Raw genomic sequence first — 144,179 nt, 5'->3', positions numbered from 1 at the left:
AGGCTATAATGCCATACATAAAGTTCATAAAGTTTCAGAAGATGAAAAGAGGTGACAATACGGTTTTCATGCAGGCAGAAAACTTGGTGGCAGTGGCATGGCATGATGGCAAATGGGTGACTTGTCTCTCTACAGTACACACTAACAATATATGTGAGAAAGTGCAGCAACAGACAATTGAAAAATAGGCACCAAAGCAACACGTATTGTAAGGAGTGCAATGTGGCAATGACTGAAATTGGCTGCTTTAAGCAAGATCAGACTTTGCAGGACTTTGCTGTGTAAACTGTATGTGATACGTATGTGAAATCATAGAGTATGCAGGCTCATACAACATGCAAGACAGTAACATTTGTCAAAAGTAAATGTTTTTTGTTGATTTGATATGTTATACAATTGCTTTGTGTTCTTTTTTTAAAAAATTGTAGTTTTTGGAAAAATATTCAGCCCTGGGAGAAAAGAAACAAAAAAAAAATTAGCTCTAAAAGAGTTAAGCTTTCTGAAAATTAGACCCAAAATGATTTTTTTCCACATTTGAGAGGTCTCCTCGTCAAACCCTGATGCAGTTTCCTGTCTGTTTGCAATCTTTTGAAAAGCCCTGTGTAAGTATCTAAACATGGTTTTTTCAGCAGGCTGTATCAGTTAGAAGTATGCTTTCTGAAAGCCTAAACATGACAACGCAGAAGACACACTAATATATATATATATATATATATATATATATATATATATATATATATATATATAAAAGAGCAATGAAAAGTCTATGTGACTCACAGGTGCATGTGGACTGTGCAAACAGGAAAATGACTCAGGTGACGAGTTGGGGGTGGGCACATGAGCAGGCAGTGCATACTAAACGAGAAATCAGCAGACTAGCATGACGGAGGGGGTGGAATGGGCTTCCTTCCCCTCTCCTCCCGTTCCGCCCGAGCACCTACCGATTTTTCAAATGTTAATTTTCTCCCTGTGCTTAAAAATCATTAAAATAGTGTCCTGATTATGCGGCGTATGGTATGCCGCGGGTTCGCTGGTTGGCTATATCTTGGAAAGTGTTGATCTTGCATCAAAATAATTTTACAGGGCATCTCTTGGATAACATGGGTACATTTATTATTTTGTTCAGATTTTTTTGATACCGAAGTGAATGGGGTTTTTGGAAAATCTGTAATTTGAGATGGAATGACCCACTTCCGTTCAACCTGGTGCCCTGTGTTGGCTGGGATTGGCTCCAGCAGAACCTCGTGACCCTTTGTTAGGATATAGCGGGTTAGATAATGTCTGTCTGTCTCCGCTGTGGAGTTCCTATGATGGCACCTTCTACCTGTGGAGTCAGTTAATGTGCCCCCAGCAGTGGCGTCAGCGACTGTAGGAGCTTGGGTCTGAGCAGGAGAAACCGAGGCAGGGAGTGGCAGCAGACATTGCTCTGTGGAAAGGGAGACTGAAGTGGAGGTGGAGGCTGTGACCTTGCAGTTGATCAGATCTGCTAAAATAAATGGAAAGATGTCCAGTCTAATATTGTGTAAAGAGTTTACTGGAAAAAGCACACTTTTGTTCAAGTTAATTTTAAGTCCAGATATCTTTTGAAATTCTGCTAGTGTATTGAGGACTACTGGCATGGAGGTTTGTCGGCCTGACGTATACAGTATCATGTCATCTGCATATAGTGGTGTTTTTGTTCAAGTCCTCCTCTGGTTATACCTTTTGTCTCTGATGCATTTCAAAAGTAAATGCCTAATGGTTCAGTGTCGATTGCAAAGAGTAATTGTGATAGAGGGCATCCTTGTTGAGTACCACATTCTAGTTTAAAGTAATTTGAAATGTTATTGATGCATACAGAAGCTTCTGGACTGAATTAAGTAATTTGATCCATGCACGTATGTTAGGGACAAACCCAGATTTATCCAATGTGGTGAATAAGTAGTCCCATTGAGAACCGCTGCTTTAGGCGCAGAAAAAGCATTTCACATGGTTCAAACTGTGGGGCGCACCCCAAGGGTGCACAAAGTAACAAAAAAGGGGGCGCGAATGTTGCCATATGTGGCGTAATTTCGCTATCCATAGGGAAATTTTAAACTTGTAACGGTGTATCGGCAGCAAAAAATATAGGAATAAATTTTATTAGGGTTTCAAAAAAACGTTAGGGGGGGCGCAATTAAAACTTATGAAAACTCAGGTCGCAAATACTTAAAGGTTGAGAAATGCTGGTCTAAAGATAATAAGATCTGTGGTGTGTTCGATTTAATGGGTAAATATAGTAAACAAACATAGAAGATTAAAAGCTAAGTGTCTACCTTTAATAAGTCCAGTTTAGTCTTGTGACATTACAGAAGGAACCACTTTCTCAATCCTTCTAAAACTTTGGAATCTGAACATCATTACTCAGAAGTGAAATTGGTCTATATGATGCACATTGTATTAAGTCCTTAATTTTTCTTTGGAAAGATGGTAATTAATGATGGGTGAAAAGTTTGAGGTACGGTTTTGTCGTCTGTGGCTTTTGTAAGCATTGCTAGTAATACTGGAGCTAACTTATTTGAATTTTTTTTTTTTTTAAATAAATACAATTCCACTTGGTAGCCATCAGGGCCTGCTGCTTTCCCACTTTGGAGTGAGTTTATAGCATCCATTGTGAGAATGTTGGAGGATTGTCCAGGTTCTCTGCACTACATGTGTCTAGCTGTGGTATTTGTAATACATCAAGAATCTCATTAAATTGCTGCTTATCATCCTTGAACTGAGTAGAATATAAGGACTTATAGTATTCTATAAATGTGTGTGTTATATACAGTGAGGAACATAAGTATTTGAACACCGTGCGATTTTGCAAGTTCTCCCACTTAGAAATCATGGAGGGGTCTGAAATTCACATTGTAGGTGCGTTCCCACTGTGAGAGACAGAATGTGTAAAAAAAAAAAAAAAAAAAATTCAGGAAATCACATTGTATGATTTGTACAGAATTTATTTGTATTGCACTGCTGCACATAAGTAGTTGAACACCTGGCAGTCAGCAAGAATTCTGGCTCTCAAAGACCTGTTACTCTGCCTTCAAGAAGTCCACCTCTACTCCACTTAGTAATCTTAATTAGTAGCACCTGTCTGAGCTCTTTAAAGACACCTGTCCACCCCACAGTCGGTCAGACTCCAGCTACTACCATGGGCAAGACCATAGAGCTGTCAAGACACCAGAAACAAAATTGTGGACCTCCACAAGGCAGGAAAGGGCTACGGGGCAATTGCCAAGCAGCTTGGTGAAAATAGATCAACTGTTGGAGCAATTGTCAGAAAATGGAAGAGGCTAAAGACGACTGTCAGTCTCCCTTGGACTGGGGCTCCATGCAAGATCTCACCTCGTGGGGTATCACAGATGATAAGAAAGGTGAGGAATCAGCCCAGAACTACACGGGAGGAGCTGGTCAATGACATGGAGAGCTGGGACCACAGTTTCAAAGGTCACTGTCGGTAGAACACTATGCCGTCATGGTTTCAAATCCACACATTGCACGGAAGGTTCCCCTGCTGAAGTCATCACATGTCCAGACCCGTCTGAAGTTTGCCAGTGACCATCTGGATGATCCAGAGGAGGCATGGGAGAAAGTCATGTGGTCAGATGAGACCAAAATAGAACTTTTTGGTCTAAACTTCACTCGCCGTGTTTGGAGGAAAAAGAAGGAGGAGTTGAATGCCAAGAACACCATCCCTACTGTGAAGCATGGGCGTGGAAACATCATGCTTTGGGGGTGCTTTTCTGCGAAGGGGACAGGACGACTGCACTGTATTAAGGAGAGGATGAATGGGGCCATGTATTGTGAGATTTTGAGCAACAACCTCCTTCCCTCAATCTGAGCACTGAAGATGGGTTGTGGCTGGGTCTTCCAACATGACAATGACCCGAAGCACACAGCCAGGATAACCAAGGAGTAGCTCCGTAAGAAGCATATCAAGGTTCTGGAGTGGCCTAGCTAGTCTTCAGACCTAAATCCAATCGAAAATTTTTGGAGGGAGCTGAAACTCCGTGTTGCTCAGTGCTAGCCCCAGAACCTGACAGATCTGGAGAAGATCTGTGTGGAGGAGTGGGCCAAAATCCCTGTTGCAGTGTGTGCAAACCTGGTCAAGAACTACGGGAAACGTTTGACCTCTGTAATTGCAAACAAAGGCTTCTGTACCAAATATTAACAGTGATTTTCTCAGGTGTTCAAATACTTATGTGCAGCAGTGCAATACAAATAAATTCTGTACAAATCATACAATGTGATTTCCTGAATTTTGTTTTTTACATCCTGTCTCTCACAGTGGTAATGCACCTACAATGTGAATTTCAGACCCCTCCATGATTTCTAAGTGGGAGAACTTGAAAAATCACAGGGTGTTCAAATACTTAAATGTTCCTCACTGTATTTACGGTCAATGGTTTTATCTTCATCTGTGTTGGTAATTTGTTATTGCATTGTGGACTTCCTGCTTGTGGATTTGTTGAGCTAAAATCTTATTAGCCTTCTCTCCATGTTTATAGTAATAATACTGTGATTTAAAAATGAGCCGTTAAGTTTCTTTTGTTGTCCAGTCTCTCAATTCTGATTGCAGAACTTGTCTTTGCCTATAAAGTGCCTCATTTGGAGACTTGACATATTCTTGATCTATCCTGGTAATTGTGCAAATAAAAATCTTGCTGTGCTGCTTTAAATGCCCTCATCTGTGCCCCAGTAAACACAAATTATCACCAACATATTAATAATCCAATTGTCCTTCCATCACTCAGAATATAGAACCAATGTAGGAAGCACTTACAGACAGAGAAGCTTTTATCTGTTGCACCTCTACATGATAATTACCTCTTTCTACCCTCTCAGACCTACACAAACTAGATGATTCTAATCGTACTACTGCAAAACTGTTTTGGTATCTTAAGTCAAGTTTTTTATTTCTTCTTAGTAACATTTGAATATATTTATTTAGTTATTACTGGAACTGGAATATTTTGTTTATATAGCCAAGCTACAACAATAATGAAACAGTTAATGCCTGATTATTACAAACAAAGAAGTGAATGAACTATCCCATAGCTTGTTATTGTGTTGCACTTAAAAGTACATTCATGAAAATGTTGTATAAATCCCTTTGCATTTAGTGGCAGGTTTATGAAAGGAAATATGACATTGCTGTTAAAATTATTTTGTTTTCTTTTCCTTTTTTGACATCAATTCATTGATATTGCATACTTTATTTCAAGGTGTTACAATATAAATAATTTCTGGATTAATTTTGATTCTTAAGATTCAGTCTGTATTTTTATATATTAAAGTTTAAATTAACTTGTTTATATTAACCATTTGCAGTTTGTTCAGAAAAATCACACTAAACACCATCCCAACCCAGAAAGTTTTTTTTCTTTCTCCGAGTCTCTCATCTGTAGTACATCATCATGTTTTGGCTTCAGTGCTGGCCATACGTATGTAAACTGTGAATGTTCAATGCTTGAACCTTTCTAATGTTTCCTAGATTAAAGAAAACATTTTTGAGCTTAGCCCTCATTAAGTCTTTGGCACCCACATCTTCATGTGTGTTGTGCATTCTTCCCATTTGACATTTTATCATTTCAAGATGGAATCCCAATGTATGCAGTTGACAGTTTCTGTGATTGTCGAACCACACAAATGTGGCAAAGTGAATACAAATTTGAATACCACATTTATTTACAATAAATATAAAGTACATTGTGTATCCCACTGTTAGTAAATGGTATTATGTTATCTCTACATTCTTTCTGAATTTTAAAGGCTATCCTTTTAATAGTTTCAAAACATCAAATATGCACAAATATTTTTAAGTAAAAACAATTTGGTGAAATTCATTCAGAATACAGTTAAAAATATGGTTTATAAAAGATAAATCAACAATGCAAGTGTTGGATATTCTTTAATTTATCTTTATTTTACCTTATTTTTGGATAGAACACTAGTGTTTCCAAAATAAATTTTGTTGTATATTTACTGTACATTGGCCATTGTTGTTTACGTTGATGAAGGGTGATCAAAAAGTTTTCAGCCAGACCTGTTTCTAGAAACAACCAGAAAGCAAAACAAGTTTTATTTTTCAATGCAATCCCTATGACCACTAATAAACTTATACTACTGTTTCCACTTTATCAGTTCCACTTGAATAAAAAGTTTTGTCTTACTGTAGCCGATTTAATTTTTTTTTTTTATTGGTATAGTTTGTCCCTGGAGGTAGTAGCCCTTCACATAAGGAAACCGTAATTGTTTTATGCCAGATATGGAGAATAGGCTGGGTGTGACAATTTTTTAGATCCACAGTTTAACAGAATTGATTTTGGAGCCTGTGCATTGTGACCAGTGATAATTGCACATGAAGTGGAAGGGGAGTTTGATTGACTGTTACAAATTCCGAAGCAAAATAAGCATAATATTTACTAGATATGTGGGTCATTTGAGGCATATCATAAAAAATTGAGTACATGCTCTTACCAGCGCTGACCTGTTCCTTATATTTCTTTGGTGTTAGAGAATCATGTATTGATTGTTTCGATTATTATTTAGGCCAGTGGTTTCCAGTCCCAGTCATGGTGGAGGTCACCTGTGACTGCATATTTTTACTCCAACTAGTTTCCCAATCAATGAGTCATTTTTACTGTCTTAAATTTAGGTTTGTTAATTAATTAGACTTTTTGTATTTAGCATTTAGATCAGAACAGTAATGTTAAATTTACATTATTAAGAAATCTACAATTATTCATATATTTGCAGGTATTTTAAGTTCTTAACTCTCATTTATTTTTCTGTTAATGCACAGTTTTCTTGTGGTATTTGCTATCATAATTATATCCTAACTAGCTGTGTAAACCTAGAAACTATTGAAATCGTCAGAAAAAAAATTGAAATGTGGAGTTGTCAGGTAATTGAAAGGAACTACTCAGGATATCTCTCTCCTAGGAGGTTTTGTTTTGCCGATTTCCTAGTATTGCTTGTGTTTTAGTGGCTAAACAACTTTGTCTTTCTTCTGAGGTTTCGTTTTGCTGATGTGCTCCCTTCGCTTGTGTATTAGCAGTGGGAGAAAAATTAAAAGGATACAGTTTTGCCGAAGTGCTTGCCACGATTCTGTAATAGGGGATAAGCGAGTGACTCCCTTTGGATGTTTCATTTTAGCCGACGTGCTGGTCTCGCTTGTGTATTTGTGTATCCTTGGAGGTGGAGCCCTTAACCTGATTCCACCTCTCACTTCCAGGCTGGACAGACACGCATACTTCAACACATAGACATTTATATATAAGATAATTACAATTGACCATAAACAAAACAGACACCCATGCAAACAACACATTTTTAGATAGATAGATACTTTATTAATCCCAAGGGGAAATTCACATACTCCAGCAGTAGCATACTGATACAAAAACAATATTAAAGAGTAATAAAAATGCAGGTAAAAACAGACAATAACTTTGAATAATGTTAACGTTTACCCTGCCTCAGGGGTGGAATTGAAGAGATAAAAAAAATTATTGCACTTCCAAAAAATTTATACTATTTTTGCACTATTTCTTTTTGGTTTCCTAGCAAAGTTATAGAAACCTTAAAAAAGATATATTCAAATTTGTAAAGGCAGTAAACCCAGAATATATAGATCTACTCTGACGAGATTCAGTCTCAGACTTGCATGACTACCATAGAGCATTAATATTAAATCAGCTGAGAGAATGGTGGTCTTTTGACAGTTCTAAACACCAGGTTCAGATAGAGCAGTTTAATGAATGGATATTCAGCTTTGGTAGATTTTCTTTGGCTAATTCAGATTGGACATAGTTAACCTTCCTTTTTATTAACTTCTATTTCTTCGGTAGTGTTTGTTTAGAAATCATGAAAAACAAAAAAATAAAGAATTTTTCTCTTCCCCACAAAATACTACCCTTAATAATATTTCATCATTTAATCCCAGATTTAAGTCCATGCACATGGAATCAAAATAGACTTGACATTTTGGCTTGCCTTTTTTTGGCCACAGCTTTCACTCTTTTCAATATCTCCATGAACACTTTAATATTTCATATAAGGAATTTTATAAATATCTTCAAGTACGCAGCTATATTAACTTCCACTGTCTTGAACTTATTGAAAGCACTACCTCCTTTGCACGATGGATTATGGATCCTTCTTCTAAAAATTAATTAAAACACTTAATGAATTAAAAGACTTTACTCATCACTAGATAATAGAGCTAATTTTTCAAAATTCACATCTTATAATGGGAAAGAGATCTGAACCATGGTTTTTCTGATGAGCAATGGCTCTTGGCTTTAGTTACAATATGTAAATTTACACACAGCATTAAACATACAGAGCTTAGTTTGAGGATTATTTATAGATGGCATTTCACTCCTGTGAAATTAGCTAAATCACATTCAAACTGTTCCCCTTTATGTAGGGCCCTATGAAATCATTTTATTTTTTCACAAATTCAGTTTTATTTTTTTTTTGATTTTCCATTTTCACTGGTTTATTTTTCCTTGATTCGGATTTTAGGGTTTTAACTTTTTTTTTTTTTTTTTTTAATGAAATGGTACTTTACATTCCTTTAAATTAAACAGCACACTAGCACAGCGGAACGTTCTATTGCAGTTCCATTCATCAGGTAGGAGCCCAGATCAGATCCTCCATGATGCTGCATGCTGAGACTGCAGTAGACAGTGAGTGCCCTCCAGAATTGTAATAGCTTTTACTAGTTTGATGCATCCTTCTGAGATGAAGATGGACTTTACTTTTAGAAAAAAAGCTTTTAAGGGCTTGTAGCATCGGAGGAAAAGCCTGTTCTTCTGCCCAGGTTTGTAGGTGCAGAGTTTATAATGGAAGAGTCAAAAGTGGACCTTGCGTGCCTCGTCACCACGAGGCAAAACATTTATTAAATCCAGAAACATTGTTAATTTTTAAAAGGGTACCCGTTAACAACCAGTTCTGTTCACTAATGACATTTTTCTACGGGAAAGACTGTTAATACTGGTTAAATACCTGTGTAATTTAATCGGTTAAATGATTCACATTAAATATATCACATTCAATTAGAACTGCCTACATAAAAGAATTACCATACAACCAAATGTTTACTCACCTATCACTATGATGAGAACTACAGTGCATCCGGCAAGTATTCACACCGCATCACTTTTTCCACATTTTGTTATGTTACAGCCTTATTCCAAAATGGATCAAATTCATTTTTTTTCCTCAGAATTCTACACAAAACACCCCATAATGACAACGTGAAAAAAGTTTACTTGAGGTTTTTGCAAATTTATTAAAAATAAAAAAACTGAGAAATCCCATGTACATAAGTATTCACAGCCTTTGCTCAATACTTTGTCGATGCACCTTTGGCAGCAATTACAGCCTCAAGTCTTTTTGAATATGATGCCACAAGCTTGGCACACCTATCCTTGGCCAGTTTCGCCCATTCCTCTTTGCAGCACCTCTCAAGCTCCATCAGGTTGGATGGGAAGCGTCGGTGCACAGCCATTTTAAGATCTCTCCAGAGATGTCTGGGCTCTGGCTGGGCCACTCAAGGACATTCACAGAGTTGTCCTGAAGCCACTACTTTGATATCTTGGCTGTGTGCTTAGGGTCGCTGTCCTGCTGAAAGATGAACTGTCGCCCTAGTCTGAGGTCAAGAGTGCTTTGGAGCAGGTTTTCATCCAGGATGTCTCTGTACATTGCTGCAGTCATCTTTCCCTTTATCCTGACTAGTCGCCCAGTCCCTGCCGCTGAAAAACATCCCCACAGCATGATGCTGCCACCACCATGCTTCACTGTAGGGATGGTGCCAGGTTTCCACCAAACGTGATGCCTGGCATTCACACCAAAGAGTTCAATCTTTGTCTCATCAGACCAGAGAATTTTCTTTCTCATGGTCTGAGAGTCCTTCAGGTGCCTTTTGGCAAACTCCAGGCAGACTGCCATGTGCCTTTTACTAAGGAGTGGTTTCCGTCTGGCCACTCTACCATACAGGCCTGATTGGTGGACTGCTGCAGAGATGGTTGTTGCAGAGAACCTCTGGAGCTTTGACAGAGTGATACTGTTTAGTGGATGCAGTGGATTCTCCATAATTGATAGGAGCCTGCTGAGCGCCCGTCGCTCTGCCACGGATGTCAAACTGTCCAGCTCCATGTCTACAATAGAGCTTGCCTTTCTCACCAGTTTTTCCAGGCGTGAGGCGTCCTTCTTCTTTATGCTGCCTCCCCAGCACGCCACTGCGTAGAAGAGGGCACTCACCACAACTGTATGATAGAACATCTGCAGCATCTTATTGCAGATGTTGAAGGACGCCAGTCTTCTAAGGAAGTATAGTCGGCTCTGTCCTTTCTTACACAGAGCATCAGTATTGGCAGTCCAGTCCAATTTATCATCCAGCTGCACTCCCAGGTATTTATAGGTCTGTACCCTCTGCACACAGTCACCTCTGATGATCACGGGGTCCAGGAGGGCCCTGGGCCTCCTAAAATCCACCACCAGCTCCTTGGTTTTGCTGGTGTTCAGGTGTAAGTGGTTTGAGTCGCACCATTTAACAAAGTCCTTGATGAGGTTCCTATACTCCTCCTCCTGCCCACTCCTGATGCAGCCCACGATAGCAGTGTCGTCAGCGAACCTTTGCACTTGGCAGGACTCCGAGTTGTATTGGAAGTCCGATGTATATAGGCTGAACAGGACCGGAGAATGTACAGTCCCCTGCGGCGCTCCTGTGTTGCTGACCACAATGTCAGACCTGCAGTTCCCGAGATGCACATACTGAGGTCTGTTTGTAAGATAGTCCACGATCCATGCCACTAGGTATGAATCTACTCCCATCTCTGTCAGCTTGTCCCTAAGGAGAAGAGGTTGGATGGTGTTGAAGGCGCTAGAGAAGTCTAGAAACATAATTCTTACAGCACCACTGCCTCTGTCCAAGTGGGAGAGTGATTGGTGTAGCATATAGATGATGGCACCCTCCGCTCCCACCTTCTCCTGGTATGCGAACTGCAGAAGGTCGAGGGCGTGGCGTACCTGTGGCCTCAGGTGGTGAAGCAGCAGCCGCTCCATGGTCTTCATCACGTGACGTCAGAGCGACAGGCCAGAAGTCTTTCAGCTCACTAGGACGTGATACCTTTGGGACTGGGGTGATACAAGATGTTTTCCAAAGCCTCGGGACTCTCCTGTAGTGGACTTCCCAGCTCCAGTGCACAGACCTTTAGCAGTCGTGGCGATACTCCATCTGGACCCGCTGCTTTGCTGGCACGAAGTCTCCTCAGCTCTTTGCTCTCCTGCGCTGCTGTAATTGTGGGTGGGGGGTGTAGTACTCCAAGGTGAGAGTGGGTTAGGGTGGTCAAACCTGTTAAAGAAGTTGTTCATTTGATTTGCTCTCTTCACGTCTCTCTCGATGGTGGCACCCCGCTTCGAGCTGCAACCAGTGATGATCTTCATCCCATCCCACACTTCCTTCATTCTGTTATTCTGCAACTTCTGCTCCAGCTTTCTCCTGTACTGCTCCTTCGCCGCCCTGAGCTGGACTCGGAGTTCCTTCTGCACGCGCTTGAGCTCATGCTGATCACCGCCTTTAAAAGCCCTTTTCTTCTGGTTCAAAAGGCCCTTGATGTCACTTGTAATCCATGGCTTGTTGTTAGCATAAGAGCGTACTGTTCTTACTGGAACTACAATGTCCATACAGAAGTTGATGTAGTCCTTAGTGCAGTCAACAACCTCCTCAATGTTCTCACTATGTGATCCCTGCAGGATGTCCCAGTCCGTAGTTCCAAAGCAGTCCCTCAGAGCCTGCTCTGCTTCAGGGGACCAATTCCTGAATGAGCGTGTGGTTGCAGGTTGCCCCTTCACTCTTGGTTTGTAGTGAGGCTGAAGCAGAACCAGGTTATGATCTGCTTTCCCAAGCACAGGCAGCGGGGTTGCGCTGTATGTGTCTTTAACGTTTGCATACAGTAAGTCAATAGTCTTATTTCCCCGGGTGTTACAGTCCACATACTGGGAGAAGGCAGGTAATGTTTTGTCCAGCGTCACATGGTTAAAATCCCCAGCGATTAGCACAAGCGCCTCACGGTGCTGCGTTTGTAACTTAGCAACAGCAGAATGGATGATGTCACTCGCTATCTCCACTTCCGCCCGAGGAGGGATGTAAACAATAACAACAATGATGTGTCCAAACTCTCTGGGCAAGTAATAGGGACGCAAACTTATGGCCAACAGTTCGATGTCCCTGCAGCAAGTGGAGATTTTGACGTTTACATGTCCAGAATTACACCACTTTGTATTGACATAGAGAGCGAGTCCTCCTCCTTTGTGCTTCCCGCAGGTACTTGCGTCTCTGTCCACTCTAACTGTGCTAAGCCCGGGTAGCTCCACGTTAGCATCTGGGATGGTGGTAGTTAGCCACGTTTCACAAAAGCACAACAAACTGCATTCTCTGTAGGTTCTGACATTTTTCACCAGCGCAGCCAGTTGTCGATCTTATTTGGTAGTGAGTTCACATTTCGCAGGATCACAGAAGGCTTAAAACTCCACTTTCTTTCAAGCCGCTTCATTTTTAGCTTAGTGCCGGCTCTGCTGCCCCGATACCGCCTTCTTACCTCGTTGGGTAAATAGGGAACCACACTGACACTGGCATTTGTTCTCAGTGCTTGAAGTTGACTACTTCAATAGACGAGTCTTGGCGTGTAAAAATCCAACATGAAATGTGTGTGTTCCAAATAACAATCTATTATTTCCACTCTAAAACTCCACTTCACTCCCAGATAATCAATCAAGGCATGAGCTGGGAGAAGTTTGTGCACGTTCTAAGTCAGTGGGGGGGATGGAATAGCCGGCTGTTTGCTGCTTGTCTTTATCGGCACATTTACAGGACAAAAGATGCTGGCGGAGAGGTGCGAACGGATTTAAGGTGGGCCGGATCTAACAGTTTTTTTCGTAGGCTCTGGTAATTCTAGTGTTAAGGTCAGAGACCACCCCACCTTGCGTGTTGTTTCCTCGGTAATGCTCTGTGTTTCTGTTTGCTGGCATGTACTTAGCGAGGATTGAAAGGTGCACAAAGCCAACTTCATCCCTTATGGCCACACAGTTGTGAAGGGGGAGAATTGACTTCACCCTAACTCAAATATTGACTGTTTGTTGTGATATTTAGTTTAACCAATTTTTTTTTTATGTGGGCATCAACAGCTAATAACTGCAGGATTTGTTTGGTCTTCACTTAATTGGTTATAAGAAAATGAGTATTTAAAAACGGCTACTGTAGAGTGATTTTAAATAAGAAAAACTTGATTTCTTTTGCATGTAAACTGCATGGAAAGGTCTTTTGATTGTCAGCTGTTTAGAACATTAGGGTCTATTTACAGTATATTTGTAGATTGTGTATAATTTGAACAAAAACGGGGCAATAAAATTTGATTGCTAGAACATTTGCATTTGATAGAGAATTGTTGCTGTTTTCTCAGCTTTTTTTTGTGCATCCTGGTAGACGTTGTAAATGTTTTTAATAATAAGCGTAAAATTTGTTTTAATTTGAGCATGGAATATGTATTGTTTTTATTAAAGTTATGATTGATGGTTTTTTTCTCCTCTCTCTTCCCCTACCCCCATATTTCTTCTATGGCTTTTGTTGCTTCATATGTGGAACATGGATATGGCTCATGAATATATTGATATTGGTCACTTTTTCCCTGGTTCTTTACAAATCTTCATCTGCAATGCTGAAATGATGCCTTCCAAAGTAGCTGTAAGTATCATGACACTTTAATGTTCCTAATTCATAATAGTTTAAATGTTCATAGCAGTCTCTTTCTTATTAGGGTGGATTCCTGTTTAGAAGCAAACTTTACACAATAATTTTCCAAAATACTCTGTGTTTTCTTTTACTAGAACTGGCAGGAGTTCCATTACAATTGTTAGATTTTTGTAAAATTCTAAGTATGCGCAATTCATATTCTTTCCTGTTTTTGTTGACCCTTGCTTGCATCAGTTCCATAGAAAATCAAAATATTCAAAGGGGGCCTAACTTTTTTTTTTTTTTTTTTTTTTTTTTGGTTCTTTATTTCACCGTATACAATTTCTTGTATTAGGAATTTGTTAGTTTTCGCATACCCTTTGGGGTCAGAGCGCAGGGTCAGCCATTGTACAGCGCCCCTGGAGCAATTACAGGTTAAGGCTCTTCCTCAAAGGCCCAGCAGAGTAGGATCTCTGTTGGCAGTGACGGGGATTCGAACCGGCAACCTTCGGGATACCAGCGCAGATCCTTAGTCTGAGAGCCACCACTTAGTGTTATTATGTATGAGTGGTTTAGATAGATAGATACTTTATTAATCCCAAGGGGAAATTCACATACTCCAGCAGCAGCATACTGATAAAGAACAATATTAAATTAAAGAGTGATAACAATGCAGATATACAGACAGACAGTAACTTTGTATAATTTTAAATGTTTACCCCCCCCGGGTGGAATTGAAGAGTCGCATAGTGTGGGGGAGGAACGATTACTGTGATTTCCAGTTTTAGTATTTTACAATAAATGAGAAAATATTGCTCTTTTATATGTCATAAATTTGTTTATTGACGTTTGTATTCAAAGTAGTGCTGGGCAGTATGACCAAAATTCTATATCATGGTATTTTTCAAAATTATACCGGTTTCACGGTATTGGACGGTATTTTTTTTCCATGCATGAGTGGATGTTAATCACATTTTCCACTGCAGTTACTGGCTAAGAATAACCTATTCCACTGTCATGAGAATTGTACATTGTACAAAAAAACATTTTAATGTGCACACAAGTATTAATACAGGTTTGCATGGCCCCATAAAGTGATAGTTTTCAAGGGGGTGGCACTAATGAAGAGAAGGAATCGCATTGCATGACAGATGCAGTCCAAATATAGAGCCTTTTTATTGAACAAATTTTGCAAACAACTTAAACTAAAATTTTGACAATATTTTTAACCATCCAAAGAGGCATTTAGACTTAGTAAAATATCCAGAGGTGCTTGTCAAACGTTGTATTGCACTGAACATGTCTTAGAAAAGGAATAAATAGTAAATATTTTTTGTAAACCAACTACACTTTGTTAATGTTAACAATCTCTGTCCACTGACACGTTAGTGACTTTTTAAACAACTTTACCATCATTAAACTGCATAGTATTTAAACTAATAAATAACAACAATAAAATAAATAATAGTGCAACTTCCAGTAATACTATTACTTCCAAGACTTCAAAGCCCAGGTGCATTGCACAGTATTCACCAGATTACAATAAAACAAGACAAGTGCAACTTGGTGATGACATCTTTACCAACTGAACCATCATTAAGGCAAACTGCATTAATATGGACTTTGCTTCAAGCTAAGCTATATTATATATATATAATAAAACTGCAACTTGCAATTATAATGCTATTTGTGGTATAGCCCTTTGGAAGCATATTAGGGCCACAGTAAAGGAAAAAAAAAAACTATGTTGAGATTAAAGTCGACATTTCCACTTTATTCTCATAGTTTTGTCATTAAAGTAGAATATCGTAAACTAAACTTCATCCTAAAATCAATGTTTAATTTACTAGATTTTCTCAAATTCAGTCATAAGTTAATGTAGCACATTAAATGCTTAGTGTTAAGTGTCCCCCGACCCAGTTGTTAATCGCTGTACGTGCTTCTTAAACTGACTTCCTCTACACTAAGAGGAGGCACCGGCAGCGATCGCCGCACAGAATACATTCACTTCATGATATTCCTGCTATCTGAAATGTAGAATGCTAAGATAAATTTTCATGATGAAATGCATTAAAGCAGGTATTAAACATGCACGGTAGTGCTGCTCCCTCGCAGTAAGGCGTCCCCAGGTGTATGTTCAATGTAGAGAACTTTATGGCAGGTGTGATGAGGCTCCAAAAAACTGAATGTATGAATGAGTATTGCACAGGTTTAACTTAAATATTGTGTAAATATTGGGTTTGTGATCTGGTGGTCGGAGACACAAACACAGAATTCAATGAATGCTCTTCTGAGCGGGCTTTCTTTATTGCATGCGTGCTGTTTCTGTGTGATGTACAAACCCGCAGTTTCTATCGTTCCTTTTTCTTTCTCCACATAACCAATCACCACACGATAAACGTCTTTGTGAAATTAAACGTACAGTCGACCCTCATTTAATCAATTCCAGACTATACCACGATAAATGAATTTCCGCAAAGTAGGATTCTTTATTTATAAATTGAATATTTTCACAGTTAGAGCATAGAAAACCTGTTTACGACCTTCTAAATACATTTTTTAACATTATTAGAGCCCTCTAGACATGAAATAACACCCTTGTAGAGACAGGGACTTTTAAACACTGCAAACAAACATTTGTCTCTTTTTCAAAAGTTTAATCTGTGCTCCATGACAAGACAGAGATAACAGTTCCGTCTCACAATTAAAAGAATGCAAACATATCTTCCTCTTCAAAGGAGTGCGCTTCAGGAGCAGATAATGTCAGAGAGAGACAGCGAGAGAAAAGAAAACAATCAAAAATCAGTAGGTGCTATTCAAGCTTTTAAGTATGCGAAGCATCGAGCGGGAAGCATATCATATATCATTGAGGAGTTTTATTTAATACGTAATGCATGCTCTGATTGGGTAGCTTCTCAGCCAATAGCGTCCCTTGTATGAAATCAACTGGGCAAACCAACTGAGGAAGCATGTACCATAAATTAAAAGACCCATTGTCCGCAGAAATCTGTGAACTAGCAAAAAATCTGATATATATTTAGATATGCTTACATATAAAATCCGCGAAAGTCGAAGCTCGATATAGCGAGGGATCAATGTAGTTATAAACTTAGACCACAGAGTGTTCAGAACTTTAAAAAAATCTTCGTTATACATGTTTAATTATGCCATTCATTCAGGTTTGCGCCCATCCCAGTAAGCATTGTGTGCGAGGCAGGAGCAAATCCTGAACGTGGCGCCAGCACATCACAGGGTGAATACGAGCAGTATGTACACTAGCAGGGTTAATATAGCATAATAAAACCCCACATCCTACATGACTTTGAAAGGAAACTGAAGCATGCCAAATAAACCCACCAGAAAAACATGCAAATTCAAAGCAAGGAACAACTCGCAGCAATGCAACCTCCACGCCACCGTGCCCCCACATGACTAATACATGCTTTAATGCATTTCATCATGAAAATTATATCAAGTATTTATCTTAGCATTCTAAATGTTCAGGGAGCAGGAATATCATGAAATTAATGTATTCCAGGTGTCCCCATTCGTCTTCCCCCCAGCACTTCCTGGTGTGGCGGAAGTGCTGGGGTCCAGGGTTCTTCAAGCATGGGGGCACCCCCTGGCGATGACCACGGGCCCCTACAGGGTTGAGCTTCCCAGCTCTGTACCCGTGGCCACCAAAGGAACCAGGGCGGTCGCTCCCTCGTGGTCTGGAGAAGGCGTGAGTCCTCCTCCGGTCTTCCTGGGCGTCCCGGCTGGGTGCCACACCAGGTACATTACACAGTATTGAAAAAAATAAAACAAGTACAACTTGGCTTGCAGTATTATCCAGTAGTATAGAAACAGTATTCACACATTTGAACATAATGGTCCACATCCGACCTTTTAAATACAAAGTATCTCCAGACAACAGACATGACTCCTTTTTCCAGCAAAAGTTCTTCTGTTTCATCATTTTCAACTTTATCGTCTGCTACAGCTTCAGTTTCGGAATGTTCTCTGTCCATTTTAACCGCTTAATACCTCCACTACCGCATGTTCTCCATTGCATGCCTGTTTAGCGGTGTAGCAGTGGAAAAGAGCCCCCGCGCAACACCGGTGTAGCAGTGAAAAAGGTCCCCCTTAAACAGTTTCCCGGTGCGCCATGTTCCAAACGTTGTTTAGGCTATTTAAACCCGTATTGCGGTATAAGAAAAATCCATATCATAACAAAAATAAAAAACGGTTTTCGGTATGAACCGGTATACCGCCCAGCACTAATTCAAAGTATATAAAATTTTAAAATTACTGTAAAAAATTACCCTTTCGCAACACAACAGAAACTTTGTAGTATAAAAACCATCAAGTCACTATTATAGATAAATTAGCAATAATAAATTTCCTTTACATGCATTTTCCTGTTATTCAAGTAATTTTTTGAGGAGGAGAATAGTATTTATTTTTGTCTCATTAAACTCCAAGCAAACGGACAGATGATTTTATCATTGTACAGTAAGTGTGAAAGTGATGATGAAGCACCCGGTTCTAATGCCAAGACAGATTCTTTAATCTAAAAATAAATGGACAGGTTCATGTGGTTTTGCTGGAGCATAGCCTTTACAGTTGGATTTCTCGCTTCTGTTTAGCGTTTTACAGGTTTTATGCATCATTTCCTTCTGTGACTGAACACAAGACCTTTCTAACTTTAGCAAGAGCATGGACTTTTAAAGACAAAGTGCCTGCCCTTTTAAAATGGCTTTTGTGATTTGCTACTTTGCCTTATTATTTCAACATAATCTATAGCTAAGGGGAGCTGATTATATAAAGATACTGTACTAACGATGGAAATGATCTGAATTAGAGTTATTCTACACCTGTAATAAATCTTCCAGTCAATAATTTGGAGAGGTTAGGTGGATTTGATTAGCAAACTTTCTTAGACCTAATGGCATGTTCTTATGAAAACGTTTCTTAATGTTCTAATTGCTCACAGAATGTGAGTACAAAAAGTAACCATTTTATCAATGTGAGGTTGTAACGTGAAACTGTTAAATATACTGTAATTTGATTTATCAATGCAACTAACATTTTTTTTTACTAATCACTTACTTTTTATGATTAGTTTTGTACAATTGTTGCTTTTTTTAAAAAAAAAAAAAGTGCAAGCATTTTATTCATAGTAAGTATTAAAGTCCATAGCAACACATCTTATTATTAACTTTAAGGTCAGTCTTAACACTTTCAAAGCTGTTGTCGACATCAAGGGCTATAATGCTGAAACCACTGTTAACAAAAGTTCCAAAGAGTTTATTTGATTTTATCCGCTAAGTGACAATAAGACTTTAAAATGAAGTATTAAATCAATTACTGGCTGTTGCTAACATCAAGAGAAATGCTTTTCAAAAGAAGTTTTGCATATTGTTGATGACTATGATTCTGCACTTTTGGATAAGGATTTTGAGTTGCCAAAATAAAGTGACATTGAGAGTGCTGCTAGATTATCCTCAAGTGTGAGTGAGGACTGTTAGTTCAATGTGTTTTGTTTTCATTTGCTTCCACATCATGGTTGTATTCCTGTATTGAGTTCATTTTTACAGATACTGTAAAAGTAAAAACGAGTCCACACTTTAGAGTCCTTTGATCTTCAATCTATCATATTTATATTCTGCGGGTTGCGGGAGATGGACATCTGAAGCAGAGCTCCGTTTGCAGCAGTGTTATTTTTTCTATTATTTTTTATTATCCCGAGGTATCCTGTATTTACCCAACCTGAGGAGGTTCTATTACAACATATGCAAGCATATATAAACATGACCGGTAAGAAAGGGGCTCAGAAAGAAACAGAAAAGAAACCTAAAGCTACATCCAAGCCTAGACAGGCAAGTCCAAGTTCAAGGTACAGACTTTCAGAGACTGACCTGGAACAGACAGGCGAAAGCCCAGAGTTCTCAGGACCACGGTGTGCTGCATCATCTCCAGCTGAGAACGAAAATGGGAGCGAATGTGCAAGTGATGCAGGTCACGATAGCTCACTGATTCCAGAAGATCACTTGAAACTGGAAAAGGCCTTGCAGTCTGCGCTGTCATCTATGGTGCACAAAAGCAGAAATGATCTGTCCAAACTGAAGTTAATGATCGCTGAGCTCAAGCAATAGATAAAGAAATAAATAAATAGTATGCTCAAGACAAGCGAGAAGCTGCGGCAGGATAATAAAGACTCTGAGGAACGAGTATATAATCACTTTGAGGCGGCCTTTAAAAGTATGCTGGAAAAAATTGAGGAGCACATTCAGGAAAATGCGTCTAAACTGAGAGCACTTACCAATCAGCTGGAAAACGTTAAGCAAACATTCACAACTTGAATTGAAACAGACTTGCTGCTCTGGAAGATGAATGCAGAAGGAATAATATTAGAATCGAAGGTCTACCTAAGAATCGTGAAAGGCCAAACCCAGTGAAATTCATAGCTGAACTATTCTCCAAAATAATTGGAGAGGACTTTAAATCAGAAACCGAGATAGCAGCAGCTTACCGCATACGGGGATCTAACACCTTTAAACCTAGGGCTTTTGTTGTGAGAAATTACAATCTAAATTAAATGTAATGTCACTTCTCAGACAGAAACAAGAAATTATATTTGAAAATAACCTCATTCGTATTTTCCCTGATTTCTGACCCTCAACAGCTGCTAAACGTGCCTCTTTTTATAATATTAAACAGCGCTTACAGAAAGCCAATATCAGATACAGCCTCTTGTATCCTGCCAAACTGAAAGTGGATATTCAAGGCAAACATTACATCTTTAGCAGTGGTAGCGCTGCTGCCTCGCAGTAAGGAGACCCAGGTTCGCTTCCCGGGTCCTCCCTGCGTGGAGTTTGCATGTTCTGCCAATGTCTGCGTGGGTTTCCTCCGGGCGCTCCGGTTTCCTCCCACAGTCCAAAGACATGCAGGTTAGGTGGATTGGCGATTCTGAATTGGCCCTAGTGTGTGCTTGGTGTGTGGTTGTGTTTGTTTGTGTCCTGCGGTAGGTTGGCACCCTGCCTGGGATTGGTTCCTGCCTTGTGTCCTGTGTTGGCTGGGATTGGCTCCAGCAGATCCCCGTGACCCTGTGTTCGGATTCAGCGAGTTGGAAAATGGATGGATGGACATTACATCTTTACCTCTACGGAGGAACAGATAAAGAGTTAAGAAAGGTGATCCCTGACACTTTCCTGAAATACGATCGTGAGTTGCACCCTGTCATGGCATCGCAAAGATGATGTCATCGGTTGTCTGATCCGCTTGCAAAGCTGGTACCGTAATTATACATCCTTTTCCCTCATCGGTCACTTTCTGTTTATGTTTTAATTACAATTATATGTATGTATGTATGTATGTGTGGAAGAAATTAAATTAGTAAACCCCCCCCCCCCCCCCTTTTTTTTCTCTTTTTACTATTCTAAAGGAGACTGCTAAACATCATACCCTTGGTTTATTACAGTATTAGGGTTTACTATTCTTATCCAGGGCAACTTTTTAACACCATTCCCTGGGTCTACCTTCTTAATATTTCAAGACTGTTTAAGATTATATTTTATGCTTATAGTATTTAGACTGTATTAGCAATAGATATCTCAATTTTAATCCTCATACGCTGCTGCTGGGGGCCTTGGTTTTTTTTTTTTTTTTGGACGTGCTCTGTCTCTAGGTATGTCAGAGGACTGGGACTTTGTGATGTGGGGTCCAGCCTCACATGGGGAGGCAAAACGGGGGGGGGGGGGGGGACTAGGTGGGGAGAGAAAAAGAGCAAGCTATCTCTAACCTATCCTTTTAATCCTTATAATTATATTACCAATATAACAATAGACTGCATGGCAATAACCCCTGGGAAAATTGGAAATTAAGGTCAAAGCTGTCTCACTTTTGGTTAAGACTACAGAATGACATCAAAAATTCAGAATCATTGTCTCCAAGACAGGACAGTTAACTTTGTGTGCTGGATCTGAATCACAAATTAAAAAGAAAGTATTCTCTCACCCAACAGGTCTAAACGCTAAAGTAGTATTTTTAAAGGAGACTCGCTTATTAAGCAAGGATCAGTTCCGGCTACAAAAAGACTGGACTTGCCAAATGTTCCATTCCAGCTTTAAAAAAAAACTAGAGGTGTGGGAATTATTATCCATAGAACCGTCTCATTTGTAGTATCAGATGTTGTATCTGATTCTAGATACATGATTGTCATGGGTAATTTATGTAATTGTAAAGTGATTTTGATAAATGTTTATGCACCCAATGTGGATGACAGGGACTTCATCCAAAATGTATTTGCATCCATTCCCAATGTGAACACTCCTAAAATTATAATGGCTGGGGACTTAAATTGTGTTTTAAATCCAGACCTAGATAGGTCTCCTGCGACAGGGGTGAGGACATCTAACACTGCAAAAACAATTACAGTTTGTAACTGACCACAACTTATCAGACCCCTGGAGATTTCTATACCCAAACTCAAGAGCATATTCCTTCTACTCACCAGTGCATCGTTGCTACTCAAGAATTGATTATTTCTTTGTAGATAACAATTTCTTGCCTACGATAAAATCCTGCAAGTACGACGCTATTATTATTATTTCTGACCATGCCCCTCCAATCTTGGAGCTAAAATCATTATGCTGCACATACTTATCTCGCAGATGGCGTCTTAACCCACTTTTATTAGCAGGCGAGAACTGTACAGAATTTATATCAAAACAAATCAGTTTTTTCTAGAGACAAATACAGTTAGGTCCATAAATATTTGGACAGAGACAACTTTTTTCTAATTTTGGTTCTGTACATTACCACAATGAATTTTAAATGAAACAACTTAGATGCAGTTGAAATGCAGACTTTCAGCTTTAATTCAGTGGGGTGAACAAAACGATTGCATAAAAATGTGAGGCAACTAAAGCATTTTTTTAACACAATCCCTTCATTTCAGGGGCTCAAAAGTAATTGGACAATTGACTCAAAGGCTGTTTCACGGGCAGGTGTGGGCAAGTCCGTCGTTATGTCATTATCAATTAAGCCGATAAAAGGCCTGGAGTTGATGTGAGGTGTGGTGCTTGCATGTGGAAGATTTTGCTGTGAACAGACAACATGCGGTCAAAGGAGCTCTCCATGCAGGTGAAAGAAGCCATCCTTAAGCTGCGAAAACAGAAAAAAACCTTCTGAGAAATTGCTACAATATTACAAGTGGCAAAATCTACAGTTTGGTACATCCTGAGAAAGAAACCAAGCACTGGTGAACTCAGCAACGCAGAAAGACCTGGACGTCCACGGAAGACAACAGTTGTGGATGATCGCAGAATCATTTCCATGGTGATGAGAAACCCCTTCACAACAGCCAACCAAGTGAACAACACTCTCCAGGGGGGTAGGCATATCGATATCCAAGTCTACCATAAAGAGAATACTGCATGAAAGTAAATACAGAGGGTGCACTGCAAGGTGCAAGCCACTCCTAAGCCTCAAGAATAGAAAGGCTAGATTGGACTTTGCTAAAGAACATCTAAAAAAGCCAGCACAGTTCTGGAAAAACATTCTTTGGACAGATGAAACCAAGATCAACCTCTACCAGAATGATGGCAAGAAAAAAGTATGGAGAAGGCGAGGAACAGCTCATTATCCAAAGCATACCACATCATCTGTAAAACATGGTGGAGGCATTGTGATGGCTTGGGCGTGCATGGCTGCCAGTGGCACTGGGACACTAGTGTTTATTGATGATGTGACACAGGACAGAAGCAGCCGAATGAATTCTGAGGTGTTCAGAGACATACTGTCTGCTCAAATCCAGCTAAATGCAGTCAAATTGATTGGGGGGAGTTTCATGATACAGATGGACAATGACCCAAAACATACAGCCAAAGCAACCCAGGAGTTTATTAAAGCAAAGAAGTGGAAAATTCTTGAATGGCCAAGTCAGTCACCTGATCTTAACCCAGTTGAGCATGCATTTCACTTGTTGAAGACTAAACTTCAGACAGACAGGCCCACAAACAAACAGCAACTGAAAGCCGCTGCAGTAAAGGCCTGGCAGAGCATTTAAAAGGAGGAAACCCAGCATCTGGTGATGTCCATGAGTTCAAAACTTCAGGCTGTCATTGCCAGCAAAGGGTTTTCAACCAAGTATAAGAAATGAACATTTTATTTCCAGTTATTTAATTTGTCCAATTACTTTTGAGCCCCTGAAATGAAGGGATTGTGTTAAATGCTTTAGTTGCCTCACATTTTTATGCAATCGTTTTGTTCACCCCACTGAATTAAAGCTGAAAGTCTGCACTTAAACTGCATCTGAGTTGTTTAATTTAAAATTCATTGTGGTACTGTACTGAACCAAAATTAGAAAAAAGTTGTGTCTGTCCAAATATTTATGCACCTAACTGTACATCCTCAGAGGTCTCTGCAGGAATACTCTGGGAAACCCTGAAGGCCTTCTTAAGAGAACAGATTATCTCATATCTTTCCCACAGAAATAAATTGGAAACCAAGAAGGTATCAAAGCTAACCAGTGAAATTACTAGAATAGATCAAGAACACGCCAGGTGTCCAAGTGAGGTTCTACATAGGAAAAGGCAGGCTCTGCATTCAGAACTCAACCTCTTGATGACAAAAGAAACTGAACAACTAATTTATAAATCCAGACATCATTACCATGAACACAGAGAGAAAGCTCAACAAATCCACAAGCAAGAAGTTCGCAGTGCAATCCCAGCAGTCACCAACACAAATGGAGACAAAATCATTAACATTAAAAATATAATGCACACCTTTAGAGACTACTATAAATCCTTATATTCTGCTGAGTTTAAAGAAGACAACACACAATCTAATGCATTTCTGGATGCATTACAGATACCACAAATAGATACTCTTAGTGCAGAGGAATTGGATTAAACCATTGGCAGTATCAGAATTGCTAGATGCTGTAAAGTCACTTCAGAGTGGGAAAGCAGCAGGCCCCGATTGTGACCCTGCCGAATTTTATAAGAAGTTCCACTCAGCTAGCTCCCCTTTCATTAGCAACATTCACTGAAGTTAGAGACAATAAAATTCCCCTCAAACTTTTCGCCAAGCATTAAACACCGTCTTTCCTAAACAAAATAAGGACGTATTACAATGTGCATCATACAGACCAATTTTTAATGATGTTAAGACACTCTCCAAAGTCCTAGCTTGAAGGATGGAGAAAGTGCTGCCTTTGGTAATATCACAAGATCAAACTGGATTTATTAAAGGCCGACACTTAGCGTCCAATCTTCAAAACATGTTTAATGTAATATATTCACCCGCAAAGTCGAACATCCCGGAGATATTATCATCCTTGGATGCAGAAAAAGCATTTGATATGATTGAATGGAACTACCTTTTCACTACATTGGAGAAATTTCATTTGGCCCGAACATTTGTGCATGGATCAAACTACTGTATACCAATCCAGAAGCTTCAGTTTGTATTAACAACATTAATTCAGACTACTTTAAACTAGAACATGGTACCAGACAAGGATGCCCCCAGTCACCACTGCTAATTGCAATCGCCATTGAGCCACTGGCATTTCACTGTCGAAATGCTTATGAGAAAAGGGGATTGTTAGAGAAGGACTTAAAAAGAAAATTTCTCTGTATGCAGATGATATGGTACTACTGTATATATCAGACCCACAAAATACTGTGCCTACAGTCCTAACAGCACTAACAGAATTTCAAAAGATTTCTGGTCTCAGAATTAATTTGAATAAAAGTGTGCTCTTTCCAGTGAATTCTCAAGCTCATAATATTAGATAGGACACCTTCCCTTTTATCATTGCAGATCAAGGGTAAACATCACAAGTAAACATAAAGCTCTTTATCAACAAAGTTTCGCCGTCTGTATGGAAAAAATTAAGCAAGACTTGCATAGATGGTCAACCCTTCATCTCGCTTTAGCTGGAAGAATTAACATTGTTAAGATGAATATCCTCCCTTAGCTTCTCTTCTTATTTCTTCTTATTTCAAAACATTCCAATATACATCAATAAATCATTTTTTAAGAAATTAGATTCAACCATATCCACATTTCTTTGGAATTCAAAACATCCATGTATCCAAAGAGCGACCCTACAAAAGCCAAAGGCAGATGGTGGCATGGCTCTACCTAGCTTTGAATATTACTACTGGGCAGCAAACATACAAACTATAAAAACCTGGACATGTACACAAATAGATGAACATATACAGGCTTGGTCTGTAATAGAAATAAAATCCTGCAGAACTTCTTTACATTCCTTGCTTTGTGCCCCAATAAATGCAAGTTATCGCCAATATACTAACAACCCAATTGTGCTTCACTCACTAAGAATATGGAACCAGTGTAGGAAGCATTTTAAGATAGAGAATCTTTTATCGGTGGCACCTATGCTTGAGAACAACCTTTTTCAGCCTTCACAAACATATGCAGTTTTTAATATCTGGAAAACATGTGGGATTAAATCACTTAGAGATCTGTACATAAACAACGTCTTTGCATCCTTCGAACAATTACACTCCAAATTTAACTTTCCAGCAACACATTTCTTTCACTACCTTCAAATTAGAAACTTTGTTAAACAGAATCTGCCCTATTTTCCTCACCTCCCACCTCCCTCTATGCTGGAAAAAATATTGCTCAGTTTCAAGGACTTCGACAGCATTTCTGCAATATATAAAACCATTTTACAGTTCCTCCCTTTCAAAGAACCAAGAGGACAGTGGGAAAAGAATTTCTCACTCAACATCTCAGAAAAGGAATGGAAGTTAGCAATGCAGAAAATTCACTTGAGCTCCATATGCGCAAAGCATTCAATTATTCAACTCAAAATCATATATCGAGCACATCTGTCTCGTTTAAAATTCTCAAATGTTTCCAGGGCAAGATCCAACCTGTGAATGCTGCAGTCAAGTTCCAGCCTCACTGGGTGACATGTTTTGGGCCTGTACCAAATTGACATCATTAAGGACCAAAATATTTAAATGCCTTTCAGACAGCCTTGGTGTCACAATCCCTCCTAACCCATTAACAGCTGTGTTTGGTGTACTCCCAGATGGGCTTAAAGTGGAGAAGGACAAACAAACTGTGATTGCCTTTACTGCACTATTGGCACATAGGATTCTTCCAGTTTAGCAAGATAAGTCTAACTCTCCTCTTTTTTAAGTCAGTGGGTAACTGAAGTTATGTAGTATTTGAAACTGGAAAAAATCAAATTCTCACTTAGAGGATCAGCAGAAATTTTTCAAAACCTGGTAGGATCTAATCAATAACATTTTAGAATAAGCTTTTAAAGCACTGAGGAAGCAGATTCTCTCCCCATTTCTTTTTCTTCTCCATTTATCTTTATTCACTTATTAATTCATCTATTTACTCTTGGTCAATTAAGTGACATAAGGAATACATGCAGGGCTAGAATTTCAAGGTAACAAAGGGGGACTCCATCACCCCAGCCCGCCCTAATGCAATAACAAATGTAGGAGTTTTTTTTGGTTTGGTGGGTGATTTAAGTTCAGGGTTTTTAAATAATATGATCATCATAAACTACTTTTTTATCTATCATGTACACATTAAAAAGTTATTCACTGACATTTTCTCTCCAGTAACTAAATACTGCTTAAAATCAATGCTAAAAATAAACATTCAAAAATTAATATATTCTTGATCATTGCCGAACGTATTACTGAATACCGTGATATTTTCATTTGCATAAACTGGCATAACATACTTTTCAAATCAGGTTTGTGAAATTTGCTGCTGTGCGATGTATGTTTACATCAGCATATAGAGAACATATTAGCTGGTTAATAATTAGTGATGAATGAATCACTTAGCTTTTGATCAAAATTGAATGGTTTTTCCTTGTTGAAACCGTCAATTAGCTTTTAATTAGCCGATTGGGCTGCCAGTTTTGTGACGTAGAATAAGTTAAACAGATTGAATGTGCAATACTGACAGAACGTAAAAAGTGGAAACTGCTGAAGAAAATAACTGCTGTTTGGAAGGATTTTTAAAGTGTCTGAAAAGTTTCAGAATTGGTGTCTGAAAGTTTGTAATGAAAAAATTATATAAGGTGGATTTAAAGCAAAGAAGTTTGGCACAACTAATTTAGTTAGACAATTGCAATTGAGTAGATCACTTTGCAGAATACACAGACTTTTAACAATGGAGTGAAAGCTGTAAAATCGCTAAGGAACCAAATCTGTCTCAGCCATCAGTTATGGCATTGTTTATATATAAAAAAAAAAAAAGAAGCAGCAGGAATATGACTAGGACAGCTAAAAATTAAAGTGAATTACTAATTAAATAATGGAGTTCATTATTTCAGATAATTAAGTATTTTCTCATATGACCCCAATAAAAAAAATAACTCCCTCACCTGCCAACCCATTTTCTAAAATATTTTCTGTATATCACTGTGCTTTTGGACCTTCAGTTGCAGGACACATTCACACACACTCACTCTCATAAGGCCAATTTGAAGTGGTCTGTAATCCTAACATACAGTAAACGTAAGTCAAAGTAGAAGTAATGTTTAGTATGTGCAAAGAAACCTGTGACTAATTTGGGAAAACCCATGCAGACCGTGCCAAGAGTGCAGTTTAAATCCATTTCTCAATAACAGGGTAGCTTACACTCTGAGAGCCTGGGAAAAGTGAATTTAAAAAAAAAAAAAATGAATATGTCCAGTGGCTGACTTGTTTGTCACAGTTTGTACACTGTGATGACATTACAGCTGGGCTTTGAAAGACTTGAATTGCAAGGTGAATAACTTAATAAAAGAACTTTTACCCAGTTACCTGTGGTTTTGTAGAAGAATATGTATAACTTCTGTTGGTGTATAAGTGTGTAGCACATTATGGAAAGCAGTGATCTTTTTTTGTGAGCAATTTTATTTATATTTTTTAATGTTGTCGGATAGTTATCTGTCATTTAATTTTGCAATTAACTTCTATGCAATACTAAATACAAGCGGCATCAATAGTGAATGAATAGCAGGATGCATATATGTATGTATTTGTGGCAATTTCAGGTCGTTTTCAGATACAACTGAATATGAAGAGGACACTTTCTTTATAAAAATACAGAGCTGCAACTTAATATATTGTATATTTCTGCATAAGTATTATGAGGTGTGTTTTGTGTGATTCAAGTAATCTTGTATTATACAGTAATCCCTCCTCCATCGCGGGGGTTGCGTTCCAGAGCCACCTGCGAAATAAGAAAATCCGTGAAGTAGAAACCATATGTTTATATGGTTATTTTTATATTGTCATGCTTGGGTCACAGATTTGCGCAGAAACACAGGAGGTTGTAGAGAGACAGGAACGTTATTCAAACACTGCAAACAAACATTTGTCTCTTTTTCAAAAGTTTAAACTGTGCTCCATGACAAGACAGAGATGACAGTTCCGTCTCACAATTAAAAGAATGCAAACATATCTTCCTCTTCAAAGGAGTGCCCGTCAGGAGCATATAAAGTCACAGAGATAGAGAAAAGCAAACAAATCAATAGGGCTGTTTGGCTTAAGTATGCGAAGCACCACGGCACAAAGCTGTTGAAGGCGGCAGCTCACACCCCCTCCGTCAAGAGCACAGAAAGAGAAAGAGAGAGAGATAGAGAGAGACAGAGTTTGTTTTTCAAGCAAAAATCAATACGTGCCCTTCGAGCTTTTAAGTATGCGAAGCACCATGCAGCATGTCGTTTCAGGAAGCAGCTGCACAAAAGATAGCAACGTGAAGATAATCTTTCAGCATTTTTAGATGAGCGTCCGTCTCGTCTAGGTGTGCGAACAGCCGCCCTGCTCAATCCCCCTACGTCAGGATCAGAGAAAGTCAGCGCAAGAGAGACAGAGAAAAGTAAGTTGGGTAGCTTCTCAGCCATCTGCCAATAGCGTCCCTTGTATGAAATCAACTGGGCAAACCAACTGAGGAAGCATGTACCAGAAATTAAAAGACCCATTGTCCGCAGAAACCCGCGAACCAGCAAAAAATCTGCGATATATATTTACATATGCTTACATATAAAATCCGCGATGGAGTGAAGCCGTGAAAGGCGAAGCGCGATATAGCGAGGGATTACTGTATATAAATTATACTTTTAAATTTCTACAATGCCCTGACCATTAAGTTAAATTAAAGGTGTAATTGAATTTAACAACCCTATTGTTTACAGGCTCGGCTTAAATCATTCATGAGACACATTGGAATAAGCGTCGCATAAAATTGAAAATCTGATTCAGACTGGACAATTTCCCATTTAAAAATGCCACTGATTAGAACCGGCCTCAAAAATCTTGATTGGTGGTTCTGTATTAATAATACTTAAAGTAATATGTAATGAATAAGTCAAATTTTAAATGTCACAGACACCTGATTATTTATACTTCCTGAACTGGATAAACCATTTTGAAAATGGATAGAGAGTTGAACCAACAATTGTAGCCATATTCATAACAATTGGAGAATGAATGTAAACTGTTCATTTCTGTATCAGGGCTATGTATGGTTGTGGTTTAAAAAGCGAATAATCTTGCCCTCATTTCAGTGCACTTAAATGTGGAACACTATAAGGTAAATAATTGCTACTGACAGTTGATTGGTCACATCATTTTGTTCTTGAAACATGTATTAATCATGTTTTTCTTTTCTTGGATCTAATTCCTTAATAAGAAGAAAGTGGAAACAGTTTTTTTTTTTTTTTTTTTTGCCTTGAAAGCACCCCAGGATTAGCCACCTTTATTAAGTTTAACCATGCAGGTTCCTACAATCCCTAATTGAAATTGAAGCCCTGACATAACAAGACAACTAATGTATAGCAAAATGTATTGGTAACTCTCTTCATCACTGATTATTATGTTGTTAATAATTATGTTATTATGACATTGATTAGTTCTTGCAGGCCTATTTGGATCAGACTGAATGCGCATGATACAGAAACATATGTGAAATATTGCTTTGACACACCTAAAAGACAGTCCTTATCAAATACTGAGTTTATCCCAGGCATATAGGGGTTAAGTGGTCAAGAGCATATGTAAACAAAGCTGGAGTCACACATGCCAGGAGACCTGATCCAGTAACATTCCATGACTATATTTCAGGAATGTACTAGACCTCATTATGTATATGGGTGTATAGGAAGTTCTGGAAGTGTTGTGCAATTCACAGGTCAAACAAACAAAATGTCATAATGGCCTACTACTTGTTGACTGTGGTGTGAGTAAACTTCTTTTAAAAGGTACTGGCATTGTATACGACTAACTTAATTTGTGGAATTTAATCATTTTGTGGATGATTGTAAGGTTATAGTTAATTAAAAGGTGTTTGGAAATTGGGAGGAATTTGAAGTACAGAAATTGCTGCTTAGTCAAGCCAAAGTTTAGCACAGTTTTTGTGCACAGCTCTGCACAATTTGCCTTTTGCTAACCATTTTCTCCCAGCAAGTTAGAGCATACAGTACTGTTTGTTTCAGGTGCATCTTTGTCATCTGAGTACATTAGGTGTAAAAAAAAAAAAAAAGATATGCAGTAGCACTGAACCATTGCTGTTTATATATAGAAGAGTTTTTATAAAGGCAACTCCCATCTGCTTTTAAAAAAAAGGTTTTGGCAGTCTGTTACACATATAATCAGCTGTAGTCCAGTTTACTCCTATCAGTACCTTAAGTGTTGTTTTGCTCCTGTTTATGGTTGATAAATGTGTTTGTTTATGAGCAAAACAAGTTTTTAAAATTTTTGTAAAGTTTTTTTTTTTTAGTTTACCCTGCTGACCAGTGTTTTAAGGAAATGGCCAATTCTTAAAAGAGCAACTTAGATGTTGTTTCCATAACTGCTGAAGTGAAAGTAATTGTTTAATATGTGGATATTACAGGTTACTCTTATGAACCCCTGCAGTGAATGTAATTGCTCTGCGGTTAATGACAGAACACATTTTGTTGTGTAAGAGTGGAGTTTCTGGGTTTCTGAAGCAGTAAAAATTGAATTTTGTCATCTTTGAAGTGTTTTGCTCATCAAGTAGTTTTTGCACAGTGCACTCTAGTTATCATTAGTGTAGTGAATAATTGCAGATGAAATGTTTTTTTTAAGATAGGTGTAATTTAACTGCTGCTGTTAAATTCAGTACTCTGTCACTAAGATGCTTGGATATTTGTTAAAGGATGCAGCAAAACTGAATTGACATTGACACCACAGTCAAAAATGGCAAATTCAATCCGGTACCAAATACTGTCTGCATCTGAAATGGGTACAAGATGTAGTTTAAAATCATGAATTTGAGTAATCTTTGCAACATTTTAGATAAGGGAAAAAAGGTAATGCAGAAACAGAAGCCAAAAACATGGTGAACAACTGTAACTGGGGTGCATATAGTATATGAGGATTTTAGAGAAGCAGAAAGTTTTAAATTTGTGGAAGAGTTGTGGATTGAAGTTTGTCAAGTAATTGGAATAGTGGGACTTATGTACTCCTTCCAAAAGGAGAGCTCTTCTCTTGAGCTCTTTTAAAGACTATATTTTATTTCAAAGCACCATGCTTTGAGCTCTGAGCTGACTCCCTTTCCTAGAGGCTTAAATCTACTCCTGCTAGTCATCTGCCAGTTTTAATTTTTTTTCCTCTGATAAGAATGCATCACTTGAGAGACTGCTGTTTGGAACTTTGTATTTTTCAGTGGACTAATTACTTATTCTTCATTTGTCTGTCTTAACACAGCCTTCTTGAATCTATTTGTGATGAAAAGGTTGCTGCAGACGGATTTGGTGAAGGTGTTGCTTTGCCATTTTTTTGCAATTTGGTATAGGTGGGTTGTTCTGGGCCTCTTTGAAGCAAAAGTCATCTTGGCTGTGATGTTTTATAGGTTACTTTTTCAGTCTTGGCAGCATTTGCAAAATCTTACTTGTATCTGGCCATTTTTATAAGTTCCTTTTACTGTCATAGTTATTATTCATTTTGTTCAGGGGTCTTCAGGCTATTGCTTGAAACTATATGTATAATTAAGGAATTTCTAATACTCCTCAGTTATATAAGCTATACCAATTCATTTTTCTAAAGTATAATCCACTTTAGAGTTGCAGGATATCTGAAGCAAATATCTGTTTTTGTGCATTTCAATATGCAAGTACTTTATCATTAATACGTTTAAGAATAATCTACTGGACGCCACCTCATACAAACAAGCCTATTTTTATATATAGTTAGTATTTGTATAGTCAAAAATGATTTTGCACCATATACATTTTCACTGATGGCAAAATTTCACATCAGTTATGGCATTTACCAGTATTATCACTCTGTTTTCTTTGTGCCAGACTGCTACTGCTTGTGTTTTGTATATTATTTCTTTACCTGTCCCCATAATATAGAAGTACTTTTGAATGTAATTCTACCATCCTCATGCAGGCAAACAAGTTTTAAACTCCAAAATCGTCTTACGAGACACACTGGTGCACTACATGCTGCTGAAACGGACTATCATAGAGCAGATTGATGTATGTGGATACCTGTCAGCTCATTAGCAAAAAAAAGTGCATACACAAACAGTCTCTGACCATGCCTGAAGCCTTTGTACTTTTCAGTAGCAGCTTTAATCACGGTGCCACTTGTTTTTCTATTTTATATCTAAATAGAATCAACTGAAATAAAATTTATACTCTGGATTTCTCATCAATATGCTTAGAATGTTTTTTCCATCACTTTGCAGAAGGCAAAACCACATGTGTGGTGCTACCAGATACAAACACAGACAACAGATTTGCAAAATAATGTAATTTTTTTAATGTTATAAAAAAAAAAAAAGCTCCATATGCACGAAAGAATATCTTGGTGAGCTTTCTGGCTTTTGTTTCTTGTTTGATTATTGTGGCTTATTGGCTACAATTTTATTAGAGCAAAACATAAAATGTTATTTTAAACGTTAAACATTAGATGTTGTTATTAACACAACAAATATGAAAGTATGCTTCAAGCTTAATCTAAGGAAATGTTCAGCTCAAATACAGAAAGTGAAAAGGAAGTAATACAGATTTTTTTTTTTTTAATCCTTTATTTGCCATATGCAATTTCCTGTAGTAGGTATTTATCATTTTTCACATACCCCAACCTACTCTCCAGTGTTTTGGGGTCGGAACACAGGGCTAGTTGTTTGTACAGCAGCCCTGGAGCAATTGCAGGTTAAGGGCCTTGCTTAAGGGCCCTGCGGAGTAGCATTCCTTCTTCCACTGCCAAGATTTGAACTGGCAACCATCATGTTACCAGCCATAGATCCTTTAGCCAGAGTCTCATCTAAAATAGTTCTTTATTATAATAAACCAGCAAGAAAATAAGAAAATTAAGCACAGGTCTGTTATACTTATTTAAGGATTATATTAATGAGTTCGTGTCCCATTTTGAAAACATTCAGAACAGATGCGCCTAATGAGAATTTGTGTTTTTCCAGTTTAAGATATGTTGCTTTCCCTCTCAGAAGATATATTTTGCTTTCCCACTGAGTTTTAGAAGCTGGATATGGGTTTTTCGAGTTAAGCAAAATGAGTTTTGTTTACAGTACTATGTGAAAGTCTTAGACACTTTAGATAGTTCACAGAAATATTTGTCTGAGAGGGCTAGTTTATATCTTGTAGATCAGTGTATCAATACAATGAGTATGTTAAGGCATTCCAAACATTCCTTTTGCAAACAAACGGAGTACAATAATATATCAGAATGTCCTTAAAGAAAAAAAAAACTAACAAAATAATAGACCACTTTACAGTTTAAAAAAAACAAAGATCTTTGTAGGCATATAGCCCAGAGCATGATTAAGCAAATATAACACACAGGTGTTAATGACCAATGATAAAATGTATTAATTGAACCAGATTGATTAACTGTATCAGAAATAGTTGTGTAGGGGAAATAAAACTGTTCAAGGGAAAACCTTAAAAACTTAAAGGTGAGGTTGCAGTTGATTTGGCATATTAACCTTCATACCATACACGATGACAAATTGGAGCAAAGCGATGTGGCACAAGGTATCATCGTGCACTATCAAGGTTTCTCCCAGGCAGAAATTCCATTGCATACAGCTGTTTATCGATGTGCTATCTAGTCTATTCTGCAGAAGTGCAAACAAACTGGCGTGGTTGAGGACTGTGGTTGGACACAGAAACTGTATACTGCAAATGCCAGACACATAGAGCTTACTTCCTTGGGGAAATTAGAAGATATCCTGCTATCTAGTTGAAACTGGCAGAAATCACTGTGATTGTTGGCACACCCATCCATAGTCTAGAGACATCTCATCAAGAATAGTTCTCATAGAAAAGTTACGACCAAAAACCCATCTCTCCAAGATGAAAATACAGCCAACCTTCTTCTTTCGGCTGTTCCCGTTAGGGGTCACTACAGCAGATCATCATCTTCCATATCTTTCTGTCCTCTGCATCTTGTTCTGTTACACCCATCACCTGCATGTTCTCTCTCACCACATCCATAAACCTTCTCTTAGGCCTTCCTCTTTTTCTCTTGCCTGGCAGCTCTATCCTTAGCATCCTTCTCCCAGTATACTCAGCATCTCTCCTCTTCACATGTCCAAACCAACGCAATCTCGTCTCTCATGCCATACATAATATGACCAGATTTAAGTGTATTGAACAAGTCATCTTCCAGTTCTCTCTGGGCCTACCAAAATGAGCAAAGAAATTCCAAAATGGAAGTCTGGGATATTTAGGGTGATGATGTCAAGTGGCTTTCAAGCTTTTGTCGAATCATGATGTACATATCCTTGATTGACTGCAAGATGAGAAATACTATAGGGCCATTCCATATCAAATCAACTAATAGCCCACGCATTTCAGACTCAAAAAATTCTGGAAAAATTACCAGGTGTACCCAGGTTAGTCAGAAGACAGCATATAAAATGTTTTTGATGCAAGATCAACACTTTTCCAAGATCTAAGTACAGTACCACTCTCAAAGACAAAGATGCCCTACACTCACATTCCTGTTGATACCAAGATGTTAACATTTCATTATAAATATTGTTTAATGATAAATCAAGCAGCTGTTGTTCATGTGTTGTGCTTAATGTGCCTTTGGTGATTTGTTTTTTCCTATTAATTCGATATCCAAATTAGTGATGAAGAACTTGATGGCAAATGGTAAATTGAACCCATGTTTAGAAGGGAAAATAAAAATTAAAGATACACATAAGAAAAGTAAAACTGTAAGACTCATTTTTTTGAGAAAGAAGGGACCATGTAGGATAAAGGAGAATTAATTTTAAAAATGTATGGACATTTCCACAGTGTATTAAGCTGGTCTGAATATAAGACCCTAAATCATTTTTTTCATATTTGGAAGGTCTCCTGGTCCAACTCTGATGCAGTTTCTTGTTTGTTTATAACCCTTTGAAAATCCTTATGTAGGTATCTAAACATAGAAAAAATTACAGCAGGTTGTATCATGTATCATGATTTCTGAAAGCCTAAACATGGCAAAGCCAAAAGTGCAAAATATTTTTTCCATTTTTGAAGGTCTGCTGTTACTAAGTGGTGTCGTTTACGTTACATACTATACTCATAAAGATACCAGTATGCAAAATGTGAGCATGTTAGATGGTTTAGTTCTTGAGATATGGTCTTGTGAATTTGACGAACAAATAAAGCCATGTCAAATTTGACACCACTCTCCCCTCATATAGTTTGCTGTATCTTGGAAAGTATTGATCTTGCATCAAAATAATTTTACAGGATGTCTCCTGGTTAACATGGTTACACCTGGTATTTTTTCAGAATTTTTTGAGACCGAAGTGCATGGGGTTTCTGGAAAATCATTTGATTTGAAAAGGAATGATCCTGTACTAAATCTGGTGTCTGATATCTGCCTGTTTTTGTCAGCTAGATTACTAGACCTGTTTATATCACATATTTCACTAAGGCTTATGCTGCTAGCAATGTTTTTGCAATTTCTGGGACAATATCTGAAAGCTTGTTAATATGTAGAACATGCTTGAAAACAGTGTTGTATACTTGATCCTGTCAGTCCATGTGACAATAGGGTGTGAGTGCAGAAATGTTTGCTCCTTCATCAGTTACCCAGATGACTTTGTTCATAACAATAGAATAAAATCCAAGCTCATGCACAAGCTGTCAGTGCAGCCCTCTCTGTATGTTGTCACCTGTTTTTGTTTCTTTGAGGCGGTATTTTGCAGAGATAAGCACTCTGCTTTTACGCTTGTACTCTGGTGTAACATAGTGGCAAGTAATTGTCAGGTAACTGACCTTACGGTAATCATCTGTCCACATGCCTGGGGTCATTCTGAAATTAATATCAGACACGATTGTTGATATTTATCTGTTAACACCCTGCCTTTTCGTCATTGCAGTCTCCTTTCATTAATGAGAGATGGCAGTAGGATCTGGTAGAACACTTTAGGCTGGAACTCTCTCTACCATGGCAAGGTCCCAAAATTATAAGTTCCTGTGTCTTTTGCAATTGTGTTGTACATTTATGTACCTCTGTTAATTGGATATGACTTGCATCCATTTTTGTTGCCTTTCATCATCGGACATTTCGGCCAGGTTGTGGGTACCAAATGATGTGACGCAGTTCACAAAGGTCACTTGCCTTTGTTCAGCAGACATTCCTGTCCTCATGTAGAAAGAGAGGGAGAAAGAGACTGTACAAAATAGCGTTTTAGAATCTGTATAGAAAACATGGTTCTACATGTCCATGTGGTTTTGATCTTCAATATTTCAGTGTTTTGGGAACATCTTGATGTCACGATATCAAGTGTTGCATTTTGTGCCAAGTTATAGTTTTAATGGTACCACAGAATGCTGAAAAAAATACAATTAGTTGAAATACATTTTTGACTGCTTTCAACTGCTACTGATCAGGTTCTTAACCTCAGTAGTTGTACTGAATATTTTAATTTCATGACGGCATTTGTTATTTTACTTGAAATTTAAATGTGTTTGTGTTTGCCTGTACTTTTTAAATTGGATTCTGTCATTCTGTCATTTTTTTTTTCTTGATAAACTATTTATTTCAGCAACACTTCATAATTTTGGCCAACATTCATTCATTAAGTGTTCCATTTTTCCAAACCTTATTATTCAGTCACATTGATTTAACAAAAATTAATTGACTATGTAAATTTTAACTGCTATTCTTAAGCAACAATTAAAATGTAAATGAAATTAAATTTCTCAAAATGAGTTTGAATCCCACGTTATTCTAACATATTTGTTTTCCCCCACATCACTTGCGATAAATATTAAAGGAAAATTACAAATAAAGAGGGTCTCGGCTGTCAATAATGAAGCCAATGATTTATATGATAAAGAAAGTAAAGCCTTTTAAAATTGATTCCTTCTGAAGATTATCAATCATTGTAGTTTGTATGTTCCTCCCCACCAAAGAAAAGGTTTATTTAGTATGAGCTTTGTGTTAATGTTGTATACCTGGTGTGTTGGAGGTCCTTGTGAGAAGCTTTCTCTTTACCAGCCTTTTTACATTCTCTTTCTTGCCACTGGTCATGAGCTGTGAAAATGCACAGAAAGAATAGGCCAACATCATCTTCTTAGGCATGGTGGCTCCACTGACTTACCATGATTTGTGGCATGGTTTATCAAAATAAATTGACCTTGGATTAGAACCACTGTTTTTTATAGTCTGAGAGAACCTGTTGATGGGATTTGGACATGTAGTTAGGAAATCGCAAAGGAGTTTCCACAGTTGGGTCTACCAGGACATGCAGGAAGGATTAAGACTTGTTGGCTTTGCTTGGAAGCCTTTGCAAATTTTTTTTTTAAACTTTTATTGAATTTATTTAAAAAAAAATGTAACATTCCATACAGTCAAGTCAAACCTAACAAAACTAAATTCAATTCAACCCTCATCCTTCAGAAAGAGAGGAAGGCCAACAGCTGGAGTAAAATTTTTTAAAATTAGTAAAAAGTGAAAGGAGTCCTTCTCCCCAATATAAATGCTTATTCTACAATGTTATTGATTAGATCCTGCCAGGTTTTAAAGGTTTGAACAGATCCTCTAAGCGACAATTTAATTTTTTTTCCAATTTCAAATAGTATATAACATCAGTTAACAAACCACTGACTTAAAAGAGGTGGGTTAGGATTCTTGTACAGTAGTTGAGCAAGATAAGTCTACATGCTAGTAGTGAAGTTGAGGCAATTACAGTTTGTCCTTCTCCACTTTAATCTCACCTGGGAGTACACCAAACACAGCTTTTAATGAATTAGGAGTGATTGTGATGCCAAAGCTGTCTGATAGGCATTTAAAAATTTTTGTCTAGAGTGATGTTAAATTGGTACATGCCCAAAATATGAGGCCTAGTGGCTGGAGCTCGATTGCAACATTTACAGGTTGAATCTTGCCCTGGAAACATTTAGGACAATTTTAAACAAGATATATGTGTGTGGTTTTAAAAAAATAAATAAAAAAAATTAAGTTGTATAATTGAATGCTTTGTGCATATGGAGCTAGAGTAAATTCTGTACATGGCTGCCTTCTACTCTGTTTCTGAAATATTGAGTAAGAGATCATTTTCCCACTGTACTCTGGGATATTTAAAAGGAAGGGGCTTTAAAATGGTTTTATATATTATAGAAATACTGTCTTAGTCTTCAAGATTGATTAATATCTCTTCTAGAAAAGAAATATGTGGGAGGTGTGGAAAATTGGGCAGATTTCTTTTAGCAAAGTTTCTAATTTGGAGATAGTGGAAAAATTGTGTTAATGGGAAACTAAATTTGGAGTGTAGTTCATAGGATGCAAAGACATTATTTGCAAATTCTTCAAGAGGAGCTAAAGTTTGCTTGTTTAGGTAAGGTTAAGGTATTCTGATCTACTCAGCTTGGCGTGTTACCACCACAACCCTACTCCAGCTGAACACATGCAGACAACTTACAAATTATCAAAGGCCTGTTATTGTAATGTTCATTGGTATATGCGCTCCTTGTTGCACTCCCATTTTGTGTTTGTTTTAATCTACAGCACTTTGCCCTCTTCTTTGCTCATGCAAATTAGATGCTCTTTATAGCAATTCTGACATGTATTTTTCACTAAATTAACTTTTTCTAATCACATTTTATTGCAGGATTAATTGCTTTCTTATTGAAATGTTTCTTGTTCCATATTATGACAATTCTCTCCATGAAAGATTCTGTACCAAATAAACTTTGTTTTTTGTTTTTTTTTAAGCAACAGAAAAACCTTGAAGGATATGTCGGTTTTGCAAACCTACCAAATCAAGTGTACAGAAAGTCTGTCAAAAGGGGTTTTGAATTTACATTGATGGTAGTCGGTAAGTCTTTTTTTGTTTTTGTTTTTTTCTTTCACCTTTTTCCAAATATGTGAAAATTTATTTTGTCAGTGAGTTTCTCCATGTATACTTCAATAAAATTGGTTTTGTCTTCTATCTTGGGATATGTTAATAGCTCATTTGTCCATCAAGTTACCTTAAGGGTTGGAAGTAAATTATATTGCTGAGTACATGATTAATTTAAATTTACATTAAATATGAGTACCTGAGAGCTGCCTGTGCTACTGCTTTTTTTTTTGTGCTCATGTAGATTGTTCATAAGCTACATATACTTCTTCACAGAGAATCACAAATACATATACGCAAATTATGTGGCAGCCACTAAAGTATAACAAGACAGCTATCACATTATGAATACATGTAGGCGTTTGTCTCAGGTTTTACAGCTGAATAATTTGTTTTGTTAGTATACTTAGTGTGTACACTTATTCTGCTGAAATATGTGGGAGCCCGAGAAGTTTGTACATGTGACTGAGTCCTGAACCCCTCAATATATGATTGTATGCTTTTATTTCTAAACAAAAATACATAAATCACTTTCTAGTAATGGGAAGAGATATTGTGTGGCACGTTTTCACTTAACATTAAAACAAATTATTACATGCATACTTCATAAATATTTTCCCATAAGCAGTGTCTGTTTTTTATAGTAACTTTAAAATGAATTAGTCAAAGAAAGTCAACTGTCGAGTTGGTCTCGTCCATTGCGAGAGATGGACGTCTGAAACGGAGCTCTGTTAGCAGCGGTGTTATTTTTTATATTATTTCCTTATTATCCTGAGAGATCCTGTATTTATCCAACCCGAGGGTTCTACTACAGCATATATAAACATGGTCAGCAAGAAAGGGGCTCAGAAAGAAATGGAAGTCCAAGTTCAAGCTCAAGGTACGGCCTTTCAGAGACTGACCTGGAACAAATGGGCCAAAGCCTAGACTCCTCGGGACCAGACTCCACAGCATCGTCTCCAGTTGAGAGCAAAATGGGGAAGCAAATGTGCGAGTGACACAGGTCACGATAGCTCGCCGATTGGAGAAGATCATTTGAAACTGGAAAAGGCCTTGCACTCCGCGCTTTCACCTACTACACGTGCGCCGGGAACATCGGCTGTAATAGAGCCTGCCGCTTCATGTACGGTGCTCGAAAGCAGAAATGATCTGTCCGAACTGAAGGTGATGATCGCTGAGCTCAAGCAAGAGATAAAGAATGATATAAAGAAAGAAATAAATAGTATGCTCATGACAAATGAGAGGATAAGCGAGAAGACAAGTGAGAAACTGCGGCAGGATAACAAAGACTCGGAGAAATGCGCATATATCCGCTTTGAAGCGGCCTTTAATGGTATGCTGGATAAAATTGAGGAGCACATTCAGGAAAATGCATCTAAACTGAGCACACTTGCCAATCAGCTGGAGGATGTAAAGCAGGCATTCATGACTCAAATTGAAATAGCCGAAAATCTAGCATCCACCGCTGATGGAAAAGCAACAGCTGCCAGTTCCGAATGCAAAAAACTCTGAGACAGACTTGCTGCTCTGGAAGATGGAAGCAGAAGGAATAATATTAGAATCAAAGGTCTACCTGAGAATCGTGAAAGTCCAAACCCAGTGAAATTCGCAGCTGAACTATTCTCTAAAATAATTGGAGAGGACTTTAAATCAGATACCTAGATAGCAGCAGCTTATCGCATACACCAGGAGTGTCGAACTCCAGGCCTGGAGGGCCGCAGTGGCTACAGGTTTTCATTCTAACCCTTTTCCTAATCAGTGAGTAGTTTTCACTGCTTGTTAACTCCTTTTCCTCTCATTTCAATAGCCCTGTTTTTAAGGAGTCAGTCCTCTGAATTGATTCCTTTCTTCATTAAATGGCAGCCAAACAGAAATGAGACGTGAAATGAGCCAAAAGATGACCAGCTAAACTGGGATTTCAAACTCCAACCAATTTAACTCCAAACACTCTCTTAATGAGAAGTTGATTCTTGCTGTTAATTAAGCCCGCTATTTAATTCAATGGGTTGTTGCTGCTCTCATTCTGCCACAGCAGACATTTCCAAATCTGTTGATTTTTCTGTTTTTTCTAAGAACATTTTCAAAATGTTTTGGTGACCTGAGAGATCAACCTTACTGAGACCTTCACCTTTATTTATTTTCAGATATTGTGTGATAGGCACAGGTGAGCTGGTCATAAGGTGGCTTGTTTGATGTCTCATTATTGTTTGGCTACTAATTAAGGAAAAGAGATAATTAAGGGGCCTGAGTCAAGTTAATTAAAACTAAAGCAAAAAAAGTTAATTAGCAGTAAAAACGGCTCACTAATGAAGAAGAAGGTTAGAATGAAAACATGCAGCTACTGCCTTCCTCGAGGACCGAAGTTCGACACCTGTGGCATACGCGGATCAAATACCTTTAGACCTAGGTCTTTAATTATCTGCTTCGAGAGATTATTATGTAAGCTAGATGTGATGGCACTCCTCAGACGCAAGAGATTATATTTGAAAATAACCACATTCGTATTTTCCCTGATTTCTGTCCCACAACAGCTGCTAAACGTGCAGCCTTCTACAACATTAAACAGTGGTTATGGTAAGTCCATATCAAATACAGCCTCTTGTACCCTGCCAAACTAAAAGTAGATGTACAAGGCCAATACTACGTCTTTTCCAAAAAGGATGAAGCAGAAAAGGAATTAAGAAAGCTGATCCCGACACTATTCTGAAACACAATAGTGCGTCGCATCCTGTCATGGCATGGCAAGGAGATATCACCTGCTGTCTGATCCACTTGTAATGATACGGGTATTATAATTATACACTGCCTGGCCAAAAAAAAAGTCGCCACCTGGATTTAACTAAGCAAATTGGTACGAGCCTCGTATTGGATAATTACTGCATGGGTGATTATCATTCAGCTGGCAACAAGTTATTTAACCCCAACTGGTGCAATAAGTTGCTTGTCATTTCTTAAACAACCATGTCGAAAGACACATCTCGTGGTCGTGGAAAAGATGTTAGTCTGTTTGAGAAGGGTCAAATCATTGGCATGCATCAAGCAGAGAAAACATCTGAGGAGATTGCAGAAACTACTAAAATTGGGTTAAGAACTGTCCAACGCATTATTAAAACTGGAAGGATAGTGGGGACCCATCGTCTTCCAGGAAGAAATGTGGCCAGAAAAAAATCCTGAATGATTGTGATCGCCGATCACTTAAACGTTTGGTGAAATCAAATCGAAGAAAAACAACAGTAGAACTCAGGTCTATGTTTAATAGTGAAAGTAAGAGCATTTCCACACACACAATACGAAGGGAACTCAAGGGATTGGGACTGAACAGCTGTGTAGCCGTAAGAAAACCACTAATCAGTGAGGCAAACCGGAAAAAAAGGCTTCAATTTGCTAGGGAGCATAAAGATTGGACTCTGGAGCAATGGAAGAAGGTCATGTGGTCTGATGAGTCCAGATTTACCCTGTTCCAGAGTGATGGGCGCATCAGGGTAAGAAGAGAGGCAGATGAAGTGATGCACCCATCATGCAAGATCTTGGTGAAAAATTAATGCAACAATGGATAGAACTAAATCTTGTGACATTGCAGAAGCTTATCGAAACAATGCCACAGCGAATGCGTGCCGTAATCAAAGCTAAAGGCGGTCCAATGAAATATTAGAGTGTGTGACCTTTTTTTTTTTGGTGGCGACTTTTTCATTACTCGGACACTTTCTGTTTGTTTTAATTACAGTTATAGACGTGTGTGTGGAAGAAATTAACTTTTTTTTCTTTTCTTACTACCCTAAAGGAGACTGTTTAACATCATACCCTTGGTTTATTGTGGTTATTGCATTAAGACTTACTATGCTTATCCTGGACCACTTTCTAACACCATCCCCTGGGTTTATTATCTTATTATTTTAAGATTGCTGAAGACTATATTATATATTTCATGCTTAGTTTGTTAATGATTATATATAATCATAGTTTGTTAATGATTATTTTAGGCATATAGTATTTAGACTATATTGGCAATAGATACCTGTACTTTTTAATCCTAAAACGCCGCTGCGTGGGGGCTTGTTTTGCTTTGGACGTGCTCTGTCTCTCGGTATGTCAGAGGACTGAGACCTTGTGAAGTGGGATCCAGCCTCACGTGGCGAGGCAAATGGGGGGAGAGAAAGAGAGCAGGCTATATCTAATCTATTCTTTTAATCCTTATAATTATAACTACCAGCGTAACAATAGGCTGCACGGCAATAACTCTTGGGGAAATAGGAAATTAAGGTTAAAGCTGTCTCACTTCCAGTTAAGACTATAAAATGACATCACAAACACAGCATTAATATCTCCATGATGGGACAGTTAACTTTGTGAGCTGGAATGTTAAAGGCCTGAATCACGAATTAAAGAGAAAGAAAGTACTCTCTCACCTAACAGGTTTAAACGCTAAAGTAGTATTTTTACAGGAGACCCACTTGCTAAGCAAGGATCAGTTCTGTCTGCCAAAGGACTGGGCTGGCCAATGTTTCATTCTAGCTTTACAAAGAAAACTAGAGGTGTGGGAATTCTCATACATAGAACAGTCTCATTTGTAGCATCAGATATAGTATCTGATCCGGAAGGGAGATATGTGATGGTCATGGGCAACTTATATAACTGTAAAATGATTTTGATAAATGTTTATGCACCTAATGTCGATGATAAGGAATTCATACAAAACGTATCTGCATCCGTCTCCAATGTGAACACTCATAAAATTATAATTGCTGGGGACTTTAATTGTGTTTTAAATCCACTATTAGATAGGACTCCTGTCACAGGGGAGATGACATCTAACACTGCAAAGATAATTACAGTTTGTAACTGACCACAACTTATCATACCCCTGGAGGTTTCTAAACCAAAACTCAAGAACATATTCTTTCTACACACCAGTACATCATTGCTACTCAAGAATAGATTATTTCTTCATAGATAATAATTTCTTGCCTTCGATTAAATCTTGCAAGTACGATGCTATTGTTATTTCCGACCATGCACCTCTGATCTTGGAGCTAAAGTCATTATGCACCACACACTCTCCTCATTAGATGGCGTCTTAACCCGCTTCTATTAGCAGACAAGAACTGTACAGAATTTATATCCAAACAAATCCGTTTCTTCCTAGAGACAAATACATCCTCAGAGGTTTCTGTAGGAATACTCTGGGGAAACTCTAAAGGCCTTCTTAAGAGGACAGATGATTTCATATCTTTCCCACAGGAATAAATTAGAAACCAAGAAAGTATCAGAACTAAAAAGTGATATTACTACAATAGATGAAGAACATGCCAGGCAACCAAGCGAGGCTCTACATAGGAAAAGGCAGGCTTTGCATTCAGAACTCAGCCTCTTGACAACTAAAGAAACTGAACAACTAATTTATAAATCCAGACATCATTACTATGAACACAGAGAGAAAGCTAATAAGCTTTTAACTCAACAAATCCACAAGCAAGAAGTTTGCAATACAATTCCAGTAATCACCAACACGAACAGATACCAAATCATTGACCATAAAAATATAATGCACACATTTAGAGACTACTATAAATCCTTATATTCTACTGAGTTTAAAGAAGACAACACACAATCTAATGTATTTCTGGTTACATTACAGTTACCACAAATAGATACTTTTAGTGCAGAGGTAACTGGATAAACCTCTGGCACTATCAGAATTACTAGATGCTATAAAGTCACTTCACGGCGGGAAAGCAGCAGGCCCTGATGGCTACCGTGCAGAATTTTATAAGAAATTCTCCGCTCAGCTAGCTCCCCCCTCCTATTAACAACATTTACAGAAGCTAGAGACAATCAAATTCTACCTCAAAACTTTTCGCCAAGCATTAATCACCGTCTTTCCTAAACAAAATAAGGACTTACTACAATGTGCATCATACAGACCAATTTCACTTCTGAATAATGATGTTAAGATACTCTCAAAAATCATAGCTAGAAGGATGGAGAAAGTGCTGCCTTTGGTAATATCACAATAGCAGTGATCAGGTCATTTTGTATTTTACCCGACGTCCCACTAAACACTTTATTGGTGGACAGGTGGTAATGTAAATCCGTGTTGCTCTCAGCAATGAGAGAAAGAAGCTCCACATAGTTCCCTCTGTTATTGGATCCCACGCTTTCATCGTGTCCCCGAAATGAAAGTTCCTGTTTGCCCAAAAAAATGACACAGTCTATCAGTCTTTTTAAGATTTCTCTGTTTTTCTTCACCTTTTCGTTGTGGAGCTCCGTTTCCCTGCGCACTTGCTCGTTCAGCTGTAGATCCACTCTGGTTTCCCCAAACGTTTTGGAAAGCACCGTTGCTTGTAAGTGTCCGGCAGTGCTTTGATGTCTCATTGCTGCCTTGGTTAGGCAAGTCAAATTTACAAACCCAGTGTGGCTCCAAACACCATGTCGACCAGTGGCAAATAACAAGCACTCCCAGCAATACATTTTGCAGTGTTCCTCGGACCCTGTGAGCCAGGGGTACCGCTCGTAGTTGGTAACCTGAATGTGACGGACAAATCCTCCTCCTGGTTGTGACAGGCTAGCTAGCTTCAGAGTTGTCCGACCTTTCGTAACAATGTCCAGCTTTTCTTGAAAAGTCCGTCTTGAAAATGGCCTTGAAAGTAAATCTGCCACCAATCTATTTCTTCTCCTCCTTCAGCCATGGGGTGACAAAATAGCTATTACACCATCCTATCCAATCAATGGGTCTGAATACGGTGATGTTGCCGTACTCCTGCTAGAGGGCCCTAGTGAAACCAACTCAAAATCTGATTGGTTGAAGCAACAGTTTAATCGACATTTATTTTGTGTTAGAGGGCCTGCAGAACGGATTGTGAAGGCCTCCCGGGCAGACTTCTTTGACTTTGACCCTGCCTGGCAACAAATGATGGCTGAAATGTGATTGGTTAATTGCTTTAATATGAAAATACATGTCTGGAAGCAGCACAACCATCGGAAAAGCTATGAAAGGAAGCGGACAGACTATTTGGAATTATTTAATAAGTATTCATGGACAAAATATAATTAACATCAATTTGTGATTCAGATAATTTTTTAGGCCAGCAGAGAAGGCCTTGCAGGCCCTGACAGTCCGCCACTGGGTTCAGTAGTTAATTAAGACTAAATCTGCAGTAGAAGTGTTTAAAGATCTGTTCTTAGTAAAACTACATTTGTAAATAGAGTTGCAAAATTTGAAAAAAAAAAAGTACTAAAATGAGTTGTGAAGTGAGTGTACATTCAACATTATGAAAAGTGAAACGCAAAAAATCTGTGAAATACCATACCATGCCTGGAGTAACACAATGTCAAAATTGGTGACCGGTAAAGCAAATAAATATTTTTTTAATGCATTTGCGTTATATTTCACAAGTTGCATGTGATCTTACAGCCCTAAAATTAAGGCATTATAACAGAAGTAAAAATATGTTGAAGAAAAAATTAGCCATTAGCAAACTTAGCGATTTTTAAAAGAGACCAGTTGTACCCTTCACCTCACTACTTGTCTTCTTCCATGGCAAACTTTCAGAGCCAGGGGTACAGTATAATCCAGGGTGTACCTCAAAGTAATCTCCAAGGGTAGTTATTAACATTATTGAATGCTTTTACCCAGATATAAATTGCTGTCTCTGTTCTGTAGACAACCTGGAGATGATCACTGAAAAAAGGGTAATGCGATTACTTGTAATGTTAGCTCTTTTGTACTTAACAAGCTGTATACCTGGAAAAAATGGGATGAATGTAATTTACTTCAGCACATAAAAATACAACCTTTTAGGTAGTTGCCAAGTATTATTGAAACAATTGCAGTATTCAGTGTTAAAACAAGTAATCCTCCACAGTCAACCACACTGGAGGATACCATTCAATCTGTAAATACACTTAAAAATGTGCAAACTCCTTGCAGACCCTGGTATTGTGAGGTGGGAATGACAGCTCTGTAGTACCAATCTGCCTTTGCTGAAACATTTGTACTAAACTTTTAACATGATCAAACCTAACTGTATTCCTATAACATTTATTTGTTCTTGATACATGATTGCATGCTACGCGCACACTCAGACTTTCTCTCTCACTAGCTGTTACTAGATTTCGAAACATATGTGTAGCAAGCAAAATCTTTGTGAAGTAACATAATAATTATTGAGAATATTTATTTTTTATTATTTTATGTGGCAGGTGTGAGCTTCTGTATGATTCAGTGTGTATGCCAGCATTAAGGGTTTAACCACAGTAAATGTCAAAACTCCATTTCCGATGCAGTCAAATGAACAGTGAAAATATCTTTACCTAAAGAATATGATACCAAGAATCTTTGATTTAAATGTATGACCTCTATTTTACTTTTATTTACATTAGTAAGTTTAGTATACTGTATATACAACTACTTATCTTGACCAACAACTGAATAAGCATGTCAAAAATGGATGGATGTTTCAACAGTGGCGAATAAACCTGGCTGAAATATATCATCACTTAATTAAATCATTTTGTATCAGCAGCTTTGGATGTGCTGTCACAAAAAATATCACACCGCAAGTGGTCAGAGCTTACTTTAAAAGGACAAAATGGTAATATTCCCTTGTAACTAACCACTTTAAATCTTTATTGTTATTTAATAAATTATACAGTGATCCCTCGCTATATCGCGCTTCGCCTTTCGCGGCTTCACTCCATCGCGGATTTTATATGTAAGCATATTTAAATATATATCGCGGATTTTTCGCTGCTTCGCGGGTTTCTGCGGACAATGGGTCTTTTAATTTCTGGTACATGCTTCCTCAGTTGGTTTGCCCAGTTGATTTCATACAAGGGACGCTATTGGCAGATGGCTGAGAAGCTATCCAGCTTACTTTCTCCCTCTCTCTCTCTCTCTCGCGCTGACGTAGGGGGGTGTGAGCAGGGGGGCTGTGTGCAGCTGTTTCCTGAAGGACATGCTGCACGGAGCTTCGCATACTTAAAAGCTCAAAGGGCACGTATTGATTTTTTTTATCTGTCTCTCGCTATCTCTCTCTATCTCTCTCTCTCTGTCTTCCTGCTCCTGACAGAGGGGGTGTGAGCTGCCGCCTTCAACAGCTTTGTACCGGCGGTGCTTCGCATACTTAAAAGCCAAAAAGCCGTATTGATTTTTTTTTTGACTGCTTGCTTTGCACTCCTTTGAAAAGGAAGATATGTTTGCATTCTTTTAATTGTGAGACAGAACTGTCATCTCTGTCTTGTCATGGAGCACAGTTTAAACTTTTGAAAAAGAGACAAATGTTTGTTTGCAGTGTTTGAATAACGTTCCTGTCTCTCTACAACCTCCTGTGTTTCTGCGCAAATCTGTGACCCAAGCATGACATTCTAAAAATAACCATATAAACATATGGTTTCTACTTCGCGGATTTTCCTATTTCGCGGGTGGCTCTGGAACGCAACCCCCGCGATGGAGGAGGGATTACTGTATTTAAAATACCTTGTCTACCAAATATGGCACCTACTACATTTAACTATAGAGGACCTTTAAATCAAATGTCACAGTTTATCTTAATTTAGAAAGTAGTAGAAAAAAGTAAAAAAAAAATATCAGTGGAACAATTGCTTGATAGCTACAGTAAAATTTTAAATTAAGAAAACCAGACTTCTAGTTATCAGATTAAACAGCTGTAAATCCCACCATTGACACTGTGTGACCCTGAGCAAGTCACTTCACTCGCCTATGTTCTAATTGGAAAATCAAAAGAAATGTAACTAATTGTACCTCAGATGTTTTAAGTCACTCTGGATAAAGGCATTTGCCAAATAAATAAATATAAATGAAAGTTGCAGAATTAGCACTTGTACAGTGATTTACAAATGTAAAAGTATTTTGGATGAAGGAAGTAAAAATTGTATAAAGGAATATACTGTAATAAATCTCACTTTTATCTCATCTCTTACTGTACCCTGTTAAATCCATTGAAAGCAGTCACTGGCCTCAACATTTTGCTGCCATTACATCCGCAGTATCATAAGTGCTTTTTATTCAATTGAAATTTAAGAAATGGGTGGCAGATTTTGCATAATTTTATTTTTGTAAGCAATTAGCTCAGAAAAAAATAATGGCAATTTTTATCTTGATGTCATCTACTTCATATAACATTATACTCTGTAATTAATTTATTTTCTGAACCCAGCCACAATACAGGAGCTCACCCTGAATGGGCACTAATGAGAGCAGGGATAACCACTGCACCACCGTATTCAATTAAAATTTATCCAGCCAGATAGCTAGTCGTCGATTCCATCCATAATTTTTTAATTTGCTAATCTAGTTCATGTTTGTGGAGCACTTATGACTTTCCTGGCAGCATTGGGCACAATATGTTAATGAGCTGTTCACTGTACACTTAACTTGTAGCAAGCTTGGGACATTTTAGCAGTCAGTATTTACTGTATATAAACTTGATTTCTGGGCCATTTGTAATTATATTATTTTTACCATAAGTATTCATTATTTTTCCGTATTTTAGCAGAACAAACTTGTATGCTTGATTACTTAAAAATCATATTCTTTGTAAGCAGTGTGTGATGTGCTAGAATCCAAAGAAAATGTACTTTTTATTCAGATTTTAGGAGGAGATTTTCTAAATGCAGTGGCATTTTTCAGGGTTTTTTTGGTTTTGGGTGGGAAACTTCCTGCTGTTTCATTCATTAAGTCAGATTTGAGAGCAGCACAGTAATGAAGCGCACCCATACTTGGATGATTCTGAAAGGGTGTAGGGACAGACATTTCCTTTTCCATAAAGCTTGGTCAGAAATTTCTATATTACATCATTTCCTCTTTAGTCTGTCTATTAAACATCTTGGTGTTTCCAGCAAGATGTAAATAATTAGTGACTTAAGTGACATCTGGTCCAGTTTTTTTCAGAAAGCACACACCACAAAAGCCATCTGTGTATAGTCTTGGTTTATGTAATATATGTTTATGCATAGGTTCATATGCATAAAATAGACATAAGCAGTATGTATTTAAAGTTGTTGTCTTGAGGACTTGTATGAAGTGGAGGTATTCTGTCATGTCATACTCCATATTCCTTCTTTGATGTGTACAGGGCTATTTTAGTATGCAATTTCATGTAACAACTTTAAAATCGGTTCTTTCTTTTATTTTGCATTTTAAACACAAAATTGTGAGACATTTTGCTTGAATCTAAGCACTAGATTAGTTCTGTTCTATAACTCACATGAGGGAGATGAATATTGGATACTCAGTAAACCATTCTGGATATGATGATAAAAGCCTAGTCTTGTTTTAAAATACAGTTCCTTGGGAAACATTCTGACCAATTCTGTTCTCTTAACGAAACCTACACATTTTCTGTGATATTTTTATTTCAGAGCACTAAAGCTCCAATTGTAGTCTCAATATGTTACTGTTCATGTTGGAGAAAGGTCTTTAGTGATAAATGCCCATACATCCGTTTTTAAGCATGGGTGTGGGCACCTGCTTGCTTGTACTTGCAGAGATGTGGACATTTTATCCATACCTGCTGCAGGCCCAGTGATACAAATGGGCTGTATTCATCAAAGAACCTGTGCAAACATTGCTGAGTAAATGTACGTTTTTGCTTATGAGAGTTGATTGACAAAGCAAAATGTTTGAATGGTAGATTCTTAAAGCTATTGTTGATGTAACTTTGAGGATGCTGGCTTATGTTAGTGACTTTTGACAAAAATGCTTGCTAAGGATTACTTTTTTTGTTAAAAAAAACAAAAAAAAACTTTTTGGAGCTTCTCATGCTCTGAAATAGTATCACTGAACTGAGTTGAACTAGGGGGTGCGTCTTCAATTTTGTTAGATACTGTACATCTGTGGTAGCCTTCCTCAACAGACAGAATATTGTGCAGTGATTTCCATATACAGTAAAACCTTGATTATCCATCATTCAATTAGCTGTCATTCGCCATTAACCATCAGGGCCAAAAAAGAAAAAAAAAAAAACACACTGCACACGCCAGCGCCTACCTATTACTGTAGTACCACTGTCGTGCAGTATGTTGCGAGCTTTCGGCATTGGAACAACTTTACACTTTTTTGTAGTGTACTTCCCCAGCATCACAGTGTCAGTTACATATCTTCAGTTTTAATAGCATTTTGTACCTTTTTCTCTTTTGTTATAATTAATCGACTATACATTGTTATGGCTGATAAACATATGCATGTGGTATTGTGGTGGAATTGTCACAAAAATTGAAATTACTGCCTTAGACATTTATGAAAGGGCAAAAGTGTTTCAAATATTGTTTCAATTTACAGAGTAGGAATTATAGTGAACGATATAAAGTGTGATGCTGACAGAATTGAAAAATGTGTCAAATGGAAACCACTAATGGTAATGTTATTCTGCATTAGTGTTAGTGTTCTTCTGTATTGTAATTTTGTTTGTAAATTCTGTTATGTTTTGTTCATAGCTTGTAATGCGCTGTACAGGAGCAGAAAGGGTGGAATGTAAGTGGAGGGACTGGGTGAAAGGCTTCTGTTCTGAGTTAGGAAAAAAAAAGGAAGTTGCGGCATATGGAAGTTTTGAGTAGGGAGTCAGGTGACAATAAGCAGGAGTGTTTGCCATATAAAGAAAAAAAAAGATTGCAAGTGGCAGGAAATAAACTGATTGGTAGGGGAAGCTTTCTTGTATTGTTTTGGAGGTGTGCTCTACGGAGATCTTTGTTACGGAATAAAGACTCCAAGTAAAATATAGAAAACTCTAGTACCTCTAAGTTGTATTTGCTTATTACGCTGGTTTTTAGAATATTATATGAATTTAATTTTGTTAAAATTATATTTTGTTAATATAAGTATGTTTTGTAGATAAATGCTACTATTCGCTAAACAAGTCTACTGTATATCATTTTTAAAGTAGCTGCTGTGTTCTCTTTTATCTGTCACAGCCTCGGTCCTGACCCCTGACAGATAATCAAGGTTTTGCTGCACATAGTTCCAAAATTTGATTTTCAGTTTTCTTATGATGTAATAGTCAAATCATAGCAAAATCCTCACTATCTTGCATCACAACATATTGTCATTCGATACTTTAAAACATACCTTAGATAAATTCAAAATGTGTGTGCACATTAGGCAATGGGGAAAAAGGGGTCATGATAAAACTTTCTTATTCTTTGATATGTGGATGTGCCTAAAATAAAAAGCATTCATTTGGTCAGGTTTGAACAGTCAGCACTGTAGGATCTTACATTTATTGTGGCACCAAAAGTAAGATAATGCCTTTAGCCAGCATAAACAGTGCATTTGGCATGCATGGCTGTGTTGGGTTGGTGGTTTGTTTATTGTAAGGGGTTTAAGGGGGTCGATTTACAAAACCATTAACATGAATTTTTTATCTGGATTATATCTGGATGTAATTTATCAAGATTTCATTTATACATAACATCTAAAAGTCTTGTGATTTTTGTGTGCATATAGAAATTGTATTATTTTTTTATGCTTTTGTTTAAATATGGTCAGTTTTTTCGTATTTTATAAGTGGTCTAAAGTAGCATTTAATGTTTCTCTGAGTCTGGAAATGAAAGGGTTGAGCAATGGGAATGCTGTTAACTTCATATGTTACAGAGTGTTCCATAAGGTATTTGGAGTTGGTCATATAAATAAACATTGTTTTTTGGGGAAATATGGAGTGGACCATATTTTTTTCTTTTAAGAAAGTAATTATGAAGTCAGTAAGGGGCCTGTTTGCCATTATCTTTTGCTGTTTTATGCTGGGATGGTTATAATCTCAAACTATCCATTTATCTTTTTATCTTTGTTAAACCTTTGGTGTATATTACATTGTTATCTGAAAACATTGTTATTGTTTTTTTTTTTTTGGTCCTCTTAAATGTTTTGGCTACAGTGTACTATGACTACTTGTATAGTTAAGGTCCTCCCTGGCCATCGGACCTTACTATTATTCTATGTTAATTAGTGTTGTCTTATTTTAATTCTTACTTTGCCTTTTTTCATCATGTAAAGCACTTTGAGCTACATTATTTGTATGAAAATGTGCTATATAAATAAATGTTGTTGTTGTATGCAATTGGACCTAATTTTTCATTTAAGACAATAAGGTTTTTCACAAGGAACTACATGTCTCAGGTTATTCTGGACATCTTCTCATAGTTGCAAAACATTACATTCAGTAATTTATAAAATAACTGAGTGTTAAGTAACTTTATAAATAGTGTTTATTATAGATTGCCTGAGAGCTGTTTTTGTTGAATTCCATGTGGTGTTGCTTATTTCTAGGAGCTGTGTGGTTAGCTGAACTTGGATACCATATTACTAAATGCACTTTATTTAAATAAGCCCACTGGTTTTCACAGCTGTATAAAATTTCCTTTAAAGGAAATGTGGTGGTATACAGCAATGTTCTGGCCAGGATTTGCCTCTCTGTTGTTTACTGATCCCTATAAAAAAGGCTGCATTGCTGTAGATAATATCACACACGTATAATATCCTTTATTAGTGAACTTTGCCGCCTTTCAACACAGTTTATTTTCCTTTTGGAAAATTTGTAAATGTAAATATTTCAGCAGTTTATCTGTTGTCAGTCATTGTCCAACCCTCTATATCCTAACATAGGGTCACAGGGGCCTGCTAGTGCCAATCCCAGCCAACACAGGGCGCCAGCCCACCACAGGGCACACATACACAAACACACACACACCAAGCATGCACTAGGGACAATTTAGAATTGCCAGAGCACCTAACCTGCATGTCTTTGGACTGTGGGAGAAAACCCACACAGACACAGGGAGAACATGCAAACTCCACGCAGGGAGGACCCAGGAACGAACTTGCCTCCTTACTGCGAGGCAGCAGCGCCACCATGCCGCCCGTTTATCTGTTGTTCACTTCATATTTGTATTTTGGTTTTTCCCTTTAAAATTTAATTTAAGTTAAGGAAATGAATTTACAGATGTGATTATGCAGTAGTTAATGAGAACTAATTATATTCTACTTTGGTTCTTAGTGCATTTTTTTTGTTTAGCCTATTGTTGCCTCAAATCAAACTGTATTTTGTTTACAATACCGTTAAGGTAGTCAAAGATTGTATTTGTCTTCACCAATGCTCTTGTTGGTCTTAACGCTCAAAAAGATATACATACTACCCCAAACTAAAGTGCGACTTACAAAGGATTTTTTTTTATTTTAGTAGAAATACATTTTCATCTAAAATAGAGGGTATAAGAATTGAATTAATAATTACATGTGGTAGAATTTATATTGTGTGAAAAATAGTTACTATGAAGGATTAATTAGAGCAGTAATCATTTTTTATTTAAAGTTTCATTAATATTTCACAGTCAACAAGCCATCTAGCTTGGCTGCTCAGTCCTATGTAAATGTGAGTAACCCAAGTAGTTTAATCATGCAAGTACTGTTCAGTATAATACAACGCATTATATAGTAAAACCTCAGATGGGATCTTAAACAGAGTTTTTAAGTGTTTATTATTATAATAATCCACTGAGTTACATTTTTTGGATTCCGTTAATTCAGCATTGACAAATTAATCTGAATTTATATACTTGTTAAAAATTACAATTTTCTGCTTGTGATTTTGAATTTTTGGAGTCCCTGGAGGGGGTGCTAGAGGGCATACCTTCTGGGGACTCCCTCGTACTGCTGGGAGACTTCAATGCTCACGTGGGCAATGACAGTGAGACCTGGAAGGGTGTGATTGAGAGGAATGGCCCCCCCGATCTGAACCCGAGCGGTGTTTTGTTATTGGACTTCTGTGCTTCTGTGCAGGGCCCCAGGGGTGGATGAGATACGCCCGGAGTTCCTCAAGGCTCTGGATGTTGTAGGACTGTCTTTTTTGACATGTCTCTGGAACATCGCATGGACATCAGGAACAGTGCCTCTGGATTGACAGACCGGGGTGGTGGTCCCCCTCTTTAAGTAAGGGGACCGGAGGGTGTGTTCCAACTACAGAGGGATCACACTCCCCAGCCTCCCTGGTAAAGTCTATTCCGGGGTTCTGGAGAGAAGGGTCCGTCGGATAGTCGAACCTCGGATTCAGGAGGAACCGTGTGGTTTTCGTCCTGGTCACGGAACAGTGGACCAGCTCTACACCCTTAGCAGAGTCCTGGAGGGTGCATGGGAGTTCGCCCAACCAGTCTACATGTGTTTTGTTGACTTGGAAAAGGCGTTCGACCGTGTCCCTCGGGGAATCCTGTGAGGGGTGCTCCGGGAGTATGGGGTACTGGACCCCCTGATAAGGGCTGTTCGGTCCCTGTACAACCGGTGTCAGAGCTTGGTCCGCATTGCCGGAATTAAGTCGAACCCGTTTCCAGTGAGAGTTGGACTCTGCCAGGGCTGCCCTTTGTCACCGATTCTGTTCATAACTTTTATGGACAGAATTTCTAGGCGCAGCCAGGGTGTTGAGGGGTTCCGGTTTAGTGGACTCAGGATTGGGTCACTGCTTTTTGCAGATGATGTTGTCCTGTTTGCTTCATCAGGCCGTGATCTTCAGCTCTCTCTGGATCGGTTCGCAGCTGAGTGTGAAGCGGCTGGGATGAGAATCAGCACCTCCAAATCCGAGACCATGGTCCTCAGCCAGAAAAGGGTGGACTGCCCTCTCAGGGTTGGTAGCGAGATCCTGCCCCAAGTGGAGGAGTTCAAGTATCTCGGGGGTCTTGTTCACGAGTGAGGGAAGAATGGAGCGTGAGATCAACAGGCGGATCAGTGCGGCGTCCGCAGTGATGCGGGCTCTGCATCGGTCTGTCGTGGTGAAAAAGGAGCTGAGCCGTAAGGCAAAGCTCTCAATTTACCAGTCGATCTATGTTCCTACCCTCACCTATGGTCATGAGCTATGGGTAGTGACCGAAAGAACGAGATCGCGAATACAAGCGGCTGAAATGAGTTTCCTCCGCAGGGTGTCTGGGCTCTCCCTTAAAGATAGGGTGAGAAGCTCAGTCATCCGGGAGGGGCTCAGAGTAGAGCCGCTGCTCCTCCGCATCGAGAGGAGTCAGATGAGGTGGCTCGGGCATCTGATCAGGATGCCTCCTGGACGCCTCCCTGATGAGGTGTTCCGGGCACGTCCAACTGGGAGGAGGCCCCGAGGAAGACCCAGGACACGCTGGAGGGACTGTGTCTCCCGGCTGGCCTGGGAATGCCTCGGGATTCTCCCGGAAGAGCTAGAAGAAGTGGCCGGGAAGAGGGAAGTCTGGGCATCTCTGCTCAAGCTGCTGCCCCCGCGACCTGACTTCGAATAAGCGGGAGACAATGGATGGATGGATGGAGATTCATTTGATTTGTTGAATTAAAAAAAAAAAAATAAAAACACGTTTTGGGGCCCCCACTAAATGAATCACAAAAATTCATGCATCTTGTATATAAACATGAAAGTGTATGTGTCTGTCTGTCCAGTCTGGAAGTGAGAGGTGGAGTCGGGGTAAGGGCTCCCCCTCCGAAGATACAAAAGCGAGGCCAGCACATCAGTAAAACGAAACCGAAATCACAATTGACTGGTCACATCATCACACTGTCAAGGTTTGCATAAATCGTGCAGTTTTATTTTTGAATTAATACTATAGTGGCTGACTCTTGAGCAATTTGACTGTGCGGTTCAGAAAAGCATCAGTTTTTGTGAAGCATGCCTTATAAAGATATCTCAGATATCCCTAAGATCAACACATTTTGATTTGCATAAAACTGAAAAGGGTTTCAAAGTCAGTCTGTCATTATCCAACCTGCCATATCCTAACTACGGTGTGTGTGCCCTGTGGTGGGCTGGCGCCCTGCCCACGGTTTGTTACCTGCCTTGCGCCCTGTGTTGGCTGGGATTGGCTCCAGCAGACCTCCGTGACCAGGATGTAAAGTAATTTTAAAAAGTTTAGATATATATCAGACCACAGTCAGATATTTTGTGTGTAAATGGTGATGATTAATTATTGTGGCTACTCCCCTTAGAACTGGGTGCCCAGCCAAGATGAGTGAAAAGGCACAATGCTCAGTGAGGTAAACAACCTTAGAGCAATAGCTCAGAACTGGATAGGATCAGGTCAATATTTCTGTTAATTAGTCTGCCATACACAAAACATTGAAAGACATGGTTTCATGGCAAGACAACAAGGAGTAAGCTTTTTCTCTCAAAATAAAATGTATGCCTGAAGTTTTCCAAAGACTACCATGACTCTTCAAAACACTATTGGAAACATGTTTTTTGAACTGATGAAGCTAAGGTTGAATTGTTCAAGAACAGCAGTATGTATGAAAACATCATCTCAGCCAGTGTTGTCTAAGGTTTCGGAATATCTAAGTATTAATTTAATCATTTTAAAATAGTTTTTCATTGTATCGATTCTACAAACTACAATACAAATGCATTTCCAGTTTGCTCTGGCTTTTGACAATTGAGCCTCGTAGACTACTAATCGGCATGGCTAGATTTGCAGCCCTGCTTCATACCACTTAGGTGTTAATAAAACAGCAGCTTAAACGGTGTCAGGTCCTTTACCAGCTCTAAATTAACAGAGGTCGGCCAAAGTGGCATCTGGAAGTACTTAGGCTTTTTGAAAAATGGGGATTGAAAACCACAAGATATATGCAAGCCAATATTGCAAGAGTCAATAAAAAGCACCTCAAGAGGTATCTTATTAATATATCCGTAATTCAGAAGAAAGTATAAACCTGTAAACTATTTCATTTGAAATTGAGATGTGATGTTTATTTTTTCTTAAAGGTTAAAACTTTTTTTGTAGTCGGTTAAGCATTTAATGCATCAAGACAGGGGTCTGCAATTATTTGCAGTCTCATTCACTGTTATTCATTTAAGGGAAACACTCTTTAGCCCTACAAGTCTGTGGCACCCTTGATTTTTTTTTTTTTTTTTTTGCTGGCAAGAAAAAAAGGGGTAATCTGCTGTTCTCAAAATAAAACATTGTTACATGCCTGAAGTCTACCAAAGACCACTGTGACACTCCAAAAACACTATTGGACACATGTTAGTGTGTTACTTTATTTTATTATGTGCAATTTTAAAATTTTATATCATCACAGATAGATTTACTGTAATATGTTGGGAGCTATAACTTTTTAGTTCTTCATTGCATAAACAGTGGTGTTACTCCTATGTGTGCTCATACACTGTATTTAGTATGTCAGGTAGGGCTGGGCGGTTTGACCAAAATTCTATATCACAGTATTTTTCAAAATAATTGTTTCACAGTATTCAACGGTATTTTTTTCCCATGCATGAGTGATTGTTAACCACATTTTCCACTGCAATTACTGCAGTAGACTGGCCAAGAATAACCTATGCCACTGTCATGAGAATTGTACATTGTACAAGAAAACATTTTAATGTGCACACAAGTATTAATACAGGTTTGCATGGCCCCATAAAGTGATAGTTTTCAAGGGGGTGGCACTAATGAAGAGAAAGAATCACATCACATTGCATTACAGTTGCAGTCAAAATATAGAACCATTTTATTGAACAAATTTTGCAAACAACTTAAACTATAATTTTGACAACATATTTTCAACCATCCAAAGAGGCATTTAGACTTGATTTTCAACCATCCAAAGAGGCATTTAGCATGTTTGCGGCTAAGGTGGTGCAGCAAATTGCTCGTGTTGCCATCTCCGGCGACAACTTTAGCTTGACAACATTTGCAGTAAATAGTTGTCTGGTCCACATCCGACCTTTTAAAACCAAAATCTCCAGACAACAGACGCGGCTCCTTTTTTCTGCAAAAGCTCTTCTGTGTCATCATGTTCAACTTTATCGTCTGCTACAGTTTCATTTTCAGAATGTTCTCTGTCCATTTTCACCGCTCAATACCTCCACTCACGCATGTACTCCGTTGCATGTGTGTTTAGCGGTGTAGCAGTGAAAAAAGTCCCCCCTTAAACAGTTTCCTGCTGCGCCACGTTCCGAACGTTGTTTAGGCTATTTAAACCGGTATTGCGGGATAAGAAAAATCCTTATCATAACAAAAATAAACGGTTTTCAGTATGATCCGGTATACCTCCCAGCACTAATGTCAGGCCTCTTGCATTTTGCACATTGAGGCTTTCTTTGTGTGATGTTGTGCTGTTTAAGAAAAGGTATTGTTATTGTCTGTTTACACAAAAATGCGGTGTGCACTGTTCTGCATGTATGCAAAGCCTTTAAGTGTGTTAGTGGTCTGTCTGTGTGTTAGTTTTTGTAAACAGCTGTTTACAAAATACCACATTAATGTTTATTTTTTAATTTTTTTATATGTTTACAGAATATTGCAATGCTTATTCTATTAATATTTAATGACATTTGTAACATCTCATTGTACTTCCTCAATAACAGTATTTGTTTTCATCAATGTAAAAAAATTGTAGACCGGACTTCTTTACTTCTTATTGTTTACATAATTTTACTCTTTCTTTTTACAAAAGATTGCACTACTTGAATTATTTACATTTAATGTTTACATTAATGGAAACAAATAATAAATACTATAAAGATTTCCATGCATTCAGAATTTCAACTTATTTAAGTACATTTTTATTGAGTGTTGGGTGTCAAATGGTATTGAATTACTTTTTTTAATTATTGAACAGTACTTTTTTTATTATCATATCGAAAGTTTGAAATTTTGGTATCATGAAAACTATAGTGCCCCCGCAGAAAGAAATTTAAGAATCCTTTGTTATTCGATATGTCAGATGTTTAAATTTAATTTGTATAACAAATATATTTCATAAAGAAAAATAGCTTTTCAGGAGAATTAATTTTGGCCAGATTTAGAGTTACATTTGTTAAATATTTTTAAATTTCAGGAGTAAAGACTTGAGTTATATAGTAAAGTTGAACTTAAAAACTCTAATTACCATAGTTGTTCTGTTTGTGACTAAAATATTGTACAAGGCGATTCTTGAAAAACAAGCTTGCATGACCAGAACATAAGACGTTTTCAATAAAGTACTTATCTGTTCAGGGAAGCTCCAGTTACAGTAACCATTTCAAATGTTTTGTAATAATAAATAATCCGACATGGAAAAATTATATTTTTTGCTCTTTACATTTATTTAAAAGTTTCATTAAGCTACATATTAAAATAAGTTTTTGAGTTAGCGTTGAGCAGATGCAATTTCAAATGTATCATTAAATAACATCCTAAGCACATTTTAATTTTAATTCAGTACTAAAAAAATGTCATTTCAAGCATAGCAGATGTTAGGATTTCTGTGAGTCAGGGGGTGGGTGTAGTGGTTAAGGCTTTCGACCTTTCTAAGTTGCCTTGAATAAATGTGTCAGTCAAGTAATAAGTTGGGTAGTTAACATAAAATGAATATAACTAATGGTTATTGAAGATTTCCTGTTTTTAGTTTTAAACACCCATTGTAAACTTTTAAATATTTCTGACCAGCATGTACCTTAACATCAGAACTTTTAATTATTTTTTTCTGTACATTGCTGTTATGTTTTCGCAGTTAAATGTAGCATTACTACAGAAATAAATAGTTTGAAAAAGCAAGACACTACATTCTGGTGCAGCAAAGTTACTCCAGAAATTACTCTGCACCAATTCATGTTTACTCTTTTGCAAAGCAAGTGGTTTGCTTTACACGTTAAAGAACTGCACTTCCCATTATTATAGACAGATTTTTACATGCTGGTTTGGAGGCTTAGAGTGATAGACATTTTTATAACTTGATAGAATTTACAGTAATTGGGGTCTGACAACTTAATGTTTCATTGTAACATCTGCTGCGTGCACAGTTTTTCTTCTCAAACATTTTTGCACATTTTTGTGGTTTTATTTTTAGATGCACAGCATATTTTCCCACAGTACTTCTAACATTTTGATACTGAGGAAGAGATTCAAACTTGGAGCGCACTTATTACCAATGTAAAACATTAAGTCTAACCAACCACATCATGCCATTTTTTCAGAATTGGTGGGACAACGATGAGTAAAATTACCCACACTGTTTAAAGAGATCAATGCAGTTTTAAAAGTGCCATAATTTGTGAAATACTACTACTGTCTACAGCAGATGTTGTCTACATATACAGTACAATACCCTTCCTTGACCCTTTACAGCACCAGTAATAAACAAATTGTTTTTCATGTAGTGCAGTTGTCAAATGAAAGATCAAGGAAAGCCAGTTGAAGCTTGTCAAAGAGGTATGGGCCCCTTCTGTTTCCTGTTTATACTACTGGAATATATGCATGTTCTGCTTCTCAAATTCGTTATGTCAATATTTTTCTCTTCAAAGTTGTCTACTACCATGAGTTGAGGAATAGTAGATGCAAGTAATTTAACTTTTCCCAAACTAGTTTTGGTTAGGCCACTGTTGTTATGATTTTTTTTTTCTTTCCCTAGCATGAGGATGCATTGCATAAAATTTTGAATAAAGTTTGTTTGCCTGTTGTGAATAATAGGATGTATGTTTCAGCAGATTGCCACACCAAAAATAACATCAAAGAGGTCAGAAAACATTTAAAAAGGGAGTTTATTATAACAACAACATCATCATTTAAGTAGCATATTTTTGTACAAAAAGTGTAGCTCAATGTACTATTAATAAACAAAGAAATAAGTAAATGGTATAGTTCCTAAAGAAATTAAGTATAAATTACTATTGACTTAAGAAAGATTTTAAGTCTGATTTGATAACATATGCTGTGTTTTGATGACCGTGAAGGAGATAAAATAACTCCACCCAAAAGGATAGCAGAGAAAATAAGTCTTAAGGTGTGTTCCAATCTCAAAAGATCACCTAGCATTTCTCAAGGTCAGTGCATGAGGTAGAGGCGGCCGAGTGGATTGGGGTGGGGGTCCTTTGATAGGCTATCCCTTGTAGTTTTCAGTCACCAAAATGCAATGGCCCAGTCCACACTGTGCTTTCGCTGTCGAAGCGTTCTTCAAAAACAACAATTTCATCATCACTACCCAATGCGCCTTCCAAATGCACTTCAGCATTCCTCCCAAATCGGAAAACAATTCTTCAGTGGGTGGCAAAATTTAGACAGACTGGTACTGTATTGAACAGAAAATCAGCAGGCCGTCCTTGAACTGTATGAATGCATGAAAAGGGATGAGATTGCTGCTGAACCTGTAAGCTCTTCATACACTACTGGCTAGCATTCTATTGTCAGTGTGGAACTGTACTTGAAAGTCGTCATGTAGTCTGGTAATCTGTCAAACCCAGCAATTTCTAGTTGTATAAACTGACATAGTTGGGTGCTGTGATCAGCATCTGTAGTCATCAAATGTAAAATTACTCCTTTTCTAAAAGCTGATGTGCAGGTCAAAATCTCCAGTCTGTCACTTAGATACAGAAACAGATGCTGAAATAGGCTGTGCATGCTGTGAATTTACTGAAAAGCTAAGTGCTCTTTCGAGCAGTTGCTGCTGCATACAGAGATGAATGTACAACCATTTAAAATCTGAAATCTTTTCTTTCTGGATAAACATCAACCTTTCAAAGAAAAACAATCTTAGTTATAGAATAGAAAATTACAGAATATGACATTTTAACAGGAAACGGTGAACTTAGAGTGTAACAGTAAGTAGATGAATTACCCTTATTGTCAATCCTGGGGAAAATATGCAAAATATGTTAAAGTGTACAGTTCTGTGGGGTTGTAAATGCATGTATACTATATAAATATTTTAATTTAATTGGAAAAAATAGTCGTCTTGTTATGAGTTGATTGTTCCTGTGCTGGTAAGATATGCGTTTATCCCTGCATTCATGAGTTGGATTACCCAAAGTCACTAATAAATGGATTGGTGAAACAGAGGGGTGCTGTGGACGGTTTGGTGGCCTTTCAGTTCCAGAGTCCTAGGTTATAATCAATTATTTACATGTTCTCCTTGTGTTTTTGGTTCTTCTCTTTAGTACTTAGTTTTCCTCCCACATCACTAAGACGTGTATGATATGTTGATTGGTGTCTGTAATACACACAGGCTTGGAAATTGACTTATTGAAAGAATTTTAAAGTCCAATTACTGTAATTGGTACTATTCTAAATCTAATGTTTGCTTATAAACTTGTCAATAAAATGCACATTTTATTGCCATAGTGAGTAATTAACATCAGAATGAATCTAGATGACTAGGTTTAGATTTTGTTTTTATTTGAAGTTGAACAACTGGGCAGCAAACATGCAAACTATAAAAACCTGGACATGGACACAAATAGATGAACATATACAGGCTTGGTCTGCAATAGAAATAAAATCCTGCAGTACTTCTCTATATTCCTTGCTTTCTGCCCCCAATAAATGCAAGTTATCTCCAATATACTAACAACCCAATTGTGCTTCACTCACTCAGAATATGGAACCAATTTAGGAAGCATTTTAAGATAGAGAATCTTTTATCGGTGGTACCTCTGCACGAGAACCACCTTTTTCAACCCACACAAACATATGCAGTTTTTAATATCTGAAAAACATTTGGGATTAAATCACTTAGAGATATGTACATAGACAACGTCTTTGGATCCTGTGAACAATTACATTCTAAATTTAACTTTCCAGCAACACATTTCTTTCACTTTCTTCAAATTAGAAAATTTGTTAAACAGAACCTGCCCAGTTTTCCTCACCTCCCACCTCCCTCTATACTGGAAAAAATATTGCTCAGTTTCAAGGACTTAAACAGCATTTCTGCAATATATAAAACCATTTTACAGTCCCTCCCTTTCAAAGATCCAAGAGGACAGTGGGAAAAGGATCTCTCACTCAACATCCCAGAAAAGGAATGGAAGTTAGCAATGCAGAGAATTCACTTGAGCTCCATATGCGCAAAGCATACAATTATTCAACTCAAAATCATATATCGAGCACATCTGTCTTGTTTAAAATTGTACAAAATGTTTCCAGGGTAAGATTCAACCTGTGAACGCTGCAATCAAGTTCCAGTCTCACTGGGTCACATGTTTGGGGCCTGCACCAAATTAACATCATTCTGGACCAACATTTTTAAATGCCTTTCAGACAGCCTTGGTGTCACAATCCCTCCTAACCCATTAACAGTTATGTTTGGTGTACTCCCAGATGGGCTTAAAGTGGAGAAGGACAAACAAACTGTGATTGCCTTTATTGCACTATTGGCACGCAGACTTATCTTGCTAAACTGGAAGAATCCTAACTCTCTCCTTTTAAGTCAGTGGGAAACTGATGTAATATATTATTTGAAACTGGAAAAAATCAAATTCTTACTTAGAGGATCTGTGTAGAAATTTTTCAAAACCTGGCAGGATCTAATCAATAACATTTTAGAATAAGCTTTTAAAGCACTGAGGAAGCAGATTCTCTCCCCATTTCTTTTTCTTCCCCATTTATCTATATTCACTTATTAATTTATCTATTTACTTATTTTTACTAGTTTTAAGTTTTATTCTGCTGCCCATGCTCTCTTTCTCAGGAGTGGGGGTTGATTTGTTTTCAATCCTATTCTTGTAAAATTGATCTATTTTGTATGCAATACAAAGATAACAAATCATCTCTTTATTTTTTTTGGGGAATATGATATCTCTGTGACAAAGATAATTTAATGTATCTAAAAGCTCCTTTGTACTACATGGGACCATTTATAATATACAATGATGCCTTTTGCTGGCACTCTGAATTTGCTCTTTTACATCTGGATGTGAAAATAACAGTTGTTCTGTCTTAGTAATAGTAGTGTGTAAGCCCCCCATCCATTAGTAAAAACAATAAGCATTAAGTGCCATTGTGTTGAATGGTGCAGAATGACTGTTAATGCTTTGTAATTTTTCAAATATTAATGAAACTTCAAACAGTTTAGCTTAATATCCTTTATTTTTGTAAGCATCATGATTACTTGGTTTATTTGTACAATAAACCAAGATCTACAAATATCACATTAATAGAATTTTTATAACAGTAAACTGTTTGCATTTGGATTAAGTTGTGCAAGAAGCCACAATACTGATAACTGTTTTACTGGTTATTACATTTCTTTGAAATGCCACATAAAATTCATTAGCAGTTGAATTTTTATCTGACAGAAATTAAGTTCACCATTCAAGTACTGCTCAAAGCTGTCAGTCTCCAGGGTGAATGCGAGTATGAGAGACTTAGTAGGTCTGACCAACTAAATAGTGTGACTTAATGGCACCTTAAGTTCAAATACATAGAGAACAAAAAGGCACATTAAAGAACACAATTTCATCGACATTTTAAATAAAATTTCTAACGTCAGCAATGTACAATACACTGTTAAATTTTGCTTTTTTGCTTGAAAAGTGATCTTTTACCTTAGCATAAATACTTTGGGGCGGCACGGTGGCGCAGTGGGTAGCGCTGCTGCCTCGCAGTTGGGAGACCTGGGAACCCGGGTTCGCTTCCCGGGTCCTCCCTGCGTGGAGTTTGCATGTTCTCCCCGTGTCTGCGTGGGTTTCCTCCGGGCGCTCCGGTTTCCTCCCACAGTCCAAAGACATGCAGGTTAGGTGGATTGGCGATTCTAAATTGGCCCTAGTGTGTGCTTGGTGTGTGGGTGTGTTTATGTGTGTCCTGCGGTGGGTTGGCACCCTGCTCAGGATTGGTTCCTGCCTTGTGCCCTGTGTTGGCTGGGATTGGCTCCAGCAGACCCCCATGACCCTGTGTTCGGATTCAGCAGGTTGGAAAATGGATGGATGGATAAATACTTTGCTGTAGTTAAGCAATGAATATGAAACACTCAAGACAGTGTTATTTCCATTAATGGAAACTAAAACAAAATATGTAATGAACGGAAAAAATAATTTTGTTAACTAAACTACAACTAAAAGAAAAATGAAAAAATTAGTGTAAACTAGAACTGAATGAAATAAAATAAAAGTGAAAACTAGTCTTGTGCCAAATGTACATACGAGTGTGTTATTGCCGGTATGTTTATTAAATATTACTTTGGAAGATATATCTAATTAATTAGTTTTGAAAGTTAGAGCCATAGAGGATTTTTTAAGCTCAAATAGCCATCCCCATACTTCAAAAGTGTTATCTTTATATGCCAAAGAAGGTAGGAATTTCAGCCATTTTACCTCACTTCCCACAGATATTGCTTGTTTGACAGTACCGTTGCAGTGACATATTAAGCAGATGCGTAGTATGCAGTCAATATTATCAACCCAGAGGAAGTTACACATACACATATAGCTTTAATCAAGTTAGTAATACTGATGTTTGAACATGGGTTGTGCAGAGTACATTCCTGTCACACTATCCTGATGAACTATCCATCCATTTTCCAACCTTCTATTTTCCTAACTACAGGGTCACGGGGGTCTGGTGGAGCCAATCCCAAGTCAGGAACAAATCTCGGGCAGGGCGCCAGCCCACCGCAGCACTCACACACACCCACACAGCATACACTAGGGACAATTTAAGATCGGCAATGCACCTAACCTGCATATCTTTGGGCTGTGGGAGGAAACCCACGCAGACACTGGGAGAACATGCAAACTCCATGCAGGGAGGAGCCGGGAAGCGAACCCAGGTCTCCTTACTGCAAGACAGCAGTGCTACCACTGCGCCACCGTGCCACCCCCTGAAGAAATCTGTGTGAAATGCTTCACTGATAGTAAATGGATGGACTGCAATAATTTTAATATACTGTATTAAAATGCCACAGTATTGCAAAGTTTTCAACAGGAGATATTGAAGTTAATTTAATTCAGAAGTTTGACTTTCAGATATTTATTAATGTTTGATATTACTTTATATCCTGTGTTATAAATGTCATCTTTGCTTTTATTTCTGTTGTATCCCACTATTTGTGAAGCGCTTTGAGCATTTGAAAGGTGCTATATGAATAAAATGTATAATTATTATTACAAAGTGCCATGAGTTTAGGTTTGATTGCTGGCCTGATCAGTGTCTATATTAAGTTTATATGTTCTTACAAAGTGTATGTGTACTGAGTGTGCATAACTTCAAATATTAGAACACCATTTCCAAATCAAAGCTTGCATTTTTCATGTTAACTCCATGTTTTTGATCTTTCTCCATCCTCATTTGCTTGTATCAGGCAGAAAAGAGTTAAGGTAATAATAATACATTTATATAGAGCCTTCTTGTGCTCAAGGCGCTTTACAGTCACTTTATATGGTGCACAATTATAGTCCCAAGTAGTCAGGAAGTAGCTTTATGTGTACGCAATGTAAAGTTCTGTTGCTTTGCATTGGGCATGCGCTGATCACTCATGTCTGTCTTTGGTAGGGAGCTCACAAATTGCTTGTGTTGCCAGTTTCCCTTTACAGCAGTATTTCTAGTCTGAAGATAGTTGTCAGGCATGTGTAAATTGGTGTGAATGCAGATAAACTGTTTTATTTATTTAGCATTTGATGCATTAGAAAAGGTTAGGCAGAGCCAAATGATGGATGCACGTTGTTCTACTTGTGAACAGGCAACCTGCTGGTTAAATTAACTTAGATTCACTTAATAAATCCAAGGGGACATTTAAGCCATGGGTAAAGAAGAGGTATAATGTTTGAAGACTTTCAAAAAAGCTTTTAATGTTTCATATGTATTTTGTGTAAATTCAGCTCTGGATGTAAAGAAGGAGTAACAAATAACATCCATTCCCCCATTATTTTATCTTTGTCTGCTTTATCATTTTTAGTATTGCACGAGTAAAAATTTATATTGGCAACATTGGGCACTAGGTGAGGCCCAACGCAAGATACGAAAAGAGTACGTTTCAGAGCACACACATGCACATTCTCACTAGACCTGTTCAAAGTCACCAATTAGGCTAACATACATTTCTGACAGTGTATCAATGCTGAATTTTTAGTGCGTTTTAAAATTATATTTAATAAGAATTTATATGTTTAGGTCCACTTTGTCAACAAATGTAAACATATTTTTTACCATGGCGATTAGTGAGGTAGTCTGACAGCTCCAGCATACTTTAGTTAAATATTAGTGTGGTTACTCCCCATTTACAAGTTGTAATTTCTTGCTATGTCTGCCTGGGTTTTCATCAGATGCGCTTTTTTGAAAAGTGAGAAAGAAAAAAAAAAGGTAAGTTGGGTTGATTGGTAACTCTTAATTTGAGAAGGGTGTGTACGGTATTAATGGCCGGGTGGTTTGTGTATGATGGACTGGCACCCAATGTAGTCTTCTGGTTTGTGCCCAGTGTAGCAAGGACAGCATCTCACAGCACTGAAAATTGCTTTAAGTGTATTCTAAAACAGGATGGATTGACTTCTTATGTTGCAGGTTCTTTCTTGCCACATCATAATGAATGCCACTTATATACATGACACTAAAATTTATCTAAGGTACCTGCTCTACTGGTTACATACGTGAGTTGTAAGGCACAATCTTTTTTCTGGCTTGTTTACATAAGTATGTATATATGTATGTAGTTTAGTCTAATTGTTAGATTCTCTTCTCATTTACATAACCAATTCCAGGATTACTCCAGATGTTTACATTCCCTGCATTGCTTTAGTTTTGGTTATGTTTCCAGTTGCATGTTTGAACATGCAAAGTTGCCTTAAGTGTCATGTGTAAATGAGAAAGAGATGAAAGCAACTTTCTGTATTTTAAGAAGTGCTGAGTTGGGCTTATAAGTACTAAAGTGGTCATATTCTGAATGTAGTTGGGGGTATTTCAAAGTTTTAAAAAAAAAAAAAAGGACTTCTGGTGACTTGATATACTGTATAAGTACTGAATAACAGCTATGTCTGTTTGTTAAATATGTGGTACATCCTTACATATGTTAAGTGGTATTGTTTCAAACAAAATTAAATTAAATCTTTCTCATTGTAATTGTCTCCTGATATTCTGGTGAATCGTCAGATGTAATCTGAATGTTTTTGTAAATAACTGTACAACTCTGTTTTAATGTATGTATTTTTCCCCCATTTCTCTTCAGGTGAATCTGGGCTTGGAAAATCAACACTGATAAATTCATTATTTCTAACAGACTTGTATTCATCAGAATATCCTGGTCCGTCTCATAGAATCAAAAAGACTGTACAGGTATGGTTAAAAAATGGATTACTATTATATTTTCCTGCTACATTGTACATTTTATTTAATGACTTTCATACTGTACGCTAGCAGTAAATTAATCAGTAGTTATTCCTTTCAAATGTGTGTGATATAAATAAGATTTTTGTGTAAATAGTCCGTCTCAGTCTTGTTCCATGACATCAGGCATCTTTAGGTGGTTCTACATATTTCAGTATAAGACAGGATCTGACAGGGCCTTTTCCAGGGTATTGATCTTGCTTTATTTTTTTTTTATTAAGTTGTTCTTTGTTTTGGCATTTCTTGCGCTGTAAATCATTGTCATATTTAAAGGTAAAATTGTTAATTATACTTTTCTGGCTGAGGACAGCAGGTTTTGTGCCAAAATATTGTGACTATCGCCCCTGTTCTTTAAGACGAGAGAAAGGCCCAGAGCTTAATGCTGCCCATGTCTTGCTTGAGAATGCTGGGTTCTTTGGGGATCTCATTTCATACCAAGTTTTGTTATTTCTGCATTGTACAACCAAGAAGCCTTCAGGGCCATTCAGCAAGAAGAGTTACTTGTATTAAGTATAATCAGAATCACTTTATTTGATGTCACGAGAAGACAGATTAACTTTTTACATGATTTGGAATATGACTGGTTAAATCTAAACCCAGTGGCACCATAATTAGAAATGTGGCACAGATAATGAAGACATTGGAAATAAGATTTTATATCAGTGACCAGTAGGTCAGAGGTTTGTGTCGATGATAACACTACAAAGTAATTTACACACATTAATTCGTTCATCTAGAGGAATTTATTAAAGAGTGATGTAATTCGTTCATCTAGAGGAATTTATTAAAGAGTGATGATTTTTAACCAGTTTCATTTATAGAAAATGAAGGCAGCAATGAAAAATGCAAAGGAAATCAAACAAAATGCTGGTGAACATTTAGTGTTACTCAATTTTAAGTTCATTTGTTTACTGTATGCTTAGTCTGCATTTGTATTTGTGTGCATTTTGTAATTTGTAAAGTTTGTAGCTGTATTTTACCTTTGAATTTGTTATAGTGCTCAAAGCGTGCACTCAGTGAAGAGTTCTGTAATGAAATTAATCTAAATTATGCTTCCATAATAAAAAAGATAAAACAAATGCACATCTTAATACACTTTACACAAGCACACAACTTTGCACTTTGGCATGGATTGCTTTTATTAAATTAAAATTCTGCAAGGTTGCTGGATATTCATGGGAAAAAGTGTTGCCACTTTTATTTCCATTTAACTATTATCCAATTACAGAATTATGTGAGAAATGAAAATAATTTGTACATGACGGTGTAATGATATGAAAATGTGATGATGTGACCAATCAGATGTCAGTTACAGTCATTTAAACTTGTTGTGTCATGCATTTGATTAAGGTAATTGAAGTGATTGTGAAATTAATAACTTTTTAATACAATGCAATACATAGCCCAGATAAAGGAACAAAGGCTTCAAATTCACTCTGTGGTGGTTGTCCATCCCAGCTGCACTGCATATGTGGCAGGAACCAAACCAAACACAGGACAAGATGCCATACACATACACAGCCTGGTGCAATCCTGATGACATGAGCTGCTGCATATATTAATTCCAAAATAAGGTTTATCAAGCATTTCAAAATTTCCACTTTGTCCAGACGCCCACAAGGCTCTGTTAATAATGCTTTGAACCAAAGGGCAAATCTAATGAAAATGCATTTACAGAAGTGCACTAATGTAAAGATGTTTGTGCAGTTATCAGGGCTGCTAAAACATGTCACTGATGAAACTGACTCCACAAATAATTTCTCTTTCTTTGTGTTTTTTAATCCAAAATAATGCTAATTAGTATAACAACTAAATAGTGATAAACATATAGTGAAAGTGCACATATTTGACACTTACTGTATGACACATCCTTGAATAGCACTGGAGGAAATGGAATGCAGTCTATTTCAGACTCTAAATCTGGATTGAACCAAAACACTGCAAAGGCAGTTTCAAGCTGGAATACTGAAATAAATATATATTAAAATGACAACAATTAATTTTAACAGGTAGCCTTAAAGATGAGAAACTCATAAAAAGAAGGACTAGAGATTTGATAATTGAAAGCCTCAGAATTTTAAAATGTGAATTGAGTTCTTTTAAATACCAATAACGTGTAGGCAGTAGCATTTGGCTTACACTAGATACAAATTCTCCTAACGATTATTTAAAAAAACACAGCCTGTTTCTAACTCTTGATTATTGATAGATATCTTAAATGAGCTTTTTAAATGTTAGTGGTAGGTGTTTCAAAAACAGTTACATTTTAGTTCCATTGGATGAAAATCCAATTTCCAACGTACGCAAGGGCTCTGGAAAGGCAAAAGTCTTGCAACATTCAAAGATAATAGTTTCGGATGAGTGCACCATGGCACATAAAAGAGCTTATGAAGCCTTGAACCGAACAATGCAAGATCTCAGACATCCTACCAAAATAATGGGAGGTACTGTCGTTTTACTTGCAGGAGATTTTCGTCAAACATTACCAGTTATTCCACGAGGGACACCAGCGGATGAACTCAATGCGTGTTTAAAATTCATGCTTCTCCCACGGTCAGTTATATGTCGCGTGTTCTCGGGTAGGTACATCAAAAAATTTATACACGTAATGGGCAAACAAAAAATGTAGTATACCCGAAAGCACTGCAGTGGTACTCAATGTACGAGGGTTGTCTGGGTTCCGCGCGGAATCACTCGAAATAAGTAGCCAAGGATTTTTTTTTCTATTTTTCTCATGTACTTCGATCCTTTTTAAACTTTTTCCAAGTATTCACGGCCAACATCAATGCACTTTTGGGCTCTTCTGACCCACGCCGCAAAACACTTGCGAAAGGCTGTCTTTGGGAGGTTGTCCAGCTGTTCTTTGACAGCTGCAATCAGTTCCTCTCGAGTTTCGAAGTTGTGGCCTCGCAGGGGTTCTGTCACCTTCAGGAAGAGCCAAAAGTCACATGGCGCAAGATCATGCGAGTAGGGTGTTGCGTGTTCAAAACGTTGACACCACTGTCTTCAATGAAATGCTTCGTCGCATTAGCCGTGTGGGCTGGCGCATTGTCATGATGCAAAAAGTGCCTTCGCAAGTTCTTGGACCAGCCTCTAGCCATCACAGAAAAAACGTCAGGCAGGCACTGAGTGGTGTACCACTCAGAGGTGACAGTTGTCCCCTCCATCAGCGGATCTGACGCGACAATGCCATCGATGTTGAAAAAGATGGCAAACATGGTGCGTTCCACTGAGCATATTAAACCATCGGAAAAGTCGTAAAAAATCATTACTCGAAAGTCACGCACGCACGGAGTCGGGAGCTTCGCCGCTAGCGCCGGCTGCGCACACTCAGTTCGTTTGCTTCTCGTGTTCATTCTGAAGGAAGAGAGGGAGCAAAACATCTGAACAAAAACATGCAACCACTTGAATAATCCCTCTACACAGCAGAACAGGTTTCGACAGGCTGACACTCGACAAACGATAAAATTCCGCGCGGAACCCAGACAACCCTCGTATCCTTACTTCTTAAATGTTAATTTTTGCTGTTTAATAATTTATACGCTTCTTATATGTTGTTCAAAATCTTTTATCGAAATGCCAGTAACGGTGAACTGCACGATAACGTGCAGTGAATACACTTGACTTGAGCATTCATAGTATGCATCCTTTCTCTGTACGTTTAGCATTCGTTTGCTCACAGGTTGATGTGCTTGCTGCTTCCTGAGCAGCTCTTTACTCCACCCTAGCAGCCCGCTGCTTCTCTTTCATCGGCATCTTTTCGCATTAAAACTGATTGTTAGTTTTTGTGTTGCAATTACTTAGTAAGTTTTCTTTAACCTTTCACTTAATCTGGCACTTAAGTCTTCAATCTGCCTCAAGAATGATTCGCGAGGGTAGTAGGGAATGAGAACGGCACCCATACGCATGCGCCTTACGGCCGCCCAGCTGCGCACTGCCAAGAGTTGATTCTACAATAAAATAAAATAAAGATAAAAAGAGTAATAAAATCATCACCCCGAAAGCGAATAGTAGACGTCACATAGTATATGTGTACCAAATTTCAAGTCAATAGGTGAAAAGGTTTGTGAGCTACAGGTGATATAAAATCCTGGACAGACAAATAAACAGCCACGGTAGCGTATTATAGAAGAAGATTTTACTGTTTAATAATTTTATATTTATAGTAATCCCTCACTTATCACCGCGATAACTGAATTTCCGCGAAGTAGGGACACCATATTTATTTAATTATTTAACGTGTATTTGGACGTTTTTAAACCCTCCCTGTATTGTTTACAACCCACCCTTTACTCTATTAATAACAGGGACAGCTGCTAAGCAATATGAAATCGGTAGATAAGTTTACACTTACTGTATAGCGAAGTACACGTAGCTATATATGACATGATGATGGTGATGAATATGCTGCGCAGTAAAAATGATGACGATGAAGGTGATAATCCCCTGAATGCAGTAGCAAGAGCATGTTAATGCTGAATGAGTGAGATGAGACTTCCTGGTTAATGCAGCACTCCGTCGCTGAGCCAATCAGCAGCACACAGGAACTTAACTGCGTGCTCTGATTGGGTAGCTTCTCAGCCATCCGCCAATAGCATCTCTTGTATGAAATCAACTGGGCAAACCAACTGAGGAAGCAAGTACCAGAAGTAAAAAGACCCATTGTCCGCAGAAACCCGCGAAGCAGCAAAAAATCCGCGTTATATATTTAGATATGCTTACATATAAAATCCGCGAAGTCGTGAATCTGCGAAAAGTGAACTGCGAAGTAGCGAGGCATTACTGTATATGCAATGTGCTTTTTATATATTACTTCATATTCTCATGATAATGATGTTAATAATGTTGTTTATATTGATTTCTATGTTACTAGGGGGCTCCGCCCCCTGCTCGCTTCGCTCGCCAACCCCCTGCGTTGGGGCATGATAAAGAGTGAGATGTATGAATTAGATATAGAATAGTGTGCAGGTTTGGATGATGCCTATATAAATACAAAATAGAGTGTTTGGCATAGAGTAATGTTTTATTGGAATATTTCTCTGTATACAACATTAGTAGTAAAGATGGTGTCTTGTCTTTGAATGAGTCTTCCTTGGCATGGATCATTTTTAACTTTAAGTTTAATGTGAGATGAACGTCGAACACATGAGAAGGCAACATAAAGATGTCCATGTCCAAAAACGGGTTCAGAGAGGCAGATCCCAACTTTGTCCATGGTTTGTCCTTGTGATTTGTTGATGGTCATGGCAAATGTAGGTTTAATGGGGAACTGTCGGTGTTTCAATGTAAAAGGTAATTCCAGGTCAGAACTCATAAGGTCAATTCCAAGAATGAGAACAGTATTGTTAGCATGTGAATCTGAAAGAACTGTTGCTTGAATAACATCGTGTGTTACGGTGTTGACGACTAACCGTGTGCCATTGCATAAACCCTGTTTAGTGTTAAGGTTTCCTAATAGCATGATTATTGTTCCGTTTTTAAGGGTAAGGTTGTGTTGTGGTCATCCGTCCGGGTTAATAGTGTTCAAATATTCTAAGGGGAAATTCAGATGTTCATTGTCGTCATCAGAGTCAACTTTGTCAGAGCTTAGAAAGAGCCGTGTCTCTCCAGGAAGTAATGAAATGACCTGTTTAATAATGTGATTAACATTAATATTTTTTGGACATAATATAGTGCGTTGTGTTAGCCACATATGCGAAAGCAGTAAGGGCCATTGCCTTTTGGTGTCCTGTTATGTTCTCCGGTAGATGGAAAAGCAAATGAACTATTGTAGGATCTAATGCAGTTCATAAAGTTTTTACTTTCAGGCACATCCTTAGTTAGAAGCTTCTGTAGATATTCAGGATATGAATGTAAAGGAGGCTTTCTAATCTGCCCCTTTTGACAACAACGTGTAAATTCATTATTTGTATTGCCAGTTGTTTCTTCTGTGAAGTTAAGTGAATGACAATGATTGCAAATGATTCATTAATCCCAATGAATTTTCCTCAATAGTGGACTCATTATTGAAAGCGTTGTCAGCCAACTGGCGTAAGCGTTTAGCAGACGTCTGGCGTTGATGTCTGCGACGGGCATGTTTTGCTTGTGGCGTTTGAGTGCCGCGTTGTTGCATGTCCATTATTTGTGACGCGCTATTTTTGATTTTTAATTGATTTGCCTCCGCTTTGCGCAAAGTCCGTTTCACTCTACGTCGTGCATTGTTTGTATCGTGCGTTGTCCGGTTTTGTATGTCGGTCAGTTGAGCTTTCTGCTTTTTGAGTCCCGCTTGCTTGTTTTCTGGCCGGTCATATGCGCGTTGCTTTGCTCCCTTTTTTGTATGCTCGCGAGCTCTTTCTTTTGAAATCGTGCTTGTTTCGATGCAGCACTTTGAGATGTATGCGCCGCCGTGTATTGTTTTGGTTTCATTCGTGTTCGTATGTTTGGTCCCGTTATCCGATCCAAATCGTTTTGTACCCGTGACCGTGTATGCATGACTTGTTTGTTCCTCAGCGTGCGAAATATGGATAAGTATTAAGGAGGATCGCACTCACTGTTAATATGGAGCCTTTTCTCCAGTTGAACGGTTAATAGTGCTTTATTTTAATGAGATCCACCTATGCTGCCTAGTGTGAAGGTTTTGAGATGACGTATGTTTAATATGGACGTTTCCTTTAGATATGTGGCTTTGGGTGTCACTTCTTATTGATTTGGGGGGGGTGAGGATTGTTGTTGCGCGCGCGTCTTTTTTCGTTTTGTGTTCCAGGGGCTTGTTGAATACCCCTCTTTGTGTGTGTCCCGTCCGTTGCTTGTAGGGTTTGTGGGGTGGTTTTGTGTTCTTTTTTTTTTGTGTTCCAAGGGCTTGTTAAATCCCCCTCTTGGTGTGTATCCCGTCCGGTGCCTGTAGGGGGGGAAGCCTTGCCGTTGTGCGCGAGCGTCTTCTTTTTTTTTGTGTGCTAGTTTCGTGTGCAATGGGTTTCGTGCGGTGCCTGCCTTTGACTACATTTTTCTTTGCCTTTTCCCTTTTTCTGTGCTTGCAGCGTCTCATTTCTTTGTCCTCTTGTTTCTTTGCTCACTCCTTTTTTCTGTGGTCTTGTCCGCCTCTCGTGGCCCCTCATCCGCCTCTCGCGGCCCTTTCTTGCGCCTGCGCAGTACGTCTTTTTGCAGCCACGGCCCATGGCCGGATGTGCCTGCGTCCATCATCCGGTTTAGCATTCTCGGTTAGTAATATGGATTGTAAGTGCTTTTTATTTTTTGAAAAATAAAATTGGCAATTAACAAACTTAAATACTACACATACAATAGACATCCCTGTTCATTGCTCTTAAAGTGCGGTTAACTAGGTTTTGCCTTACACATTAATATATTCACTATGTGTATACATCTACTGCTTCAACCATAAGTTACCAGTACATGTGCAATGCCAATTTTGCTTTTCATACGAGGTACAAATTATACAACAATGTTAATTTGTGGCATATCCTGGCATCACACAGGAGGCTACAGCAGGGTCAGTTGTAGCATGTTGCTTAGGTGCATTGCAGCCAGAGGTAGAACAGAGCTTCATTTCACAAAATCACAGCCAATTGAGACCTACACTTGAGAAGGTGCAGTCTGTGTAGAGCATGAGGCAGCTGCTATGAGAGAAAGGCATCTCAATTCTTCTTGTGGTTTTCTGGGCAAGATGTAGCAAAGTTGCAGGAAACATGTATTTTGTTCATCGTTATGTTCCTGTGCAGGGTGAGGTGAGAGAGGGACAGTGCAGAATACAACACCCCCATTATTTTTGCGCCATAGCAAGTCATGTTGAGTGAAGTAGAGCGAGATGACGGGACGAGAGTCTTGAGCCACAGTGGAGATGAGTGCAACTCATTACTACTCATACCACACCATACTTCTCGTGCCACCATGTGTGAGATGGCATGTAAATATGTACGGTGTGTTTCTGGCTCTTTCCCAAGCCACCGGTGGGGGGGTGTTGGGTGGTGGAGTATGTAAGGTGTACATCTCTTGCTTTGTTATGCACAGATTTTAATATGCATTTTTGTCATTGTGTTCCTGTGTCAGCTTGTGTAAAATTGTATTTGCTTAAATGTAGCTTATGGTAAGCTGTGGCTCTGCTGCATATAGCTGTATGTTTTTTGAGTTTTTATAATGTACTTGTTGCAGTAATAGTAGGGTACAAATGATATATGGGAAAACATCATTCTTGACATTTAACCTCTTAAGAATTTCACATACAAGTCTAGAAGAGTTACATTAATCACAATTTTTTATTGCACCTATGAAGATTTTTACTGTTCAGCTATTAATGAATCTCCTGTATGCTTCACTATAGTGTTTTTGTTTAATAGAATTACTTTACAGAAAAACTGTATAAGTGTCACCTTTGAAACTCAGAAGGCATTTATGCTTTTTTGTTTTCGCATTCTTTTGGTTGAGTGGGGGAGGGAAGACTTGTTAGTTTCAAAAAGGGAGTATGAATTGTATTTGTTTTCTGACTTTTCAACCCTTCCCACGAGTTCAGTTTTTTTGAAGGGATACAGTTGGTCATTCGTTTTTGTGGAATTAACTTGAGTTCATGTTTTTTGGTGCATTGCCAGTTTTCAGCTGCTTCAATTATATCTCCATTTATGGTACTTTGAAATCATATAAATAATTAGCAGCAGTTACTTGTTTCAAAGCAAATTAACTATTAAATGCTTGGATAATAAACACAGAAGCTTAAATGATATGATGTCTTCTATTTTATTTAGAAGCATACTGTTCTGCTTTTTGAAAATAATCTCTATAGTTAAAATTGGTCTAAATTTGTAAGGGTTGTGCTTTTAAGGGTGGTGTGGGGGATAAAAGGTTTAAATCTATTGTTTGTGATGTAGACCAGTGTTACAGAATACTCAAAATATACTTTAATATAATACGTAAAGATGTGTTCTTGAAATAACTGGCAAGCTTGTTTTTTTTTTGTCATTTTTTTTTTTTTCTGAAATTAAGCAAAATCTAGATATATAAAACCCTAGTCTTGGAAAATGCATTGCTTAAAATGTAACCTTGATTTGTAAGTAAATTAAATATTTCTTAAGTAAATATGACCAACATCAGCATTGTAGTATGTGATTTCTTTTTTTTAAAACACACAGCTTTTGTAATGTTTGCCTGAATATACTACTTTAGAGTAATTGTCAAATATTTGTGATAAATATACAGTGGGTACGGAAAGTATTCAGACCCCCTTCAATTTTTCACTCTTTGTTATATTGCAGCCATTTGCTAAAATCATTTAAATTATTTTTTTTCCTCATTAATGTACACACAGCACCCCATATTGACAATTTTTGAAATTGTTGCAGATTTATTAAAAAAGAAAAACTGAAATATCACATGGTCCTAAGTATTCAGACCCTTTGCTGTGACACTCATATATTTAACTCAGGTGCTTTCCATTTCTTCTGATCATCCTTGAGATCACCTTCATTTGAGTCCAGCTGTGTTTGATTATACTGATTGGACTTGATTAGGAAAGCCACACACCTTCTATATAAGACCTTACAGCTCACAGTGCATGTCAGAGCAAACGAGAATCATGAGGTCAAAGGAACTGCCTGAAGAGCTCAGAGACAGAATTGTGGCAAGGCACAGATCTGGCCAAGGTTACAAAAAAATTTCTGCTGCACTTAAGGTTCCCAAGAGCACAGTGGCCTCCATAATCCTTAAATGGAAGACGTTTGGGACGACCAGAACCCTTCCTACAGCTGGCCGTCCGGCCAAGCTGAGCTACCGGGGGAGAAGAGCCTTGGTGAGAGAGGTAAAGAAGAGCCCAAAGATCACTTTGGCTAAGCTCCAGAGATGCAGTCAGGAGATGGGAGAAAGTTGTAGAAAGTCAACCATCACTGCAGCCCTCCACCAGTCAGGGCTTTATGGCAGAGTGGCCTGTCGGAAACCTCTCCTCAGTGCAAGACACATGACAGCCCGCATGGAGTTTGCTCAAAGACACCTGAAGGACTCTGAGATGGTGAGAAATAAGATTCTCTGGTCTGATGAGACCAAGATAGAACTTTTTGGCCTTAATTCTAAGCGGTATGTGTGGAGACAACCAGGCACTGCTCATCACTTGCCCAATACAGTCCCCACAGTGAAGCATGGCGGTGGCAGCATCATGCTGTGGGGGTGTTTTTCAGCTGCAGGGACAGGACGACTGGTTGCAATCGAGGGAAAGATGAATGTGGCCAAGTAGAGGGATATCCTGGACAAAAACCTTCTCCAGAGTGCTAAGGACCTCAGACTGGGCCGAAGGTTTACCTTCCAACAAGACAATGACCCTAAGCACACAGCTAAAATAACAAAGGAGTGGCTTCACAACAACTCTGTGACTGTTCTTGAATGGCCCAGCCAGAGCCCTGACTTAAACCCAATTGAGCATCTCTGGAGAGACCTAAAAATGGCTGTCCACCAACGTTTACCATCCAACCTGACAGAACTGGAGAGGATCTGCAAGGAGGAATGGCAGAGGATCCCCAAATCTAGGTGTTAAAAACTTGTTGCATCTTTCCCAAGAACACTCATGGCTGTATTAGCTCAAAAGGGTGCTTCTACTAAATACTGAGCAAAGGGTCTGAATACTTAGGACCATGTGATATTTCAGTTTTTCTTTTTTAATAAATCTGCAACAATTTCAAAAATTCTTTTTTTTGTCTGTCAATATGGGGTGCTGTGTGTACATTAATGAGGAAAAAAATTAATTGAAATGATTTTAGCAAATGGCTGCAATATAACAAAGAGTGAAAAATTGAAGGGGGTCTGAATACTTTCCGTACCCACTGTATTTCAACCAGGAATGACATTAAACTGCGTTTGGCATAATTTAAAAACAAACAATAGTAAACTCACTCAAATCTATTCATGAACTATCATAAAAACAATCTTAGTTTATATGTGTCATTGCTCATTCTCAGCAAGTGTAAAGGCTTGTAAGAATTACCACCATTTTACTTTGAAAACCATTAAGTGAAGCCCTTTGGGTGCAAGTCCTCTCATAGCCTACTACAACTGCAGAAATGTACTGTTTTTTTGTGCTTTTAAATAATTCTTAAAAGATGGCTTCTATGAAATCATTGTACTAAGACAGTGTTTCTTTTCCCTTATATCTGTTTCTAACTCAGGTGGTAGCTGGATGTTTTTCCTGGAGTGCCAGCTTAGTTTATAGTTGGTTGTAGTTCAAAGTTAGAAACTCTTAAGCGGAAAATCTACAAGATCATTGTTTAAGCTCTGTAGATCTGGAGTAATTCCATTTGGGTTTTGTATCATTTAGTTTTTTTTCTTCTTCCAGGTTGAACAGTCCAAGGTTTTAATAAAAGAAGGTGGAGTCCAGTTACTGCTTACAATAGTTGATACACCTGGATTTGGAGATGCTGTGGATAATAGTAACTGGTGAGATTTAAATTTTTAATTAAAGACAGGAAGGTATTTTGAACCAGAAACTTGTGTATAAATTTATCTTCTTCTTCATCTTTCAGCTGCTCCCGTTAGGGGTTGCCACAGCAGATCATCTTCTTCCATATCTTTCTGTCCTCTGCATCTTGTTCTGTTACACCCATCACCTGCATGTCCTCTTTCACTACATCTATAAACCTTCGCTTAGGCCTTCCTCTTTTCCTCTTCACTGGCAGCTCTATCCTTAGCATCCTTCTCCCAATATACCCAGCATCTCTCCTCTGCACATGTCCAAACCAACGCAATCTCACCTCTCTGACTTTGTCTACCAACCGTCCAACTTGAGCTGACCCTCTAATGTACTCATTTCTAATCCTGTCCCTCCTCGCCACACCCAGTGCAAATCTTTAACTCTGCTACCTCCAACTCTGTCTCCTGCTTTCTGGTCAGTGCCACCATCTCCAACCCATATAACATAGCTGGTCTCACTACCGTCCTGTAGACCTTCCCTGCTGATACCAGTCTGTCACAAATCACTCCTGACACTCTTCTCCATCCATTCTACCGTACCTGCACTCTCTTTTTCACCTCTCTTCCACAATCCCCATTACTCTGTACTGCTGATCCCAAGTATTTAAACTCATCCACCTTTGCCAACTCTACTCCCTGCATCCTCACCATTCCACTAACCTCCCTCTCATTTACACATATGTATTCTGTCTTGTTCTCCTGACCTTCATTCCTCTCCCATCTGGAGCATATCTCAACCTCTCCAGGGTCTCCTCAACCTGCTCCCTTCTATCGCTACAGATCACAATGTCATCAGCAAACATCATAGTCCACTGGGACTCCCGTCTAATCTCGTCTGTCAACCTGCCCATCGCCACTGCAAATAAGAAAGGGCTTGGAGCTGATCCCTAATGTAATCCCACCTTCAACTTGAATCTCTTGTACATATCCTGTACAACTCTTACATACTTCTCTGCCACTCCAGACTTCCTCATACAATACCACAGCTCCTCTCGAGGCACCCTGTCATATGCTTTCTCCAGGTCCACAAAGACACAATGCAACTCCTTCTGGCCTTCTGTAAACTTCTCCACCAACATCCTCAGAGCAAACATTACATTTGTGGTGCTCTTTCTTGGCATGAAACCATACTGCTGCGCACTAATCATCACCTCACTTCTTAACCTAGCTTCCACTACTCTTTCCCATAACTTCATGCTGTGGCTCATCAATTTTATTCCCCTGTAGTTACTGCAGTCCTGCATATCCCCCTTATTCTTCAATATCGGCACCAGTACACTTCTTCTCCACTCCTCAGGCATCCTCTCACTTTCCAAGATTCCATTAAACAATCTGGTTAAAAACTCCACTGCCATCTCTCCTAAACACCTCTAACACCTCCTAAACATCTGGGCCAACAGCCTTTACATTTTTCATCCTCTTCATAGCTGTCCTTACTTCCTCCTTGCTAATCCATTGCACTTCCTGATTCACCATCTCCACATCATCCAACCTCTTCTCTCTCTCGTTTTTTCATTCATCAGCCTCTCAAAGTACTCTTTCCATCTGCTCAGCACACTCTCCTCGCTTGTGAGTACGTTTCCATGTTTATCCTTTATCACCCTAACCTGCTGCACATCTTTCCCAGCTCGCTTCCTCAGTCTAGCCAATTGGTACAGGTCTGTTTCCCCCTCCTTAGTGTCCAACCTCTCATACAACTCATCATACACCTTTTCTTTAGCCTTCGCCACCTCTCTCTTCACCTTGCGCCTTATCTCTTTGTACTCTTGTCTGCTTTCTGCAATCTCTGTGACTATCCCACTTCTTCTTTGCCATCCTCTTCCTCCATATACTCTCCTGTATTTCCTTATTCCACCACCAGGTTTCCTTTTCCTCCTTCCTCTTTCCAGATGTCACGCCAAGAACCCTTCTTTCTGTCACCCTTACTACATCTGCTGTAGTTTCCCAGCTGTCTGGTAACTCTTCACTGCCACCCAGTGCCTGTCTCACCTCCTCCCTAAACTCAACCGTACAGCCTTCCTTTTTCAACTTCCACCATTTGATCCTTGGCTCTGCCCTCACACTCTTCTTCTTCTTGATCTCCAACGTCATCCTACAGACCACCATCCTATGCTGCTTAACTACACTTTCCCCTGCCACCACTTTGCAGTCTTCAATCTCCTTCAGATCAACTCGTCTGCATAGGATGTAATCTACCTGTGTGCATCTTCCTCCACTCTTGTACGTAACCCTATGTTCCTCCCTCTTCTTAAAATACATATTCACCACAGCCATGTCCATCCTTTTGGAAAATCCACTATCCTCTGACCTTCTTCATTCCTCTCCTTGACACCATACCTACCCATCACCTCTTCGTCTCCTCTGTTTCATTCACCAACATTCCCATTGAAATCTGCTCCAATCACCACTTTCTGTCTCTTGGGTACACTGTTCATCACTTCATCAAACTCACTCCAAAAATCTTCTTTCTCATCCATTGCACACCCAACTTGCGGTACATATGCACTAACAACATAAATCATCGCACCTCCAGTTTCCAGCTTCATAATCATTACTGTGCCTGACACTCTTTTCACCTCCAAAACACTTGACATACTGTTCCTTCAGAATAACTCCTACCCCATTTCTCCTCCCATCCACACCATGATAGAACAATTTGAATCCACCTCTGATCCACCTGGCTTTACTCCCCTTCCATTTAGTCTCTTGTACGCACAATATATCAACCTTCCTTCTCTCCATCATATCTGCTAACTCTCTCCCCTTACCAGTCATACTGCCAATATTCAAAGTTCCGACCCTCAGTTCCACTCTTTACTTTCCTCCTCTCTTCCTGCCACGTCACCCTGCCACCTCCCCCTTCTTCTTCAGCCAACAGTAGCCCAATTTCCGCCAGTACCCTGGTAGCGGTCGTTGTTAACCCGGGGCTCGACCGATCCAGTATGGAAATTTGTATTGTTGTCCGCATATTGATTTGGCAGAATTTTACACCAGATGCCCTTCCTGACGTAACCCTCCCCATTTATCTGGGCTTGGGACCGGCACGAAGAAACACACTGTTTTGTTCATTCCCTGTGGCTGGGTTTTGTGTATAAATTTATAATTTTCTTATATATATATATATATATATATATATATATATATATATATATATATATATATATATATATATATATAAAAGCTTCACTACAAGCTAGGGCGGCACGGTGACGCAGTGGGTACCGCTGCTACCTCGCAGTTAGGAGACCTAGGTTCGCTTCCCGGGTCCTCCCTGCGTGGAGTTTGCATGTTCTCCCCGTGTCTGCGTGGGTTTCCTCCCACAGTCCAAAGACATGCAGGTTAGGTGCATTGGCGATTCTAAATTGTCCCTGGTGTGTGTGTGAGAGAGCGTGCCCTGTGCTTGGCTGGCACCCTGCGGTTGGCTGGCGCCCTTCCCGGTGTATGTTTCCTGCCTTGCACCCTATGTTGGCTGGGATTGGCTCCAGTAGACCCCCGTGACCCTGTATTTAGGATATAGCGGGTTGGATAATGGATGGATGGACTACAAGCTATGTAACTCCCAATAATACAGGCTTCCATAAACCTGATAAAATGGGACTTATTTACTTATTTTGTTAGTGAAGACCTTAATGATGATTGATTTAAGGACCTACATTATCTTTAATATTGCTGCACACTGGCTGTAACACTCAGTCAATAAATGAGGCTCAATAGAAGTCGCATGTCTTTAAGGAGACTTGGTGGTTTGGTGTATGTAGGCTGACAAGCAAAAACATATGTAGTATTTTGATCAGGCATATTCTGTTGAGATGAGTGAAAGATGTATAGAATATTAACCATAAGTAAACTATAAAATCATAAACCATTTAGTTTATTTCCCATAAACATTACATTCAGTCTTTTGTGTTTCCCATCCAGTTGTACACTGTTTTTGATTATGAATTCTGTATTTGTTTAAAATTGTAATGTCATATTTATGAGTTAATGGACTTTTATTTCTTTAGTACTTATATAAACTACTTTAATTTTTTTAAGTTATCTGCTGATAAATTGCATTTATTTTTTCTTTATCAGCATGCAAGTTTGTAATAATACAAATCAGAACAAAGTTTGCAAGTAATATTAGTTCATTAACATTTAAGCACACTTTTTTTAAGGTTCTGAAAATTTTTGGAGCACATTGTATGCAAGTCTAATACATATTATTTAAACCGTTATTGTACACAAACTGATAATATGAAAGAGTAGCGATATTAGTGTGTTTGAATTTAGACACCCCCCATCCTGAACATTGCTTTGTATAAGACAAATAGCAGCCAGCATTACATTTGAGCCATCCTGTAAACATTTGAATTGACACATAAGAAAAAAGCATGACTAATTAGTAGAAGGGAGGCACAGCTGCAGGCACATTTGGTGCTGAACATTAAACACTGTATCATTTCTTCCATGCAGCATCCGTTGAGCATCTGGCTTCAAGGTTTTATTCTTTGGTACCTGCTGCCAAAGAGCTTTGGACGCAATTTTTCACTAACTTCTCATTATTTTAAAAGATACCCTAATTATTGGTATCCTTTGGTAAAGATGAGTAAAATTGGATATAGAAATATTACTTTTTGGTTAATTACCTTAATATATCATTGAAAAAATGAAAAAAATCAGCCTTTAACTGAAGTAAATTTATTCTAAGAAAAAATAATTCTTTACCAAGAAGTAGTTATTTTTAACAAAACTGTATGTACCATGGTTATTGGCACCTTTTCACTTAATACTTTGTATAGCCTCCCTTTGCCAATTAAATCGCCTCTCCTCCTATAATATCTTATAAGTTTGGAGAATATATAACAGGGAATCTGAGACCATTCTTCCTTACAAAATCTCTCAAAGTCATCCATGCTCCAAGGTCCTTTCTTGTGCACTCTCCTTTTCAGCTTACCCCACCGGTTTTCAATGGAGTTTATGTCCGTGGACTAAGACAGCCATGGCAGAAGCTTGATTTTGTGTTCCCTTAATAATTTTTGCATTAACTTGGACATATGTATAGGATCATTGTCCTGGTCGAAGATCCTACAATAACCCACTTTTAGTTTCTTGCAAGAGGCAGCAGAAACACAAAAAAAATAGTCATATGGTTTACTTGGTACCCTTAGTAAATAAAAGCAAAATGGGCTTTGAAAAAAAGGGGTTAATGTTAATCCTTTGGTCTATTTTTCTAAATATAAACAAAAGTTAACCTTTAATTAAAGTAAAATAATTGAAAGTTAAAGAAATTCTTATCATAAAAAATATTTGTCTCAGATATACGTAGTCGTTTGAGCAAAATCTCACTGAAGTATGTTCCCTTTAATATTTTATTTTTTTAAGTTCATCTGTGTGAATAGAAACAGTGAAGTGGTCTGTGTGTCTTTCGGTTTCACTGGGGTTTAAATATGAGGTAACACCCAGGCCAATTTCCAAGGTTGTTAAGCTGCACAAATTTGGAAATGGAAATAAAAGAAAACAGCTGTGGCTAAAATGCCTATTTCCACTGTCAGGGCAATGATTAATTCATTTAAAGAAACTAGAGATGTTAAGAACCTTCCTCAAAGACAACGTGCGTTTGTCTATCCTCTCTATGATTAGAGATAAGGATGGTTCATTTGGTCAAAGAGTTTCCAAGGATTAAGGTTGGAGATTTGCATTGGGATTTGGGGGTCATAAAGTCTCCAAACCGACAGTCTGAAGCCACTTACATAACCGTAATTTGTTTGTGAGGGTTGCTGGGGAAAAAGTCTCAGCTGTCATCAAACAACAAAATTGGCAGTTGCCAGACATACCATTCCTTTAATGGAACGGAGTTTTATGGTCAGATGAGACAAAAATAGATCTTTTTAGCAACAAACACCTGAAGTGCATTTGCCATAGAGGGAATGATAGACATGTAAAAAGTACCTCATCCCCACTGTGAATTATAGTGGTTTATCTTTGATGGTGTGGGGTTGTTTTCCTGACAAAGGTCCTGGACAACTTGTTAGGATTTATGGTACCATGAACTCCAGATATCACCACATATTAAATCTAAACATGATTGTCTCCGTAAAGAAGCTTAAACTAGGGCATGGTTGGATATTTCAACAGGACAATTGTTCAAAATCACTTCAAAATCAACACAGAAATAATTCAGTGACCACAAAATCAACATTTTTTAATGACCATCTCAGTTTACTGTCCAAAAGCCTTTTGGAAATACAGTATGTGGGATGAGATGAAGAGCATAGTCCACAAGCATGAACCTCAAAATCTGAAGTATCTAGAGAGATTCTATTTGGAAGAATGGTCACAGATCCCATGCCATGTGCTTTTCCACCTCATTGAGCATTACAGAAGAAGACTCTAAACTAATACCTTGGCATTAGAGGGTCTACACAGAGCATTAAAAGGAGTACTTTGATTTCATTTTTCTGTCTTTTACATATCTTCAGTCGTGGAAATATTCTTAAAACTATAGCTTTTCATTGCCTGTACAGTGTAATTAATTGCTGTTTTTTTGCAATTGTTTTCTTTAAGTATCATGATAACACAGCCTTGACTGCATATTTTGGCTTTGGGGTAAAAATGGTTTCTTGTAAAAGTATTCGGACCAGTGACCAATTCTCTAATTTTACTAAATAACAAGTTCTGTGATGAAATTTTCTTACCTGTAGTATATTGTTAATGTGACTTTGTTTTATGTTAGAAGAAAAATAGTAATGGGTAAATATGCTTTTCAGTCTCAGTGTGGACGCCTGTGGTGTTGTGTGTCCACAGCTCTCTTAGCAAAGGCCAGTTTTATTTAAATAATCACCACGCTCGTGGCATTGCAATGGGCATGGTAGTGTGGCTGAAGCGGTTTCCAGGTGGATTCATGCTGCGGGCGTGTCTCACCTAAGTGCACAGGTGAGGGATGATCCGCAGCATAATTGATCCCGGGAACTGTTGATTGCCACAGCTGCCACGTCCATTATATATAGAGAAGCCCGAGACGGTTTGGGGGAGAAAAAGAAAAGTAAACAGAGGTTGCAGAAGGAAGCAGGAAGGGAGCAAGTGAGAGAAAGCCGGTGAAGGAAAGCGAGAGAGAGCAGGCTTGCGGCAGCTGAGCAGACAGCCTGGGTGTTTGGCCGACACCCAGGGTAGTAGTAGATGTGGTCACTCCATAGAGATTACTTTTACAAAGGACAGGAGTGACCAGGAGACGAGTGACTCTCCGCTTAAGGCAGCGGGAATCGGGACTTGGGACGTGGTGTCCCAAACGTGAGAGCCTTGGTCGTTGTGGAATCCCAAGTCACTGTCAGGGGGAGCCGACCGGAGCCAAGGATCGGAAAGGCGACTGACAGTAGTAGAGTTAGGCACAGAGAAGGTCAGCTGCAGAGAGAGCGTCTCGCCTGTTGCAGGGCCCGCATGGGAGAAGCAGATGAGACGCTAATAGAAAAGAAGCACCGGGCATTGTCATTGGTTTTTTAAAAGATTGCTTCCTGCACAGCGTTTTAACCTTGTTTTAAAGGATTGTGTTTTGTTTTTGTATTTTTAAACCTCCACCTTTCTTTTAAGGATTATTTATTGAACTGTGGACCAAGGTTATTATAGTTTTGCCTTTTTATATTAGTTTTTATTTCTATATTTTTTCTGACCTTACTTGGAAATTCAGTTTAGTTTTAGTTTTCCTTCATCATGTATTTTTAGTTTTAGTTTAGTTTTTATTTCACAAAGACATTTCTATTTTATTTTTATATATATTAGTTTCAGTTTTAGTAATTATGGCATGGAGCGCCTACAGAGTTAGTTTTGTGTCACAATCAGACAGAACTGCACACTTAACAGATTTGGATACGAGTTTAATGTTAGTGGAAGCTGACTACACTGCCTGGTTTACTATCTGGTTTTGTTTTTGTCTGATAAAAACAAGAATAATCAAAACTAGACACTGAATATGAACAATTTTACACAATTTTATAATTTATAAAATATTTTCTCATGAAAATCACAGGGGCTTAGGAAGAACAGGGCTCTTAGACTTGAATGAGTGTGCAGACCCCACCTCGCTGTACTGAGGGAAACAAAGAACAACAAGCATATACTGTGAAGGGGGGGGGGGGGGGTGGTTTGGGGGAGACGTGAATAGACCACCATAAAGGACAGTAAACCCATAATGAGCAGAGCAAGAGCAGGTAATAAGTGTATGGGCAGGCGTAAAACAACAGAGACAGCGTCTGAGATTGAGAACAACATATACATTATCTAAACCTGTTTATCCAGAGTAGAATTGCAGGAAATCTGGAGCCTACCCCAGCAGGCTTGTATGCAAGGCAGAAAAAATCCCTGGTGTGCAATATGTATGATAAGGCTGATGTTAAGAACAAAAAGAATTATTATTTCAACTATCTATTTTGAGAGAGAGAGAAAAACATTGAAAAAAGGGAGACAAATATTTTAAAATATAATTCTGCTACTGGATTACTTTCACAATATCAGGTATTTTGAGTTGTGAATATAAACTTAAAAAGATAAATTAATAAATATGGAACAAATACAAAAACCCATTAGTATGTTTAGTTTTTCCATCACTTGTCAGACTCTCTACCTTTGTTTGTATCGCTTTGTTGTTAAACAATGTTTTTAAAGCAAAAGTGATTGGTCGGCAACAATATGCTGATGTTGTATGATGGCCTAGTCAGTCTCTCGTTTTATTTTCAAAAACTGGGAGTGCTCTCCCCTCGACTTTCTTGTATACTCAGATATGGGGATGGATATTTGAGGAGTAAACCGCAAGACCATGATTATATTTTTATATTATGTACATTAAGGAACCATCAACAACAAATCCAATTAATAATATATTGAACAATTATTGCAAAAGTAAAGTTGAATAAATCGGACTCTGCAGCTGTTCAGGTAAAGTACCACTTCCGGGTGATGGATTTGGCCCAAAAGTTAATACAGATCTATAATTGTGGTGTAACAACCACATGCCGAATTTCATCCATCTATCTCGTTGCGTTTTTGAGTTATAGTGTTTATATACACATACACACACACAATTCCAAAAAACAGTATTGTTGAACACTGGTTAGTCTATATCGTCAAGATTCATCAAAATGTCGAAGTCGAATTTTTTCATGATTACTATACTTTCTCTATACTTCGTATATGAGAATGTAAAAACGATTTCTCCTGTGCGAAGTGGCAGGTGAATTGCTGTCAACAAAAAGCAGACACCTGAGAAATAAACTGAAACGTTACACACTCGTGATTTTTCTGTCCATTTGGTAAACGTTTTGTTGACCAGCACATTCTGATTTCTGCCGTTTGAATTACATCTTGATATACAACAAGAACAAAGAAAGGCGGCACGCAAATCGCTTTCTATTTCACACGCTTTACGTACCCGCACTCAGCTTGCTCTGTCACCACAAATGCTGTGTGAACAGCCGCCGTTCACTGGATGAATATATGCAGGCGGCTTGTGGTGGATGACTTTCTGTTTTAGAGTTAAAACTTACAAGGGTTAAAGACTAACGGCAAGAATATTCATTCAAAAATAAAAACTAAAAATATTTTAGCAAATTATTATTTTATTTCAGTTAGTCTTTCCAGCAACTTTAATAGTTTCATTTAGTTTTAGTTTTTCATTTAGGTTTTGTTAATTATTTTATTTCAGTTTACGAAAATGTTTTTTTTAATAATAGTTTCAGTTTTGATTTTAGTTTTCGTTAACTATAATAATCTTGCTGTGGACTTTGCACTGTTGCACTTACTTGTTTGAACACTTTGTTTTGATTTATTTTAATAAAAGGACTTTGCACTTTTTACATCATCCCCTTGCTGTAATGTTGTTGCCTCACTGTCTAGCTCATCAGTAACATTACCGACTATGTTGGGTTCAAGGGCTCCCTAACTGCAGATGGGAGCATGGAGCTGAACCCGCATCGTCACAACGCCCTAACTTTTACACATTTGTTACTCAAAACACATGGCTCAAAAAAGTAGGAAATTTGAGAGAAGCCCCAGAGAGACCAATAATTGTTTTGAGTGAGCTATACCATTCAAAAACTAAGACTGGATTGATGGTGCAGTAATCAACCATATCAAGAGCTTGGATTTTGCCAAAAAATACTTTTATGTTAGAAAAGGTTAGGACTGGTTATTCAGGGTATGAAAATCACAATACAATACGTGTTATGATAATATATTGCCTCATATTGTATTGTATGACACAGAATAGCATGCCATATAGTTTTCATATTGGAAACATAAGAAATGTTGTACAGTTGAACCCAAAACATTAAGTGAATTCCATTCTATGCATCTTTGAAGAAGTTTTTTTTTTTTTTTTTTTTTTTTTTTAATTGTACACAAGCTTCTTTGTGCAGTGGTAATGTCACTAGCTTTGGACGATGCAGAAAAGTCTTCACCAATTTAGTGGATCTGCATCACCAGGAAGCACAACATACTCATCACATACTGCATTACATACAGCATTGAACTCATGACAGTCAATGCTGCTGTTTATAAAAGCATTCAAAACATTAAAAGTGGCATTGCAATCAAAAAAATGAGTCTGCACAAAATGCAAGTGATTTTATTCATTACGTCAGCAACTTTGCCTAAAGTATATTAGAAAAGTGTGTGTTGCCTGAGTGAACTCATCAGGACTGTTTTAATGACGCTGATCATGCTGTTAAAAGTGTAGTTCACAAACAATGGGAAATCTTGCATGCAACAGTAATTTCTCATTGTGGATAAAGAGCTGTTGATAAAGGACAAACCGACCTAATATTTACAAGTGACTCAAGTGTGTTTATGGAGTGTACTGGTGGCAGTAGTTGGCACTGGACACCACCCTTAAAGTTCTTGATTGGCAACATTATGAAAAATATTTGAAATAATTAATTGTGATTTGAAACTGCTGTCAAATATTAGTGTTTAAAACCATTAGATGAGAGCAGAGCATTATTCAGTTCCATGAATATGAATGAACAACAGCTATAAATGAGTCAAGACATAATACTGGTGTCAAAGCATGTCAACGGAGTGCCTTTTGTTTTTTTTTGTTTTTTTCTTTTATCAAATATTCTAACTATTGGTCAGAAAGAAATTTCCATTCAGAACATTTGTTCATAGTCATTGCAAAGAACCGCATACTCATTTTTTGTTTGTAAGGTTTCTTAGCTATTCTTTCCCTCTGATATTGCTGAATGTTGCAGGCAACACATTTAGTATACATGCATAAGGCAGGGTACATGTTTGTTTCAGAAGATGGCTTGTAAAACACCAAAATTCTTAACCTGCTCTTGGAGCCTTTCCTAGGGCTCTGATATATTTTTTTAATAGATGGATTAAATCATGGGGGTTGGTGGCAGGATTGGCTCTCCATCCACCGTAAAAAAAAAAAAAAAAAAACTTCACAAAGCTCCGAAACTACAGAAAGGACTCCTTTTTGCTGTCCGCGGGAGTAGCTCTGCTGTAGCCAACCATAGGAAGGCTGCTTGCATCATGAAGCCCTCGGGAGCCCCATCCCCGGAAGAGTCAAAACCATTGGAGAACCAGTAGGGTCAGGTGTGTTGGGGGTAGGAACTGGTGTGGTGCTGAAGTGTCGCTGGCAGCACTCGGGTCCCAATTTGAGGCGGCCCATACGGGTGGGCACATGGAACATCTTGTCTCTCCAGCAAGATGATCATTTTCCTCTGCTGTCGGATGAGCTACGTAAACTCCTCATTTCAGTAGCGGCACTCTGGCCAGATCTCTGTAGATGGATACAACTTTTATTGGTCTGGTCGGTCGGTCTGATGGCTGTCATACTCGGGGAGTAGCTGTTGCTGTAGCGGATTGGCTTCTTCTGATGGTGTCCGATGTCACTCCTTTTAACGAGTGTATTGTGAGACTCTCTGGTGCCTTGTCCGTAGCCTCAGTGTATGCTTTGACTGTGGTGAGTGATGTCTCAGCGAGGGAGACATTTTATTCGCAGCTTCGCTCGGTGTTTGATGGGTGCCCATGAGGTGACACTCCTCTGGTCATGGGTGACTTCAGTGCAGCCACTGGCACTGACAGGGCTGGCTATGAGGATTGTCTGGTGACCATGGTGAAAGTGGCTGCATGTTCCTTAACTTTGCAAAAGGTCAGGGGCTGCAAATCGCTAGATCCTGTTTCCAGCGCCCTGAACCGCATCGTTGGACTTGGTACTCCAATACTGGTGATGCGGTGAAGGAGATCGATCACATCCTCGTGGGCAGACGCTGGAGGCAGGGTCTACAGAAGTGCCCAGTTTGTGAATTCTGACCACAGACTTGTTGTTGCTACTCTTAGGATCCAGCTAAGGTCCAGTAGGTTACCACTGACTAGGAAAATGAGCCTGTACTTGGCCAGACTCCAAGACCAGGCTGTTTCTAATGAGTTTGCATGCAGTTTGTGTGAGGAACTTTCAGATTTGGATACAGCTGCCGATCCTAATGTAATGTGGGAGACCTTCCATGACAAGACCCTGAAGGTTGCTGAGGGTTGTGTTGGTGTTACCGGTGTTCCCAGAAGGAGGTGTTTCATCTCGCAGGGCACCCAGGATATCATCGAGAGGAGTCGCAGCGCACGGCTCAATGGCAACTCTGGTCTGTACCGGTAACTGAGAAGGGATGGCTGCGAGGGCTCTGAGGGCAGATAAAGAGGCGTTTGTTAGAGGAATCTGTGAGCAGGTGACACACCATCTGTGGTCTAGCGACCCACGTCCTGCTTACAGAGGAATCGAAGCATTACGCACATCTGAATCTGTTCCTTAGAGCGTTGCAGTCAGGGCAGCTGATGGAACGGTCCTTACGGATGGCACTACAGTTGTGACCCACTAGGCTGGCTACTTTGAGCAGTTGTTCAAAGCTGATCCTCCAGCTAGGACGTTGGATATCTCTGGGTCCACAGTTCTTGAGGCTGATCCTCCAATTAGCTGTGAACCACCCAGTCTCACTGAGATTGCACAGGTGGTGAACCAACTGAGGGGGAAAAGGCTGCAGGGATCTGTGGTATCCGGGATGAACTTCTCCAGGATGGTGGTAAGGCTGTCCTCCTGGCATTGCAAGCAATCTTTGCTTCCATTTGGGAGACTGGCATTATCCCAACTGACTAGAAAACGGGATTTGTCATCCCTATCTGGAAAGGGAAGGGTGATCGCCTGGATTGCAGCAACTATAGGGGGATAACACTGCTCTCTGTGCCGGGTAAGGTCCTTTCTAGGGTCGTCCTTAATAGGATCCGTGATCACTTGCTCACCTACCAGCAACCGGAACAGTCTGGTTTTACGCCTAAGAAGTCTACCATCGACCACATCCAGGCACTGAGTGTTCTCATGGAGCGCAAACGCAAATATCGGCAGAGTTTCTTTCCAGTCTTTGTCGATTTTCACAAAGCATTCGACTCAGTTGATCGAGCTCCCCTGTGGAACATCCTGAGGATTCGCAGGATCCCCTCGAGGTTGCTGGATATTATGGCTGGCCTGTACACTGGTACCATGAGTGCTGTGCAGAGTGGAGGCAGGACCTCTGCATTTTTCCCAGTTGATTCTGGGGTTCGTCAGGGGTGTGTCCTTGCTCCTACTCTGTTCAGTGTTTGTATGGACTGGGTGTTAGGCAAGGTCGTGAGGTCCAGCTGCTGTGGGGCATCTGTTGGTGAACAAAGGTTCACGGATCTTGACTTTGCTGACGATGCTGTGATCTTCGCAGACTCAATGGAGGCTCTGATCGGGGCACTCAAGAGACTGAGTGAGGAGTCTTGAGTGTCTGGGCTTGCGAGTATCCTGGATTAAAAACCAATATCCAGGCCATTAGACGAAGGGGTCACCCACGTAACACCTGGCTGCGGCAGATAGAGGATCATTTCCAGTGGGTGGCACTGGACTGCCAGGATCCCGAGTTGTTTCGTTGTGTAGTGGGTGCGGCAACGCACTGTACCAGTGCATGCTCCCCAACTTGACTTGATGGTTTAATTTCTGTTATACATACAAATGAATAATGTGTACATGGTTTACTTTATAATTAGTGCAGTCAGTGCTTGAGTACATTTCTGCAAATATTTATTTAAACTTGATTTTTTCATGAACTTTCTGCAGTCATCACCCTCTCCTGTAAACATTCTTTGGTTAATCTGCAAAAGTGAAACTGACCTTAAATCAAATTGTTGTGACAACATGTATACCATGAACTTATTAGTTCACCAGAAAAAAACAGTTTTATGTGTTTCCAATCCTTGTTGCCAGTCCTCGAAGTTGTAAATCAGCAGCGACCTTGCTTCTCTCCTGGCTATGCCTCAGCTGTAAGTGAGCAGAATTGAGTTTGTTTTTGTGTGGGAGTATACAAGAATGAGATGAAACCCTTTAAAAATCAGGACGGAGTGAGCTTTAATAGATCAGTCCTGAACAGTCCTCTAGCTGCAGACTGTTAAAATGTGTATGAACAATGAAAACTGTCTGTCAACTATTATGTAGTGTTTTTAATGATTAGTACATTTGAGAATTTAAAATTTTTGATAATGTATTAGGCCTGTTTTTAAAAAGCTCTAATCAAAATCAGTAACAGTCAACAGAATATTTCTAGTCATGCAGAAATGTAGACAATTTTTGTATTTTAAAGAAATATATTTACTTTTTTTCTTCAAATTTATTCAGTTGAAAAGCAGTGAATAACCTAAAATGGTGAAAAGGTAAGCAGTAATTTGCCAGAGATTTACATTTAAAGTTTAATTTAGCAAAAACTTAAAAAGAAAATTTCAGAATATTGCAAATGGGCCCCCTTCAGGGAACAACCAATATGTTACATCCTACAGATGTTCTTCAGAAATTAAAATAAAACTTGCAGCAAACAGTTTGCACAGGTGTCCCAACTTCTGTTGATTACTTAAAAAACCCTCTGTCTGTCTTAAAGCAGATTTGCTACTACACCCTCTGAAGTAAAACTTGGATAATATTACACTGTAGAAATTTGTAAATTCAAGCGATAATGGCAAGAAGATGGCAGTTAAAAATAAAATCAGACAGAGCATTATTACCCTAAGGGCATTAGGCCATTTATTTAGAGAAATTGCAAAAAAAAAAAAAATAAAGTGTCAGTGAGTACTGTGTCCTACACAATCCAAAGGCAGTTGGAAACTGGAAGAAACTTTGATAGGAAGAGATCTGGCAAAGTCACAACCCAATCGGAAGACACGTTTCTGAGAGTTATCAACCCATGTGATAGGCACCTCACAGCACAACATCTTCAAGGACTGCTTAACAGTGGTCGAAAAAAGCAAGTCTCAGTTGTTACTGTGAACAGGAGACTTTGTGCTGTAGGTTTGATAGGGCAAGTGGCAGTAAGAAGGCCATTCCTTAAAGGACAATATAGGGCTTTGAAATACTGGCTGTGGATTAGTGCAGACTAGAAGAAAGTCTTATGGACTGATAATTCAAAATCTGAAATCTTTGGTTCATCATGTAGGGTCTTTGCATGCCATCGAGTTGGTAAAAGGATGGTTTCTCAGCATGTGATACCAACTGTCAGACATGGAGGAGAACATGTGATGGTCTTGGGTTCTTTTGCTCAGAGCACAGTTGATGACTTGCACACAGTGAGTGGCATTCTGAATCAAAAGGGTTACTACAGTTTGGCTGTTATATCAAAAGGTGGCTAACTTTGCATAAAAAATCTGATAGTTTTATACACGTAATAATTCCTTGACTTATTTTTTTTATTTGCCATTGTTTGTTCTATGCCTTGATTTCATGAAACAGTAAGACATTAAACAGTATGTATTTCCATAAAAACTGACATATTCTAAAACTTTTGACTGGTAGTGTACACTGTAGTAGGTAGTTGTTCAATGAATCGCATAGTCATGTCAGAAGAGCTATTCCATCTTTTCAGAACATTGATCAATAACTTGTGTTCTGGTAGCAGGAGTAGTTTCAGCTTTTTATTTTAAGTGCTGAGAGTATTGGTACTATTTTTACATGAAGGGAAGAGTCTGCTGTCACCTTCAGTCTAAGCAGAGATGATAGATAGCTTTGCCACCTGATAGATGTTGTAAATATTACACTTATATTTGAATGTAATATCCTCAATTATTCGTGTAGTTGTACCGTGTTAGCCATTATGGGTGTAGAGAGAAGTCAAGCAAAATGACATCTTTAATTGGCTAACTAAAAAGATTACATCTTGCCCAACGAAGGGGCCTGAGTTGCCACAAAAGCTTGCATATTGTTGTGTGTGCAAGGCATATGTGCAAAATAGATTAATAAATAAAAAAATACATTGATTTCATCGACTCGTGTATCAGCAAGGAAATATTCATACTGTAGTATATTGCCACATTGATTTCAGATGCGACCAACATAGATCTTTTTGTCCAGAGTTCATATCTGGTTCAACATACCTACAGTGAACTATGATAATACAGTAACACTACTTTTGATCAGGAAGGACTTGAGTGTTTGTTTAAAACAGGTAGAAGCATATATGGTAGAAACAGAAGCAATTGAACTTGTTTCAATTTGATTTAAAAAAAAAAAAAAAATGATTTAATGTAAGTTTATCTTTTAATTTCTGTGGATCAATGAACCCTAGCACAAAATCAGAATAATCTTGGTGTGGCTTAAGGAAGAATGCCTATCCAAAGATGTCCCAGCCCATATTCATATGTCAATATAGTTGAGAATTTGTGGCCATATTTGACAGTCACAGTACACATGCATCATCTTACTATTCTGATCAACCAGGAAAATGTGTGCCTGGAAGTATGGGTCAGAATCACTAAACAGCAGCATAAAAGCTAATAAACACTTTACCAATAATATGTACATTTTTGGTAACCTAAAGCAGTTAGTTCTCCAGCTTTGTTTCTTCAAGATCTCCTTGTGCGCCTCAAGAATATATAAGGGCCCACTACACGGGTCATGATATTTCCCCACTTGTTTATTTGCTGAAGTCTTTACTAGATAGATAGTTCCAGAATTTCTTAATCATAATATAAAACAACATGGGATATGTTAATAACCAGTAATTACCAAAATACAGAATTTGCCACTGCAGATATTTTTATTATAACAAAAGCTGCTCATTTGACTTAAGTATTATTTGTTAAATTATGCATAAATGATATGTATTTCTGAAAATTAAAAAAAGTATGTAATTATTCACTGCAGACATTTTTTTTCATTACTTAGTTACAGAAGCTACTTTGTTATCCTCTGGATTCAGCAGTGGAATGTTTGTATTAGCAATAGCCTTATTTATCACAAGTTAAAATGCACATGTGTTTTCTCTCCACATACAACAATTCATCGAAAAAGACAAAACAATCGTATCATGCGGTGTCAGCAGTCAGGTAAGCCACAAAAGAGGTACCATCTGTAATACCTGAACAGATTTAACACTAGAATTACCAGAGCCTACGAAAAAACTCGTAGATCCGTCCCACCTTAAATCGCTTCGCACTTCTCTGTCAGTGTCTTTTGTCCTGTAAATGTAGCAGCCTGCTATCACATCCCCCACCCCGCATAGTTTTCTCAGCTCAAGTCTGTTTATCTGCGTGTCATTTGCTTAGAGTTGTATAGAGTGAGAAGTCAAGCAAAATGACACCTTTTATAAATTCTATATTGTTATTTGGAATACTTGCATTTCATGTGTGTTCCGTGTCTACCACGATCTATGTAAACACATCGTTAAAACAAACGTTTTTCATGTTTTAGTAATTGACAAAATGTAGACATGAAGTATATAATGTGTGAAGCCTGAATTCCAAATATCATAGAAACACTTTCACAAAAGGTACAAATATAACGAACAAGTGCGTTTTTATTCAAAAATATAACTACAGAAAAAGAACCCGTGTTAGGGTGCAACATTGACACGCATTTGCTACGACTGCTTCAGTGGCGCAACAGTATCAACTGTTGATTGGCAATCAAAACTTCACAGGTTCGATCCCGGACAAGTCCGTTTTGAGAAGTGAGCAGCTCGTATTCTTACTATTTTAGAATAAAAACATTCGTTTGATTCCAGTCTGTAACAGCCAATGTAATTTATGATACTTGTAAAGGGTAGCTTTGGTTTTTTTTTTTTGTTTTGTTTTATTCTCTCAGTCACGTTGACGATCCCAACACCCCCCAAAACCGCATTTGACACTGCTGCTTTCACATAGATGCGCTATAACAGAGGTCAAGATGACTGTTTTGGAGCAAGAATGCACTTTTGCCATCACTGTACTTTGTATATAATAATAATAATAATCCATTACATTTATATAGCGATTTTCTCAGTACTCAAGACTTCACACTGGAGGAAGTAAGTTATTAAATAAAGGTAAATAACATTCGAACTGTCCCTTACAAAGTACAGCGACGGCAGCTTCCACCTGCAGCTAAAGACTCTTCAGTACGCAAGAGACTCTACAGGATGGTGCATGTGCCCAAAACATTAACATTTATATGTTACTTACATAAGAGCCAGATCGAATGTTATTTACCTTGAGTTATTTACTTACTTCCTACAGCGTAAAATCACAATTAGAGTTCAGAGGGCATGCCCAAAAAATACGTCTAATGCCACGAAAAGTGCCTGCTGACACTTTAGTACGCAAGCAATGGTACGAGAATGCAGTTAGACTTTTTTTGGGGGCACATACACCGTCCAGATCTAAACACTAGCGTGTAGAGTCGCTTGCGTACTGATGAGTCTATAGCTGCAGGTGGAAGCTGCCGTCGCTGTACTTTGTATGTAAGAGCCAGATCGAATGTTATGTACCTATTTACCTTTATTTATTTACATACAGTAATCCCTCGCTATATCGCGCTTCGCCTTTCACGGCTTCACTCCATCGCGGATTTTATATGTAAGCATATTTAAATATATATCGCGGATTTTTCGCTGCTTCGCGGGTTTCTGCGGACAATGGGTCTTTTAATTTCTGGTACATGCTTCCTCAGTTGGTTTGCCCAGTTGATTTCATACAAGGGACGCTATTGGCAGATGGCTGAGAAGCTACCCAGCTTACATTTCTCTTTCTCTTGCGCTGACTTTTTCTGATCCTGACGTAGGGGGATTGAGTAGGGGGGCTGTTCCCACACCTAGACGATACGGACGCTCGTCTAAAAATGCTGAAAGATTATCTTCACGTTGCTATCTTTTGTGCAGCTGCTTCCTGAAACGACATGCTGCACCGTGCTTCGCATACTTAAAAGCTCGAAGGGCACGTATTGATTTTTGCTTGCTTGTTTTTCTCTGTCTCTCTCTATCTCTATCTCTCTCTCTCTCTCTCTCTCTCTCTCTGTGCTCTTGACGGAGGGGGTGTGAGCTGCCGCCTTCAACAGCTTTGTGCCGCGGTGCTTCGCATACTTAAAAAGCCAAACAGCCCTATTGATTTTCCTCTGCCTTTATGACAGTCTCTGCTCCTGACTCCTTTGAAGAGGAAGATATGTTTGCATTCTTTTAATTGTGAGACGGAACTGTCATCTCTGTCTTGTCATGGAGCACAGTTTAAACTTTTGAAAAAGAGACAAATGTTTGTTTGCCGTGTTTGAATAACGTTCCTGTCTCTCTACAACCTCCTGTGTTTCTGCGCAAATCTGTGACTCAAGCATGACAATATAAAAATAACCATATAAACATATGATTTCTACTTCGCGGATTTTCTTATTTCGCGGGTGGCTCTGGAACGCAACCCCCGCGATGGAGGAGGGATTACTGTACTTCCTACAGCATAAAGTCAGGAGTAGAGTGCAGAGCTTCCCATGTACATATACAAAGTACAGCGATGGCAAAAGTGCATTCTTGCTTCGATGTAGAACTGTCATCGTGATCAGAGTTGACCTCTGTTATAGCGTGTCTATGTGAAAACAGCAGTGTCAAATGTGTGTGTGTGTGTGGGGGGGGGGGGGTTTATGTTGGGATCGTGAACGCAGCTGAGAGAATAAAACTGAATTTAAAAAAAAACAATGCTAACCTTTACAATTATCATAAATTACACTGGCTGTTACAGTCTGGAATCAAATGTATGTTTTTGTAAGAATACATGCAGCTCACTTCTCAAAACGGACTCATCCAGGAATGAATCCATGAAGTTTAGATTACCAGTCAACAGCTGATACCGTTGCGCAACCTAAGCGATCGTAGCAAATGCGTGTCAATGTCACACTCTTAACGTTGCAGTTATATTCTTGAATAGAAGCACACATGTTTTGTTATATTTGTACCTTTTGTGAAAGTGTTTCTTTGGTATTTGGAATTCAGGCTTCACACATTATACACTTCATGTCTACATTTTGTCAATTACTAAAACATGAAAATGTTTCTGTTTTAACGATGTGTTTACATAGATCGTGATAGACACGGAACACACATGAAATGCAAGTTTTCCAAATAACGATATAGTATTTATAAAAGGTGTCATTTTGCTTGACTTCTCACTCTGTACAACTAAGCAACTGACACACAGGTAAACAGACTTAAGCTGAATAAACTGTGCGGGGTGGGGGGATGTGATAGCAGGCTGCTTGCTGTTTGCTGCTTATCCACACATTTACACGACAAAAGACAGAGACGGAGAGGTGAGAAGCGATTTAAGGTGGGACGGATCTACGAGTTTTTTCGTAGGTTCTGGTAATTCTAGTGTTAAAGAGTGAGCAGAGCAATAGCAGCAGTGGCATCATTATAAAACACTACATTTTTATTTGTAATGTGGCATTTCATCTTATTTTTACTTTTTCTCGTTCGGCCACATTTCGATTCTAACAACAGGTTAGTAGCTAAGGTGTGCTATGTGGCATTTTAATGTCAAATATACATTTGATCCTCCCAAATTATATATGAATACAATCTGTATATTAAATGAATGTTGGATAGTCATTGCTCACCATATGTAACATATTTTGGATATTGATGAAGTGGTTTTATTTAAAAACAAATTTGACACTCCAGTTTTAGCTTGATTTGTAGTGATTAAAGTATTTTGCTGCTATTTCATTATTTTCAGTCATTTTACAGGCCCCCTGAAAGTTTACTGGGGCCCTCTAGTAGGCCGTATAACCCACCCCCCAAATTGGTTGAGAACTACTAGAGGGCCTACTAGCAAGTTTTAACTTTTTTTTTTTTTTTGTATCAGGATGACGAACATGTACTATATTGTTTCGGGGGTTGAAATCAACAACAGTAGACCTTCATTAAAATCTGTATCCTTTTCTTGAATTGAAATGTCTTTCTTTTTTCTGCTGCTACTCCAGCTCTTACCTCAATCTAATATAAGGGGCTGGTCATCCTTGCCCTTCTACTAACAAATTCTACATTTACATTGCTGGTAATGCCATCATATACAGCCATACACATATACATCATACACAGGCAGAATGAAACAGATGAAAAGCAAGCAAGAGAGAACCATATTCTGCAAACATGACCTACCCCCACACCCATAACCACCCCCAAACTCAGTTTTCAATGAATTCATTCTGGAGTGACCCCATTTCAGCATAACCAAAGACCAATGGAAAGAATAAATGATAGTTGGGAAAAGAAAAGGAAAATGTTTGGATCCACACAACAGACATTTGTAAAACAAAACAAAAAAGTGACTCATAGTACTTTTCATGACTAAGTTATGGTGCCTCGTCTATGTCCCTTCTGTGCTGAAAGGGAAGACGGAAGTATTTAAAATGCATGTATTCATAGAAATGATAAAGTAGTTTGAGAAGTAAATCTGCAAGTATATCACAAAAGAACAGAGCCTGTGGTTTCTAAGGATGAGGTATTAAATGCATCTAATGAAACTATGGAATGTACAAAGCCACACTGTCACATTAAAGATAAGAAACAGCCAATCTTTGTCGGGACCAACTCGTCATACTTTCATGAATAAACTACAGGCCTCAAACTCTGTTCTGCACACTTTTGTTAAGTGTGTGGTCATGTCACCTGTCTAGTTAAAATTTTTTAACTATAGCTTGAGACTAGTGGACTATCTCCAGTGTCAGTCCCTGGCTTTTGAAGTCCTACAGTATGTTACCCATTTCTTATTAGTGATAATTTAAAACATTATGGCATGTTTTCTCATTAATGCTTACTTTGTCTTCTAGCTGGCAGCCTGTCATTGACCACATTGATAGTAAATTTGAAGATTACCTAAATGCAGAGTCACGTGTTAACAGACGTCAGATGCCAGACAACAGAGTACATTGCTGTTTGTACTTTATTGCACCTTCAGGTCATGGGTTAGTATTACAAATATGTTTAAATTCTATTTTTTCTTTCATAAAATACATGTAAATATGGGACCAAATGGGGTTATGCTGCTTTTTAGTAGTGGTGCTGGTTTTAATTAATGATAAATGTTGTTTATTATTGTTAAAGATATGGTGCATGAGATGTTAAATTTACATGGAAATAAGTACAGAATTTCATACAGAATTGTTTTGGAACTAAGTTTGCTTGTGCAAATTTTGTTAGCTTGATTAGAAAGGAACATAATGGTAGCAAATAAAATCATGTTGGCATTTTCATAGTTTTTATTGTCTGGAATAACACAATAACTATGTCTTAGTGTGTGGTTTGAATTGATGAACTACCTTGATTTAAGAGCTTAATATCATTCACTCTATCAATGGTTTTGGTTAGCTCATAGTCAGGTTGTCTCAGTATCTTGGACAGATGCATTTTGAAAATGGTCAAGGGTTCAGCTTCAAATAAGTGAGTCTCATTTGTTTCAGATGCCCACAACCGTTTCTGTGAAGTGCTTTATCAGTTTTGTTTTACATGCATTTCCCCTTAATTTGTAATGTGCCCTTGAGTATGAGATGGAGAGTGAATAAAAACAATTTGAACTTTTAGCAGATTTGAAGAAGGAAAAAAAAGAAAACTGTTAGCACCAGTCCCATGCCCTCCCCACTTGCCACTCTTACTTGCAATGTGCTTTATAGAGAAAAAACAAATTTTACAATAAGGCATAGACCTGCAATTTGACAAGGAACATACATGTCCAGTTTCAACAACTGAATTAAATCGAGTATTAGAAATAATAAATCAACTTCTGACAGACCCTGATAAAATAGGTTGTATAACCCCACCTTGTACCCTAAGTTCTTGTCTATAAGCCGCGGCTTATCTAAGGAAAAAAGTTGTGAAAATGAAAAAATAGAATATCGGCTTATACATAAGTCCGGCTTATACAGTAATCCCTCCTCCATCGCAGGGGTTGCGTTCCAGAGCCACCCGCGAAATAAGAAAATCCGCGAAGTAGAAACCATATGTTTATATGGTTATTTTTATATTGTCATGCTTGGGTCACAGATTTGCGCAGAAACACAGGAGGTTGTAGAGAGACAGGAACGTTATTCAAACACTGCAAACACACATTTGTCTCTTTTTCAAAAGTTTAAACTGTGCTCCATGACAAGACAGAGATGACAGTTCCGTCTCACAATTAAAAGAATGCAAACATATCTTCCTCTTCAAAGGAGTGCCTGTCAGGAGCACAGAATGTCACATAGAGAAAACAATCTCTAGCAAACAAATCAATGGTGCTGTTTGGCTTTTAAGTATGCGAAGCACCTAACACAAAGCTGTTGAAGGCGGCAGCTCACACCCCCTCCGTCAGGAGCAGGGAGAGAGAGAGACAGAGTTTGTTTTTCAGACAAAAATCAATATGTGCCCTTCGAGCTTTTAAGTATGCGAAGCACTGTGCAGCATGTCGTTTCAGGAAGCAGCTGCAGAAAAGATCACAACGTGAAGATAATCTTTCAGCATTTTTAGACGAGTGTCCGTATCATCTAGGTGTGCGAACAGCCCCCCTGCTCAATCCCCATACGTCAGGATCACAGATAGTCAGCGCAAGAGAGAGAGAAAAGTAAGCAATCTAGCTTCTCAGCCATCTGCCAATAGCGTCCCTTGTATGAAATCAACTGGGCAAACCAACTGAGGAAGCATGTACCAGAAATTAAAAGACCCATTGTCCGCAGAAATCCGCGAACCAGCAAAAAATCCGTGATATATATTTAAATATGCTTACATATAAAATCACAATTTAAATGACCGCTACGCGCGCGTGTTGACTCGGCGACGCCCAGAGCAGAAAGAACGCGCTCCGGCCGCTCCAACCGCGCCATGCGGGGAGTGAGAGAGACGCCAATATCTCACACTCTCCTCCCCCCTTAAAGAAATTAAATGGGTGCGAGTGAGACCACTGACCTCCCTCCCTTCTATTAGTTATAGGTTATAGTACGTTCGGCTTATCCATGAGTCCGGCTTATCTATGATAAGATTTTATTTTAAAAATTCGTATGATTTTTGGTCTCCGGCTTATACATGAGTCCGGCTTATAGACAAGAACCTGGGGTAATAGTAAAATTTATGTTCAGGCAGTGAGTAAACTAAATAGAGGGAAAGCATACTTTGGTGAGACTGAGATACTGGAGAATGTGGTATAGGAACACTAAGAAAAGAAGCGTCAGAACTTTCTCAGATTCGTGGCACAGTATAGCGAGTACAACCAGCAGTGTTTGTTATATATAAAAACAGTGATATCCATGAGTTTGTGCTGTTTTAACCATTATAAGCATCATTATAAGATGAATTGATCAACAAAAGGCGTAAAATTAAAGATGACATATTTCAGCATTTTATGCAAGATTAGTATTTTGTTTTTGTTTTATGCAGTTGTATAAAGGTAAGGAGCACCATGCAAAGGATTGGGCACCCCAAGATATGTGATATTTCAGATAACATTTCCCAAGGTCTCAGACCTTAATTAGCTAGCTGGGGTGGCGGCTTGTTAACAGTCATTGTTAGGAAACTGCAGGTGGTGCAAATTGCATAGCTTTATAAATTCTCTGACTCCACAAACCTTCTCCCAACAATCGGCAACCATGGGCTCCTCTGAGTAGCTGCCCAGCACTCTGGAAAATAAAATAACTGATGCACACAAAGCAGGGAAGGCTACAAGAAGATAGCAAAGCATTTTCAGTTAGCTGTTTCCTTAGTTCTTAATGTTGTTAAGAAATGGCAGTTAACAGGAACAGTAGAGGTCAAGTTGAGGTCTGGAATACCAAAAAAAATAAAAACCAGCATTTAACTACAAAAGATCTTAAGGAAGATTTAACAGACTTTGGAGTGGTGGGGCACTGTTCTACTCTTTAGCAACACCTCAACAAATATGACCTTCTAGCAGAGACCTGAGAAGAAAACCTTTCATGTTTTCAAGCTACAAAGTTTAGCAACTGAAGGTTGCAAATTAAGTCAAAATAGAACTTTCTGGCCACAATGTGCAAAGGTATGTGTGGAGATAAAAGGATGCCAAATTCCAAGAAAAGAACACCTGTCCCAACTATTATGCATGGAATGGAGGTGTTCATGCTTTGGGCTTGTGTTGCAGCCACTTGAACAGGGAACATGTCACTGGAAGAATGGATTCAAATAAATACCAGCAAATTCTGAAAGCCAACATCACATTATCTACAAAAAAAAAAAGTAAGTTAAAAAGAGGATGGGTCCTCCTACAGCAAGATAATGATCTGAAACACGTATCAAAATCTACAATGCATTACCTCAAGAGGCACAAGCGGATGGTTTTGCATTTGGCCCTTATAGTCCCCTGACCTAAACATCATTGAAAATCTATGGATAGATGTCAAAAGAGCAGTGCTTGCAAGAAGTCCCAAGAATCTAGAAGAATTAGAAACCTTTTCCAAGGTTGAAAGGGCAAAAGTAACTCAAGTAAGAATTGACAAACTCTTAGCTGGCTACAAAACACAATTACAAGCTGCAATATTTGCGAATAGGGGTGCTACTAAGTACTGACCATGTCTGGTACCCAACGTTTTGCTTCAAGCCCTTTTCATTTTTTGGCATTTTGTACCTATGTGTAATGGAAACAAAAATGTAATCTTGCTTAAAATATTAAAGAAATGTGTTATCTTTAACTTTGTGCCTTTTGGTGATTAGTTCATCTTCTGCTCACTTAACTGTTCACAATAACAGACATTTTAAGTATGGGTGCCCAAGCATTTGCATGCTAGTGTATATCTTTAACACTAGAATTACCAGAGCCTACGAAAAAACTCGTAAATCCGTCCCACCTTAAATCGCGTCTTAAAGCCGTTTGCACATCTCCGCCAGAGTCTTTTGTCATCTAAATGTGCTGATAAAAACAAGCTACTAGCAGCCAGCTATTCCATCCCCCCACCGACTTAGAATGAACTCCTAGCTCATGCCTTGCCTTGATTTGATTATTTGGGATTGAAGTGGAGTTTTACAGTGGAAATAATTCGAGCGTTATTTGGAATAAACGCATTTCATGTGTGCTCCGTTTCTACAGTATAGTACTAGTCTGTGCAAACACATTTTTAAAACAGAAACGTTTTTCATATTCTAATAGTAAATGTAGGCATAAACTATATAACGTATGAAGCCTGAAGTCCATATATCAAAGAAACACTTTCACAAAAGGTACAAATAAGAGAACACGTGCGCTTTTCTTCAAAAATATAACTGCACAAAAAAAAAAGCTGCGTTAGCATGCCACATTGACACTTTTACTACTACTGCCGCGGTGGTGTAATGGTATCAGCTCCTGACTGGGGATCAGAGGGTGGTGAGTTCGATCCCGTACGGCTCCACTTCGAGAAATGATCTGCTCTTATTCTTACAATTTTAGAATAACAACATAAATTTCATTTCAGTCTGTAACAGCCGGTGTAACTTATCATACTGGTAAAGGTTAGCTTTTTTTTTTTTTTTTTTTTGTTTAATTCACTTTTCATTCTCGCAGTCGATGCATACTAATGCCCCCCCCAAAAGGGTTCTGACACATAAACGCTGGCGAAGCTGCCTTCTTCGTATCTCACATAAAATTTTCACACCTGATCTGACGCTGTTCGTTTTCAAATAAGATTGCATTAGTGCGATGAAGTTTTCACATATATCGTCTCTTTCAGGTGTGTAATAGAAACCACAGCATAGAGAGAAGTGAGTACATTGCTTCTTACAGGAAAAGGTGATGGAAAAAGTGCATTGGTACGAGAGTGCAGTCACGAGTATACTGCAGTCTTTATGTGAAAACAGCATAAATAATGTGAAATCATTCTCTCCTCTGCATGTCCTGGAGTACAAAAGAAACAGCATACAGCAACATGTGGGGACTGGCAGGAACACTCAATAACACTGAATAAAAAGAAAATCAAGTGACGGTGAGATACGAAGGAAGGCAGCTTCGCCAGCGTTTGTGTCAGAACCCTTTTGGGGGGGGGGCCTTAGTATGCATCGACTGCGAGAATGAAAAGTGAATTAAAAAAAAAAAAAAAAAAAAAAGCTAACCTTTACCAGTATCATAAGTTACACCGGCTGTTACAGACTGAAATGAAATTTATGTTGTTATTCTAAAATTGTAAGAATAAGAGCAGATCATTTCTCGAAGTGGAGCCGTACGGGATCGAACTCACCACCCTCTGGTCCCCAGTCAGGAGCTGATACCATTACGCCACCGCAGCAGTTATAGTACGAGTGTCAATGTGGCATGCTAACGCGGCTTTTTTTTTTTTTGTGCAGTTATACTTTTGAAGAAAAGCGCACGTGTTCTCTTATTTGTACCTTTTGTGAAAGTGTTTCTTTGATATATGGACTTCAGGCTTCATACGTTATATAGTTTATGCCTACATTTACTATTAGAATATGAAAAACGTTTCTGTTTTAAAAATGTGTTTGCACAGACTAGTACTATACTGTAGAAATGGAACACACATGAAATGCGTGTATTCCAAATAACGCTCGAATTATTTCCACTGTAAAACTCCACTTCAATCCCAAATAATCAAATCAAGGCAAGGCATGAGCTAGGAGTTCATTCTAAGTCGGTGGGGGGATGGAATAGCTGGCTGCTAGTAGATTGTGTTTATCAGCACATTTAGATGACAAAAGACTCTGGCGGAGATGTGCAAACGGCTTTAAGACGCGATTTAAGGTGGGACGGATTTACGAGTTTTTTCGTAGGCTCTGGTAATTCTAGTGTTAAGAAATTTAAAAACACAACAGTCTAGAGATGAGAGATTTGTACCTATGATTTCATATAATTTTACCTCATTCTCTGAGGAGTCCAGTAGTTCTATTAAATTAATATATGTTGTAATGCGTGTAACCCAATAGCAGTAAATGAGATGCATGAATATTTGATATTTGATAATTGATAAGTAATTTAGTCGTCCAGTTGGATGGACCAAGTAATGTATATGGTTGTTTGCTTTTTCCATAATATCCTACAATTTAATGTTCCAGAACGCCACTGGTGTTTTTATTATGTAAACTGAAAAGTTTAAAATGTGAATGTTGGCTGTCGATAGTTAAAACCTTTTAATATGCTCCTTCATCTTTATATTGACTTCACAGGTTGAAGCCCTTGGACATTGAATTTATGAAAAGGTTGCATGAAAAGGTAAACATTATTCCACTTATTGCCAAAGCTGATACACTTACACCAGAGGAGTGCCAACAATTCAAGAAGCAGGTAGGCATTGGACTATCCAGGTTTTCATCACTGATCTAATATTACTGTCCTGTGAAATATGCTTATTATAGTTTAAACTGTCACTAGTTTCCTATTACTTCTGAAATAAAATGCCAAGACAATTTTTTTTTTTTTACTAACCCGTTATCTGTGTGTTTTGATATATTTTTTTTTTTTTTTTTTTTTTTTTTACAATTAACTGATTCTTAATTTGTAATGAAAAAAAATTCAATGTTGTATCCTCACTGCTGATTTAGTTGTGCTTAGGAAATAAGAGTTCAGTATAAAGTGGCATCCACCGGGAAAAATCAGTTTTTGTAACATGCACACAATGTTTTTTTTTTTTTAAATAGCATGTGTATTTGTGTGGTAGATTGAAATTATATACTATACTGGTACATCTTCAAAGGTTGTTTCCTATTCCAGGCCCCATGCGTGCACTTTTAAATTTTTTCGGTGCTTACACGCACCTCACTTCTCACTATGAAAGACCTGTGTGCAGCAGACGCAGCCATGCAATAATGAAGTTGTGCTAATGACACAACAATTGCCACGGCTCAATAACATGCAAGTGAAACACCTCAGCAACAGAGGGCAAGGCTTGAAGTTTTCACTAAAAACTGTGTCTATCTGGAGGTATTTTCTTGAGACAAAGATTAGTAAGACTCATGCCAGCAATACAGCTAAGATATGGTATCACCAGAGTCAGAGCCAGTGGGGCAGCAAGCACAAGGTGGGTCCACGTCCTCTGCATTGGGTAATTCTTAAGAGTTAGCTAAGACCTCTCCAAGTTCACGAATATCGTAAAAGTGCTAGGGAGTCTTTGGGTTGTTTTTTGTCCCGAAGACCACATGCAGCTAGTAGTAACATAATCAAGAGTATAGAAAATTTGTAAAATGTAAATTGCATAACACCTATTGATTTAAATGATTTTAGATGTTACTATGATGTATATGATGGAAAATATGCTCTAACAGCTTCACAGTTGACAATTTATTCTCTGTTAACACAGTTCAAGTAGTTACTTTTAATTAGTATTTCAAAAATGACAACGAAATTAAGAATTTCTTGTAAAAATGTATTTTTAAGTTAAGAAGATGGGGTAGTAGATTCTGTGTTAGGACATTGACAGAATTAGCATGTAACAAAAATATACAACATATAAGAATAAATGCTACACAAACATTAAATACACAGTTGTCGTCATTAGTAACTAGAAGAATAAAAAAATATGTTAACAGATTAACCTTTAAAATGTGTGCAATTCATCAGCTGGCCTTGTTGCCTTAGAGAAACAGAGTCCTGTGTTAAAGTCCCAGCCATATCACAGACAGTGTGGAGTTTTTTTGTTTGTTTGTTTTTTCTCAGTTTATGTGTGGGTTATATTCCCAAGTACTCCATTTTTAATAGTGGGGATTGTTTTCAGAATAGCTAATGTAAACCAACGGAGATCATCAAAAATACCTGAACTCTTGCATTATTATTTTATTGATAAATGCATCTTGACTAGTTATATTTTAAAAATCTAAGTATTGAGATTATTTTCTTTATTTTCTTCAAGGATACATTTTGCCCAGACCCCCAAGCCACTCCTCTCCATTGAGTGAATCAAGTTTATGTACCGGCTTAAATTATTCAGAAGTAAAATGTGATAATTAATAATGTTTCCAAAGTATAACACTGTTGGAATACATTTTTAAGGAGAATGTTGCACATTATTCATGAAGAAATATTTACTTTATTCAGTAAAATTAGTGTTGGTAAATATAATAAAAAAACTGATTCTTATTTCTTTGAAAATATAATCTTGTTTTAAGACAAATTTTTCATTCCCTTTTACAAATGCAGGCCATTTGAGGAATTTACTGGTAAATTCCCAGGATGAAGTACATGTGTGTACAAATCCGGGCCAAGAATCCTAGGAAATTCCTTCTACCACACAAGTACTCTTCAAATTAGATTGATGATGTTATCAGAGGGCACACTAGAGTTCCCTGAAACTGGTGGCAGTAAACATAATCATATGTTTATAGTATAGTAGGGAGGCAAGCCCCCTGGCATCTTCGGTGCCTAACCCACAGTTGCGGCCAGTCTGCTGCTCGTGTTGTGAAGAAGGGGACTGAACACACCCCAAGGAGATGCTGTCGCTCCTCCGAAACCCCCTCTTAAATGGTAATACAATGGGAAACAAATTGTTTTGTTTTTTTTTGTTTTTTTTTTTTACCTCCTCTTTGCTCAATCAGCTGCTGGCTTGCTGATGCTGCCATGCCGCATGATCTGCATCTTGCACAGCGCTTCAAACATTTAAAAGCCTGTACAGCAGCTGTCCTACTCTTTGTCTTTTATTTACGGCCCTGGGTGTGGTTAAATCTCTTGGCACTTTTGGTTAAGTCTCGTCTTGCGGGACATGAGTTCTTGATATTTTTTAGTTTATAATTTAAAAACAGAATAAGAATCTGAAAATCTAACAACATCACATTAAAGGTCAATAAATTCTGAAAAGAATGATACCAAACATATATATGTAGGTTTTAAAATAAGCCCAATTTAAAGTGTGACAAAAAAGTGCACTTTTTTAGGTTTAGGATTTTTATATATAAAATTGTTAACGTTTTTATACTGATGTTATGGTCAACGAATTTTGACCTCTGTATAGACACAGCACAGTGGTTCGAGAGTTAGTTTTGCTGCCTTAAAACTTTAGTGACTTGTGTTTGGTGTGTCTTCATGTGTAACTTTTCTTATGGTTATTCTGTTTTACATACATGTTTAAAAAGATTTCTGACTTCTGAATTTTGACTTAATGAGAAATAGTTTTTTCATGTTTTTTTTTTCTTTTTTTTCGGATGCCGGCCTGTTTGAAAAAAGTCAAAGTACGCAAAAGCAGAAACTTGAAGTAAATTTTGGGAATGATAAAACACCTAGAAAATACAGAATGGGGAAATATATTGTAACGATACATAATAGTTGATGTCGCTTCAGACACGTTCTGATCCAGGCTCTAGCAGGCCCTAAATAAATGTGAATGTAAAACAAATGAAATAGAAAAATAAAAGAAATGGTATAATTAAATGAATAAAGACCTCAAAAACTTAAGACTTAAATGGTCACTCTATATGATAATTTAAAAAGGATGTAAAAAATAAAAGCCTAAAGTGGAACTAGAAACCACAGCAAGGGTCCCAAAAACATTCTAAATGTTTAAGGAGATAGTAAAACAAGAATTTTTATTGAAGTTAAGATGAGAAGTGAACCTTATTCGAGTGGCAATAAAAAATGTATAATTCTAATCATACATTTATAAAAGAAGAAATTAAGAGTGCCTCAGGTTGAATTGAAAATACAGTACATTCAAAGTATTTTAAAATAGAAAAGTCAAAAGTTATTGAGGCTCTTGCTACACAGCAGTCAGAAACGTGAGCCTGATGGGATTTTGCAGGTAGTGTGAAGCAATGAAACATTTTAAATATATAGAGGATTACTAAACATATGCTGGCAATCACTTAAGAAGAGAGAAGTACCTTATCACTAGAAAGCTGCCAGTGGGAGTCCGATCAACAAGATGTGGCACAAATTCCAGTCATTCTGTTATTGAAGACCTAATTAAAAAAAATTAGAAGACTTCCTATATGAAGAAAATATGTTAAGTATCTATCAATGGACTCCTTAGAGGAATCAAACGTTTTACAATAAGCAGCTATCTTAGTAAGATACAAGTTAAATTATAAGATCAGAGGTAATACAAAACTGGATTTAAGTCTAGTTAATCAGCTGGACACCGGCTACAGATCAGAGGGGAAAGTAGATGTATGGGATGCATGGATGTAGAATGCATGGGATGTAGCATTAAAGTATCTCTGACAACTCCACTTTTAAATTTATGTTAATGACATAGATTTTTGTATAATTAGTACATTTGTGAAATTTGCAGATGAGACCAAATTTAGAAGAGTAGCAAATACCTGAAATATTGCACAGCAATCTCCTTTAAAACTGGGTGGGTACCTGGAAAATGCAGTTTAATGTAGAGAAGTGCAAAGTACGTCAGTAGATTAAAACAAATATCATTATCATCAAATCGTAAGTACAAGATATCAATGATTCTATATTGCCCAAAGAATCTCAGAAAAGAATATACAGTAGGAGTTTTTATAAAATCAAAAATATCTTCAAGGAAGTATGTACAAGCAGTTAATAAGGCAAATAAAATGTTAACTTTGTGTGTAATGCAAGAACTGTTTAAAATAAAATCAGCAGCTGCAGAAGCTGTGCAGGGATATAATGAAGGATATTAGCCGTGAAGGGCATGATATACTTGCTGCAGTCTCCATACTGCATAGACCAAGGGTTCTTAATCTGAGGTCCATGGATGGGTTTCAGGGGGTCTGTGAGGGTCAGATAAAAATTAACATTTATATTCACTATATAACCCGGTACTGTTGATTTAGAGTAGATGATGTAATAGTAGTAATGGTAGTAGAAAACTTTGTAGTGGTAGATCTGTTTTAATTTGCACAAGAAGATTGTATTTCATAATTATAATGAGTGGACATTACTTTTTGCATAAAAAAGGGAGTGTTTTTTTTAAGATTGTTTATTATAAGGTTTATTAATACTTGGTGTATGTCATATGTATGAGATAATCAAATCTCTATAAATAAAGTACATTATATTCATTACATGCAAAGTTGTGTTTATGTGAATATTTCTGGAAAAGGGGGTCCATAACTTTCATCAGATTCTTAAAAGGGCCTGTGACTCAAAAAAGGTTAAGAATCACTGGCCTAGACAGTAAGGGAGTTAAATGCTTATAGTCATGAGTAGAGAAGTAAAATCCACAAACTGTGCTTTTTTTTTTTTAATTTATGCATATGTCCACCTCCTGCAATCCTTGTTTTGTCAAACTGCATAATTGTATTACGTCAAAGGAGTGTTCAAAATAGGTATGTGTGGATGGAAGAGTATATCAGTATACAGTACATTAATTGAAATCAAATAATTATGCATAAATAATTCAGGTTATGACAAGGCTTCCTATGCAGTGGTAACAGCCACAATAATATCTGAAGAGTTTGCACATCCAGTCTCTGAAAATGTTCTGTGGATAATGCAGTTTTATTCCACTTCCAAAAAGTTTTTTTTAAAGTTGATTTGTAAAAACACACTCTTTAAATCGTATTGACTAGAAAATCACTTTCTCATGTTTGTGACATTTGCTTTTTGTTGTTCATGTTTTCATCTTTATATGAAAAAGATATTGCCTGTTTAATTACACTAACTGAAGAGTGGTATTTAATGGACAAGTCAAATTAAGTAACATTTCCAATGCCACAAACACCTGACTCTGTAATTTTCCTGATTTCTGCCCCATGTTTTTCATAGTTTTGTGAAATCAGACTTGTCTATTGATGATTCTTCCATTCATTTCAGAATTCCTCTAAAACACCCTTTGATCTGTAGTGTTCATTATAGTAATAACTCCTATGTAGAGGTTGCATTCCATTAACTCCTGTACTGTTCAGGTGTTTTAGACATTGTCTTGAGTTATATAGGTCTAAAAATAGTGTTGAAAGTATTGTGATAAATCAGAGGTAATCTAGTTTAGGTTCTTACCCCCCTTTTTTTTACCATGAGAGTGACCGTTCTTCTTAAACTTTTATCTTACTTCTTAGATAATGAAAGAAATCCAGGACCATAAAATCAAAATTTATGAGTTCCCTGAAACAGATGATGAAGAAGAAAGCAAAATAGTTAAAAAAATAAAGGTATTTTCATATTTCTTAAGTTTCTTTACATTTTAACAGTATTTAAATGGTGCACCGAAATATGTGTCTACAGTATAGAGTTGTATGTAAAGGGTATCAAGTTTAAAATGTTTTTTTTTTTGTGTTTTGCAGGATCGTCTACCTTTGGCAGTAGTAGGCAGTAATACCATCATTGAAGTAAATGGCAAACGAGTTAGAGGAAGACAGTATCCATGGGGTGTTGCAGAAGGTAAAACATTGAAATCTATTTTATTGTAGTAAGCTCATTTTTATTTAAAATGAAAACTTATCCAGGCAGCATCTGGTACATGAGTTATGAGTTTGATTTTATTGCTTTGTTTACTAGTAATAACCTAAAAAAAGAGTTTGCTCTTTATGAAGCGGACAGGGCATGGACTTGTGTCCTAAGTGTCCAGTGAAGTAGACTTGCATAACATGACAGATGCCTCCATCCATGGCTTTATCAACTTTAAATTTTATTTTTGAAGTTTGTTTGTATGTCCCACATACCATCAGCAGCGATAATATTGCACATACGATTAATATTGTGATCTAGGACATTAGTCAGTTTAATGAAACCAATTATGCAATACCGTTTGTGTGTTCGTAAATGAAACCAATTATGCAATACCGTTTGTGTGTTCGTAAGTCCATTACATATTACAACACCACATATTGCTCATTTTTTAACCTAATTATACATTGGAAGTAACTATGTTGTATCTCCTTTTTATAATTGAGCTGCCAGTTTTTACTATACTTACTAAATGTTTTACATTGCAATTTCTACAATATTTAATGTTGTTTTGCAATCAAGTTATATGAAATTAAGGTATCATTCGAAGAAAATAATTAACAATAACTGCTGATTGAGTTAACAAGTAAAAGTGTGTTTAATGTAGAATATTTCTCTGAGCTCTTATGATCATTAGGGTTAAATCCAAAATTATCATGGCTGCTGCTAGTAGACATTTTTATGAATATTATTGTTGTTTTTTGCATGGTAAAAGTGCTTTCATTTCAATTGACAGTCTGGCTTTATGAATATATCTTCCATAGTTATGACTCACCATATTCTGTATTTAGTGTATAATGATTACAATACATCCTGTCTCAAAAAGTGAATTATTATAATGAATGACATTAGAAATGCTATGGTCAGGTATTTTAGCTGTTTCTGATATTTAGTACAATTTATAATATGATCACCCTGTCTATATACTTACTCAGTTTTTAATATATAAAAGGAAGAAAAGCTGGCTATTAAATAAAAATAAAACAAAAAACATACTTAAATATAATATTTCTCCATCTATAATTAAATAAAAGTTAAAGCAAAACTGTCATTACTTAGTGATTAAACATAACATGGTCGCTTCCTTCTTAGTCTCTAGTGCTGTCAAGATATATACTGGCTCCCTGTGACCCTGAATTAAATAAGTGGATTTTGAAAAGTATGGATAGTTTTTCATTCTTAATCTTTTTTTATTGATTTGCTGCATCTCTAGTAATATCTAGTGAGTGAGCATTGTCCTTTACCCTATCATTGTTGATATACTGTATGTTAGTATGTTTTTATGTATTTCTCCCAAAAGCAAACCTATCTTTTCCTCTTTTTTGCAGTTGAAAATGGAGAACACTGTGACTTTACAATTCTGCGAAACATGCTTATCAGGTAGAGAGTGATGTCTTGTTAGTTTAATGTTTTGAAAGTAAATTGCTTAAAGTCTCTTTATATAATTTCTGTAGTTAATCTCAATGGTAGCATATTGATGCAGTGTTTAGTGCTGCTTCCTCACAGCTCCAGACTCCTAAATTCAGATTGGCACCCTGTCACTGTCATTGTGGATGTTCTTCCCTGTCTTCATGGTCTTGTTCCTAGTACTCTGATTTTCTACATGCATTCCAAAGACATGTATGTTAAGTTGATTGGTACATCTATACAGGCCCAGTGTGAGTGAGACTTGGTGTCTAATAGTTCACAGCAATGAAGTGCTTGTTGTTGATTGCTGTATTATGCGAAATGCGGCATGCCAGTCATTACAACAGCTCTCCGTGATCCTTAACGTTATAAGCATGTCAAAAAATGGGAGCGTACTTGAGCTTGAATGGTTAATCATAGGTCCAGAGTCCTGATTTGAGTCTGTAATAAGAATAGTCCACCTCGTCATTTAAAAAATGTATTCTTTACTCCTTAACTTTGCAATATACAAAAAATGCATGTGCATTTATTTTTATAGAAGTAGTTATGTAGTTTTTTTTACTTTCTTTTTTTTTATCTTTGTTGTTAATTTTGTTAACTTTATAAATAAACCTTACTGGTGATACATCTGGTATTTGACTGTGCTTTACTTAAAACAAAAATGTTTGTTTCGTAGAACTCATATGCAGGACCTGAAAGATGTCACCAATAATGTACACTATGAGAACTACAGGAGCAGGAAGCTTGCAGCTGTTACATACAATGGAGTAGACAATAATAAAAACAAAGGACAGCTCACAAAGTGAGTCTGCATTTTTTTTCAGAACTTGTTTATTAATTTGGTATTCTGTGTTTTGGCAGTGTTTTTTTTCCTTGGAAAGAACTAGTCGTAACTTAATTTGCACTGGATAAGTTTATATGATGTTGCTTCAGGCTCTTAGTCTCAATGTCAGCATGCATATATATATATTTACAGTGGGTGTACAAAGTTTTCACAAACTGCCGTCAACATTTGCAGTATTAGAACTGATATGAGCATTCATTTTTTTTGTATGATTAACAAAAATTCTTAACATTTTGTTGTGCTATAGTCATATATATATTTAAAGTAAATCATACATACAAACCTGAAAAACTCAGCTTTGAAAAAAATTCACCTACTTTACTGACATTTTATCATTAAAAATATAGCCTCAGCTTGTTGTCTTCAGAATTTGAACAATTTGTGTTGTGTACACAACCATTTAAATTGAATTTACTTGCTTTTGTAAGGGTGAATAGACCTTTATGAATGAGGTCACACTCTTGGTCAGTGTATACTAACCAATATGAAAAGAAAAGTGTTTCCCCAAGAACTGAAGAGCAGAGTTGTTGACAAACATAGGTCCACATGTAGGATATAAAAAGCCTTTGAAGGTTACTAAGAATCCTAAGATGCACTGTTAAATCAGCTATCAGTAAATTGAGGACTCATACTACCGAAAATCTTCAAGGAACAGGTTGTCTCCTAAAACCCAGGTAAGAAAAAAACTGGCCAGAAAAGCAGTAAAGAGAATAAAAAAACAACTCCTATGTGTTTGCATTGTGCCACAAATGAGTTGGGAGAAACTGAGTCAGTCAGCAATTGCTCAAATACTCCACTAATCTTGACTATATGTTGGTGTGGTAATAATGAAGAGGGTAAGATTATTGGTGTGACCAAAAAAAAAGTTTATCCATTTCCATACAGTTAGAGTGTATTATTTTAGCATATCTTAGCCTGGTTTGAGAAGTTCTCACTCCTATTGTAAGTCAGAAATAAGTGTGCTTCTACAGGCGGTCATGAAAATCATTTAAGTACGACAGAACTGTATCTAACAAATTTGTTGTGAAGGGCTTTCTTTAGGCAAGCACAGTAGATCGTGTATCCCATACGTGCTTTGCACCAGAGTGTCAACTTATCCCATCCATGCAGATTTAGTTCTCTTCACTGAGCTCAGGCTCAGAGTGCCAGTAAGAAGAACAAGGCAACAGGCAAGTATTAGATACTATATATACATTTTTTGTATCAATGTTCGGTGGTGGTACTTTATATATCCACTGTTTATGTGTATAATATGTAATGCACATTCGTTCATATAATCATGCATTTATGTAAACTATAGTTTGTCTTAAATGTATTTTTATTCCAAGTATTTTTATGCATAATTTAAAACCATGAATTCTATAATGATATCAGTCTACATTTAATTATTTGTATCTTTGGAGTACACGTATTCTGCTAAAATTAAAAACAGTATGGTTAGGATTACAGCCCACCATGGGTACTTTGCTGCTAGATAAGCCCGCATGTTACATGAGCTTTAACACTATCATTGCTCTGCATATCACTAAATCAAGAAACATAAGCTAACCCTCAGCAATGCAGTGTGAAGCTGCTACTAATCTGCTGGGTTATAACGCAATATTGTTTTTTGTTTTTTCAGCAGTATTAATTGCCATATCGAATACATTTTCAGTTTCATTACCATGCTATCCATTTGTTTGTACAAGCCTTTTAATATTTGCTTTTTAGTGCATGAGTTCATTTTAGCATGCTAAGTTTATTTGTTTTTGTTTTTTAGATATGACACAGTTGAAGGCATGTAAGTGGTCATTTTAAGTATTTCCCAAACTTAAAAATCAGTTCAGTCTATTAATGTTTACACAATTTTTCCTTAACACCATTGGAGCTGGCTTCTTGCTTTTGCTTTTCCATGCTTAGTCGGTTTTAGCTTTATCCCTGATGAAAAGAGCAGCTGTGAGATAAATATAAGAATTTCTTTCAACTGGGAAATTAAATGAAAATTGCCCTTTGCCTATAGATTCAATATCTAGAGTTTTTTTAACCTAGAAAGACCCATAATACAGTACATTTGTACTTTATTAAAGTAGTGTCTTTCCAAAACTAGAGCCTCTCTTGCTTTATTATTAATAAGTCTTCCTTCTTTTTTTCTTGTAAACAGCTATCCTTTTTGAAATGATCTTAAGGTTTTTAAAAAACCTTTCATATTTTCCTTACCCTCTAAGCTTTAACATTTCTAAGCTTATTGCATGAATTTATACAATCTTGAATCGAATGGAGAATCTAATTTTAATTTATCAGCATCTTGTTCTTCTTTGAATATTCAATTTAAGCTGGTCAGAAACTGCAACAAGTCAATTTACACTCAGAGTATTAACAATTTTGTACAGCAAGCTGGTTACTGTATTCATTGGTTTAAATGTTTGCAGTAGTATGTGCGTTATTGTTGCCTAAGCATTGTGTTGCATCTGCTTTACATTGAGTAACTCGGCACCCACTTAAGTGTTATTTACAAATGGCTGACAGTCTTGTCATCTTAAGTATGAAGCTGATTACTGCTCTTACAAATAGGAGGTAAAGTGGTTAATTAATAAGTAGCTCTACAATATAACAGACTTGTTGTTTATGCTGTACCTAATATACACAGTGAAAATTCATTATACAGTTTTTGCAAGTTTTCTTTGTAAAACGTGAAATTGCAGTGAGACAGTGAGCATAAGCATCTACAAAATTGTCATTTTTTAATCACTCTAGTATAATTACTATTACAAGGAAGAATAAAAAAATGAAATATTATTTACAATAACTATTTTGTATTTAAAGTCCATGTGTAGTAGTGTTTGTTTTGTTTTTTGGCACTTACTCCAATCATTATCAAAACATACAATACAATACAGTTTATTTTTGTATAGCCCAAAATCACACAGGAAGTGCCGCAATGGGCTTTAACAGGCCCTGCCTTTTAACAGCCCCCAGCCTTGATTCTCTAAGAAGACAAGGAAAAACTCCCCAAAAAAAAAAAAAACCTTGTAGGAAAAAAATGGAAGAAACCTTGGGAAAGGCAGTTCAAAGAGAAACCCCTTTCCAGGTAGGTTGGGCGTGCAGTGGGTGTCAAAAGAAGGGGATCAATACAATACAATACAATACACAGAACAGAACAAATCCTCAATACAGTATAAAATAAAACATTTTTTAGAAGTAAAAAAAAAAAGGTCCTGGAGACCTCATCCATCAAGCTGCCTCCCCCATTTGGCCATTCCACGGCTGAAACAGTGCTGGGCCAGCCATTCCGATGAAAGGACCCCTCTTTCCCATGATTCCTGCGATCTTCCATAAGGGATGACTTTACCTTAGGCAGGCAAAACAGCTTGACAGGTGGGCCGTGGCACCAAGTGCCACATTTGAGTACCGAGAAGAGAAACAGAATAGGTGAGGGTTAGTGTCCAATTATAACTATCATGTTACTTATGTTTTAGTGCTAATGACTAACAGAGATGCAGTATGTATAGTTAATCAGCAGCTCTAGTCAGGATATGCTAAACTGAAGTAGTGAGTCTTCAGCCGGGATTTAAAAGCTGAGACCGAAGGAGCATCCCTTATAGTAGCAGGCAGACCATTCCACAGTTTAGGGGCCCTGTAACTAAAAGCTCGACCTCCCACAGTTATTTTATTAATCCTTGGAACCATAAGCAGACCGGCATCTTGAGATCTTAATGTGCGCTCTGGTTTGTAAGTTATAATACGTTCAGACAAGTAAGCCTGACCTTGGCCATTTAATGCTTTATATGTTAAAAGGAGGATTTTGAAATCTGCCCTAAACTTAACCAGGAGCCAGTGTAAGGATTTAAGAACTGGAGTTATGTGTTCGTATTTTCTTGTTCTTGTAATGATTCTTGCAGCCGCATTTTGGATTAACTGGAGGCTGTATAAAGAACAGTTTGAACATCCTTTGAAAACCGCATTGCAGTAGTCAGTCCTACTAGAGATAAATGCATGAATTAATTTCTCAGAATCCTGCTTATTTAGAAAGCGCCTTAATTTCCTAACATTTTTAAGATGGAAGAAACATGTTTTGGACAACTTTGTAATATGCGCTTTAAATGGCATGCTAGAGTCAAAGATAACTCCTAGATTGTGGGCTGATTCAGTAAAATTAATTGGGATTCCAACTGAGTTAAATGATGACAAAATATTGTTATGATCAGATAGATAGATATACTTTATTAATCCCAAGGGGAAATCAGCGTCATTCCCTCCAACAATTAATATCTCTGTTTTATCTGTGTTTAAAAGACAAGTACTTCTCATTCATCCACTCCTTTAATTCGCTAACACAACTAATTAAAGACAACATCGGAGAAACTTCATTTGATTTAAATGACAGGTATAACTGGGCGTCATCTGCATACAAGTGAAAATTAACATTATGTTTCCTAATGATAGATCCCAGTGGAAGCATGTAAAGTGAAAACAGTAAAGGTCCCAGTACTGAGCCCTGCGGGACACCATATTGAACTTCTGTGTATAATGATGGAGTACTGTCAGCACATTTCTGTACATATTGGAATCGATTTGATAAGTAAGAACTAAACCAAGCGAGCACGGTGCCTGTAAGCCCAACATAATTTTCTAGCCTGTGCAGTAAAATAGAATGGTCGATGGTCTCAAATGCTGCACTTAAGTCCAACAACATAATTACAGTGGAGTTTCCTTCATCAGAGGATATCAGAATGTCGTTTACAACCTGCGTTAGTGCCGTTTCTGTACTATGACCAGTGCAAAAACCAGACTGGAATTTCTCAAATAAATTGTAATGCGTAAGGTGTGTCTGAAGCTGACTGGTGACTACTTTTTCGGGTATTTTAGAGAGAAACTGTAGATTTGAAATAGGCCTATAATTATTTAGTATGTGTGGGTCTAGGTCTGACTTTTTAAGTAATGGTTTAATGACTGACACTTTTAGTGTATCAGGTACTGTGCCATGCAATAATGAACTACTGATAATGTTTAGAATAGGCGCTGCAAGAACATCCATTGCACTTTTTACTAGTTTTGTTGGCACTGGATCTAGGGAACAAGTAGTGGGCTTCATTTTAGAAATTAAAGTTAAGACTTCCTGCTCAGTTACAGGATTAAAATTACTAAAGTGCTGAATGCAGTGTGAGGCAGGGTCTGCTAAGCTAGTATTTGGTTTGTACTGTGATGCAGAGATCTGGGGTCTTATATTTTTAATTTTCTTATTGAAGAAGTTCATAAAGTCTGTACTGCTAGTATCTGTTGGTATTTTGCACTGTTATTCTGAATTTCCATTTGTTAATTTAGCCACTGTTCTAAACAGTACCCGAGGATTTTTATTATTGCTATCTATTAATGTAGAATAGTATTCTGAGCGAGCTTTAAAGAGGGCTTTTTTATACTTAACACTCTCTGTCCATGCAATTTGAAAGACATGTAGCTTTGTTGTTCTCCATCTGTGCTCCAGTTTTCGACACTCTAATTTAAGAGCTCGAGTGTTTTCAGTAAACCAGGGAGAGTTTCTATGTGCTTTGATCACTTTAGTTTTAAGGGCAGCCACTGCGTCCAGAGTATCTCTCAAGGTCACATTATAATGTGATATTAGCTGATCTAAATTGTTTTCCACGTTTACATTTGATGTTAACTGATCTAAATGGTTTTCCACAATTACACTCGACTTACTCAAAGTATCTATACATTTTGAAGCACAATTACAATCTAGATGTCGCACTGTCTTTGTTTTAATCTGGGAGTTTGTTGGCAAGGGCAGGACTAAATCAAATGTACTGTAAGTAGTGATCGGAAATAACTTCATTTAACACTAGAATTACCAGAGCCTACGAAAAAACTCGTAGATCCGTCCCACCTTAAATCGCGTCTTAAATCCATTTGCACCTCTCCGCCAGAGTCTTTTGTCATCTAAATGTGCTGATAAACACAAGCTACTAGCAGCCAGCTATTCCATCCCCCCACCGACTTAGAACGAACTTCTCCTAGCTCATGCCTTGCCTTGATTATCTGGGATTGAAGTGGAGTTTTAGAGTGGAAATAATATAGCGTTATTTGGAATACACGCATTTCATGTTTGTTCCGTTTCTATAGTAGTCTGTGCAAACACATTTTTAAAACAGAAACGTTTTTCATATTCTAATAGTAAATGACAAAATGTAGGCATAAACTATATAACGTATGAAGCCTGAAGTCCACTTCGAGAAGTGAACTGCTCTTATTCTTACAATTTTAGAATAACAACATAAATTTGATTTCAGTCTGTAACAGCCGGTGTAACTTATGATACTGGTAAAGGTTAGCTTTTTTTTTTTTTTTTTTTTTAATTCACTTTCCATTCTTGCAGTCGCATTCAGAATCAATCCATACAACCCCATCTGACATAAAGACGCGCTATAGCTCTGCAGTGTACCACGATGCATACTACCGCCCCCCCCCCAAAAGGGTTCTGACACACAAACGCTGGCGAAGTTGCCTTCTTCATATCTCACCGTCACTTGAAATCAGCAGTTCTTAGCATTGCACCACGCAAGCTGTCGTATCAACCACCAACTGTAACTTGCTTTCTTTATTCTTCGGTTATAGTCTTGAATAAAAGTGCACTTTTATTTATGTGAAAACAGCTGTGTCAGATGGGGTTGTATGGATTGATTCTGAATGCGACTGCGAGAATGAAAAGTGAATCTAAAAAAAAAAAAAAGCTAACCTTTACCAGTATCATAAGTTACACCGGCTGTTACAGACTGAAATCAAATTTATGTTGTTGTTCTAAAATTGTAAGAATAAGAGCAGTTCACTTCTCGAAGTGGAGCCGTGCGGGATCGAACTCGCCACCCTCTGATTCCCAGTCAGGAGCTGATACCATTACGCCACCGCGGCGGTTGTAGTAAGAGTGTCAATGTGGCATGCTAACGCGACTTTTTTTTTTTGTGCAGTTATATTTTTGAATAAAAGCGCACGTGTGCTCTTATTTGTACCTTTTGTGAAAGTGTTTCTTTGATATATGGACTTCAGGCTTCATACGTTATATAGTTTATGCCTACATTTACTATTAGAATATGAAAAACGTTTCTGTTTTAAAAATGTGTTTGCACAGACTACTATAGAAACGGAACACACATGAAATGCGTGTATTCCAAATAACGCTATATTATTTCCACTCTAAAACTCCACTTCAATCCCAGATAATCAAATCAAGGCAAGGCATGAGCTAGGAGAAGTTCGTTCTAAGTCGGTGGGGGGATGGAATAGCTGGCTGCTAGTAGCTTGTGTTTATCAGCTCATTTAGATGACAAAAGACTCTGGCGGAGAGGTGCAAACGGATTTAAGACGCGATTTAAGGTGGGACGGATCTACGAGTTTTTTCGTAGGCTCTGGTAATTCTAGTGTTAATGGAGTAATATTTAAATTTTGAATTTCAACTTTGTAAGTTATAATTAAATCTAATGTGTGGTTATGATTATGAGTTGGACCTTTGACAATCTGACAAAATCCTACTGAATTTAACAAATAAGTAAAACATTTGCTAAAAGTGTCAGTTTCCACATGAATGTGTACATTAAAATCCCCTATCAGTACTACGTGATCATAATTTATAGCCAAATCAGATAGAAGGTTGCTAAATTCAGTCATGAACAATGAATATGGCCCTGGTGGTCTGTAGACTAGCACTATAATTGTGTTGGAATCTGTTGTAATATTTAAAATGAATGCCTCAAAAGGATGTAAAGTTGCCTAAATTTTTAAGGTTTCAGTGAGAAGACACAGATCAGATTTTGTACTTAATGTAATATCATTTACCAAAACAGCTTTAGTGCCAAGAGAGTGAATGTTCAATAAGCAGCATTTAAAACTGCATGCTTCTTTCTGAACTGGTGATATATTTTTTGAGCTAAGAACAATCCCAGACAAATTCATAATGAAGTATTTTTACAGTCAAACAATTAAAGGCATGTTTTTATCTTTGATGCCTGTTTAATAAAATACTTTTGAACTAGGTGCACATTTCCACAAAGCAACTGAATATTAGCATTATGACTTTGGCTACTCAGTTGAAGGGATACAATTTTAGCATTACTAATAAAGATTCACCTTTAGCAGTACAGATTTACATAATTAAAGTAGGTTTTGTATAAACATTTAAACAATTACAAAGGGGTGGAGTAAAAAAAAAAAAAACTTATTTCTGTGGATGTTTTTGTATTTTATTCCCCAACCTCTACTTATTTTATCTCTACGCAGACTAGTCTACTTTTATTTGAGCCTTCTTAACAAATTAACTGCTAACATTACTTAATGCAATGCTTTAAATGTATAGAACCAAACTGAAAGTAACCTTCATAAAATTTCCATTGTCCCATAGTTACATTGTTATTTCTAGGCTCCAAAAGGTTAATAGTCCACATACTGTGGTGTTATTTTTTTAAGTAAATGGCTATCATTTCAGGAAAAGTAATTCCCTACCTGAGATTAAGGAGAATGGTAGAACAGTGTGCAAGCTTAAACCGGTGTTCATTTTTTATTGGAGTTTAAATGCTTGATATGTATGTAATTCAGACAAGTGTCACCTCATATAACTTTTACTTTGTTGTGTACATTATATTCTTCTAATTGTTTTCTACAAATGCCTTTTCCATTTCAGGGCTGCCGACAGTAGATTGTTATTAATCTCAAGGGGGAATTCAGAATGGATATATAACAATGAGAGGTGCTGAATGTATAAAGCATCAGATGTTAGACAGTGCACACACACTCTCACAGGACTAATGCAGAGTCTCCAGAAAACCCAATATGAATTTATTTTGGATGTGGTAAGAAATATTACCTAGCGAAAACCAACACCAACAGTGAATTGGCTATTATTTGAACCAATGTCCCATGGAACTATGAGACAACAGCAATAACTACTGCATTAATATATATAGTGTTTTCACTAGGACCTTTCATGATATCTCTCTATTATTATAATAAAAAAATATTGGGCGTTATGTGATCTTCTCGGAAGACGTCCCGCGAGAGACACTTTAACGCCACACGATACAAGGCAGGGAGACAAAAGGACAGCTGCTGTACAGGCTTTTAAATGATTGACGCGCAGCGCGACAAGCAGAACACACTGCTCAGCAGCAGAAAGCCAGGAACTGATCTGTCCGCATCTCCTTAGCGTGTGTTCAACCGCCCTTCACAACGCGCGTGGCAGAGACGCGAAGTGGCTGAAGCGTAGCGCGCCCTGGTTCAGGAGGATAGGGTGGGCAAGTTTTAAAAAAAAAAAAAAAAATGCCTAAATCAGGCTAGTAGTATGTCTGTTGTACATTCACTTAAGGTTTCATCTTCATTAATCAAATCTATAGCTTGAGCTTCAGGCAAATAACACATTCTAGTTGCTTAGACCTTGACTTACTCACATAGATTTTTATTAAGTTTTAGTTAATTTATTTCAGAAGGCAAATACCCAAGTATGGCAAATGTACCTCCAAACTTTGAAAACTACTTGCACCATTTAATTGTAAATCTATACATACTCCTTTATTTCTCCTCAAATCTGGAACAGCAGTTAAGTGCTACAGATAGGCAGTTTTATTTTCATCCATGTTTAGTGACATTTCAGTTTAGAAAGTCATTTCTATAGTAATCATTTTATGTCATGAGGGGTAAAAAAAGCAGTGACTTGCCTGTGGTATAAGCTGTGCGAATGTGTGTGCTTACTTATTTGGACATATCTGAGCTGTTTACTCATTTCTTTTTATCCTTTGATTCTGGGTATATTAAATGCTATTCCTTTATTCTACTAAGCACATATCTTGCTCACTAATGAGTGTGATGTACTGCTCTTTACTTTTTGTGAACCACTGGACTTCACTGAGGGAACTGCTTCTGTCATCTTATTTCTTCTTGTTAAGTGCAAAATCAATGATGTAATTCCAGTCATTTTAAATTTGCTTTGCTGCTTTTTAGAAATACTAATGCTACTTTCTAAATATCTTTTACTTTGATTGCTTTAAATTTAACATGTGCAGGTTGTTCCTCAGGGGTGTTTTTTTGTGTAACATATTTTAATATTACAGAAACGTGATATTGACCAGTAAAATGGTTTATTTGGACAAATCCTCAAGGTTCAAAATATAAGCTACCTCCAAATGTATTTTTTTCTGTAATGTATAGTGCATTTTTTTGACCAGTGCCTATTTGCCAGTGAAAGAAATTGCATCATTGCAGTGGGTACCATTTCCTGCCTTTACGGTGGTGTTGGTTAACCATAATTTAAATCTGTATTTTAGTTAAACTTTTTTTTTTGTTTTTCTTTTTATGTCTGCAGAAGTCCACTAGCTCAGATGGAAGAGGAGAGAAGAGAGCATGTTGCTAAAATGAAAAAAATGGAAATGGAAATGGAACAGGTCTTCGAAATGAAAGTTAAGGAAAAAATACAGAAATTGAAAGACTCTGAGACTGAGGTATGCCTTTATTCCAGAGGAAGTACTTTAACTTTCAAATTTACATTCACAAAGTGGATTTTGAAACCTAAATAAATACATTTTATATAAATAGAATTGTATTTAAAAACCTAATGAGAAGAATATTAATTTCAGCAGCATTGATTACATCAGCTATTGATAATTGGTTGGAACAGCTAAGTAAAGCTTGTTTAATATGTGGCAGGGATAGTCCTAAAGTTTATTTTTAATGAATATTAAACCTACTGTGTGACTGTAAGCTCTGCATATTTAAGTTAATGTGAGACTGCAAAAAGAGACCATTCAGATTCAGAACTGCATATAGATGTATTAACAGGCAAAAATGCTTTTATGCAAGTTCATTCTGAATTGAGAAATCTTATGAATTTATACATTATAGAAGTCAAAAACAGTGTATCAGCATTGAGGGTTACATTTTTCTTAAATCAGTCACTTCAATCACCCACATCTCCGTTCAGTTTTCTCTCTCTCTCTTCTTGTGCTTATTGAGGTTTTAGGGCTAAAAACTTAATACTTTTATATGATAACTGTAGGACCAACCCCAGATTGAAGCAACTCAGATATAGTTAAAATATAAATTGTATTACAATGAGGAAGCAATAAGAGTATCATTATTTACAATAATAAGATATTTTTAATTAAAATAGTTATGAATTTTGGTAATATCTTAGTATCAATCTATAAAAGAACATCAGACCTTTAGGATTTTCAGTTTAACTAACTTTTATTTTTTTGGTAAGCCTGATTGAGAGTTTTAGAAAGGGGTTCACTTTCTATAAAGTTCAGCTATCATTAATGTAATTGGATAGAAAAAAATCTTTCGTAGAAGTCGGCTGTAACCCTATAACTTTTCTAAACTACATCAATGGTAATTGAAATTTTTGAGAGAGATAATGTTAATGTAGCGGTATAGAATGTTTCTGTATGCCTAGGCTATTAAATGGGCTGTTCATTTAGGTAACATTTATTGCTAAAATTCAGACCAATATAGTATGGTATAGTAATTGATTTGCATTGTATAGGAGGCTTATTTTCTGTTTATTTAGCACAAGGTCTTCTTAGCTTTTACTCCATTTTTATAGTATGATTGACACCAGTTATCCCACCTCAGTTGCAGATTAGATTAAATTCTGCTTGATGTGTTAGCCTTTGTGTAATAAAGAACAAGTTTAGGCAGTTATGCATGTTCACTGTCAGGTTTGCAATATTCTTGTTGTTTGCAGTTTCCCCTGATTATAATATTAGTAGGTCCCTTAAATATACTTTTTAAATACTTCCATTAAATTTATTCTAGAAGACCCAAGGAGGAATTAGTTAATCATCTTCAGAGGTTTTTTAAATAATTTATCTACCCTGATGATTTTATTTTAATAAAGATGCACTCTGCCCTTCAGTGCAATGGGTTTATGATTGTGAGTGTCCTAGTATGTGGAATATGTTCAGGGATTATCTCCTAATAATACTGCTTCCCCAGCAAAGGCAGAATAACACAAAGCCAAGTCTGCTAATGTATGCTGTAGCAATGACACGTCATATTAAACATATCAATAACCCCCACTGTTCCTGTGAGATTTGTTTTGGTGTGTACTATCAGCTGAGGGGCTGCATGTTTTATCATCTTGACAGATCACCCATAACATACATTTAACACAAAAAGTTACCAACTAACTTATTAGTCTTTTCCTAATAAGTAATAGGAGGAAATGTTAAAATCAGCCATACAACTGTTGCCTGTAATCTCTTACATGTCTCACTTGCCCATATTGTGTGAATATGTGTACCCCTAGGGACCTCTAATGGCAGGCTGCTTGCTGACAAGGCCTATTTTGACTTCCATACCTTTATTTCATCCCAGTTTTACCACCAAGAGAAAGCGTACAAGATTTTCCTCAAGTGCCCTTAAAGGACAGCAGCTAGACAAAGAATGGACTATCTAGCTTCATGGCATCCTAGTAGCAGACAAAGGCAACGATTTACACTCTGACTTAAAAATTTTATTTATTTGCTTTAAAAATAAGTAGCAGCAATTATACACAATACGAAGTATTATATAACTGGGTGGATTTATGAGTGTGCAATATGTATAGTCTTCGATAATATCTTGAGTGTTGTTGTTTTTAAGGATGTGTGAGCTGAAATTATCGAGTATGTCATTCACTTTGCAAAAAACAATCACAAACATGCCTTGAGTTTCCACTCATTCATTATCTCATGTAATCTAACAGGATAGACAACTGCGCATGTGCAAAGCGAGTGCATAGGCGTGCACGGTCAGAGCACCACAAGTTAAGCTAGTGTAGCTGCCTAAAAATGAGTGAGCAAACAGTGCCAGGGTATAAAACAGCCCAAGATGGGGCTCAGCTTCACTCGCATGGAGGTGGTTTGGCTTTGAAAAGACTGATATTTCTCAAAAGACTGCAAACTGTGTTAGAATTCGGTTGCCGTTAAAGACAACTTGACAACTAACTTGTTTCACCATCTGCAAAGTAAAAACCGCACAGAACATGAAGAGTACAAAAAGCTTCAGGAGTCAGCTGTCCACGACAGGTCCAAATTACCCAAGGTACAAGTACAAAAACACACTCGGCAAACTTTAGCCGGAATCATTCTGCAAAAAGTGGTGTACGACAAGAAAAGCAACAGATGGCATGAAATGACAAACACTGTCACCAGTTACGTCGCAGAAGATATGGTGCCAGTTGAAGTGGTTGAGAAGGGATGGTTTCAAACAAATTTTGAATACTTTAGACACAAGATACACATTGTCTGGCCAAAAATATTTCAGTCAAACAGCTCTGCCTAAATTGTATGATTCAAGTCGCCAAACTGTGATGCAGAAGGTTTCAAATTTTGTCACAACAATGGATTTATGCTCAGGCTGAACATCTGAGCCATACCTCTCTTTAACGAAACCTGGCAACTGCAAAGCTACTGTTTGCAAACATCCTACTTCTCTGAAGACCACACAGGCAACAACAGACAGTGGGGCTAACACTACACTACGGATTAACACCTGGAAGAGGCTTTCTTGTTTTGGACATAGGCTTCATATTGCCATTACTGAGTAATTTGGGTTCCCCTAGAAAGTGCAATTTAAGTGAAATTGATCTAGTACAGAACAAAAAAAAAAATCAGTTTGAACGAATCATTTATCTGTGAACAAACTACATTATTCATTCAGTCCAGTTTTTATTTCCGTAAGAAGCATATGCCTGTCAGTTGCATTTAATTTTGCAAGCTCTCTTGGTTGGGTGTCCTCAGTTCCAAAGCACTTTTTTTTTCTCATTATTTAAAACAATCACAGATCCACACCTCCTAGCCTGTTCCATCCCGTCCCTATGGCTGCAAACGTCCGAGCAGGTGATGAAACAAGGGAGGAAGTTTAAAAAAAAAAAGTGTTTTGACAGCAATAAAAAAAAAAAAAAAAAACACAGGCGTTCAGAGAAAGAGTCTCTGCATACTGCCATTGAAACAGAGATCAAGAGCTACTTAATGATACCTGAGGTGTACAGTGATGTAAATCCACTTGAGAGGTGTGGAAAACAAAAGGAGTATATTTCCAAAATTGTGGAAACATGCAAAAAAAGTACCTGTGCATCCCTACGTCACGCAGTCCTTCTGAAAGGGCTTTCAACACCAGAGGAAATGTTGTAACATGTAATCGTGCTGTTTTTGGAGCCAGATGCTATGGACAGACAGGTGTTTGTCACACAATTTGAAGTGTCCTCAGTAGAATTTTACAGTTTTTATTTTTTCTGCTGTCTTTGTTCAATATTGCACAGAATTTGAAGTTAGTAATCTGTTTTAAAATGTTAATAGATTTTTGGGTTTTATTTGTATCTTTGTGAAATATATGAGAGAACTTGTCTACAAATGCTAAAGTTTTTTGTTTTTTTTTCCATGTGCAGTATTTGACAGAACTTTGGATTTTTACACTATAGTACAGTATGTTAGATATTTGTTCTTGATTGTATGCTGTACAATTCACCTTACAGTTTGTTTATCCAGACTATAATGTCCATGCCCTGTAGTTCAATTATGATTAGTATTTAATTCCTTTTGGTTTTATATCTTTTTATATTAAGGGTAAGTTTTGTTTAAAATGCTCTCATTACAATAGTTTTGTTGGTCTTATTGCATTTTTTATGTAAATACTGTGGGCCACTTTGAAATGGTTTATTCACTATCTGATCTCAGTAATACTTTGACTGGTGATTTTAATGTTTTTGTGTTGTTTTACTTCAGTTTTAAGTGAATAAATAAGACTTGTTTTCCTTAACTGTTGTTTCCGTTAATCTAATTAATAAACTTCAGCTAATATCCTGTTAGCAAGACAAACAGATCAATAAGACCTTTACAGAATAAGTTTTTTAAACAATGCAAAATATCATCTAATTATCATTATCCTCAAAGTCCCAGAAAATACTGAGATACAGTTTTTGTCAATGTCACACATCCCCAGGTTGGTTTATGCACACTTCAGTTAGACCCAGATAACAATTCTTAGATGGCTTCTTTGTGTTAGGTGCAAAGTATATGTATCCTTAATTGAACATAAAAAAATTGCCCTGGAAAAAACCTTTTCCCAACACTCTTAATATTTACTCAGAAATAAATGTCCTTTTTTTTTTTTTAGCTTCAGCGACGCCATGAGCAAATGAAAAAGAACTTGGAAGCCCAGCACAAGGAGCTAGAGGAAAAGCGTCGCCAGTATGAGGAGGAAAAGGCAAGCTGGGAGAATCAGCAGCGTATGCTAGAACAGCAGAAACTTGATGCATCCAGGTACTGTATTTATTTACACTTTCTGCGCTTTTTAGCCGCCAAAAGCTTTGCAGCAAGCACTGCTGTAATAAGTGAGTCAGCCAGTGTACTGTATGCTACGACTAGGCAGCGACTACTGCAGCTGCCTCATAGTTTCATGAGACTGAGCTTGATGTAGTTACTGTCTGTGTGGGCTATGTACATGATCTCTGAATGTGTCTGCTCCATTAATAAACTGTTCAGAGTAATGAAGAATGAAAATGAAAATGGCTGTGTACTATAAACCCCAATATTATGGAGTTAAGACTTATTCTGATACTAAATGGGTACCACATCTTGTTAATACTGGGCACTGCCACAACATTTACATTTTGCAATTAGGCTGTTTGGATAAAAATAAAAGTTGCATTTTTAAAGCAGTAACCTTTTTTTTTTTTAAAATACTTTCAAATAAATGAAAACCTAATTAAGTTTAAATTATTTTTTCCATTTAAACCTAGGACATTGGAAAAGAATAAAAAGAAGGGGAAGATCTTTTAAAGACCTTAAAGGACCACCAAACCTGTGATGTACTAGTTGCCAATATTCCAGCCAGGACTTCAGTTTTGTTTTTGTTTTTGTTTTTGTGTTTTTTTTTTTTTTTGTTTTTTTTGTTTTTTTTAAACCAATTCTGTTCAGAATGTGGGATGTATTAGCATGCCATATAGCCAGTCTAATGCCATCTTTGTAAATTGGTTTCTTTTATTTTGATAGGTTTTGTAAAGTTTTGAATGAACTGCACTTAGAAATTCAACATTCTAAGGGTCTGTTTGGTTATTTTAAGCTGATGTCTACCCTTTTATTCAGAGGAAATGTTTTACTATTGTACAGTCATGTTCTGGTGGTTGATTGTTTACAGACAAATGACTCGTTCTTCCATTGTGTTAAACTATTGTTGGGAGAAAAGGGTTGGGGGGTGGGAGTGAGATTTGCCGCTGTTTTTGTTTTCTAAGCTTTGTTAAATATAACACAAACCTCATACCATGCAGCATATAATACAGCATAGCCTAATGTTAACATTGAAATTTTTGAAATATCTATTATACTTTAAACAATTGAATATGCATAAATAAAACATATTGGTAAACATGCATCGCAGTCTCTTCATAAAGTGTTCTCTTTGCTTTTTTTCTTAAGTATATTCTTTTTCCATCTAGTAATTAGAGATTGCAATGTATAACGTCTTCATTTATTGTTACATATATTTTTTTTCATGTATTGGCCCAGTTAAAATATGTTTTGTACGTTAGAAAACAATGGGGATTGCATAATTTCTTAACATTTTCTTTTTGTTTACCTGTAAAAAATAAATAAAATGGCTGCATTGGCAGTTGTCAGGTTAATATTGAATGTTGGCTTATTATTGTGCAGTTGACCTTCCCTCTTTACTTTGGGTACTATGAATTCCAAAAAAAAAAAAGACCACAGTTAATCATTTACTGTAGCTTATATTCATGTACCACAGTTCTGTATTTTTTGTATTGTATAAAGTCACATAATAAACAATACTGTGATGCTCTAAATGCAGTTGTATGTTCATGCTCACATTTTATCTTGTTTGTATGCTCTAACATGTTTTCATTTGAAATTCTACAATAAATTGCTTTCCTAATTTTTTTTCTTAAATCATCTTTTTACTGTCTTTGCCCAATTAAAACTTGTTTCAGCAGTCACGTATATCTTGTTTAAAATTGTCTAAGTGTACTTGGGGCAAGATCCAAAAGGTAAGTAATGTCCCCACGCTGCATGTATAGGAATGGCCTACACTTAAACCCTTCTGGGCAACACTTCATATACACAGTATCTCTTGGAAAACACTGGATTTAAAACCATTCCTGCAACTTTAACAGCAATATTTTCAGTAATTCACAGATGGGTTAAAAGTGTTCTTTGAAATATGAGTTTGTAATATCCTGTATTGCAGTACTTCTGCAAAAACTTGTCTTTCTTCAACTGAAAGAATCCTATCAACCGTCTATAATTAAATGAGAAAGTAGTGTTTTATATTATCTTAAAGCCAGTGGCACATTACATTACATTCTGAGTTGGAGGGGGTGGTTAAACTTGATGAGAACAGTTGCAGATCTTGTCGCCTGAGAATGTCACCTTACACAACAGGGAAATGTAGGGTATGATAAACTACAAGACTCTGTGATGACCTTTCCAAATTTCAAAATACAGCAAGCTCTCACCTTTTTGACAGCCAATAATAATGCTGGTGGTGTACAAGTGCTTTCCAGATATAGCGAGTTCAGCTTTAATCTTGGCCCTTTTTTCCATTGTGTTGTGATACATATAACAAGTCATGAGACACCCAAGCCTCTGTTCTGTTTGCAAGGTCCACATTTCTTGTTCCTTTTAGTTGCATTTTATGTATTGCAGTTCCCGCTGAGTGCTTATTCATTCTTAGCTCATGCATACACACAAGCCCATCAAAACCTATTTCCTTTTATCGGATCAATCGCAAACTGATTGGACTGAATCACTGGGGTATATCAGACTACATTACTGCAAAACATCCTATGACTGCATCAGACACGCTAAGATTACGTAAGGGAAGTCTGATACTGAAAAACACTGGAAAAGTCATGAGATGTGACAGAGTCTTAAATTCAGAAGTCGTCATACTGTTTACAAAGAGCTCTTCAAAACTTTTTCAGAACTTGGCAGTAACCCATTAATACAGCTCATACATTACATTTTACATATATTTATGTGATGCCTTTATCCAAGACAACTTAGAACATTTGATAAACAACTGGTTACATTTATTTTGTTTTTCCAATTGGAGGACAGGCAGGTGAAGTGACTTACTCATGGTCACACAGTGTCAACCTCAGGGTATGAAGCCCAAAGTCAACTCTAAAGTAAACATGCTGTGTTCCTGTTTATCATTCTTTCTTCTACTTGCTGTTTTTTTCATACTGTATGTAAAGAAATGTTTAAGATATGGAGCTTTCTATTTTCATTGCCCTCTTTGTTGGATGGGAGCGGCCTACTGTGTGTTCTTTTTTTGATTGTTTTTTTAAGCCTTTTATTCCTTCCAGGTGCTGTGCAGACAGCAGCCTTTTATAGATGTTCTGTATCCCCTTTGTGTTTTTTATGGTGGCTTTGAACTTATTTTGGTTGTTAATAGTTTTAGGGTTAGATATGATCTGGCTTATCATTGAAAGTAGCCCCTAAAAGTTGTATAAATGGATTTTAAATTTACTAATGCTCTGCTGCTGTAATCCTAAGCACTGACTCATCTCAACTACCTTTTGGACAAGCTGAAAACTTGGGAGAGGTGCTGGGAAGAGGATCTGAAGGCTCCCTTATGTCTGCAACACCTGAAAACACAGGCACTAAGAAATTGAAAGGGTGTGTGTGTGTTATACTAGCCATCTTACTTGGCTCCACTCAAGACAACAGGCTTCAGTTACTCTCATCAGGTAATTGGATGCATCAGAAGTTTTATGTAACCTTTTTTCCGTGTATATGTTGAGCTTTTATAAAACCAAGAGATGGTAATATTAGTTCACTAGAGCTTGTTACTCTTGTCAGTAAAACATTCCAGCTTTTGGTGATGGTCAGTGGAAAACAGTTGTATATGAAACTGTATTCTTTTGAGTTTAAACAGTTAATTAGAAATAATAGGAATTTTGGGTATAAATATAACTTCACCCTGCAACACATCCTAATGGTAGGTTCAATCAGATTTGAATGTAATGCTTTGATCTGTAAGCTGTTTTGGAGGGTTCAGATCAAATGCAATGTACACTGATTCATGGACTATTTCAACTTTACATACAGCATTGACTTTTCCAGTCTTCACATTTATGCATATAATGCATTGAATGTTATAAACATTATTTAGAAAAGAACAGGTGAAAAGAATAATGATATGGCGACCTATGTAGTGGCCTGCCCATGGAGGACCCCTTTACTGAGCTTCGCCAACATTTAAACTGACCGAGGCCTGTGGTTGCTCCTGTCCCCTGCGTTGTACATGCTGTAGATAGGCCTTGAAGTGGGCTGGTATGCTGTGCTGGTACCTCCCTGTGAATCGGAGCGTAGTGACACATTGTGGTCTGACCTCCAAGGGGATGCTCCAATTTTCTGTAATATTGCATGTATTTTACTATCAAGAGGGAAATCCCACCTGCTTTCTGTTCTTCTATGTATATGTGCTGTATATTATCACGTTCAACAATCCAAGGAGGACTAAACCCTCAAGTATGTATTTTATACGACACTGTGAGGAGTAAGAAGCAGCAGACGGAACAGAGAGTACTGTGTGTGTGTTCATCCTACCACTTTGGCCCTGCTGACTCCCTTATTTTGCACAAATGGGCAGACCCCTTAGCTCCGCACAACTCCTCTTCTGTGCTCAGCTGAAAAAGACGTGGCACCGTACCATACCATACTTGATACAGTAGTAGTAGTATCGAGAATTATCTCCCTTGTGCTGTGCTGCACTTCCACTATCCTTAAGCCTTACCTACCACTCCCCTGCATTTGTGTGACAGGAGATGGAAGCAACAAATGAAGCTGGTCAATAACATTAAACTCTGGACATTTTGTCTGCTAGTCTGTCGTCAGTCTGTTCAGATGTTTCACTTCCTTTGAGCCAACAGGTGACACTGGTGTGCAAACTAATACATATGGAAGAAAATACAAACACTGTGACCCCCCAGGCTCAAACTTTTCGGTTCCACCGTAGTCTGTCATGTTTGTGTGGTCCTGGAGAGCAGATTGGTCCAAATCTGTCAAAGGCTGAAGGACTGTACAGCAAACAGACAGACATTCTATTTTATAAATAAACAGATCAAGTCCCATATTCTGCTTCTATCACTGCACTGCAATCCTGACCACCCTACAGAAGGGGCCATTCATGTAAATACGAAGAGGGAGAACACATGCAAAGTAGAAAGAATTCACAACTGCCCTGCCATCCACTAATCAAATAAGATGGATAAGCTGCCAGCTTTCCTAGTGAGCCACGGCACATTCAGGTAACTGTGGTGTTTTTTTGTGTATTATGGCAAGCTGCTTTAAACTCGATTATTTCTGACACCATTTTAATGCAGGATGGATTTCGGCTGATACAGAGCAAAGCATACAGCAACTTAGTAGGGGGGAGGGGGGTACTAATAATATTTAGGAATAAGGAATGGTATTAAGGAGTTGAAAACTAACAATTGCAGTCCAGACAGTGAAATAGTGTCTGTAGGAATTTGTCCGCATTATCTGCCAAGGGAGAAAAGTTACAACATCCTTGTTAATGTTTATAATGCTTCCTCAGTAACTGCAGACTCAGTGACAGAAAGGATTCACTCACTCAGTTATCAGCACTCTGAACACTGAATCATTTTGAACCCTCAGTTATAATATGTGGTGTCTTTAACCACGGGACTATTGGAAGGAACAACGACGAACCTTCATCAGTATGTCATGTGCCTCTCAGCGACACAAGTGAGACCTGCTTTGTGGCTCCGTTGGGTAGATGTGACCACCACAACCTCGTCCATCTTAGTCCCACCTACTAGCCTGTTGTTTTACTCTCAAGCTGTGTGAGGTTCTATCAGAAGAAAGAATGAGGACAGAACTGATGGCCGTTATGAACAATGCTGCACCTCCTCTCCACCACACACTTGCATCAAAGACTTTCAGCTACTGGGGCTCCTTCACCCCAACAGCAGTCCGCCTTTATAGTGCCTCCCTGTGACTGCCCTTCTCTTTTGTGTTTGTTTTTTAAATTCTGGTATATATTTGAAGGAGGTGGTGTTTGTTATGATATTTATTTATTTCTTGAACTTCTGTAAAAAGCTACAGTAAATTTCCCTTTGGAAAAAATAAAATTCTATCTAGCTAGACCTGCTTCATCTAATGTCTGTAAGACTTTTCACTGCAAATTCCAAGACCCTTCTTCCATATTAATTTTTCAAACCATTTCGGTTAGGCCTGGATTAGTCATCAATGATTAGAACCCCCTTATGGCGTGTGCCGGTGGAACAATAGCGAGGGTCTGGTGTTCGCTTTCCTGTCGATGTTTGTGTACATGCCAAGAGCAAAAGAGCTCTTGAAAGCCCTCCTAATGAAGGCTGTGGACACCTTGGAGTTTCGTGAAGGGTTTTAAAGATTGCCAAATTATGAGAAATCTACGCCTCATTCCACTTTAAGGAAAATCACCTACAAGTGCCATCGATTTCAAACGACTCATACTAAAAAGTAGCCAAGAATGCCAAAATTTCATTGCAGGATCGTGACACCCCAGGTAAGGACCCTGTTGTGCAATTCCCAACTTGGGGTGTCAGTAGAGACCGAGCAACCAAGGGATGGAGTAAGAAACTCAGACTAAAAAAAAAACTATTCAAAATCTGGAATGTTTTATTCAAGCAATGTCCATATTATTTTTACAAACAAATGTCTTGCAAAAAAAAAATATTTACAAAGTCCAATGCAAAGACACTTCCCAAAAGAAAAATCAGTGCAGGTGTTACTTATATTTACAGTGGCTTCCAAATCAAAAGTGAAGAAAAGAACAAAACAGAAAAAAACACTTCCACCTCCTTCTTCCAACTACAAAACTGATCACAAAGGACAGGCTAAAAAAATAAATAATCAAAACAAAACGAATAAACTAAGCACCTACTATATACACAAAGAACAGTACGTCTCTCCACTACTGCATTAAATAAATCAGTAGCACAGATCTACATTAAAGCCTAAAGACCTGTACCTCTGATTTTTAAACAGTATACCACTTTCGCCCTCTCTCCTCCAGCGGTTACGGAAGCGCGCCTCCGCACTTGGCTGTCAGAAACCGTGAGCGCGCTCGAAGATCCGGCCTCAGTCACGTGCCTCGGCGTCGGCGAGTTTGAGCCCCATGGCTTGCTCTCCTGTAAGCCTCCAGGCAGCCCTTCAAACATCCGACGCTCAAACTGCCGCTAAAACTTTGTACCGCTGCCGTGTAAATCTGCGTAGGGGCGCTAAAACAGGTAAACGAAAACCTTTTTTCTTTTACATTTTTTTCCCAAATGTCCGTGATAAGCCGATCGGTTGCCTCTTTATTTGCATTATTTACGGCCTCTGAAGTTGGCTTATCACAAGGATCTGCAGGTAACTCTACATCCCTCTACAATCAGACAGAGAGTACACAGGTTAGACCCGCATGTGAAATGTGCCTTTTTCTATGACAGCAAGAAGAAATCTGACATTGAACATCTAGGCAAAGACCAGGCCACCTGGGACAATGAGCTCTGGGCAGATGAATCAAAGACAGAGCTGCTTGACCACCGTAGCAGTGGACATTTAGGGCACAAACGGAAGACAGCATTTCAGGAGAAGAACCAACTGTGAGCCGTGGTGGTGCAAATCTTCTCATTCAGCATTGGCTCAAAAAGAACAAATGGAGGGCTAGTCTGGCCTTGATGAAATGTTGTGGGGGGATTTGAAACGGGAAGCGTATGAACATAAGAAATTTGATAAATGAGAGGACTGTTCAGTCCATGAACCCAATTTGTCCAGCTAATAGCTAAGCTGACCCAATGTCTCATCCTGATTCTTCTTAAAGGTTGTCCGGGTTTCTGCTTCAAATATTATGCAAGAAAACCCACAAACGTCCTGCAACTGAAGGATATTTTGCAAGGTGGTCACAAATTTCACTGAGTTGATGTTAGAGACTGTCTTGATATACGATTGTGAAACATGGACGCTATCCAGTGACCTGAGACGAAGACTGAACTCCTTTGGTACTGTGTCTCTTCGGAGAATCCTTGTGTGCTGCTGGTTTGACTTTGTGTTGAATGAGTGGTTGCTCATGGTGTCCCGAATGAGGCACATTACCTGCATTGTGAGGGAGCGTCAGTTACGCCACTATGGCTATGTGATCCAGCTCGTAGGATCCTCATTGTTGGGGACCCGAGTGACTGGACCAATAAGGCCAAGAGGTCGCCTACGTAACACCTGGCTGCGGCAGATAGAGGGTCATTTCTGGAGGGTGGGACTGGACCGTGTATCTGCCTGGAGGGTTGCCAACTGGGATCTCGAGTTGTTTCGTTGTGTGGTGGTTGCACCAACACACTGTACCAGTGCATGCTCCCCAACCTGACCTGATGTTATAGACTGGTGGGCAGTTATGTTAAACACCTACAAGAAGTCTGTTAAAGGGGGCAAACCCGGCTTCTTGAGACCAAGGGTGGACTTACTATTTCTCCAATAGACCATTACATCTGTCGATATTTTTGTTGGATGAATCATTGAAAAGGCTCCTTTTCTCTGTGATTTTATTCAAGTACTAGACATTAAGCCCGTTTCAATAACGGGTGCTAGAACAGTAGTGCATTCTCTTTCAGAATTTTCTTTACGCTCATTTTCCTGTTCCTCTATAGATCTATTTGCTCTTCTGAGTCTTTCTCTTTTAGCGTTTTTCTGACGCTCATTATCTTTTTTGGGTGGCATGTTGTTAGTAGTAGTAGTCACAGTAATATAGGCTTGTACGTCTGTAATATTTTCTGTTACAGTAATACTAGTTTGTATGTGGCTGTAATATGCGTCACTGTATTGTGTGCCTTTAATTTTCTCTCGCAGTAATATTGGTTTGTATTTCCGTAAAATGCCTGTAATTTTCTCTGACAGTAATACTGGCTTTGATGTCCGTAATATGCGTTTAATTCTGTGTCACAACAGTGGGCAATCAGCAACTGATGTAATGTGTGGCGTGTAGTTGATAACCGTGCCTGTGTCGTCTCTCCAGCAAGTACTGTGCAGTTCCCCAGCAAGTATTTTAATCTGTGCTGGCGTGCAGCTGATTATTGTATGTGTGGCGTCTCCCCAGCAACGGATTTTATGTGCGCGAAAATAAATCTACTTTTAAAAGTCATCCTATTGTAATATCATGAAAATTTGTATATTTAGGAAAACCCCTTCAACGACTGACACTTTACCGAGCCAAGCTTCTTAATCGCAAATCTGACATCCTCAGAGTGAACACTTGCACAACCACAAACACTAATCCCACCTCTTTGGGGAAGCTGGTCTCCACGTCTCAGTACCCGATTAGATTTTTCATGCCTTTTGTTTTAAGTCTTACCTCATTTCCAGAAATCCGATTGGATTGTCCGCGCGATATTTTATAGGTCTCTCTGTCTTGTGTGACGCGTCAGGCGGCCTTTGAAGCATCTGCTTTGAAGCATCGCACCGTGCCTCGCGCACGCACACTTCACCAGAAGACACACACACACGGACACTGGACAAACACAGGGGCTTTATTAAAGAGGATACCATCTTGATCTGTAGGCACCGTTGGCATGAAGATCAAATGTTTGGCTGTCCACCTGTGTTGAAAAAGTCAGCAGTTTCTATGGGGTTTGCTTACTTTTACACATGGCTGTAGGTTGATTGGCTGCCATCGCATCACATGGTTCAGTCCCACATGTAAAGTTTAGAGATTCCAAACTGCCCACCAAACATCCATGTCTTTGGACTGTGGGAGAAAACCCACAAAGATACAGGAAGAACATGAAAATCAAACATGTAGGCCATTTGTTGTCTTTGTTTATCTCGATTCACCACCTGATGCAACAAGTTTGTAGAATTGGGGGTCATGAGGTTAGGAGCACACGCCGATACAGCGCATTGCTGCACCCACCACATGACAAACCACCTGAGAATCCCAGATTAGGACCCAAGTGCAGCCATGCAACGGGCAACACCTCAGCACCACACTAGTTCAGAAGGAATGGAATCAATGTGAAGTTTTTGATGATGGCTGGAGTGCCAATTCTGCCACGGACCCCCAGGTTTTCACTGCAGGTTGGAGGGCCTACATGGAAGGCTGGATGCAGATTAACGTCATACCCAGGCCGGAGCAATTGCAGGTTAAGGGTCTTGCCTCAAGGGCCCATTGAAGTAGAGTCACTTTAGGTGTTTATGGGATTCGAAACGGCAACCTTCCGATTACCAGTGCAAATCCCGAGCCTCAGATCCACCACAACGCCCATGTTAACGAAAAAAAAAGCAAGAAAGAAATGGACAAAAGAATGCCATTCAGTTGCCATGGTTGCAACATGGTGTGAATCAATGAATTGCTAGCTGACCCTTGACCCTCAACCTGGCTGATGACAGAAGCTCTTTCAAAAACCTAAATGCACATCACACAAGGGCTGACTTCGCTCATCTAATAGAATGTGGTCAGATGTGTGTGCCTGCCTAAAATAAAGTAGCTTCTAAAAACACAATAACTGCACAATGCTGAAAGAGGGATAAAATTGGAGAAAGATACAAGGACAGAGGAATCCCATGCAATTAAAACTAAATATGGAGAACACAGTGTGGTAAATATTAAAAGCTGGGAAAAAATAACTTTATGAAGACATATCAGCATTAAAACTTTACAAACGTTGTGAGGGGAATGGGCCAATCAGCCCAACCAGCTTGTCCAAAATAACATCAAGTTATCGTGTGAAGCTCCCTAAAGTTCTGCTCTCATCCACAGGACCTGGTAATTTAATTCTTGCGTTATACGTGAAGAAGAACTTTTGAACATTTGATCGAAATCTTCCCC

The 144,179-nt window shown here is 37.9% G+C and overlaps 1 protein-coding gene across 1 annotated transcript; it reads left to right on the top strand.

Annotated features, from left to right (window-relative positions):
- The first annotated feature begins 39,906 nt into the window (after nucleotides 1-39,906).
- On the top strand, nucleotides 39,907-135,259 carry septin7a (septin 7a). Its single transcript, XM_028818142.2, has 13 exons — nucleotides 39,907-40,057; nucleotides 69,951-70,057; nucleotides 81,411-81,511; nucleotides 103,635-103,769; nucleotides 109,930-110,047; nucleotides 115,720-115,812; nucleotides 115,945-116,041; nucleotides 117,436-117,487; nucleotides 118,191-118,316; nucleotides 120,118-120,138; nucleotides 128,677-128,812; nucleotides 133,470-133,615; nucleotides 134,095-135,259. The coding sequence occupies exons 1-13, from the start codon at nucleotides 39,907-39,909 to the stop codon at nucleotides 134,132-134,134; spliced, it is 1,323 nt and encodes a 440-aa protein (XP_028673975.2). The 3' UTR covers nucleotides 134,135-135,259.
- The last annotated feature ends 8,920 nt before the right edge of the window (nucleotides 135,260-144,179 follow it).

Source organism: Erpetoichthys calabaricus, chromosome 13, assembly GCF_900747795.2.
Source record: "Erpetoichthys calabaricus chromosome 13, fErpCal1.3, whole genome shotgun sequence".
Taxonomy (NCBI): Eukaryota; Metazoa; Chordata; class Cladistia; order Polypteriformes; family Polypteridae; genus Erpetoichthys; species Erpetoichthys calabaricus.
Note: the sequence above shows the minus strand (reverse complement) of the source record. Positions and strands in the feature narration are given on the sequence as shown.

What these genes read in the sequence shown, in the direction of transcription:
- septin7a (XM_028818142.2), top strand. Translation starts at nt 39,907, where the DNA reads ATGAAAGATTCTGTACCAAATAAACTTTGTTTTTTGTTTTTTTTTAAG. An exon ending in GAATCAAAAAGACTGTACAG is followed by an intron (nt 70,058 to 81,410) that starts GTATGGTTAAAA and finishes TTCTTCTTCCAG; the next exon opens with GTTGAACAGTCCAAGGTTTT. An exon ending in GCCAACAATTCAAGAAGCAG is followed by an intron (nt 110,048 to 115,719) that starts GTAGGCATTGGA and finishes CTTACTTCTTAG; the next exon opens with ATAATGAAAGAAATCCAGGA.